Below are 144,179 nucleotides of genomic sequence, written 5' to 3' on the forward strand. Positions count from 1 at the left end.
AGCTCATTGTCTCACATTTTCATCGAGTTCTGTTCTGTTCCAGGATCAAAAATAAAAACACATTTCCCAAGGAATCTCTGTATGTACTGGTGAAGGCTCATTACCCGCTGTGCACAGTAGTGCAGTTAGGTAATTTTAGACTCAGCCTAGACTTAATGGTCTTATGAGGAGTCCCCTCGTTAGAAGTTAATATGTTTTGCTTCCACATGGGGTAAGCCAGCCTTGCCGCATATGGAGGGCCTTCTTCATTCTGCTGAATGGGGCACTGGATTTTTGCCCTGAAGTCCTGCCCTGAAATCACTGCTAGCTGTATATTGCATTCGCTAGCTCCAGAGTTGCCCATCCTGCATTGGCTGAAAGCTACAACAACTGAAGAATGTCAGTAGAATGTTTAATCATTCTATACCTCTGGGTATGCGGTGGTATATAAATTCAATAAATAATAAACATAATAATAGGCCCAAATTCTATTGTGCCACCGGGAGCCCTCACCTCCCTTGTGTATAGATGTTGTATGTGCTTCATTCAATAATGCCAGCCTGTCTAGTGTGGTCTGAAAAAGAGGCACAGGTACGCCTGGTGAGAGGAGTGGTCCATGAGGTGATCCGGTTGATGATACCTTCCTCCACTGCTTGTCCTGCCTTTCTTCTTTGCACTGCCATGTTCATGTCCTGCTATGCAGTCCTTTCGCCTAGGACTTTTTAACAGCTGAGCTTCCCTGATCACACGTGACAGTACGTTGCCTTCCCCAGGTGTGATGGCACCTTCCACTTGGCCAAAGAGAATCTCAAAGCAATAGCTCTTCCTAATGACTGACCAACTGACCACCAGAAATCGGAATGTGGTTCTGGGCATCCTCCTAGCCCAGGCACTGTGAGGGAGGAACTCTCTTCCTCCTGCTTTCATTTTCTTCATTGCCATTGAGGAGAGCATACCCTTCTGTCTTCGACAAAGAAAATGAGTTGCCTCGATTCTGTCACTAAAGAATACTTCAGCCATTTGTTGAGGGCAGCTCATGTGATGCAGGGAGATGCTTTTTGGGATGTTGGCTTGCACTTTTCTCCTGTTCATTGAGGCTAAATGTGATGGCCTGGGATTCGGACTCAGAGGCTGAAACTGAGGAATCCCAGCCTGCACAGGAGTCCCTGCCTCCAGAACCAGCTGAGCCGGGGCTGGGGCCTGAGCCTGAAGGGTCCTCACCTGTGCTGGATCCTCAGGTGCAGGCACCAGCTGAGTCTGCTCTGGCTCCTGAGGTGATGGAGGACCCATTGCCTGCAGGTGCTCCACTCTCGGCCCCGTCAGGGGAAGAGGAGGTTGCCTCTGGGTCTGGTAACCCTCCAGCCTCTCCTGAGCTGCAGAGGCTCAGGGCAGAGAGGCAGAGGGAACTAAGTCCCCGCAGGAGGAGTGCTCTCCTCCAGGCCAGGAGAGGCGAGTCACCTGTGGACCGGGACTGCCCTATGCCTCGGGGCAGATAAAAGCCAGTCAGCCCCAGTCCCAGGTTGCGGACGCAACATTGTTGGTAGCCTGTTCCTGCCTGCACCCTGTTCTGCTCTTCTGCCAGAGTTCCTGACCTCACCTGACTCCCTGCCTTGGACCCGGCTTCAGCTTTGACAGACAGACTTCATACTGCACCATCGACCTCGGACTGGACTCGGACCTCACCTCTCGGTTAGCCCCCGGGACCAGCACACTAAAGTAGTCTGATTTCCCATTCAAGGTGTTCAGCCCCAAACCCTGACCTTGGCAGACAACCAGCCATGGAAGTGGGCTCTGTTTGGTGCCAGAGCTGTATCTCACACAGGCACGATGCTGTAGTGTCTCCCCCACCTCCATTATATCAGCAGCTAGTGACAAAACTGAGCCTGATGGCTTCTTCTCCCTTCCCAGTTCCCAGATGTAGAGTCACTCCTCCTGGGTTTAATTATTCAGGAATGCAGCACAGCATCTCTGGCGTTTGCTCCAAAATAACATGGCAATCACACTTGCCACTCATGCCATGCCAATATCTTCCCTGGGTGTGAACTGCCTTCCTTTCATCCCTCCAATTCCTTTCCATCTGTAAAACTGAGTACTGCTGCTCCCACTGCTGCTCTGACCATTCCAAGCTCACGTGACAGTCAGAGATTTTATTTCCACTTCTGTTTTTGTGCTGATACACCAAGAAATCCCAAAATTATATACAGCATATATATGGCTGATTTTAAAAAAAATGCCAAGAGGAAGGAGCTGTTTTCCACCACAACCAGATAAAACTCAGGGAACAAGCTGTGCTTTTACAAAGACTAAGGCCTCAGATGCAAATTCTAGATAATACTTTAGAGACCAAGACCTAAACCACATTTCTAATGGCTGTCATATTAATATTGTTTATTGTCATATTTGATTGTTAATTCAAACTTAATTCTATTGTGGTTTATGTTTGCTTAGTATGGTATGTGAACCTGGTCTAGGACCGTAATAAATTTCATCCATACAGCCAGATAACTTTAACCATACCAAATTATTGTGGATTTGAAGGCACTGCAATCTTAAGTGCACTCAGTAGGGAGCAAGTCCAGTAGAACCCCTATGAACTTATGCCTCAGAAAACATACGTAGTATATTTCTAGTAGGTGAACCCCTACATCAGGAAGGTGCCACTCGCTTTGGCTTACATTGTGGGATTGTAATTGGGAATATTGCTGTACATTAGTTCACTTACAATATTGACACTCATCCTTTCACAGTACCCTGCAAATGTTCCAGGAAAAACCAGGACATTCCATTTTTTATCGTGAAAGAATGGCAGCCGTTTTAGTTGCCCTGATCTCACATGATTTTGTGGTGTGCTTTCCCCCATAAAAAGTGTTTTTCGGGTTGCGATCCTGCATGGCATACCCAAAATGTGTTTTTTGGCACTGTGCCTGGAAAAACACTTTTTTTTGGGGGGGGGGAGGAGAGAGACCACAGCACATAACTGCACAAGATCATGGCAACCAAGATGGCTGCCGTGCTCTCATGATAAAAATGGGAAGATGGTGCCCAGAAAGTTGGCATCCTGGATTTTGTCTTCAAGGTGTTGGAGGGTATGCAATCACACTTCCCAAGGCAGTTTACAGCAGATAAGTGGAACGTTAGTTAGCAAGACTCTCCCTTCCCCCTATTTGAAAGCACCATGTAGGCTGGCCATGAGAGGGCACCATAGACTTAACTATGTCCTTTGAAAGGGGAAATGAAATAGAAAATGAAAGGAGACAAATAAACCATCCATAATTAAAGCAGGGTGGGGAAAAAACAGGTTTTTAAGAATTGACAGTAGCGTTTGGGTAGATCGGAGGCAGGGAAGATTTGTTTGGGTGAGTGTTCCCTTGCATTTCCTTTTCTCATTGATGCTTCTCTGCGTGGGAAGAAAGCCACAAATAAAACATTATCGCCCTCACCCGCTTCTCAGGCTGTCAGTTTGCTTCTCCCACTGCTTGATCCCAGATTCCATGGTCTACGGTGACACAACCATTATGTTTCCAAGGTTCACAAAATAATAAATGCTGTGCACCTCTAATGTGCCACATGCAAACAGTATTTATGGGTGCATAATCAAGAGATAATATGACTTTTGTTATTCCTTAACACGCTTTAGCTAGCCGGTTGACTCATGCTTATACTTTGAAATTTAATTAGTTAAAAGCTTGTGTTTTCCCTCCCTTTCTCATGGCATCATAGCATTGTAGAGTTGGAAGGGATCGCGAGGGTCATCCAGTCCAGCCCCCTGAATTGCAGGTATCTCAACATGAGGTTTCCCATACAATTTGAAACCGTACCAGACCCTGCTTTGCTTTGCAAATGTGCTAGCAGTTTCATTGCTGCATTTACATATTCAGAGTGTGCTTTTTATGAGAGCCCATTTCTGTTTTACATTTTGCTTGCTTTTTTCCTGGCCACGTGTTGGAAGCCCTTTGTGGGGAAAATCTGGGCGCCCTTTTCGATGATGCTCTACATCTGTATTGCCACTTCAGCCTGGGCAATTAGTATACTTGAGAGAGATGTGAAGCTTTATACTGAAGTGTATGCAACAGCTTTTTGGCCGTGGTAGAAAAGCCTAGGAACCAGAATCCACTAGATTCTTGTGCTGTAGTGATCAGACACCCCACCCCATCTGAACCTAGCTGTGCATTAGGGTTTATTCACCACCCACCTGTTTCTACCTGCAAGGAACCCTTTCTACCTTGTCTGTTAAGGAACCCCTGTGAAATGCAGAGGATCATGGGACCTATTATTTTACCAGAACAGGTCTGTTTCTGGGTGTGAGTAGGTTCTCAGGTGGGCCTCCCACCTTGGTGCCCCTTTCCTTACCTGGTAATGGCAGGTAGGCAGCAATGGCTGTCATGTTCCAAGGGCTGCAATGATGGCACCCCTCCACGGCGAACCTTTCTGAAGGGGGTACTCAACTCAGTTTTATGCAAAGTGGACCCATTGAAATTAATGGCCATGGCTACATTAAGTCCATTAATTTCAAGGGGTTTACACTGAGTAAAACTGAGTTGAATGCCACTCTATATACACCAGCACTGCTGATACCACTTTGCCCACCTGGCTTTCTAAAGCCAATCTGTTTATCTGGTAGGTGGGTAATTCTTTGCTAGAGAGAGCACTGAGAAAAATTGCTCAGAGCATTTTATTGTTTCAAATAGTGATGCATTTAGAAGTACATACCTCCTCAAGGTTAGCGGTGGCTTGGAAGCTACATAAAGATGGTAGAAATCCAAAATATACACTGTGGAGTATTTTTCTTTGGACTACACTATTTATATAAATTGAGTGCATCTATTTAAATAGAGTTTTCTTGTTTAAATCAAAAGTTCTCAGGTACATTCCTCACCACCCATGTTATTTTATTTATTAAATCTATATACCACTGCTTCATCCAAGGGTGTTTTACAATTGCTGTTGCTGATACTGCAACTGATGGCACTGATAAATTGGGTAGAGGGCTGGTGGGCCACTCTAGAAATTCTTGAAGGCCATTTCCCTACCCCTGATGTAGGGTGCAGAATTTAAACCAAACTGAGACCAAACTGGCATAATTAGCACTAGTTAAGTCAGAACTACTCACCCACTTCTCTGTTCATTTTTGTTTCTCAGAATTCTGGTTAGAATAGTTGCTCACTGTCAGTAAATATTTGAATTGAATTACCCTATAGTCCAGGCATAGGCAAACTCAGCCCTCCAGATGTTTTGAGACTACATTTCCCATCATCCCTGACCACAGGTCCTGTTAGCTAGGGATGATGGGAATTGTAATCCCAAAACATCTGGAGGGCCGAGTTTGCTTATGCCTGCTTTAGTCAGTATTGTGATGACACCACCCTTTCTGTATGATATGTGATTGGTTCTACCATGTGATTTTTTTTTAAAAAAAATATTTACTCATCCTCAGTGATTTCCTGTTTGCAGGCTTCCCATTGGCATGTGATTCACCCCTGTCAGAACAGGATATGTCAGTGTGATAACATAATGACATCCATCTGGTATCTAGTACCTGAGTGACTTGTACACCCCATGATAAACATAGAACCTAATGAGAACTGTTGCCTAAAAATGACACCAAGAGGTATCAATTCAAACATTGACAATTTTAGAAGGTTTGACAAAGGTTTCAGCCCACCCACCCACCATCTGCAGAAAGAGCAAGCCTTAAGAAGGAAAACCTCTGAAAATCCTGAATTCTGAAAATTCAGTACCATAGCTAGGATAACTGCCTAATTCCCTAAAATGGCAAAATACTACACTATGTGGGTTACAATTTTAATACAGATTACTAATTGTAAATACAGTAGTGGTAGTAATTCCAGGCCAATTAATCCAGAATGAAATGTCATGATCATGTATATGTCATGTACTTGGTCTAGGATTAAGATTTTTATTTCTTCCAGCCTAACATCCTCTCTATTTAAGAAGGTCTCCCCTCCATCTTCCTTTCCACATATGCAGTACCTGACTGTTTTTATATAAATGTCACAGCCGAGGTGGGCTTTGGCTATGTCATAAACTCTGAATAAAATTCTTTTTGTGCTGCTTCAGCATTCTTGCGTTTTAGCCAGAGAGCTGTTTAGTTTAGAGAAAGGAAGTTATGTGAAAATATAAAATCAAGGTGAGCGAATAAGGTAGATTACCAGTGAAAGCAGTGTTTCTTAACCTTTTATTGGCTCACAGGAACCTTTGAAAATCTGATGAAAGCTATGGACCCCAGAAACGCCCCCCATACAATTTTCAAAGCAATGGGAAGGAAATAGAATACATCTGTCTGTCTGTCGGTCTATCTATATCTCAAGGTTAAAGGCAACTGAACATGAGATACTAACCTTTTGCTGGGTGAATGATCTGGAGATGTGAGGATAAAACTACATTGGCAACTCAAGTACCTTGCCAAGTAAGGAGTTGTGATAAAAGTCAGCACAATCAATTGGTTAGGGCATTGACCCAATGTCTAGAAGTGTCATCTTGTATAAGTTATTTCCCCTAAGCATCAGTTGTGCTCATCTGTAAAATGGGAATTGAGGTGTTCTTCTTCATGGGCTTGTTATGAAAAGCAAATAAAAAAATAATGCTATATTTTTATCCTACTTTTCAGACAATGACAGCCTCTCAAAATGACTCTCATCAATTGAAAGAGAGAAGGGTACTGCCAGAAGGGTTATATAAAGAGACACAAAGGAAGAGAAGAGGTAGAGGAGAGTGGTCAGTCCTTCAAGGGCAGAACAAAATGGTGAGTTACGTGGGAGTTAATGTCCAGTTGCATCCAGGCTCAATTTCCCTTGTGATGTTCTTGCTTGAAGAGCAGTTGGTGGCTTTAATAGCAGTTGGTGCTGTTCCAGAGGTGTTCAACTGGCAGTTGGAGTCAAGTGTTCTTGGAAGGTCAAGGAGGGGGGCTCTTGGAATCAAGACAGCTCCTCCCAATGAATGGGGCCAGGTTGATCTCTCATTTGCCATGATATTTGTAAGCCGGATGGCAGGAGGAGACTTCCAAGGATTCCTTGGCTCAAGGCAAAGGTCAGAGTATGCTATCTTCAAAGCTTCTTCTTCCTCTTCTTCTTCTTCTTCTTCTTCTTCTTCTTCTTCTTCTTCTTCTTCTTCTCTACAGAAGTCTGTGTCACCAACAAATAAACCACTTGAAAGTTCACAGTAGGGAGAATCTGCCTGCAATTCTACAATGGCTCCCAGGTGACCTTTAGAGAGGGGTCAGAAGCCACTTGCTCGGTGGGGTGAAGCCACATCAATAATCTCCAGGCAGCAACATCACTAGCACTTAGGAGAGGGGTGAGACAGCAGCAACAATGGAGCTGTGTGGGCCCCCCATTGGGAGCACTGGATTGGCCCTACCAGTCTGCCCATGCAACCCCAACTTGGCCACCATCTTCCCCTTTCCTCTCCCAGTAAGTGGCAGTGACACTGCTGCTGAGTGGCTAGTGCTTTGGCTGTGCCCCATTGGGCAAGCTGTCCCTGCTGAGGGTCACCAATACATTGGGTTGAATCCAGACTAATTTAGTTGCACTGAGATTCCATGGATTTCAAAGCACAAGTCATAACTAGGTTGTCCTGTTGCATCTAACTTAGTCTAGATCTGGCCCATTGACTTTTGGATGACCTGGAGAATATATTGGCTAGGTAGCTATTTTGTGTCTTGGAGATGCTAACCCCCCACCCCTATGCTTGAAGATCCTGTAACATAAATCTTCTCCAATGACATTTACAAGCTTTACTATCTAAGGCTGCCTAGTGGCTTCTTGCTTGATAAGAGCGAGCTGACACACATACCTTCAGTTGCTATGTTACACCAACTTTCACTTGAGACAGCTGCACTTGGCTATGCAACTATGCTGTGTCCAACTTGAAGGTTGTGTTGTTCACCTATATGCAAAAGATCTGCTTAATAATAATAATACTAGTAATTCATTACAAAAGCACAATGAGTTTAGAGGATTTATACAGGCTTCTCTAACATTTCACATAAATAGACATAAATAAATAGACATAAATAGGGCACCTGTACACTATTTCCTGAATTCAATAGGTAATTCTTGTATATTTACAGAGTCCCAAGAGCTTAGCCTTCTGTCTGTGAAAGTGGTATATAAACAGCTGGTCCGATGAAACTTCATGTGCTATGCAGTGATAGCAACCACGCGAAGAGTAATACATTCTGAACTTTTGCTCTAGAAAACAACAATTCTGCTCTTATTTGAAGAAAGGGGAATTATAAGGCAAAGGCCTAGACACCAAGTTTACCAAATGCTGAGTGACAACATTAAAACAGCAGGTAACAAGAGACCTTTAAGTCAAAGATTTGGCTGGCTATTTCAAATCAATATGTGAGCTTCATCTTTCATCCCTTCTACAGATCCCTAGGCTTGTGCAGGTCTCTTTTCTGCCCCCACTCTCTTTCAGCTTTCCTTCTTTCCTCTGAAATTATTTTCCAGTTGTGTGTGTGCTTAGTTAATTTCAGACTCTGCATTTAATAGTCTTGGAGGGACGCCCCCTCCTGCTGTGTGGTAGGTCAGTCCTGCCATGTTTGGTGGCCCCATCCTATTCATTCTACCCCAACCAATTGCCCTGACATCAGCTCTGTAGATCTTCCTTTTGATTTTCGAATCTAGACTGCTGCAATTTTGCAGACCACTCTCTTTCCCTAGATACCTCTGCTTCTTCTGCTGATTCTTCCTGCCTTGCTTTTCTGTAGGATCAAGCTGTCCAGGCAATGATAGCTGGATACACTTCTGCCTACTTTTCCAACCTGTGACATTAGGATAGCTCATCCAATCCCTATCAGAGGCTTCCCTACTGTAACCACCACAACTAACATAAAAGCATTCTGTTGAATTCATCTCAGACAAGCATGTACCATAAAAAAAAAATCAAAGGGAGAGGGGTGGGGCAAGAAGGGAAGATGTTTCTTTCTTTTACCTTCTCTCTTTACACCCCTCCAATTCCTGTCAATGGGAACAACCCATGGAGCTCCCCTGTTCAAGGAAGTCATCACCAGTCTCAAGCAGAGAGGTTGTTGTGAGTCTCCCCAAATTCCACTCCACTCAATGAAGTTGATGTGCAAGAGGAGCCAACAGGGACTTTGCTGCCCACAAGCAAACTGGAACAAGGTGTAAGGAAATAGGCATGCATGTATGTTTGCAAATAAAAAGAAGAAAATACTCCACCAGTGGGTGTCTTCATGTTGCCAGTGAGCATTAGAAGCATCTACAGAAGTCTAGTGTTCCAAACATGGGAAGTAATAGTATTGCTCTATTCTGCCTTGGTCAGACCACACCTGAAGTACTGTGTCCAGTTCTGGCTTCCATGATTTAAGAAGGACATTGAGAAGCTGGAACATGTGCAGAGGAGGGTGACCAAGATGCTGAAGGATCTGCAAACCAAACCCTATGAGGAACAGTTGAAGGAGCTGGGTATGTTTAGCCTGGAAAATAGGTGACTGAGGAGATATCTGAAGTATCTGAAGGGTGTCACATAGGAGATGGAGCAAGCTTGTTTTCTTCTCTAGATAGTAGGGACCAGACCCATGGCTTTGCATTACAAAATAGGATATTAAACACCAGGAAGAACTTTCTGACAGTAAAAGCTGTTGACAGTGGCATGGACTCCTTCAAGAAGTAGTGGAGTCTCCTTCCTTGGAGGTTTTTAAGCAGAAGTTGGATGGCCATCTGTCATGGATGATTTAGTTGAGATTCTTGCATTACAGGTCTCTTCCAGTTCTACAATTCTATGATTCTAGGAAATGTACCAAAATGCCTTAAAATGTGTATTCTAGGAAAAATCCATTTTAGAAATGTGTAATTTGAGAGAAATTTTGTTTAGAAATGTATATTTTGTCAGCAAATGTAAATATAAATTTTCATGAGTTTTTGGTTTTTTAAAAAAGAAAATAACAGATTAAAGCAGAAATGGAATAGGACAGAATTACAAATGAACACCCGTGAACCTGACAGAGAGTGAGCCACTCATTCCAATGCTGAACTGCTCTGACAATTAACACAAAGCGTTTTTGGTGGTGTAAACTGACTGTTGAGGGACGCGGGTGGCGCTGTGGGTAAAACCTCAGCGCCTAGGACTTGCCAATCGTCAGGTCGGCGGTTCAAATCCCCGCGGCGGGGTGCGCTCCCGTTGCTCGGTCCCAGCGCCTGCCAACTCAGCAGTTCGATAGTACCCCCGGGTGCAAGTAGATAAATAGGGACCGCTTACTAGCGGGAAGGTAAACGACGTTTCCGTGTGCTGTGCTGGTGCTGGCTCACCAGATGCAGCTTGTCACGCTGGCCACGTGACCCGGAAGTGTCTCCGGACAGGGCTGGCCCCCGGCCTCTTAAGTGAGATGGGCGCACAACCCCAGAGTCGACACGACTGGCCCGTACGGGCAGGGGTACCTTTACCTTTTTAAACTGACTGTTGAGTTTTGCCAAGGAAGCTTTTGCCAAAAAGAAACAAGAAAGACCTTGACCAGAATAATCATTTAGAGAATTTTGCCCTTTTCTGTTACCTTGAATCATGATCAGTAAATGTCCACCTCTTAAAACAAACAAGTTGTTTGATTTACATCATTCTCACTGACGTTGGGAAAAAGATATGCGAGAAGCTTGGAAACCTTCCATTATGGGGGATAGTTCTACCTGCTATGATAGTTAAATGGAACCTCCAAGTCCAGCAGCAATATATGCGTATGAATGCCGAGTTGGGGGAACAAAGAACAGAGGGGAAATTCTTTCCACAATGTCTTATGTTGCCTATGCAAAAAGTTACACACAAAAATATTTCACCAAGGGCAACTGTAATACAAAGGGTAGTGATGTGATAGCAAAATGCAATACAGTGGTACCTCTGGTTACGTACTTAATTCGTTCCGGAGGTCTGTTCTTAACCTGAAACTGTTCTTAACCTGAAGCACCACTTTAGCTAATGGGGCCTCCCGCTGCCGCCGCGCCACCGCCACATGATTTCTGTTCTCATCCTGAAGCAAAGTTCTTGACCCGAGCTACTATTTCTGGGTTAGCGGAGTCTGTAATCCGAAGCGTATGTAACCTGAAGCATATGTAACCCGAGGTACCACTGTATTTTTGTGTGAATTTGCATTTTGTTATTATATCACTGCTCTGTGTATTGTGTTGCCTATGGCAGATATTTTGGTCAGTTTATGGGTGGAAATAGCTGCACTTCGCAGTTTTCTTTAGCTGAAAATGGAGCAGAAGTTTTTAGGTCACATTCATGTCATACATGTAGAGCACGAAGCTTCACCCAAAAATCCTGGGAACTGTAATTGCTGGGAATTGCAGCTCTGTAAGCGTAAACTACTGCTCCCAGGATTCTTTGGGGGAATTCATGTGCTTTGGATGTATGATGTGGATTTGACTGTAGATGGAAGTTGGATTACAACCGAGACTTGCAACAAAATGTTGTATTCTTGCCTTCTAAGAGAAATGTTCTTATTCAGGGTACTAGCTAGCCAGCTAAGTCCTCCTCCGGGGTAGTATAAACTATAAGGGGCTCCAAAACATCCATTTGCTTCTCATCCCCAACTTTCTGTGGCTACTCAGCATGCTTGGTATTCATCAGGCTGTTTTTTAATGGTTCTTTTAGGTTTTATTTTGAAAAGCCTTTTTTTATACGACTCGGTTCTCTCGAGTATGATGATACCTTCCTTAGAGGCACTGGAATTGTTCCAGTCTAAATGCTATGATGCGGTTAAGGTGTCACTCCACCTAAGACAGGCATAGAGGAATCCGATACAAGTTGGCCAAGGATGTGACTCTCAGCCGATGAAGATCTGAAGTCAGAAAGCTAATGTTAAGGTCATGTAACCTTTTGAATTAATGGTTCTCTTGATGTTCCAGAGAGACTGCCTTCCCTTAGCATCCTGCTTGACCTTTTGCTCTAATCCAGCAGGACTCTTACATTCTGATGATCCAAAAAATAGTTATCTTTTCTAAAAAGCAAGGGGAAAAAAAGAGTAGATGTCTTACAAAACTATTTTGATAATATCTGAATAATTCAAAGAAGCCTGAGCATCTTGTTAGTCTATTAACATCTCCATGGCCTTTTGGTGGCCTGAGTTCAACTGGTTGGCAGTTTTGTTATGCATTTAGCTGTTTCAAATGGGATTTTAACAGAATTTTACCATCGTCTATTATGCTTTAAAATCTATTATTACACATCTTAGACCTTAGAGGCTGGACGGGGCTATGATTAGTTGCATATAAATTATTGTAATAGAAACCCCGAGGAGCTAACAATAGTATTTCACAGAGAGCAGGAAAATGCCAGTAAACAGCAAAAGGTCACCATTTGCTTAAAAAGCAATCTCGTCTCTATCTTCCCACCGCAGAATGGAAAACACACCGATGGCAGGAGGGTTAACGCAGTATGCTTGAACTGCCAAGGCCAGACTTTGGCTTAATTAATATTAATTAGCTGCCTTGCAAGTTTTCCTCCTGACAGCTTTGGGCTGCTCTTCCATTCCTTTCTGCAAGTTTGAGAGAGGGAAAAAACCCCTTAAAAAACTTTTTAATCCATTAGTGCTGAATCACCATGTCTGTTGGCAGTAAGTAAACATGACCCTAGACAGAGCCAGGTGGTGGCGTGTGCTCCAGCGACCAGGGAGAGTAAGCAGCGATACAGATAATGTGTAAACGTGTGTTGCCTTTTATCGGAAGGGATCAGTTCCCAAAAGGCGCTGGAATGACATAGATATCGCCGGTGTAGTTGTTACTTTTCACCATGACAGCATAGATTTAAAAATAAACCCCGAGGCACAAATCCCCAGGACTACATCAAGGGGAACACACCACCGTGGGAATGAGAAGCAAGAAACATGGGACACCGTGCCATAATCGGATCAGTTTTGTAAAATACTGAACTGTTTCCAGGTATTTAAGTGGCAGCTGTCAGGAGTTATCCTCTTTCCCCTTTTGGGGAGCCTTTTAATACCATCCAAGTGGCTCATCCTTGTTTGTACGCCTTCGCCCTGCCAATCTCCTGTTCCATCTCTCTCTGCCCCCCCATTGGACACCTGTTGATAGGTGACACAAGCTATTATTATTGTGGCGATTAACGGAAAGCGATCGGAGCATGAAAGAGAACCCAATCCCTCTCAGGAAGGGCCAGCACTTTCATTTCAAGTTGTTTTTGAGGAAGTGCTAAAGGCGTTCAGTCGGCTGGACTGGACAGGGTATTTTTCCTTCGGTTTTGAATTTTGTCTTTTCCACCTGGCCACTCCACACGCGTTGCTTTCTTGACCGGATTGCCATGCTGCAGCAAATTTTGCGGGATATGTACATCGATCCGGAGCTACTGGCCGAACTGAATGAAGAACAGAAGCATGTCCTCTTCTACAAGATGAGGGAAGAGCAGGTCAGGCGATGGAGGGAGAGAGAAGAAGATACGCAGGAGGGAGAGGCGGCTGTGCTGCAAAGGACAGCGAGACTCAAGCAGAGTAAGATTTGACAGATTTTCTGATCACCAGTCATTTCTGTGGGGAGTTGAATGTCTCAATGTCTGTGTATTCCTCATATTGTCTGCTCTGGCAGTTGCCCTGTGAAGGAAATCTCCAGAAGATGGAAACTGAGACCTCACCCAGGCAACTGCCAGGTGTATTGGTCTTGAACCTAAGCATTCCAAGTTCAGGCCTAGAACTCTGCCCAATGAGTCACAATGGCTCCAGTGCAGAATACGGTAGTTGCAGTTCAGTCGCATTGAAATGAAGGGGGATTAAGTCAGCTCTGAATTTTTTCTCCTCTATGGATTAAGCACGACTCTTTGTTTCTCTTTATGCGTGGGGATTTTTGCCTTTCGACTTGCACTCCTAATCCATAGACACATTGTTTCTGTATAATGCTTAACAGTGTGTAAAACTAGCAGACCAGAAATGTAGGGCCTATTGGCACCACCAGTCCCCCTACTGGGGTATGAATGGGCTAGAGTGGGGTGGTGAGCAATACCCTCCCTCTCTAAATTGTCCTCTGAATGCCTCATGAGGACATGATTATACATTAATTCAGGCATAGGCAAACTCGGCCCTTCAGATGTTTTGGGACTACCATCATCCCTAGCTAACAGGACCAGTGGTCAGAGGATGGGAATTGTAGTCTCAAAACATCTTGAGGGCCAAGTTTGCCTATGCCTGCACTATTTCACGATACACCCTCCAAGTGTCCCTATTTTCCAGGGACAGTCCTGGATTTACAGAAGCTGTCCCAGTTTCTGATTTGATGCTGAATGTCCCACTTTTCCTTAGGGCATCCCTATTTTCCTTGGAGAAATGTTGGGCAGTATGGACTTATTCGGCCCCTGAGTCAAGGAGATACAAGCTTTTGAAGACATCTGTGGGCAGCCCTGTATGAGGAAGTTTTTTAATATATATATATATATATAAAACATGTTTACTGCTTCTATATAAGTTGGAAGCCTCCCAGAGTAGCTGGGGCAACCCAGTCTGATGAGTGGCGTATAAATAAAAAAATTATTATTATGGAATAGGACGTCCCTGTTGTCATTGGAGAAATGTTGTAGGGTATGTCACAGTGGCTGGGGAAACCCACCCAGATGGGCGGGGCATTACTAATAATAATAATTGCAAATGGAACCCATCCCAGAAAAGCCAGTACCTCAGCAGAGAAATGGCACCCTGGGATGTCTTTCTTAGCTATTTACTTTACTGTTTATATTCTTTGAATGTGTTCCATTTTCATTTCGTATTTATTTTTGTACCTGTTTTGTTTTTGTTTGTATGTAGGTATGTGTGTGTTTTTCTTTTCTTTTCTTGTCTTTATTTTTGCCAGATGTATGTACGCTTTGACTTTGTTTTGTATTTGCATAATAAATCAATAACAACAACTATATAGTTTTTCCTGTAAACAAAGCAAAGACTATGAAATAATTGTGTGCTATAGTCATCTAGGGTCAGAAGCATAGACACACGTCAGTCAGAGGTGTTTTGCGGGCACAGCATATGAAGTGCCCAAAATGGGCCATTCACACTGGGACTGAAAGACTTTATAATCTCTGATTCGCTTGTCTAAGTCCCACTGTTTTTAAATATAGTGTGAAGGGTATCTCTTCGGGAGACCTTCAAGAGCATTCTTGCATTCTTGCAGTTCCCTCCCATGTGCAAATAAAAGCCTGTTCACTTTGATTGATCTGTCATTTGTTGGGAGTAGGGGGTTCAGAATGCAGCTCAGCTCTGTGCGCCAAAACAACATTAAGAGGATGAAGATTGTCTTGTGCAAAAGATGAACATAATGCACACTAACACCGAAAAATGTAACTGCAACATTTTTATATAGTAATTTGTCACAGTGTTGACAGCTGCATTTCCATATATAAATTATACATTAAACCTATTCTGCTTTTTAGTGCACAGAATTGTTTTCCGGGTAATTAATTTTCTGGTTTACAAAGAATGATGAAAAAGAGGAAAAAACGATCACAGGAAACTTTATACTGTCTTTCTATCTCTGCATGCATGCGTCTCACCTATGCTCAATGTTTTATGACACTTTGCTCCTTCCAAATGACTTGCCCATGTCTTTAGCTGCAGCTTTTTTTTGTGTGTGTGGTGGAATTGGGGCAGAGTGACTGGCAAAAGTTGTTTCCATCCTTCATAAAAGAGAAGGACAATGTTTTTCACCTTAAATGGGAACAAAGGCAGCCTGATCAATTCTGAACTGAGTTGGAGTACAATGGAGACCAAGGTTATGCCAGTAGGCTAAGCTGAAAAACTTACATGGGTGACTTTGAACTGGCACTGCAGCTTGCATGGTGAGAAGGAGTCTCACAGCCCTGTGTTCCACAGAAAGCCCTATGCCAGCCAGTGTGCTGTAGTGGTTAGAGTGTTGGGATTCAGAGTGGGGAGACGGAGACCCTGGCTCAAGCTGTGTAACTCTCACTTGGTGACTAACTTACCTTTGTTGTGAGGGTGAAAAGGGGTCTGGAGAGAACTTTGTACACCCCTCAAGGATGAGCTGTGGAAATAGAAAGATAATTTAAAATACCTCAAATTACCTAGAGTTTTAGGAATGTCACAGGGCTGGTGCACGTTTTTCAATGTTTTCTGGCCGCAGCTTGAGCTGTTGTAGCTTAATCACCCCAGACACAACTTTGGGCTCATGCACACTCCTGTTTGCCCCATGCCTAGAAAGCATGGGTTCAAATGGCTTTGCCGATTCCCTCCGGAAAACCCGCTCCTTGGCACTAAATCAGAACAAGCGTCAAGCTGCAGAGAACCTGATTGCCATTTGTTCCGATTCAGCGCTAAAGATCCGGTTTCCACGAGCGAAAGGAGCAGGGCAAACGGAGATGTCGCTAAGCCCTTTGATTCTCACTTGCCTCCTAGGGCTTCTCTATGTCTAGAGTCATACAATCCTAGAATTGTAGAGTTGGAAGGGACCACAAGGGTCATCTAGTCCACCCCTTGCAATGCACAAATCTTTTGGCCCAACCTGGGGCTCGAACCCACAACCCTGTGATTAAGTCTCAGGCTCTACCGATGGAGCTATCCAGCACCTGGCATCCAGATTTCAACCCATTTCAGATACACGTATTTGCCTTGCTCCCGGTCTTGGAACCCTGTGATTGTGCTAAGGATCTCTAATAAGGCTGAGAATGAGTTTTTGTCCCAGGTGGGTCTTGAACCAGGAGCTTCCATAGCTTGCTTTCTTAAAGCATCATTCGACGCTTCTTTAGCGAGAAGTAGGACCCACAATGCTTAGGTGGATATATATTTCCAACTGAGTGTGCTAGGGATTGCAACCCTAGCCTGTACATTATACCACGTGAATCTGAAATTTTTAATCACATATATTCTCTCGCCCTCTGAAAGGAGGATTCTTACTTCAAATGGAGAAGCATTACTTTACTGCAAAATTTCAATAGAAAGGTCTTTCCATAGGAGGCAGGTCTCTCTATGCCCTATGATATTGTGGTGTTTCTTCAGCACATACCTCTCATCTCAGATCATAAGTTTGGGAAATACATGTTTAGCCATTTTCCATTTTAAGCCTTCATTAATACGCATACATTTGCATTTCAGTGTGAATTAAATCAACTATACTTAGCCCCACACCTGAAATTACATGATGTCAAGTTGTGGGTCAGGTGAACATGGCTTGGCAAAAATGGCCTCACAGGGCAAATTAGGATAAATTTGTCTGGTGGCCAGAGGTTCATACAGTACCTAAAAAGGTAAAGGTACCCCTGCCCGTACGGGCCAGTCTTGACAGACTCTGGGGTTGTGCGCCCATCTCACTCAAGAGGCCAGGGGCCAGCGCTGTCCGGAGACACTTCCGGGTCACGTGGCCAGCGTGACATCGCTGCTCTGGCGAGCCAGAGCCGCAGACGGAAACGCCGTTTACCTTCCCACTGGTAAGCGGTCCCTATTTATCTACTTGCACCCGGAGGTGCTTTCGAACTGCTAGGTTGGCAGGCGCTGGGACCGAGCAGCGGGAGCGCACCCCGCCGCAGGGATTCGAACCGCCGACCTTTCGATCGGCAAGCCCTAGGCGCTGAGGCTTTAACCCACAGCGCCACCTGCGTCCCTTCATACAGTACCTACCCTAGGTTAATCCAGAGGCTTAATCTGGCCTGTCAATCACAGGGGCTGAAGCTCACACACGATTCCCTTCTGTGTCTGTAGAAGGGTCTGAGACCTGCATACCCTCAGCCTTGAACCCGGAGGTTCTCCATTCAAGCCCCAAAGTCTTTCATAACAGGTTACCTTAGTAGGGCTGGTAGTTAGGCACTTGTGTAGAAACAGGATTATTTTTTCTGCCTAATGCTGGGCTCCCTTGTTGCGCATAAATCTTGCTTCCTTTACTTAAGAGCTAAACGATTAAACAAGACTTGTAGTAACAGATGTGCCTTAGCTTGGGCTCCTGCCTCCATCAGCTCTTTGCATAGCTGTCAGGATAGTTTTAGATGTTATGAATGGGAGCTTGGTTTCGATCATAACAGCAAAACCAACTTCAACAGATTCTAAGTAAACTGGAAAACCATCCCTGCCCTTTGGATATACTTAAAAAGTGTGTGTTAATGTCCGCAGATTGGTTAAACCATACAGAAGTGGAGTAGGAAATCTCTTTCACAAGTGAGTACCTTGAGCTCAAGAGAGCTTAAAATTATTTTCTTTTTTTCTCTCTTTCTCCCAGCACACAGTTAAGTGTATCTTGGAGCACAATATGGGAGTTACTCTTCAACATGATCTTGCAAAACCGTGTCACTTTTCCATTTACTCAGAGTAGGAGGCTAGAATAAATCTCTGCTTCCAAAGACCTCCACTTTAGGGCACCCACAAAGGGGAATTCTCCATTACCCCTCCCTGGGGCCTCCCTGACAAAAATGAGAAGAACCAGTTCGGCAGGTGTCTATACCCTGTGATCAAAGGTTGCTGAGAGAAAAAGTAGGATCAATAGGGCCTTATCGTTTTCCCTTAGTGATTTTTAAGTGAAGATCATTGATCAAAGCCACAGGTGCAGCCTCTGTGCTGTTCCCAGCATGCAGGCTGAACTAGTAGCACCTGCTTCTCAGCCACATACCTACCATACATAGAATCATAGAGTTGGAAGGGACCCTGAGGATCATCTAGTCCAACCCCCTGCAGTGCAGGAAGATGCAGCTGTCCCGTACGGGAATCGAACCTGCAACCTTGGCGTTATCAGCACCACGCTCTAACCAACTGAGCTATCTGGGACACGAAACAACTACTCTAAAATCACTAAAATCTGCCTTCAGATGTCTTCCAAAAGTTGTGTACAGTGGACCCGCCCGATATGAATTTAATTCGTTCCGTGGGTCCTTACGTACCCCCAAAAGTCCACAATATGAGGCGCCACTTCTGCAAATGCACGTGGAGCGATAGAGTGCTTCTACATGTGGCACGCAGAGCGCTTCTGTGCATGTGTTACTTATCTCCTTGGCTCGGGGGGGGGGGTCACATAACTCCATACTCTCCAACGTTTTTCCAGTAAAAATAAGAAAATCATAACGAAAAGCAGGACCTTCTAAGATCAAATCAGAAACCAGGACAGCTTCTGTAAATCCAGGACTGTCCCTGGAAAATAGGGACACTTGGAGGGTCTGCAACTGTTGTTGTTTTAAATGCTTAGAGCAAGTTTTTGAGTCTTTGGCATTGAGTGGTGGTGGGAGAAAGCAATATTACATTATTAGGCTGGGTATTTTCTTAATGTTTCGGTGCTATCTATTAAAACAGAGGACCAAAAAGTTAATGCAGGCATATGGCTATCATTCTGTGCCTGCATTAATTTGGAGTTAATGACATTGATTAGACTCTGTAAATCAGTGAGGCCAACACACTGTAGTGCCATTTCATACATTATTTCGGAACCTATTGCCAAACATACTGATGGCATGCATGTCTATTATCTGCAATATTTGCTGGGAAATGCTTGTATGCAGGACCCAGGCCCTTAATGGGGCACTGCTTGCAGGGATTTTGCCAGAAAAGGCCATGATTTATACATGTGTGAGCTGAACCATTCATCAATAATGCTGTGTGTACTTTGTACTCAGAAATAGGTTCCCCAACAGGGAAAATAAAAATGAATTGGCCCTAAGATATGCCTTTTAAAATACAAGTCACCTAGCAACCCTAACTCCCAAAGTTCCAGAGGCTCTAATTGGATGATTTTGCAAGTATTCATAAATGATTCTTATTGAAAGAATTTTTTTTACAGGCTTTAATGAACTAGAGGCTAGGCAAGAGTTATCAGCCAGTTTTATAAGAATAGGAAAGGCATTTTGAATCATGAGTGAAAACTGACTGAATTTTCAGCAAGGATGAATGAGAAAACCATATATGATTTCTAGTATAACTGGGATGGGTACAACCTGAACAAGGTGCAAAATTGGCAATAAATATTACATTATAAACACTGAAGTAAAATAATGGTCAGTTGTGCAATGTTTACAGGATGGAAAGACAGGTATCAGTATGGTTGGTGAGGGTAGCAGACCAGATGGAATGGCACCATTGCAACTTCTGATTGACTCTATACCTGGACCTTAAAACCATAAAGTGTGTCCTGCTACTGAAATAAGAAACTATAGGTGGTGATGAGAACATCAGACATTCAGCACTGGAAGCATTAACTAACAGATTTTGTGCCTTCACAGAGGAAATACCTCATCTGTAACAGTGGATGGTATGGTGGAGCTAACCTGCTCACCTGATCTCTGTGTCTGGCTGAGTCGCTGCAGCATACTGGGATGGGGAGCAATGCAGTGGTGAGGTTGGCATGGTGCAAATGCACCAGCAGATCCAATCTGGTGCTCCTGCCAGTGTGTTTGCACCACACTGACCTGCCTGCTATGCTCCTTCCCCTCCCTTTCCCAGCATGATGCAGGAACTGAAGGATTATACCTCCATCGTTCAGCCCGGACACTGAGGTCTAGTGCCAAGGGCCTTCTGGAGGTTCCCTCACTGCGAGAAGTGAAGTTACAGGGAACCAGGCGCCTGCCCTGTGGAATGCCCTCCCATCACATGTCAAGGAAATAAACAACTTTTAGAAGACATCTGAAGGCAGCCCTGTTTAGGGAAGTTTTTAATGTTTGAAGTTTTATTCTGTTTTTAATGTTCTGTTGAAAGCCGCCCAGAGTGGCTAGAGAAGCCCAGCCAGATGGATGGAGTAGAAATAAATTATTATTATTATTATTATTATTATTATTATTATTATTATTTACTCAGCTGATCAAAGGTCACATGAGCAGCATAGCCTTACCATGCCAGTTGCAGCTGCTCAGCAGTGAGAATGTGTCATCTCAGCAGCAACACTCATGAACTTGGTTTATGGTAGAGGGCATATAAGTGGCTAGCAGGGGCACCGCTGCCTCTCATAGCAGCAGGGAGGATGAAGGCTTGTTTCACAGCACTCAGATAAGGAGGGACTATTTTTGCTTATGGTGTCTCGGCTTGAGCTTAATGGAGAGTGAGAGCTTTTAAAATTCAAAGCTGCCCATCAACTCTTTGCATTTGTGGCAACTGAAAATGGAGAACAGCATACACAGTTCTTAACAATACTGTATGCACAGAACCAGTGCATGGGGGAAGCATGGGGGAAGATAATAAATAAGCTACAGTGAGAAAACAGAGGCATGGAAACAAGGCAAAAATGGGACAATGCTAGTGTGGCTATCAATGGCCTAAGCAGGTATCATGAATATTACCTACATCTAAGCCCAGAAATGTGGATGAAGAGCTCAAATATGCTCTTATCATGTGCTCCAATGCAGCTTTTATAAGGGCATTATTAGCCCATTGATTATGAAATTGAATAGTATTTATCCTGCAGATCTGACAAATCCATATCAGAACGTGTGACAATTCATCAACAGTGAGCATTGATAAAAAATGTAAGTGGTAGTTAATTTCATTGCCCATCCCCTGTGCTAAACCATTCAGTACATTAGGATGCACTAGGCTTCAAAATACGTGGTGGGAGAGAAGGAGGGAGGGAGGGAGAGAAAACAAGCCTTCAAAAGCTTGTCTCAGAAACTACAAAGAAGAATGATTAGGTCTATGGTGGATCACTGAATGCTGATGGAGCATATTTGAAATGTGCAGAGCAGCTGCAGCAGAATATAGCAGAAAGGAAACAAATAAGTATGAAATCTTTTAAGCAGCAAGGATGAGAACACAACTTTCTAAATGTAAGGTCAGGTGATTTGTTTGTTTCAAATAACCTGTCCTGAGCCCTGGGGATGCATGACCTAAGGGTTCAATAAACAAGCAGTTCAAATAAACATACAATAGCCAAATAACGCTTTGACTTAAGGAAAGTGATGAAAATGTGTTATTTTTAACAGATGATGCGTGTCCCACATCTCCGCAATTGCGTGTCTCAAGCTTCCCTCCTGAATTCTTTTGGTAGCTAAGGAGGAGAAGGAAAGTACTAAGCTTTATTTGAGGAACTTACTATATTTCTCTTAGGAGGACCCCAACTGCTTCTTGTCTCAAGGGACTCTACACTGAGACAGGACTGCTTCCTCTTGCTTTAGCAGGGGGTAGCTCAGGGTCTTTGTGACATCAGCAGCTACTGCACAAATCTCCACCGCCAGGTCAAATCTAAATTCCAGAGGAGATTGGTTCAATGGCAGCTGATGTCACAAAGTCAGCTCTTTTCTTCCAGCATGGCTACAGAGGTGGACTACAGCTGAACAGTATGAGGAGGAGGCAAAGGCTGCAGGAAATCTGAGCTTCAGCTGCAGAGGAAGCAGTGGACAGAGTCCAAATGGACAGCGAGAGGCAAAGAAAGTTGGGTCAAAGCCAGCTGGAAAGGGATGTAGCCAGGTATAGCCAACCACTTGATGGTCCTTCCAACCACCCAATGGGCCTCCAGCTTGTTAAGAACCTTGGTTGCCATGGCAGCCAAAACAGAATCCTGTGCTTCTGAATGAGAGTCTAGGATTGAAATTGAAACTGAAATACTTTATTGTCACTTGTACAACTTGTATACAGTGAGATTACATGAGCACCCCCCACTCAGCTCTCTTAGTCTTAATTCCCTTCGTTTACTGACGCACACCCACCAAACCCAAAAGTCAGTTGCCCTGTTGTTATCTTTTCATTCAACGGCCTAACAGCCCATGGATAGAAGCTGTTCTTTACCCTGTTGGTGTGACTAATCGTGCTTCTATATCTTCTGGCTGAGGGCAGGAGATCAAGAAAGTGCTGGCCAGGGTGTGAATCATCCCTGAGAAATTTCCTCACTCTCCTGAGGCAACGTTCTTCTGCTATTTCATCCAGCGGATTTTCAGGACACCACCACCCTCTGCAGGCACTTTCTATCAGATGGTGTCAAACCAGCGTACCACACCGTGATGCAGTATGAAAGGACACTTTCTGTTGTTGACCGGTAGAAGGAGATAATCAAATGTTGATTGACATCCTTCTTCCACAATACTCTGAGGAGATGGAGTCTCTGTTGGGCTTTCTTAACCACCTGGGTTGTATTTATTTTCCAAGTAAGGTCTCCACTGAGATAAACTCCTAGTAATTTAAAGGAAGAGACTCTCTCCACACAGCCCTCCCTGATGTACAGCAGGGCTAGTTCTCCTCTCTTCTTCTGAAAGTCCAACACCATCTCCTTTGTCTTGCTGATATTAAGGTGCAAGTTGTTCCCTGTGGATATTTTTTGGACCTCCCCTCTATACGCTGATTCGTCCCCACCTGTTATTAAACCCATTATGGTGGTGTCATCTGCAAACTTAATAAAACTTAATAAACTTAATAATAATAATAATAAACTTAATAATATGGGGAGAGCCATAGCTGTGGATGAACACCACACAAGACAAAATGGTAGAAATTGGGACTGTGCCACAGCAGGTTTTTGTCTTATATTTTTAAATTCTTCCCCATATTAACCAACCGTCCACATGAAACAAACTACGACCTTAGGAAGACAAGTTTAGTGCAGTCCAGTTTCTATTATACTAGTTTACTAGGGAGCTTTAGTTGTGAGGAACATGTGATAGAAACAAAGGGATTAAACAGGAAATTGTAGTCAGCAGCAAGCAGGATTTGGAAGTACCTTAATGTTACTAAGGTTCCAAGGCAATGATCCACTAAAACGATAATTTAATTAGCAATTAATCTGCCACAAAATAGAGTGACTGAAGTACCTGAATATTTCGTTCGGCTGAGTGTACTGCAACCCTTGTCTAACTAATGGTATTTCTCTGAGATTTGATATCCAATTGGGTTTGCAATGGACTTTCCACACAAAAATGAATCAATTTCAAAAGGCTGTGGAGATGGCAAACAATGGGGAATTGTCAAGGATGCCATAATTGCTAAAAACAATGATAAATGAGCCTGCATGCAATGAGCTGATTCTAGCAATATCCCATCAACTGCAGCCCCAGTTATTTTAAATGGCTTTTAATTAGCAGCATGAATGCAAATGACTCTGTACCTGCCTGACTTCTGCTGGGGCTGCAGACAGATTTTCTTACATATGTTCTTAGGTTTGTTAAAAATGGGTGAATATAATATTGGTATGCGGCATCTTAATTATGGTAGCCATTATCAATGGATCCCCAAAACTGTATTACAGGTTATCACAGGGAACCTTGGAGCCAGGTTCTTAGGTGCCAAGGGACTCTGAAGGTTTATCCAGACTTGCCATTGCTCCATTGAGGAAACCCACTCTTTACCATTGAACTGGAGTAAAACATTGATTGGGTTTTCTCTGGATTGATGTTTGCTCCAATTTATAGTTAAAGAGTGGGTTTTTTGGGGGAAAGCAGGGTGGGACAAGGGGAAAACTGCCCTCACACCTGCTTTTTTTCAAGGACAAGGGCAATTATGGATGAGCCCTCAGATTGCTGATCAGACAAGCAGACCCGATGGGGGTTTGGGTGTCCTGGATTTGGGATGGAAAAAGTTGGCACGTACGCTGATCTTCCCTCACAAAAGGAAGGGGGAGAGCAACATGTCATTCCCCAGAAGGGAAACTCTCAGATCCCTTCCATTCCAAAGCTCTCTTTTTCTGTCACCGATGGATAGAAGTGAGTAGATGGTGATAATGAAAACTCGTAGAAAGTGTGAAAAGTACCTTCAATTAATCACAGGGGCCCATAAATAGGGATGCTAACTTAGTTTTTTTTGGGGGGGGTAGCACTCCCCATGAATGTTGCTGCAGGCAAGCATTATTGCCATGAAATTGTTTTTTATTTAGTTCATAGTTTTGCAGGTCAGAGGGTCTTCTTCATAAAATTCTTACTGCCTGGTGTATTGTGGAAGGTTCTTCCTCTGCTTCCCCTCCCCTCTTAATGTTCTGAAACTTCTTTTTTCTTTTAGTTTTGTTGGCCTTTTGCGAGCATGAGGCTGGGAACAGCCACTCCAGACCATGGCATATATTAGACTGGCAGTGCAGTTCATTGGAGACTAATGATTCTTATAGGCCAGAGTCCTAAGCTCCGTATTGCTCTCTAAGGCCTTGTTTCCTGAGTTCATTGCTGTGAAGTTCAGCCAGAAGTGGTTTCTATTTATCTGTCATAGAAGGCACTGGAAAAGGACAAGCAAATATTATGGTTCTAGTGCTAGCGCTGCTTGTGTTTACGAGCAATAGTGAGTATACATTTTCAATGTTATATTAGTCACAGCCTCCTGCCTCCTGGAAGGCTGCCATTGTAGTCACTGGCACTGCAAAAAGAGGATGCAGCCTAGAATGATATGCATTGGGGATGTAATCCGAACAATTCTTAGGGATGCTGGTTTGCTTAGCACAGGTGAAGCCAAAGGACCAGATATGAGTGAACTCTCCAAAATAGCCTCAGATGGACTTGTTACCTAGCTGTCCTGCCCCCCACTGCTCCACATATCAGGGGAAATAGGATATTTTCCAGTCAATCGGAGGGTACCAGGCTGCCTCCAGATGACCTATTTATTGAGATTTATCTTAACTTGTTTTTAGAGAGATTCCTAGCCTGAATTTCATTATTCAGGGAACAGTGACACTCTGGGTGGAAAAGAAATGTTCCTGCTTATAAAAGTGATGCCCGTTCTTGGATCTAAGGCAAAGGAAGAAAACTGTTCCAGCTCTTGAGTTTGTGTTTGCTGCAGTGCTACGTTCTCAGTTAGAAAGACCTCTATTTAAGTCCGGATGTGCATGCTCTGTACAGAAGAGTGCTCTGCAGAAGGCCAGCAGTCACATGCATACAAGTGGGCAAGGGCAGATCTGCTATGAAACTAAGGAAGCTCAGACCCTCCACATGTCCATATTTTCCAGGGACAGTCCTGGATTTACAGAAAGCTGTCCCAAAGTTTGAGAGTCAGTAGCACAAATGTTGTATAGGTGTGGTGATCTGTCTTCAACAGGCCCATTGAAGAAGATAACAGTGGTTACCCAGACTTTGTTGCTGGTTGCAAAGGGGCCACCACGACAGTTCAAGCTTCAAGGCCCCCCAAATGTAGGTCCGCCTTGCATGTGGCTGAGAAACATCCAACTCTGCCAGTCTAAACTTATTTCTCATGTAGGAAGCCATCGAAATTAAGGGTTTATGGCACGTCAGAGGTTTTCAACCTTTTTGGGTCCACGGCTCCCTTGCCCAAGTACATCCTTTCTGTGGCACCCCTGTGGGGTTCAGGAGCCCAGTTATGACATCCTTTGCCTGCTGACATGGCAGTCCCTTACCACTTTTCAAATACCCTCCCTTGTGGGGTGTTCCCTCAGCCTCCTCTCCCCTCTTCTTGGGAGTCCTCCAGGCAACCACTGCTGGCACCCCTCATCTCTGACCTGCTCCCCTGCCCCAAAGAGAGGTGCCTTCACACACTGCTCCACAGGGGCTTAGAAAGGACCCCCTGGCCAGCCCCAGACACACAATTCACCTGCTGAGCTTGTAGCCAGGGCTGCTGCAACAAACAGCTGTGCAAGCCTTTGGGAGGCAGAGATGCAAGAGGGTATCAGAGGATGGAGGGAAGGAAAGAGGGACAGAGGCCAGTGTTGCCTGCAGCACTCCAGACGATCATTCAAGGCACCCCAGGGTGCCACGGCACACTGGTTGAAAACCACTGGTTTGTTGATACAGTGATACTTCGGGTTACAGACGCTTCAGGTTACAGACTCCGCTAACCCAGAAATAGTACTTCGGGTTAAGAACTTTGCTTCAGGATGAGAACAGAAATTGCCCAGCGGTAGCGGGAGGCCCCATTAGCTAAAGTGGTACCTCAGGATAAGAACAGTTTCAGGTTAAGAACGGACCTCCGGAACAAATTAAGTTCTTATCCCAAGGTACCACTGTAGTTGCTGTACACTCATCTGCTATAGTAATGGGGAGAAGGAGAGACTAAAGACCTTGCTTAGCCATAAGCAATGTTTTACATAGTGTCCATTAACACAAGAGAATGAACTGCGAATTGAAGTGTTACCTCTCACCATCCATCATTCACATCACAGTAGTGAATAATGAGAATAAAACGTCCACAAACTCTTATTTGATAGGAGCCTTGCTGTTGATGTGTGTCGATGCAAAACAGCCATTTCCCAGAGGTACATCAGGATAATTTTACCTCAGCATTTGTTCATAAAACAAGTCAAGTGCAGCTCACGACAGTCTGTTTTATTTATTATTTTAAACAATTTATATACTGCTTACCTACCATCGCCTCAACTGTGTGGCTGAATTCAGGATCCTAGAGAACATAACCAAGCATTAAAGTTCACCTTACTTTAAATGTAAGTGTCCCATGTTTCAGATTCCTTTTGTCTTTTATTGGTGTGCATGATGCAGGGATATATGAAAGTACCTCAATCTCCTCCATCAATTTTTTTTATTCTGATTTTAAATTATTGGAATCTATACCAACTGGGACCAAAGGGTGGGTTATAAATGTTTCTATTTTTAAAAAGTACCACATAACTTCATTAGGCCCAATACAGTATATATCTAGCATAAATGTATGTTGTTGATTCATCATAATGCTGGACACTGTCTTCCAAATGTGCTAGATTTGCACAATCATATGCCTTGTACTTCTTCAAAATTTTGTTTCATGAAAAGCCAACATTTATGTGGGTGAAAATGTATTAGGTTGTAGGCAGTGCTATTTTTTCCTAGAAAAAGAGGCGCAAGAACGCACCATAGACACCCCCCTTGTTCTCTTTTAATGGCAATGGCGCCCACCTGAGATGTGCTAGAACCGAGTTCTGGCAAGTTCTGGCTGAAAAAAAGCCTTAGTTGTAGGGTATGTGCAATAATGCTTCCCTATTGCCTGTGTACAAGCATACGCTTCAAAAACCTTTTCCATTTTGAGGAGTGTTGTTATGCCTCCTCTCTTCATGGCTGATGGAATATTCCTGGGATTACTTTAATTATTCTAGGTCTAAATGCAACATTCTCACACAAATAAATACATCTGAATTCATTCCTTTGATTAACAAGGTTAAAACAGTTTTTGATTTTCTGCTCCTTGCATTCTTAAATCACTTGGTTCTAACATATCTAAAACCGCTCACAAGCTATTCTTCAGGATACAGGTTTGTTGTTATGACATACTGTTTCCTGTATATGAAAACATTATACGCCATGTCCATGTGGAGTTTTAAAATTGGTTTCCACAAAAAAGTGCACTGTTATCACTGTCTTTGCCCTATTGTTCCTGCCTTTAGGGAGACACATAAACAACTTTGTTTATACTTTGCTGACTTGTGAATTTCTCCCATTTTTTTTGATGTTATATTTATACTGCTTCTGCTTCTTGACACTTTACTGTATGAACCCCTCTACTTGGTTCCTGGTAGGGGTGTGCGTGAACTTCATTTACTTCCTGAATTATGAGGCAGATAGGAGTGATATGGACGAGGTTTCCACATGCCTGAGTTGGAGTGCGCTGTTTAACAAGATTTTTTGAGTCAGATAAGGGGCTCCCTAAAGCCCCAAGTTACTCTGTGAAGTTAGGTGCCCCCCACAGCATTTTCAAAGCTATCAATGCGTTAAAATAAAATGAAATACAGTGAAAGCAAATGAAGCTGATAGCAAAACATCCGGGTGGAAAGATGCAGGGAATCTTTTGTCTAGGCTTTAATCACAGTTAATTATCCCATGGCACTCGAACCACGGTAATTTGTGGGAGAGATGTTGAGCAAAATATTAAAAAGTGTTTGTTTTTCACACTGATCTATTCTGTTTTTTCCTACCGTCACCCTTTCATGTCTCTCTCCCTGGGAGAAGTGGCTATATCCCCCAAAATCCCAGGGGGAGAGCAGAAGCCCACTGTACTAACAAACTTTGTGGTAACAGGGTCTTTTCTGGGTGCCAGGTAGGTGGGTAATATTTCCCCCACTTCAGAATTTCTTTGGGATCTATACTAATTACTTCAGTATCCTGGTCACCCTATGTTTTCTATTGTAACCACCCCCCAAAAAAGTATGTTCTTGAAGAAGAATCACTGCACTTATAATTCTGAAATTTGACAGGCTTCATCCTCCATTTCTGGCAGAAAACAAGATACAGGTATCAAAAATAATAACAATTAAAGATCAAACTTCAAAGGTTTCTTGCACAAAACTCCTGGAATGTGTCTGCCTATGATTTGGCAGGCTTAATCCACTCTGGGGGGCTTGTATGCCTGTGATTTTCATTCACTTTTGTGAAAAAGTCTCTGTGTGGGGAGTTTTAGTCATTGTTTTGATTCCCCATTATAAGTGAATGTGGCTGGGGAGAGTTTTGTTTTAAACAGATCTAATTTGGTCCCAAACAGGAAGGCACCAAACAGCTCTCAAACTGTCTCAAGCACCCTGATCTACAAATACAAACACAAATCAATTTTTGTGGGCATTGCATGCCCCTAGTTATTGATACGGTTTCAAACAGTTATTAGACAATATTTCCCCATGATTCCCCTCCCTCTCACACACATTTCTTCCCCCACACCTAAACATTATTTTCAGTCAATCTGCTTTGGGACTTTTATCATTTTTCTCTGGCTTGATTTAAATTAACAACTTTTTTCTTTCTCTTCACTGCCTTTTTGTATATGTATGGAATCATCCCTTCATGTTTTATTTATACAATTATATTAACTTTTTGATTTGGTAGCTGTTCCGTTTCTTCAAAGTAGGAGCTGCTATCAACTACCCCTGGCCCGCCAGCCACCCTGCTTTTTATGAGATTTCTGTTTAATTTCCCCATACTTTTTCTTTTTTTCATTCAGTTCTGACCATTCAGTGGCTGCTGGTGACATTTTCACTTCATATGGCTGCAACTTTTAACCTTGCTGTTTCCATCAAAATAGAACTTGTGTCGCACTTATTTAGGAAAGTGTGCCATTAAACATGTGCAGTGCCATTGTCTCACACTCTCTAAATAAAATAAAATCAATTAATTTCTGCACATATCTCGACAAGGAAGCAGTTTCCATTTAAGAGACCTAAGTATGTTTTTCCGACAAGATTGACTCCATAATGTTAATGACCAGAGCTGTGGGAACTTCTGGGATCATTTGAGGTTTATATTGTATATTCATATCACATGATTCTTGCTCAGGAACTCAAAACATAACTTTAACTTCTAACACAATTCTGTTTGATAGGTTTGGTGTGTCTTGTTCTTCCTGGGTAGCCTGGGCATACATCTTGTTGTAACAGACTCGGGAAAAGGTTATGGGTAGCCTCCTTCACACAGTTCTGCATTTACAGAAAGATTTCACACTTCAAAAGATTGCATTTTTGACCTCCGGTGATGTATTGTGATGTCATCTTGAATGATCAACAGCCAGCATTATGAAGTCAGCGGTAAACTGCTTTGTTGCACAAAACCAAGTGCAATAGCAGGAAAAGGAAGTTTATATGGGAGCAGGGAAAGGCAAGGAAGTGAGTAAAACAAACTGGTGAAGCTGATTGGAGTCTGCCGCTTTCTTTCTTTTCTTTTTTTTTTTTTACCAAAAGAGAAGTGATGGCTCAGAAATTGAAGCCTGCAGCTTAGCTCCCAGGAGGTTAGTTGCTGGTCCTGATGTTCACTCAGAGTGTTGCCACAAATAAGCACAGGGTTGGTGTAACATATTAAGGTTGGCTTCACTTCTGTGAAACAGCTCATGTGCTTAGGTCCATGATTTGTATTTTGATCCTTGTGCCGACTGTGTGTTATTGACTCTTGAGAACATCATTCCCTTCTCACAAAGCCCTTTTGTTGTGTATTTTGATGGCTGTTGCAGGTAATGACAAACGAGTGCAGTGGCTCTGTGGGACTGATGGCGAGGTCTGGGTTTGGATTATGGGAGAAGCTCCTGGAGACAAGCCTTATGAGCAGCTTACAGAAGAACTTATTGCAGAAAGAGCCAGACAACAAGCCCAGAAGGAAGCAGAAGAATTATGGTGAGCATTTTGCAAAACCAAAGTTACTCATGTCGGTGATGTTGGATAAGGAGGCTCACATTTCTAGAACACTGTCTCCTCAAAGTATAGGACAATGCTTTCATTTCAAAACCGTTTTCAATTTTTAATCTAAAATATCAAATATATCCACCTTTGCTTTTGTTATAAATAACCCACTTTGGTTAGGTCAGCTATGACTGCTAAACAAAAACAAAAACCGAGCCAACAAACAAAGCCATAAAACCTAATCAATTTGCATTTAAGTTTTTTTTAAAAAACTTAAGAATATTATGTCTCTTGCTTTAATCAGGAATCTTTTCCAGGTTTTTCCATGATCTTTGATACCCACAAAGACCTCTATATGGATGAAGAGGTTGTAAACACATGGACTTCTGTGTTTCCATTGTTGTTGGGAATCAGCTGAATCCATGGAACTTTAGTCTTCAGTTCTGAGGTTTTGTCTCTCAGACAGTAAGGGTGGTTGCTTGAAAGAATGCCAAAAATTACCAGTCTCAGTGAGATCTTGCTGTGAATTACAGTCTGAGATCCTGCCCCCACTCTCATGACACTACACTAGATATAGATATAGATATAGATATAGATATAGATATAGATATAGATATAGATATAGATATAGATATAGATATAGATATAGATATAGATATATAGGAGGAAGGAATTAATAATAATAATAATAATAATAATAATAATAATAATTTATTATTTGTACCCTGCCCATCTGGGCGGCTTTCACAAAGACAAAAAAATACACTAAGATGACACACATTAAAAACTTCCCTGAACAGGACTGCCTTAAGATGTCTTCTGAATGTCAGGTAGTTGTTTATCTCTTTGACATCTGATGGGAGGGCGTTCCACAGGGCGGGCGCCACTACCGAGAAGGCCCTCTGCCTGGTTCCCTGTAGCTTTGCTTCTCGCAATGAGGGAACCGCCAGAAGGCCCTCGGCGCTGGACTTCAGTGTCCGGGCAGAACGATGGGGGTGGAGACACTCCTTCAGGTATACTGGGCCGAGGCCATTTAGGGCTTTAAAGGTCAACACCAACACTTTGAATTGTGCTCGGAAACGTACTGGGAGCCAATGTAGGTCTTTCAAGACCAGTGTTATGTGGTTTCGGTGGCCGCCCCCAGTCACCAGTCTAGCTGCCGCATTCTGGATTAGTTGTAGTTTCCGGGTCACCTTCAAAGGTAGCCCCACGTCTCTACCCTGCAGGCCAAATTTGGGCCACTAGGTCTTCCCATTGGGCCCATAGCAGATGTCATATGTGGGGCAGGCAGAGATGTGGCTGGATCCTGCAGCTGGAAAGCAGGACTAAATTCCCTGCACATCAGTTCATGAGTGTGTAATTCAATCTTGCTTGGTCTTTATCTCTGTCCATACTTGGAGGCCAACTTTGACTGGTGGGTGGGGAGGTAAAGATCTGGCCCACCAAGTCTATGTGTTTCCTAATCCCTGGCATACCTCAAAATAAACATGTGAGCTTTTAAGAAGTCACAATCCTCTTTGCTGTTTTTCCTTTTTTTTTTTACTTGCCTACCTGCTCCCTTTTTTTAAAGGAAGCAAAAAGAAGCGGAAATCACAAAGAAGTTTCGAGATGCTATGGCGAAGGAGAAGGCTCGAATAGTGGCAGAGAAGTGGAAGATAGAGACAGAAGATCGCAAAGCAGCCAAAATGATGGAGGAGAAAATCCAGGAGGAATTAAAGGTTTGTTGACTCCCTTAACTTATATGTTTGCATTCTGCCGTTGATCTTCCTGGGATGGCAAGACTCTCTGGGAATATCACTGCATTTTCACTCATGGTGAAGGCTCTCTTTGAGATGATATGTACAAATGGAGTAGGCCCTTAGAATCTGTGGTAGCTGAAAAGAGCAGCCCTGTGTAATATTCTCCACCTTGTTTCCCCCCAGATTTACCTGTGACACTTCCCAAAGCTTTTTCCCCCTGCCATTAGCAGCTACCCAGTGATGGTGACTAGAGGTGACCCAATACATTTTGCTGCTGTACTTGAAGGACAAACGTCTACCCTTCTCCATTCCACATATAGAAGCTGACTGGACTGGCAGCTGAGGCTTTAATCATTACTGGACTGGGCAGTGTAATCCAGTCACTCAAGGGTAGCTGACTAGCTTAGGTGGACACAGACAGATCATGTGGCATGTTCTTCAACCTCTCGCTACCATTCTTCATATGCTGCTTGAGGCAGCTGCCTCACTCTACCTAATAGGACGTATTGACTAAATGTTCCAGGAAATGGGAGACCTACAACAAACATCACATCTAGTTTCATGCACAGGATATATCCACAATTGAAAATTAACACACGTTAGGGACTGATGGCACATGGCAGAAGTGCAGATTTGATAGGAGAACTGGCACTGGGGAAGAGAGCACTTAAATATTTTCCTTTTGTTTAATTTCTGAGCAAGACCACCTACACTGAGTTGTTTTTCTACACGTGTGTGTGTGGGGGGGGGGAGAGAAATATTGGTGTCATTGGTAGCATGAACCCCAACCTACAAATTCCAGATTTGCAAGATCCTAAATAGTTCTTATTATAGGAACCAATTCCTAGGGACCAAGATCCCTTCACCTCCTTCAAAAAGATATTTGAGGGGGTGGGCCCCCCAAAGTCGACACTTTGTGCTTCATGTCTTGTGATCAATTATGTGGGGTGGGGCTTACCTCCCCCTCCCCAATATTCTATTCAATTCCTACTGAATCTGAAGTGTGTGAAAAAAATGTGATTGTGTGCATTTTCTAGTTGGCTCCATAGGAATGCATTTCAAATAATAATAATAATAATAATAATAATAATTTTATTACTTATACCCCACCCATCTGGCTGTGTTTTCCCAGCCACTCTGGGTGGCTGTATTTAGTGTGTTTTCTATAGCTTCTTTTGAAAGATTTGGATTTGAGCTCTTCTTTACTGCAGCAAAGCTGTGGACTTTGTAGGCAGAAGGCGGGGATGTTGGCGCAGGGATGGGAGGAAGTGGCTGCAAGGATAATGTGGGATATGGAAGAGTCACCAGGTTGGATTTGGGTCCTGGAGACTTCCCTTGGAACTTTTTAACCTGCCACTCAAACAGAAGATGAAGCAGGCATTTCTTCTGCTCCTTTCTCCTTTGATGTGATTCTCTCCCACCCCCTCTTCCTCCACCCTGCCTGTGGTTTGACATAACCAGAGCCCTGTTTGCTATAGCTTGCAGAGATGAGGTGGATGAAAAAAACCGGGGAGCAGGAACACATGCAGGAGAAGCTGCAAGTGCCTTATCTCCCAATTAAGTTAGGTCCAAGGTTGCAACCTAGCAACCCTAGTAGAAGATGGAAGCCATTTTTCTCCTGTTTCCTACAAATAAAAAACTGGAGTCTGGCTGGTGGAAGACACACGTAGAACAACAGTTTCTTTATCTGTTCCCTTGTGCACAACTCTTTTTATTTTGACAGATTCACAATTAGTCTTCCTGTGCTTCATGAAATGAGGTGCTCTGCAACTTTTTTCTTTCTTTTGTAAGGGAGCAAATAGCAGCGTTTCCTCCCCATATGAGTGGCTTTGTTAAGACTGTACTCCAGATTTAATGAGCAGTTATAATACACCTCTGCCCCCTAAAGTGCAAAAGCCTCTTGACCTTGGATGACCCACCTGCCCTCAAAAACAGCTGCTCAGCCTGTGTGCTAGAATCAAACGGCACTTTCCACAAGCGCAATGGGTGGAAACGTTTCATACATAGTGATCCATATGGATAAGCTGTAGGAGGTTCAGCAGAAAACCTCACGACAGCTTCCTTGGCTGCTAAAGTGGATGGGTCAAATGCCACCCCCACTAACATTAGTATAGCTTCTGATTCAAGGGAGTTACCCCTCCTCTCTGGGGGTCATTAGCCTTGCTGGTATTTTGCAACCCCCAGTTTCAAATGTCCATGTGAAGACATTGGGCATTTGGCTTCTTGTTTGTTTGGCTTCTTCTATACATGATTCAGACAAAGAAAACTATAGCAGAATTTGCAAAAAATTAAAAATAAAATTTGGTGGGATTTTAATTTTTTTTTTTTGTTCTCTAGGATTTCCACTCCCTGCCCCCCTCTCCCCCTTTAGTGGGAGTTGACCAGAGTACATATGATTGAGGTCAGGTCTGGTTACTTTACGAAACGGTGGATTTGCCCTTTGAGAAGCTGCTGGTACAAAGTGCCAATTTTTAAACATAATCTATTCACTGCCCTTTGTGCAAGCCACTGGGTGGTTTGCAACAAGCAAACAGGTTCTTAAAAATTTGTAAAACAATGCAACTCTTAAAACAAATCACAAACTCCCCCTCAAAAAAAAGGGGGGGAATTAATAGCAGCAGCAGTTAGGTCTCTCCTTCAAATGCCAAGAAGGATGCAGCTAGTCACCTAAAATTATGAAGAGATGAGATCAGATACACCTTAGTAGGGGGGAAGTTCCACATACAAGGAGCCATCATGCTAGGTGTTCTGGGTACTCCAGAACTACCACTGTTTATTTGTTCACTTTTTACAGGAATCTACTTGGTGTGATCATCAAACTGTTGTTCTCCTGTGTTTTCTCGGGCTTCCTCTGTCTATTTTGAGAGCTTACAAAAGGTGATGTTTTGGAAAGAGGGTCTGCAAGTGTACACATTTCCATCTTTTTAAGGAGTCATGGTTTTGATGCGTGCAGTGACATTTTGAGCATATGAGCATATTGCCACGTATGCACACATCTTCACTATTACCTTATTAGCACTAGTGTTTATTTTTTAAAAAAACTTTTAATTTGTGACAAAAAATGTTTTTTTGCCTTTTGAAAAAGTAAAATGAAATCCTGCAATAGCACTTAAATAAGGAAATGTTTAGCACACATATAAACTTTGATTTAAAAAAAGAATGTGTGCTCCAAAATAATAAGTTTGGGTGTGTTGTTGTTGTTAGAATTTATATACCACCCTATACCCAATTGTCTGTCTCCTGTCCACATGACTATGGTATGCCTACTAGAGTTGGATTGAACTTGGCTGGATGTACAAACCTCAAAAACTGCTATACCTCCTGACACATGAAGAATCACTTGCAATTCCACAGACACCAGTCTGGAAGCACCCCCAGATCTTTCTTCCCTCTACAGGAGGCAAGTCTGTTTTGGGGGCCTAATCTGGCCCGCCAGTCAGTTTAATCCAGCCCCTGTAGCAGTTTATTTCCTGGGGTAAAATCCTAAAAAACACCCCAACAACTTCAATCCTTAAAAAAGAAAGCTCAACAACCTTGGTTGGCCCTTTGGTCGGCCCTCACAGCCCTTCACTTCATCAAATCTGGCCCTCTTAAAAAAGTTTGGACACCCCTACTCTACAGGAACAAATGCTATTACAAGGATGCACATGGGTGCTTCAGTTAAAAATCTGTTCATGCTTGAAGAAATGAAGAAACGAAACTTTAATCAATGGTTCAGCAGGGGTGGAATAGCTGCAGACCAGTTAACACGCTCATTTTACCATGCTTAAAATATTTAATACACCATTAATATATATTTTTTCCTGGAAAAATGACCGGGGCAATATCTGAAACAATCTTCAGAAGAGAGAGAACAAAAACCATGAACTCCATTAAAGTTTCATCATCTGGAAGCATTTTGATTTGTGAAATGAAAGTGTGCTGTCCATTGTGAAAAGGTGTCTAACCATTAATCACACAGTATTATCAGACCCCTCTCTCAAAAAATCACTTTTATTCCTTCTGCTATATATCAGGATACAAAAGTTGGCCAGACGAGAAAAATTATATCTTCACTTACCAAAGTGAATAGGGAATCCTTCTTCCTCTTGGCAATATTGTAATAATGATGGCTGGAAGATGAGTCTATGAATGGACTCTACTGAAAAGCATGAGATGATGTAATAATTCACTTTTGGGGTGTCTCAGGATAGTTCTGGGTCATTTGCACACCCTGTTGTGGTAACCGAGTGATGGAAATTCATATGTGAACCAGCCCGTAGAATTTTGGGTGTGAATTCGGAGTGTGTTGTTTGTGGTAAAACATCAACAAACACCAATGGATTGCAGGTTCAATGTTTCTCTGCTATACGTACTAGCTTTCATAGACAGAAATGAAGGAACTGGCACAGACAATTTAATATGATATTTTGCTACCCTAAGCTGAGTTCCAATGTGTCTCAGGGTGGTGAAACGTTCCATAAGAAATTCATGCATGTTTTGTCAGAGAAAAAGCACTTATCTGTTTCCATGGGCCCCCGCTTTTTTTTGCTTGAAAAAAATACATGGGACATTTTTACTCCAGTGTATTATCTTTAAATGATACCCCCCCGAAAGCACCCCAATTGCAAAAATCAACAGAGTTCATTAACTATTTTTTGCCTCAGCCCTTTTTGTTTATAGAAGGAAAACTGTAAATCGTAGGTGGCTGAAGTGTGGGGATATTGTTTACTACTATGCAGGTGACACTATTCTAGAAGGACTATACTGTAGGTCTGCTTCTGTGCAAATTCTGTAATGAAAAGTGAACCTGGGGTTGATTTCAACCCTGGTTTTGGTAGGAAGGCTAGAGGAGGAACAGGAAATTACTTCTTATAGCATCAGAACTGAGCTGTGCATTATAAAGGACAACTTTTTTATTATTATGCACATATCTCCTTTGACTTTAATTAAAACTCTCTCCATGCTTGAAGAAGGCAAACAGTTTTCTTACTAGGAAATAATTCTCTTCCAGCCCTCTCAGGGCTCCACCGTAGTTTTAGCTGCTATGCCGTTACTTGATTAACATAACAAATATAAGAGGATCCTGTAGAGAGGCATCTATTATGTGACAGGTCCCATTACCATATGCGGTAGATGACATCTGTTTTATGACTGTAAAATGGGCATAACGTTCACACTCTATGAGTAACAATGTCTCAATGGAACCTCAGTAATGAAAAAGTTCCGCTAACACAAATGTATGGTTTCCAGCTCCGGTGCCATGGAAAAGTCCACACCATTGTTCCCTTTCAGACTTGTGTAGAATAGAAATGTCTGCCAGGGGCCATGCCACATTTTTAAAGGATTTTTTAAAGCAGTGATTTCTAAACTGTATTCAGGTAGTTAGGGGAACTGAACATTTTCAAAATGAAACTGCCATGTTGACTACAAGGGTGGACTTAGGTATTATGGCAGCCTGTGCAAGGCCAAAATTTGGTGCCACACTCAGCCCTCACGCTACCTTCCCAAAGGTGGGTAAAGGGGTAACCAGCTTTGGGAAGGATGCATAAGGGCTTTGGCAGGATCCTAGCGCCCTCCTACTTCCTTCTCAAAGCTGGGAAAGTGCGAATGAGGCTTTGGGAGGAGAGGACAATAGGACCCTGTCAGAGCCTCATGCCTCCTTCCCAAAGTCCAGCGCCTTGCTTACCTGGCTTTGAGACAGCAAGTTCTTGCCTCAGTGTCTAAATCTGCCCCTGTTGAGTACATCTGCCACTATATCTGTAGGAGCAGATAAACCACATGCAGCAACCACTGTCCAATGGGAAGGGAAAAGACATAACCTCTAGGAAGGATGTTCTGTAGGCTTCCTTATGCAACCTGTTCTATGGCTGTTGCCCAGAAAGTGCAGGTTGTCTCTGGACCATGATTGACTGGAAGGCTGAAGGCAGTGAACTGGGCTATCCCAGGATTGTGAGAAGGACGTCTACCTATTATTCTTAGAGATGATAAAGAAGCTAACTAAGTTTTGCATTGTGTCGAGTATGCCTCAAATATTTTTTCCCTGGGCATTAAAAGGTTGAGGAACAACTACCTTAAAGGGAGAGAGACCCTCTTAGGGTTTGGCCTGGAAAACTCTGCAGGGTGTTGTTAACTTTCATGGGTCTCATCATGCACCAACCTCCTCAGTAAAACAAGTTGATGAGTTCCCAGCTGATATAAACAGCAAGTATGAAATTTCATGATACCTACTTAACTGAAGCTGAATGAGATTTCACCCTTATAACGGTATTCAGACCACCTGGAATAACACCTTGATTACTTCCCAAAGGTAGAAAGTTGCACTCTTTCCAATTTTATATTCCTTGAATATCATAATTGCCTATAATTAGCAAATTGCTTACTTTATTCCAGTCATTTTTGAAATGTCATTGGGCAGAAACCATCTAGCGAAACCATCCTTGTGAAGCCTAAGACATCTGTCTTTGTTTATTTTCTTCCCCTCTCCTTACTAATAGAAAGTGCCAACTCTCCTTAACCGTATTCTTAAATAATAAAAAAAATGTTTGTCTCTGAGCAGTGAAGCAACCTGAGCACTTGCTGGTATTTTAAAGGTCAGGAAGGAACAGTGTAGGATCTTCTTTTGAAAGATCTTTGAATGTTGACAGTGCTAAAACTCCCACTATGCACCCAGCATCTCTCAAGGTGCAGCAGCGCTGAGAACCAAGCTGTTAAGAAACAAAAAGGCAACGCTCTTCATAGAAACAAAGCAATTTCTTAAGACTCCTGCACAGCCTCTTGTATTTCTCTGCTGTGAACAGCTCATCTGGTTTGTGTGTGGATACAGCAATTAGTGGAAACTTTTATGACAAACTGCGTAGAGTTAGGGCACACTCCTGACATTACATTTGCACAGATATAAATGTAGCTCATTTATTTGTCCTTGTTTGAAGCAAGGACCCCAGGAGCCCTTTGTCTGTCTTGTCTTTACTCAATGGCATGCCACCATCTTGTGCAATGGGACTTACCGTATATACTCATGTATAAGCCGACTTTTTCAGCACATTTTTTATGCTGAAAAAGCCCCCCCGGCTTGTACTCGAGTGAGGGTCCCACCACTGCCACCACCAGCCTCTGGTAGGCAGGGGGACAGGAGGGGCTGGGGGGGGGAGAGAAGCCCCCTCTGCCGTGTGCACATGCGCGCGCACACACGTGCACTCCGGCCCACCAGGAGGTTTGTGGTGTGGTGAACCGGCTTTTTTGTGGTAAAATTAGGTGCCTTGGCTTATATTCGGGTCGGCTTATACTCAAGTATATACGGTAATTTCCAAACAATAGGATTGCTTTCTCTCCAGAAAGTCTTGGACAATTAGAGAAGTGAGAGGCTGCATACTTCCTTTCCAGTATTTATTTCTTTGCTCTTCGTTCTCATTTCCCCCCCGCTTGGACTACTGCAATGCGCTCTACGTGGGGCTACCTTTGAAGGTGACCCGGAAACTGCAATTAATCCAGAATGTGGCAGCTAGACTGGTGACTGGGAGTGGCCACTGGGACCACATAACACCGGTCCTGAGAGATCTGCATTGGCTCCCAGTACATTTCCGAGCACAATTCAAAGTGTTGGTGCTGACCTTTAAAGTCCTAAACGGCCTTGGTCCTGTATACCTGAAGGAGCATCTCCACCCCCATTGTTCAGCCTGGACACTGAGATCCAATGCCAAGGGCCTTCTGGCGGTTCCCTCATTGCGAGAAGTGAGGTTACAGGGAACCAGACAGAGGGCCTTCTCGATAGTGGCGCCCGCATAGGAAGTTTCCTTATTTGCTGTTTGATTCTATCCATCCTTTTTTTTTTTTAGAAAAGAGAGGAAGAAGAGAGGCAAAGAGGTGAAGAGCAGATACGGCAACAGGAGGAACGCAGAGCTCAAGAGCTGTACCTGAGCCTCAAGCAAGCCCAGCAGTATAGCCCGCAGAATGAAAAGGAAGACCATGAATGGGAAGAACAACGTGAGTAAATTTTAACCGGCAGAGGGTTTTAAATGATGCCGAGATCTTGGTTTAGCCGGAGAAAACGGCAGTGTGATGCCGTATGATTTGTGAGCCGGGCCTTGAATGGAAAGCATTGTGATCCAGAAGAACTGGTAGGATTAGAAAGGACAAAAACACGGTGCCTTTCTAAATGGCTCAACAGGAAGAAAGAGCTTTAATAGCTTAGATCAGGGATGGGGAACCTGTGGCCCTACAAACGCTGATAACTGCATTTCCCACCACCTTGACCTTAACACCATTATTCATGCTCCAAGATGATGGGAATCTGGAGTCAGACAACAAGAGGAGTGGGGGGTTGGAGAAGCAACACCTCTCCTGTTGATCTTACAGGAATTTTAACACAAACACTTTGCTCCAGTTTTGAGCTTTCAGTGTTGTTTTTGCTGGACTGATGTGATTTTCTGCGTATTTTCCATTTTCCTTGGTGAGTTCTTGTTTATGAATCTTGTGCTAGCTTATTGCTACTTACTGGGTCTCAAAGAATACAAAACAAATTAGTTGGCCCAATAAAATGCATAATCACCTTATCTCATTTCATTTTCATTTTTGGGTTTATGAAGAATGCTAATAAAAAGCACCAGAAAAAAGCAACATGAAAGTGAATTTTATCTGCATCATCATTGTATTCCCCACTTTAGTCCTGGAAGAGAAATATATTGGTATGTTGAGAATCCTAGTCAAGGACAGTGAAACTAGTAGTAATAAGTGGAATTTACTGGTTTTAAACCTCAGACTCTACCCTAATTGTTTTTTAAAAAACCAAAAAATCAGAAGATGAGCAAACTTTTGCTGGGGCTGTACCACTTCAGACTACAGGTACGGTTCACATGGTTGAGAGACCATGCAAAAAGATATTAATCCTGCACTTTATTCTTAGTATTTCTGAGTTGTCTGTATCTAAGGTCCCATCTGCACTATACATTTAAAACAGTATCATCCCACTTTGTACAGTGGCTTCTCTTGAGGCAGGCTTCCTCAAACTCGGCCTTCCAGATGTTTTTGGCCTACAACTCCTATGCTCCTTAGCTAGCAGGACCAGTGGTCAGGGATGATGGGAATTGTAGTCCCAAAACATCTGGAGGGCCGAGTCTGAGGAAGCCTGTTGAGGAAACCTAGGAACCCCTATTCCACTCACTGAGCTATAAATCCCAGAGTGGTTTAATAATTCCGCCTATCTCCACAGTAGTGTGGTGTTGAGGAATAGGGCCAGCCTGCTGTCAAAGCAGTCCCTGTGCTGTGTCTTCCCACCAGAGGAAGATGTAACAGGCCTTTCCCTGTGGCTGGAAAGATTCCAGGTGAGCCTGCCTGCCAGACTGGCCAATGGATTGGTTGCCTGATTGACCCCAGGAATAAAGGTGGGCCCACTGCATACCTTTCTTGGGTCTCCCACCGTCCCTCCCGATTGTTGTGCTTCGAACACCCACTTCAGTGGGTAGGTTGGATCTGATCTTGCTATAGATGAAGTCGGTTGCCATATTCAGGGCACCAGGGAGGAATTTCACTACCTCTGGCGAGGGAAGAGTAAGGATGCATGCTTGATTATTTTTATGTGCTTAATAAGTTCAAACTGGCATTCCCAATATATAATGTTGCATCCCGAGGCCCCCAAGCCCTTTCCCATTAAATAACTTCAAATGGACACATAATTTTAGTTTAAGTATTTGGGCAAAATTTAGGCCACAGCTTTATTGATTACAAAACAAATTGAGCGGTATTGGCCTAGGCATTGGTCAGGAACTGACTCCTGCCTCTCTGACTGGCAGTCCGAAAGAGTAAACACCAAATGAGGGAGCAACAACGGTCAATTGAAAAAGATCAATTGAAGCTCACCCCGGGGTTCCTGTGGTCCTGGCATGGCCCTAGCCCCTCAAGCAGACTTTAGACGAGATCCAGGACACCCAGATTCCTTTAACCTATTTCTGGAGGGGCAGGTGATGGCCACACCTCCCCTCCTGCACATTTCTATAAACCAATGCCTAACCGCCAAACCTTACAAAGTTCTGACGATTGCTAAGGGGGTAGGCGAAAACCAAGTGGCTAAAGCCAATCTGCCAAATGGAAAAATTCCTACCCAGCCCCTGCTCCAAAGCAGGCGACCCAATCCAAAGCAAGGCCAAAACAGCAGCGCCTAAAATAGGGAGGGAGGGCGGGTGTTCAGCAGCGTGAAGCAAGTGCCCCACCCCCATCGTGCTGCTGCATTTATAGGTCCCCAGGATCATGCCACTCACCCCATTGACCCAAACAGCCAAGCGCGATCCCGGGGCCCAACAGATAAGGCTTGGGCCACGCCTAGCAACAACACACCCCGTGGGGGTGGCTGAAGGGTCCCAAGGTGCAACCACGACCCTCGATTTAGGAGGATCCCATTTCTCTTCCTTCTGATTCCCTTTGTGTCGTATTTGTTTAGATTGCAAACTTTTGGGCACGGGCTTGTGATTTGTTTTAATTTTCTGCTGTGATCTGGTTAAATGTTAAGCACTTTACAAAGTAACAACCAAAGTAACACTGCCTTGTGTTGAGTGCCATTGTGGGTCTCAGTTGTGTTATAGCAGGGGCCACATTATCTATGAATGCAACCTTATTCATAGAATTTGGAATAATTTATTGAATGTCAATTACCTAAGGACCGTGACCTGCCATTCATATGAGATCAGGTCACTTTGAACCAAATTAATTTTGCATGTGACAAATGATATTCCCATTAACTATGATTGTACCTGGCTTCTAATCAATGGGGGTGGGGGGGTGGGATACTGATTATTTCAGGAATAATTCTAAGCCCTGTTGCTGAAAAGGAGATACTGTCTCTTGAAGCAGACTTGGAAGGAACCTTAGTATTGGGGTTGCCTGATTTCTGTCATTGGGGTTACACAGAATAATAGGGTTGGAAGGGACCACAAGGGTCAATTAGGCCAACCCACTGCAATTCAAAAATATTTTGCCCAACGTGGGGCTCAAACCTGTGACCCTGAGATAAGGAGTCTCATGCTCTGCCAACTGAGCTATATCTGGGTGTCACATGACTTCTGCCCTTTTATAAGTGATCCTGTGTGGATATATGGAGGAGTGGGGAGACAGGACCTTGGTAACTGTAAAATAAAAATATATCTTCAATAATAGTAAAAAAGCCTTATCTCATTACTTGAGAGAAGTGGTAACTTTATCACCACTGAAAGGGGAGGTCTAGACCTAAATGAGAGACCACTGACCCATTTCTCCCTCCTAAGAAAGAAGGATGGCCTTCTTGGAGGCTGCTCCCAGATCGTGGAACTCCCTTCCATGGGAAGCTAAGCTGGTATCGCTCTGGTTTGCTTTCAATAGCAGGCAAAGACTGTTTTGTTCTGACAGGCATTGGCAACTAACTGGCAGAGTCTTCTGAGGGTGGGTGTTGTATTTTTGTTTGTGTGTATGTTTTTGTGTTTTGTAGTACAGTGGTACCTTGGTTCTCAAACGCCTTGGTACTAAGACAACTTGGAACCCAAACACTGAAAATCCGGAAGTAAGTGTTCTGGGTTGCGAACTTTTTGTGGAAGCCGAATGTGCTCTGTTTTGAGTGTTATGCTTCCAGTTTGAGTGTGATGCTTCCATTTTGAGTGTTATGCTGAGGTTTGCCTGATTTTACTATTTATTTTGTGATTTTGTGGCTCTTTTTGCAGTTTTGTGGCTCTTTTGTTTTGTTTTTGTGACTGTGTGGAACCCAGTTCAGCTACTGATTGATTGATTGTGTGACTCCAGTACATTGTTTATTGCTTTCATTTTATGGATCAATGGTCTTGTTAGATAGTAAAATTCATGTTTAATTGCTGTTTTAGGGGTTGTTTTTAAAAGTCTGGAACAGATTAATCCATTTTGCATTACTTTCTGTGGTAAAGCATGCCTTGGTTTTGGAATGCTTTGGTTTTGGAATGGACTTCTGGAACGGAGTAAGTTTGAGAACCAAGGTGCCACTGTAGAATTTTATTAGAGGTTTTTAACATATTAGGAAATCAAATCCAAACTCTCTTATACAAAGATAATAAAAGGATCAAAAGAAAAGAGTAATATAGAAAAAAGAAAATACGAAATACAATATTCATGATCCTCATAGAACACAGTTATATCTATCTATAGTTCTCTATCACCATTTTATATCAATCTTCCATCCATGTTTTCAATGCTGGTTTTACTTGGGTCACACTTGTTTTCTTTTTAATATATCTGTTTATTGTGTTTTAACTTATGCTGTGAGGAGTCTTGCCCCATTACTGAAATAACACCTCTGGTCCTTGCTTGTATCTCAGGCTTGTGCCTTCATATGATCCAAGACTGTATGGACTAATCATGCCCTGTTGTTACCCCTCAACTGTATGGCAATGCCAACCTGGCTTCTGTCCACCAGCATCAGAAGCCAGGAAGATGCAGCGATGTCAGTGTTTGCGTCGTTTTGCTATTATGTGCTGACTGCGGGAGCCAAATTATCCATTAGGAGCAGCGCCAGGTCCCATCATGTCTTGCCACCACCAAGTCAGCGGCTGTGCTCAGCCGTGCCAGGGGTCGGGGGGGGTCGAAGAGGCGCATTGCTAGCGCAGCTGCTGTGGAGGGTGAACGTTGCAATGATATTGATGACACTACTAATTTATTTAGTAGATGGAATTTCCAACAGAATGGGGATTCATCTCATCATCCCACCGCTATTTATTGCCAAGTCAATAGGCGAAGCGTTACTAATTTTAGTGTTCGGTTTAATTCACTGCTGTGGTTCCTTTCGTCAAGCCAAACAAAGAACAACACCATTCTTCTATAGGTAATTGAAATATATAGCCTGTTAGTGCTAAAAAAAACAAACTATGTTACATGGGCATTTGTCAAATGTGGACACCAGCGCTTCATTTCATTGCTGCGTCCAAGCAAGGTCTGGCATGATAACATTCGCCCAGCCAGATTCCTCTGGTTCTCACAAGTAAGACATGGTGGTGATGGCTTCCCTCTTGACCCCAGTAGGGAGCTTATAGATGAGATCCAAGCCCACAGTCCTGAGGGTGAGATGGCCCCCTGGCCACAAATGGCTGCCTTATGCTTCTTTGGAGAAAAAGCAAAACATTGCACTTGTGAGCACGCTGGTGCGATCAGGGCAACACCTGACTTTGGCTCTCACTTGTGCTCCTGGAGAGATGTGTCTGTTCGTAGATCGCACAGAAATGCACTGTGGTGTGCCATTTCTTCCCTCTGCACACATGGGACCTGTCATAATGATGGGCATTTTGCCAGTGCATGGATAATAGGCATACACTACTTGAATTTTCATTGATGCGATCTCAGCTTGCGTGTTTCCCTGTTTTCCAAGAATTATCCCCCCCTTCAACTGAAGAACAGAAACATACCATGCAATGTTTGCAGTCAAATACCATTTCTATCTTGAATATTTATTGCGAGTTGTTCCCAAATTAGCTACAGACCAAGGACTATTAACAAGCTAGCAGCTGGAGCAAATCATTAAAAAAATGTGATGCATATTCATGCGACATTCTTATAATATAGATCCAAGCCTAGCCCTGTGACTCACTGCTCTTCAGAAAAGCAAAGGAGGCCATAAAATATGGAGATCTCCTAATCTGTCCCAAATGATGCGACTTGCTCAAGTTCATTCCCAACACAGTAGGAATTCGTTCACATCTTTATCAAAGAACTTGCGGTTAGAAATCCTATCAGAGCAGCCAATATGTTTTGCTGTTAGGATTATTCTGCACTTGTTTTTCCTGTGCCAGTAATGCATTCTCCATTTTAGACCCTAGCCCCAATTTCTGTCTACATTTTTTTTCAATTTACTCATTTATTGCATTCATACAGTGCTTTTCTGCCAAGGCACCCAAGGTGGTTTATAATTATAAAATACCAAAGCCAATATTTGGGATAAAATATACAGCAACAGAATCCTCTCAGGCTGACTGATGGTCCCTTCAGGAGCTGGTAGCAAAATTCAAAGAAGTGCCCGTTTCACAGCAGAGCTGCAATTTGGTTTGTGTGTTAGTTCGAGACATGTGAATTAGGCAGGTTCATATTGAATTGAAAACAGATCCCTCATTCCCCCCAATAGAAAAGATGCATCCTGGTTGCTAGGGGAAAAGGAAGGACAAACTATGGTGATCCCAAGCACTATAAAATAAGACAGAAGCAGGAAAAATGTACTAAAGGGGAGGCAAAGATGCAGCACTTTAGCACCTCAGGCAGTGATGTAGCGTGTGTTGCTGGTGCCCAGGGCAGGCAAGCTGCTGACATCCGCAAAGCACCCCCCCCACCAGAGCCAAGTGGGGGTCTGTCTGTCCTGAGAGGACCCCAGCCAGCTGCTGCGGCCCTTGGTGGGTGAATCCCTCCAACGCCCACAGAGAGGAGCTCTGGGCTGGGCTTGCCTGCCTTCCTCTGTCCATGCCCACTCACTGTGAACCTGGGCTGCTCAGCTGCCTTCATCACAGTGGGATGGGGATCCCTGCAGAAACCGGCACTTGCATGGGGGCACCTGGTTGTGTCACCTCAGAATTTTGTGTCTGGGGCCATGGCCCCCTTGGCCCCACATGCTATGCTACTGACCTCAGGGATTCCTACTGCCTGGCATTAAAACAACTCACTTGTGAATCACAGTTTCTGACTTTACTCATTGGCTGAAAACACAGGCTAGTTCATTTCACAGAAATCATTTAGAAAAGGGCATGCACATTTTGGTTCCATAACTTTATTTTTAGGAGGGCTAGAGGCTTACATTTTTGAAAAAGGAAGCACAGATTCTGGAGCACCTGCCCATGGGTGCCAATGAAAGTCTTTATAGTGCCCTCGTGCACTGTGTTGGCAACTCCTGCTCTAAACCCACAGTTATATTAAAAAGTCTCTGTACAGAAAAAAGCAAGCAAGCTGGTAAGGCAAGGTGAGCATGTCATTGTGGCTTAGCCAAAGAATATAAAGTTTGACCCTTGGTGCCTTATTTGTGGAATATTATGTGTTATTTTTCTATTAGGTATAGAAGGTCTTCCAGCCTCACCTTGATGTGTTGGGATTCGATGGCTTTCCATGTTGCTGACATGTTACCTTTCAACTTAGAACTGCATGTTCTGGCTTGCTGAAAAAGCAAAGACACTCTGACGAGTCTCTCCTTCCTCATCCCTACAGTGCGTCGCTCAAAAGCTGCGGATGAGGAAAGGAGCCATAAAGCACGCCGGGCCCGGGATGAGTACCGGCGGCAATCCTTGCGGGCAATCCAGAAAGGAAAAGTGGCGGGTCTCAGTAACCTCTTCCAGGCAGCTGGTCTGAATATCGAGCCAGAAGCAAAGCTGAATGACGCCTGTCCCATTCCAGCATTCACCATGACGGTATCAACCAGGTTTGTTTGTATTAATAAGACGACCCAGGCCTAACTGACATGTTATGACTCCTATATGGAGGCTGTTGACTCTTATATGGAGGCCTTTTCTGGTTTCCCCATGGGAAGAGGCAGCGGAGGAAGCAAGATTCTTGACAACATTGCTCTGGAATGCATTCAGAATTAAATGGCAAACCAACAATTTTAAATATCAGTGCATTTTAAGGTAGCGGTTACTTTTTGCAGAGAGTTGATCATGTCCATATGTTACAGCATAAACAATCAATCTTGGGACACCTTAAAAACTAACTAATGTATTATGGCATAAGGTTATGTGGATTCTTTTTAGATGCCTCTTAATTATACCAATGTCATCAACAAACTGGCACCTTGTTTATTTTTATTTATTTTTAAGCAGAGGGATCTGCTTAACATTAAGAAGTAACAAGCTCTTCATGTTGGCACATTGTGTTACCTCCAGCTATGACAAGGTCAACAATAGTCACTGCTTCAATTTTTTTAAGCAGGGGAATTTACTTAACAGCAAGGAGCTATAAATCTCATACATTCTTCAGACTGCTGCACAGCCTGACCTCCAACTAAGGCCTTATCATTTCTGCTTCTCACATTCCAGGCAGAGAGACTTTTGTATGCTTAAAGAAAGACATCAATGCCTGCTTAAACCACAATCGAGAGTTCCTTGAGTTTGCTTCCACTCCATAGCTGCCGTGTCTGCCATACATACAGTAGTTCACATACCACATCACCAAGCAAGCTGAGTATTAGGAGTGGACCACAGGCAAACGTAGCTTTGCCCATACAGGCTGTAAAGCACCTGGGTTTTATGGACAGAGTCCCTATCTGAGGGCCCTTGTACAGTTCAGTACTTTTGCACCATTTTCCTCTAAAACTAAAAAAATCAGAAATCTTCGTAATCAAGAATGCAGCAAATGAAGCAAGTCAGGTTGTGGTTGAGAATTTCTTTACAAAATCCATTTCAACTTAGTTGTGAGTTTTCTTTTGGCCAAATTAATGCCCCCTCTGATTGTATTTTTATTGATCCCTTGCCTGTCTGGTAAGTTCTGTGGGTTTCCAGCAGTGAAAAACAATCCGACATAGCAGATGGAGTTAGGCAAAGTTTTATCAGTGGCTCCTCTTGGGTTTACATGGCACCATATGATATTATTAATTAGTCTTGGTGTTATGAACAAGCGAGTGGAAACCCGAACATGCTGCTAGTTGTTTTTTTTTATAATGTGCAACGGCATACACCAAAAGTTCCACTAAGTAAGTGCAAGTCTCTTTGCGTCGATTTGTATTTTCATTTTTAATACCGAGACTCTCAATTGTCAGTCTTTGCTCCTGTGAAGTCTGGCAGCTCAGCAGGGCAAAAGGAACCCTAGTCCCTTCCTGCTCGGCATTTTGCGTTCCGCTTTGACAAGCAATCCCTTTGTCTTGCTGTGTTTTGATATAGAATTGTGCCTCTAATGGTTGCTGGCATTCCCAGCTTGATTAGGGAATAAAAAAATGTAGCCTCCGAAAGGCAGTGAATTCTCTATGTTTTGCTGGTGAGTTGCTTCTTGTAGCAATACTGTGGTTATTTTTGTTATTCCAAGCCACTTAAGATGAAGGAGGCTCTTCCAAAATAAAGTCATAAGAACATTAAGAAAAGCAATAATTGTGAAGGGCTATTAAATATTATTCATCTTTGAGTTCTAAGCCTTTTAAGTTCTAAAGTGCAACTGTTTAGTGTGGAATTCAGCAATAATTTAGATGTGAATGCTTTCTTAATACTCAAGTGAGACCAAGAAGATCCTTACAAGGCTATGCCAATTATTCCGTACTTACCCAAAGCTGTTTATCCATCTCTTAAGTGATATTATTGTATGATCAAAGAGTCAGGTTGCCTTGCTATCTTCATCCTTGTGGAGAGCTAGAAAGTTGATGCTCACAGGAAAATACACTTAGATCTTTAGATCATCTTAGTGGAATTTGAGGATTGCAGGGCAATATCTCCTGTATCATTGCAGTAGCCTTATTTGTGGATTCAGAAGAATGTGAGAAGGTTTGGGGAGGGGGAGCAGGCACATGCATGCTGTCCCTGCCCTTATGCCCCCACGTGCTTTGGGTGTGCCCACTCCACCCACCTCAACTTCCCCATATTGCATGGGAAGGTATAGAAGGGGCTTGACAGCATGTTCAACTGAACATGCTTACAAGCCCCTTTACTACCAGAAGCCCTGGTAATTCAGGATTTCCCATCACAGGAAGGCTTGTGAGCATGTTCAGTCAAATGGATGAATATGTTTACATGGGAATGGTTCCACACTATAATTTCTGTGAAGGCATCTCAATGTGTGGATCAGCTTTCCCCACATGCCTTACCATTCTAGCTTGGGCTCCTTGAATCGCCTTGTATTTGACAACTTGCTTGGTCACCACAGGTGACAAGGGATTCTATGCAGGTGGCTGAGCAATGTTCCAACCCTCCACGTAAATGCAGTGGGCTGGTTAAGGAGGGTTGGAATAACAACAACAATTTATTACTTGTACCCCACCCATCCGACTAGGTTGCCCTGGGCACTCTGGGCAGCTTTAGCCAATGATCCAATGTTGACTTTGGAAGAATGAGAGAACACACCCTAGAGCAGCAGTAGGGAACCAAATCCTTGGGCTGGGCTGGACAAATGTGGTCAACCAGGCATCTTTATCTGGCCCCAAGGACTCCCATCAATCACACTCATAACTGACTGCTCCATTGTTTTCCCTTGGCTGGAATGTTTCATTGAATTGTCAGGATGCCTGTAGCTTATACATGTACAGACCAGTTTTTTTCATGGTTGGACTTGCATCCATTGCCCCACCCACACTAGCATCCAGGCCCAAGAAGGTAATGCAGCTCTCAGACTGAAAATGTTCCTTGTCGCTGCTGTAGAGGCATGAATGCAGACAAATGGTGCAAACAGTGCCCTCCTACATCAGGAGCTCTGGATGGAGAAGATGGGCAAAAGATAAGGTTCTGTTCCACCTCCAGGATGAAAGCCAATAAAACAAACTAAGCCTGGTTTTTCCATAGACTTAGGTTTCTTATCACTTTTCAGGAACTGGGAGAAAAGCCTCAAAACCATTTTAGTGTGCTGCTTCATTGAACCCTGAAAATTACTCTTTGCTTTGTCTCTTCACCTTCTTGAACCCTGGTTGGGTGGCTACTATGGACTTTTGGGTGGCAGCCCCCTGGTTCTGAAATAGCTTTGGCAAAAAGACTTGCCTGGTACCTTCTTTATGCACCCCCCCATGTTTAAGTAATCAAACCTCATGTTTAATTAGCCTGAAGAGTACTATAGAAAGTGGGAAATAGCATTTCCCAAACCATAATTGCCTCATTGACTGGTTAGAAAAGAAATCCCTTTTATTCCATAATGTGCAATTTCATTTCGGCACAGCAATCTCCGTGTGACTTTAACCTCCTTCTTTTCTTTTCATTTAATACAGTAAAGCCTGGGAACGGCCTCTGAGGCCTTTCTCCAGAGAAGTTATTATTCAGTGGTTCAAAGAAGAGCAGCTTCCGCGCCGTGCTGGATTCGAGAGGAACGCTAATACTGTGGCGCCTTGGTTTCATGGTAAAACTGTTATTTGTTGGCGTTCTTAAGGCTGAAGTGCTTTTCTGGGAAGCTTATAGTGGCTGGGGTGGGATGCTCGAGAGGTTTGTTTATTTCCTGGAGGAAGCTATAGCACATGAGATGTGCACAGCCTGAGCCCCAAAACACAGATGCCTTTTTTGTTAACCTTGTTGATGTTTATTAGCTGGTGCAGTGCAGTGGTCAAAATAGGCATGGGATAAGTGCATCAGTGGAGCCGGTCCAGTGCTTCCACTGTTGTGTCCACACTGTTCCACCACTTTTCCCTGCTGGTAAGCCCAGCAATATGGCTGGCAGGAGGCTAGGTGTTCTGTGGTGTCTTCTCCATAGGCATTCCGTGTACCACTTCAGAATGTGCAAACACGTATGAATTAATGCTGTCCTGTACAGGCAACTCCCCATGTACGTGTGTTTGAGGAACATGTGCACATGCATGCGCACACTGCTGCTAACCTGGAAGTGGCATGAAAGGGTGCAAAAATGGCACAAAAATAGCATCTAGAAATCCCATGAGCCTTTGCAAGTATAAACACCGACTTTGAGGCCTGTGCAAAGTTGGAGTTTGAACAAGGAGGGTTGAAGGGAGGGATTGTCATGGAGTTTAGTTTTTTTAAAGGATTTTTCAAGGGTTTCCAGGGGTATAGAGGGTGTTTGCAGGCTTTTCCAATGGCGTTTCTAAAATATGTGATTTCACTTAAACGTGCAGTGCTTTGGAATATGACGCTTGCATAAATGGGGAGTTGCAGGTACTGTACTACACGTAGAAAACTAGCACGTTAGGGAGAAAGCTAGGCTAAATCCTTTCTCCATGACATCTAAAGTTCCGTGTGCAGGGACTATTTATATAAAGGAAATTTCAGGCATGTGGACTTTTACCTGCAGTCTTAGGTAGTACAGCCCAGTGAGCAATGGGTTGACCTCTGAGCTTGGAAGCTGACAGCTTTCTGGTTCTTAATCTCACTTTAGCTATAAGCTCTCTAGGTGATCTCGGGCTTGCCATTTTCTGGCATTGTCTTAGTCCTCTGGTCTGCTCATAATAATGATAATGATACCACTGGCCTGCCTTACAAGGCTGTTGTATTGCTAAAGGTTAAATATTCAATAGTCACAAAGTGCTAAGAATGACTGTCATTATATGATTGTTCCGTTGCTTTTCTTTCTCCCTAATATTGTAGCTCGCAGTGGCGCGACTCTTGCATTTTTGTTGCTGTCTTGATTAATTACTGCATTGGTTCCAGTGACAAAGGTCCATGCAAACCAGCCTTTTGGTGGAAGGAAACATAACCTGCCTCAAACTGAACTGAAGAAATCTGAGGAAAAAAATATATTTTAATGAATCAAAAATGCTTTCAGAATGCTATTAATTCTGGTCCTAAAAATCTAGCCTAAAACGTTTAGTCTTATTTAGAACTGTGCCAAATATTCATAAGCTTCACTTTTCAAGCAGTATCAAACAATTTTGATATGGTAGAAATTTTCTATTAAAAAAATACTTTGGTTGTGCAAATAATTACCCTTTTCAGTGATATCTTTGCAGCTTGGTGGTTGTTGCTTTTTAAAAAAATATATTTATTTGCTTTTACAAAAAAGAAAAAACATAGCAACCACAAAAGTAAGAAGAACAAAAACAATCACATAAAACAGATAAAAAAGATAAAATACAGAAATCCATCAAAAAAAGAAAAGGAAAGTTTAAAAATAAAAATTCCAGCTTTTTAAATTCTTTCTTGACTTCCTCACGCCTCCCTTTTTTGTGTTCCTCTTTACCCAGTCAGATACAGCAAATCCTTACCCTCTTTCAAGACTCATTTCTAATTATTAAAATCATTCTATTATGTCTCCAATCCTTCCTCCTTATGTTTAAACGCCTTCAACATATTATTTACTTTTGACACCCTTCTTCAATTTACATTTTTTACATAGCTTTCTAACCTGTATCACTAATGCCATATTATTTTTAAATCCAACATCATTTTAGCATTCATAAATTTTGCAATATTTCTGCAGGTAGTCTTTAAACTTCTTCCAGTCCTCTTCCACCGCCTCTTCTCCCAGGTCTCGGTGGTTGTTGCTTTGATTGCCTTCTTTGCATGCTAGGCAGGGCCATCCCTACCATTAGGCATGAGGCAACTGCCTCAGGTGGCAGATCCAGTGTGGGAAGGAGCAGCAGCATTCACTTTTACCTCTGCCCCGCTTGTCCTAAGTCCCCTATTCTGGTCTGCTGCCTCAGATGTGGTAGAGGATGCTACACCTGTCAGCAGTCTCAAAGTGAAGATTTAGCTGCCAGTCTGGTGGGCTTCTGTGTGTGCAATGGGGAAAGGGGTATCATCTTGTCTTGGGCTGGTCAGAGGCAGCTTCTTCCTCCCTTTCTGTATGAATTATTTTGGTAATCCCACCCATCCAAGGATCACAATGTAAACAGAGAAGTGTCTATTCTGTGTGGCCAGTCAGATTTGCCTATCTGATGTCGTCATTGATAGCAAGTGATTGTGCAAGGAAAAGTAAGAACACCAATAAGCAAGTAACAGCAACAAAAGATGAGTAGTTTTAGCTTTCCTGTGGTTTTATTGGATTCAAGGACAGATCTGTGCAGGCAGTGTAGGGTCAGGCCTACTGGCAGGCAGAAAGCATTGACAACAAGGCCTAGGTGAAATCCCTTTGCTCATGAAACTGCTGAGTGGTCTGAGAAGATCTGTAGAGCACTTGACTTAAAATATCAGCTGCTTCTGATGACCACTTGAGCTCAGCCGCCATCGACTGCACACCACTTTTTTGCCTCTGTCTCAGCAAAGCGCGAGAAATTCCTTAATACAAGGACTGAATCTGGCCGCTGCTGCGTTCTGGCTGAAATGAAGCCCTTTGGAACCAAGCCTACGTTGGTGAGGAAAGTGTAGTTGAATAGTACTCTTTGAGTATCTTTGCCTCTTCCCACCCCCCGCCCTGCAGAAAAGCAAGATTTAAGTATATATAATGGATGAACTATTCAATCAATAGGTTGTTGTATTAGAAATAATGGTAAACCTGCTCACACTCACATGCAAAGTGCTTGGTGAGGTAATGCTGCATTCGTTGAATTTTATTTTATTTTATTTATTCGTTGCATTTATAGGCAGCTCAGTTGGTTAGAGTGTGAAACTGACAATGCCAAGGTAGTGGGTCCGATCCCCATTTGGGACACCTGCATGTTCCTGTGTTGCAGGGAGATGGACTAGATGACCCTCGGGGCCCCTCCCAACTCTACAATTCTATGATTCTGACTTTTTCTCCAAAGGAGCTCAAGATGGTGCAAATGGCAAAGCTCTGTTCACTGTGGGATGGAAATTGTGGTTTGGGCATGCCTGTAAACCTTGATTACAAGGGGGAAGATATTATTGCAGGGCCAATGGGAATCAGTAGGATTGTTCCAGTTGACCTGGAGGGGCTTTGAATGGAGACTGACTGAACTGGTGAACAGCAGGAAATACTTGAATCAAAAGCCCCTTTGTGCGGTGTCACAAATCGCTGACATACCTTTGATAAAATAAAATAGATGAAAATTCACCTCCATGTATCTGGGTTTGTGAAAAAGAAAAGAAAAATAGAAGAGGTCTGAGTGTTTACAAGATGCCAAAGAAAGTCAATTTCTATGTGATTTAAATTCAAGCTAACTTAGTCATTACACAGAATGAATAGTACAGATAAAAGGGCTGTATTGTTATGAGAAAATGAATGGAGGCAGAACAAGCTTCCTAAACTTGAAATAATATTTAGCGGGGTCGCTTAAACACACAATTTTGGGAGGGGATTGTCAGACATAAGGATTCCCCCCCCTTTCTTTCCATAAGTCCTATCAAGGTATAGAGGTCCTACTCACTGAAATAGATTTGCACAGGAGAAGTTCTTAGTGAGTTATACCTTAAATGCCCAGTGTCATGAGTGAGATGCTGCAGTTGTCCAAGGGCACATTTAGAGTACTGGTGGAGTGGACCCAACGGCAGTCTTTTAACTTAAACTCTCTCTCAGGTTTGTTGTGAGGATACCGTGGGATAACTTCCTATGGGTCCTCCTCTGCTGCTTGGAGAACAAAGAGGGAAATGATTTTCTAGATGCATCTCAGTCGGGGTTTAGACCTAGTTTTGGCACAGAAAGTGCTTTGGTCACCTTGTATGATGACCTCTCTTGGGGGAGAGATGGGTGAAATGTGTCACTGTTAATCCTCCTTGACCTCTCAGCAACTTTTGATACCATCAACCATGGTATCCTTCTGGAGCCACTGTCCAGGTGGGTGGCACCGCTTTGTGGTGGTTCTGCTCTTACTTGGATGGCCATTACCAGAGGGTGATGCTTGGGGGGAGTGAGAGCTTTTTGGCCCCAGATAAGACTGAGGAACTCTTAGTGGGAGGTTCCCTAGACTCGATGGATGGGAGGTTGCTGTTCTTGATGGAGTTACACTCCCTCTGAAGGAGCGGCTACACAGCTTGGGGGTACTTCTGAATCTGTTGCTATCACTTAGGTGCCATGGGCTGCCTTCTATCACTTTTCACTAGTGGACCAACTACATCCCTGTCTGGAAGGCCTAACTTCTGCCTTCAGTGCTCTGGTAGCCTCTACGCTAGATTACTGCAATGTGTTATATGTGAAGCTGCCTCTGAAGTTAGTTCAGAAACTTCAGCTGGTGTAGAATTCAGTGGACAAGCTGCTTACCGGGGCAAGGTGCTTTGAGTATATACTGGCCCAACTGCACTGGCTACCAATTAGGTTCCTGGCCCAGTTCAAAGTGTTGGTTTTGACCTGTAAAGCCTCAGATGGTTCAGGACTGCAGTACTTCAAGGACCGCCTCTCTCCATATGAACCCAGACCCTGCAAGCATCATCAGGGCCTTCTTTGTGTGCCTCCTCCATGAGAGGTCTAGAGGGTGGCAACATGAGAACAGGCCTTTGCTGCAGTGGCTCCCTATTTGTGGAACGCTCTCCCTAAGGAGGCCCACCTGGCGCCTTCATTACATATCTATAGGCGCTAGAAGAAAATGTTTCTCTTCTCCCAAGCCTTTGGCTAATAAAACAAGCTGGCCTTTTAATCTCTCTCTCTCTCTGGGGATATTGTTATTGTTTGTTACTAAGTTATGTATTTTTGTGTCTTTATATTGTAATTTGTCCTGTGATCCTTGAATGAAGGTCAGCTCAGAAATTTAATTAATAAACAATGGGCAGGGGATCACCTAAGAATGATAAGTAAGTCATTCCGTTCAGAGGAAGAGTGAAATATAAGAGGAATCAACTAAAGCTCAGTCTAGCCTTCTTCAGGCATTACTCAAGTGCACAACCTAGCCATGAGCAGGGGGAACAGATACGAGTGAACTAAGTTCCTATCTCCATCTGTGTGAGTTGTAAGACAAACATTTGTAGGACAAAGCCTCCTGTACCCATGGAGATTTAGAATCCTGGAAGAATATTACACATGCTAGACATTCTAGAACAGTTGGGGGTATTATTTCCTTAAGGACCATTGTGTTGCATCATCATGAAGCTGAAGCAGAACAAGGGCATTGCTTCCTTGCTCTCACTGGTTTTGCCTCCAGTCGTGTGAGAGCAGAATGCTAGACTTGATGGGCCATTGCTTTGATCTAGCAGGACTCTTCTTACATTCTGGAGCTGCTGAGTTAAAAATATATATATATAGAGAAATGGGACCCAGCAGAAACAGGGAATGTATTTGCTGCCACAGTAAATGGGATGAGAACGTTTCTGGTGCCAATAAGGGGGTTGGGAGTGGGAGAAGAAAAATGAGGCAATCTGCAGAGGGCATGAGAAAATCAAGCAGTGCTTGGGGGCTCCGGGCTTACTGGAAAAACTGCAGTGGCTGTTTCTTTTCTTGCTTTTCTCTGGCTGTTTTAAGGTGGCCACATGGGCCACCGTGTTCACCACAGATGTCTCTGAAATTATGTTTTGTCACAACTTAGTGCCTTTCTGAATGAGGGATCTGGGGGATCTGGCTGTGTTATGTAATTTTGTTTCTCAGCATCCCAGATGCGGCATTGCAAAATCATGGACAAATCACATCAGCTGTGTCAGACAATTGGATTAAACATCAGTGTGGGGAAATGAGGCTGACGACTCGATGGCAAGGGCATGGAGGAAACAAACCTGACATGAACAGCCGCATAACTGAAACTGCGCAAATGTATTTTCAGTGTGTGCCATAAAGAAAAAGCGAGGCACTTTTGGACACTTAGGAAAATGTAAGTGAATTGAAGTAAACAGGTTCAGCTACACCGTAGCTGCAGTACTCTTGAGGTGAATGATTAGACAAAAATAAGGAAGCATTTGGTCGAGGGTTCCAGTGTTCATTTGTAATCAGTGTTTCGGTGGTTGTAGAATACTTTCATTAATGTTTGGTACAAGACTGTTTCCAGGTGATTATGGCTGTTTTTCAAGGTCAGTCAGCCTTCAGCAATACCAAGGGGGAAAAAGTTGATTGCCTTGTTGACTCCAATTCACCTCCCCTGGGAAGCCACCATGGTGGTTATTTCCCTCCTTTGTTCTCACAAATAATTTGATCCTTCGTACAACATGTCACCTCACTTTAGTTTTTAATAATTGTTGAGAAGGCTGCCCGTCCTTTTGAAGGCCTTGTGATTGTCATTCTAGGGCCATTGTAGTTGAGAAGTGTCTGCACCAAGACGTTATTAGCAAACACGATAAATGTTTTAGAGCCGTGGCCTCCTGGAGGAAGAAAGAAGAGTATCTAAGGGAGGTAACGTGATCTGGGGCATATGGCAAGGAGAAAGGAAGCGAAAAAGGCCAGCACTGCTGTTGCTCTGAAACCCGAGAGCCAGAGGGTTGAATAATTCATGCCGACGGTCTAATTGTCAGTGTGGAAATAGGCCTTGCTAACCCTCCACAATGCACCGAACATCTTTCCTTTGTGTTTAACTGGGAGTCAAGTGCTTATGCACCAAGGCTGTAGATGATGGATGGAAAAAAGATTGCTTTATTGGAGAGCTGCTACTGATTCAAAAGAGGGGGGAAATGTGATTACATCAGGTGCTAGCACAGATGTGGAAACAGACTTGCTTGCTGAAGCATGATGAAGGCTTAAGAAATAGAAGCAGCTCCCTGTACCTTGGATACAAGTTGCCCTGGGCATGACAATGCTCAGTATTAATGTAAAATTTTAATCTAATCTCGAGGCTTAAGCAATGAAAGACCATCCATGTCACTAATTAAGGATGTGCACCAATGCCAGGGCATGTGGATTTGCAGGTGTTTTTGCTTTTTATTCCTGTTTTGTTCTCGTCTGACTGTTGCTGAATCCTAGCAACTGCTAATTAACATGTCCAAGAAGTTCTCTTTGTGTACAGAAATGGAAGGCAGCAATAGCCAGTAATGGACTACTCTATTGTAGGCTAGTTAAGTGTGTGTGTGTGTTTTTTTTGGGGGGGAGGGTGTTTCCATACATTTCTGAGTCTGATGAGTGGAGCATGATAGCAAAAGTCAGGCCAGGCCAGAATCCCACACGTATACTTTTGCAGGACCACTTATCTCCCCCCAAAAGGGTGTGTGTAGAATATTGGTGGCTTTCAAGGGGTGGGATGTGGGTATATCTTTCAAGAAGAGGTGGCTGAGTTTTTAACAACAAAAAGCTCCACTCACCAGTCCAGTGGTGACACAGATAACTACACTCACTGGCACTATCCTCAACGCTGCCACTGACATGCATCCATACGAAATGGTACTGGCATGATTAAAGATGATGTAAGGAAGTTCAGGGGCACAAATCCGGAGCTCTGCTTACCACCACTGCTGCCTGGCTATGAGGGCTGTTCAGAAAAGCTTCTTTCCTTTCATTTTAAGCTCCAACGCTTGATTATGACCTCTCCTGCACATGAAGCAGTTTTCAGTGGAGTGAGTGGCCAAACCAATAGTGGCTCCAAAGGTCAAGAAGGTGCTTTCTGCACCTGCTGTAGAGGGAGGTGTGGGGCAGATGGGGTTCATCAACCTGGGAAGGTAGCCCATCTAGGAGAAGGAAAACTCTGGTCCTAAACGTCTGCTGCCTTGTAGGGTATCCTTAGGAGAAGAAAAGACTAAAGAGTAAACCCTACAAAAATCAGGAGTGGACTCGCTAAGATGGTTGGATGGTGCCTTTCGGCAACACCTGCAGCCACACTAGTGCCAATGTATTGCTCTGCTTTCCTTTGGACCCAAAGGCCAAGAAGGGGGTCTTGTCGTCTGGGCCGCTCAGGACCTCCATACACACTGCCCAGGCTTGTGCCCCAGGGAAGTCACTTCAGTGCTGCTAACACAGTGTTTTGGCTTCACCCCTGGAGGCACACATCCTTGTCTCTTGAGACAGATGGATGCCAACAACAGCTTGATTATCCAATGCTTTCATGTCATCAAGATTGCTGTATGATGCTTACTATTATTTATAGTTATGCTGGGACAGCTTTCAATACCTTTTCCCAACATACCCTAGCAGGGCATACCTATATCTCTGGGAACATATGTCTCTGAACTGCAGCTCTCAGCATCCCTTACCATTAGTCATGCTGGCTGGGGCTGATGACAGTTGGACTCCAACATCAGGAGGGCTGCAGGTCCCTCATCCCTGCTATTCATGTGTACTCAGAAAATCCCACTGAGTGCTACAGTTTCAGCCCAAAGAACACTTCCTTCTTTAGATGAATTTCATGTTCAATACTATTTATTTATTTTATGAATCACTTCCTGTGAAATATTCTGAAGTGAATTAACAATAAAGCATTTATAAATTCATTTTCTGGCCAATGTAGATAAAGGCAAATTCCATTTAAGAGCTTTTTCAAAATAACTTTAAATGGGTTAGTAGATGACTATCTGATAATTAATCCAATGTTTTGACTCTCACTCATATTAAATATTTCTTACATAGATTTTGGCTCAAGCTCAATGTTTGCATAAAACTACTAATGGAATTGGACACAATGCTCGCTGAAAATAGATTCCACAGCACACATTTTAAGTCTAACATGTGACCAGAACTTGGAAAAATGACTTGGCTTTCTGCATCTCACTCTCCTGTCTTGGGGAATGTCCCTTATAGAGGTATACAAAAGAAATGATCCCAAATCAGGAACCAGGTGGATCCACTTTGGATAGATTTGGGTCTTGTCTGAGCTGAAGTGGGATCTCTCCAAAGCACCACAAATTGAAATAGGGATTTTTAAAGTCCTTTGGGGTGCTTTGGAAGTTTGCATATAACTCTTTCATATGTGTCATTATATTGCGAATTGTTTTCTGATGCTTCATGGGAAGCCATTCATAAAAGAAATAAAGAAATTGAAAAGAAATACTGCATATATAATGGTTAAAGTACTGACTCTACAGGTAACTTTTTTGCGGACGACCTTCCTACTGACCTACCTCCATAAGACTACATCCTTATCGATTTCAGCCTCTAGATGGAAGTCGCTGAAGCTGTCAATCTGAAGTTTCTTTTGGAACCACAATATTTTTGAGGCTTGACAAGGCAAAATTATGCTCACGAATGGGCTCTCAATGGGGTTGCTTGCACTCTGCAATCATGCCAAGGGAAAGCACGTGATTACAGAGAAATATGTAGAGAGATCAGACTGCAAAATGTTGTCACTCAGGAAGCAGTGGGAGACAATACTTAACCTACTGACATTACAATGGAGAAATAGCAGAAGGATTATTAGAAAATAAAAAGCAGGCTTTGGGGGGTAGGTTTCCATTAGCTGTTTTGTACACATATAAAAAATGTGAGTTTATTTATGTGGACCAAAGGGGTCAGGTAAGAAAACGTAAGCCTGTGGTGAATATAAATTAAGGCACTTTCTTTGTAGCCTCTCTCAGACGCTCGAGAAAGACTTTAGCCCCATTTCCATCCTTAGCAGTTATATGGCTTGCATGTTTACCTACAGTAAAAGCTTATATGACACAAGCTATCTATTATTATTATTATTATTATTATTATTATTATTATTATTATTATTTTAAACCCACATACATTCCCAGGTGCATACAGTTCTGAAGGATGTAGATTATGCAGATGCAGGGAATTTCAGGCTCCACCCCCACCCATCCCCACCAGGCAGAGGAACAACAAAAATGGGATGTGCAGAGACAAATTCCAGAGCACTGGTATGCCTCCCTCCTCCCCTATCCTGTAAAAGTAGTCCAGAAGAATCCCATGGTATCAGAAGTTGCTGAGAGGTACAGGAGAAACAACAGGGTCACAGATCCCTTGTCTTCGAGCATAGGTTGTCTTCCAGAGTGATTGAGAGAGTTTCAGTGCCGAAAGTCTAGCCAAACTTTTCAGCTGGCACTTTGGTGGGCTGGCACTCCTTCCTGCCCACTGTTGATCTGTTGATGTAGGTGTTGGAAAAATGCCCTGGGGGTGCCTGCAAGCCCCCCAAACTCTGAGTGTCCTCCAGTACGCACAGCTCTGGAAAAGGCATTTCCCCTCGTCTGCAGTGCGCTCAGCGACATATACCAGCTGGTATATGCACACTAATCTTCTGGCATAATGCAGCAAGAAGAATGAGACATCGTAGATCTGCTCTACTATTTATTTACACACTATGTGCAGACAAAAGCATGATGGCGTCCGTTCTCTCCAGCTCCGAGAGAACAAACAGAACAAGTAAAAGTGAAAGTACATTATGGCGGAAGAAATAAGAGTATCTTCCGTTTCCCACACTCTTCCTAGACAGGCATGTGATTTACAACAATATCATCTGCAGCATCAGAGGAGTGGAATTGCTAAGAGGAGATCCCCTTTGGATGGTGGGGTTCAGCTTGCTGCCTGTGGAAGGGGATTCTACCCGCTCACAAAATTGGCCAATTGTGAGCAGGCAATTGACTATTGACTAATAGACTATTGTATTTTAATATTCTGTTGAAAGTCGCCCAGAGTGGCTGGGGAAACCCAGCCAGATGGGCGGGGTATAAATAATAAAAAATTATTATTATTATTAGCCAATTGCAAGCAGGCAAGGGGGCAGGCTGCTCCCGGGGGGCAGACCAAACTGGGCCTGCGGCTTCGCTTGGGTCCACGGCCTGGGAATATAAGGGACCTGTGGCCTACCTTCCTGGGGGGAAACAAGGTGAATCATGGGAAGAGGGTCCTGGGACTTGAAAGAGTATATTCCTTTGCTATCAGCTTTCCTTCTCCCAGCATTACCGTGCCTAGTTACCACTTCCTTAGTGTTACAAAGACAAACCTTTATTCTAGTACCCATTAAATAAAATCAATATATAAATGCATCAGAAGCAACTAGACAAATATTAAGTTCACTTTGTTAATTAGAAAGTTCTCACGAGCTTAAGCAATTTAGAAGAGTGGGGAGGGAACTGTTCAAATTCCCTGGAGCTATTTAATCTTTAATTGAAATGTGGGTTTCTAAAGAAAAAAATTATTTCCAACTTGTGTGCTTTTAATGTGCATGTTTGGGCAGGGGGGGGGGACCCCTCTGTGAAGGGTATAACATTCACTTTGTGATGGATTTTGGACTTGTTTCATTGACACAAAGCAACTGATCCCAAAAGAGATACCATGTATTTGTATGTGGCAAATATGAATTCATATATTGCAAAGAATTAGTAGAAGTGCACTGGTATTTGGTTAGGTTTGGCGGCAGTTCCCTGTTGATTGCACTTTCTACACTGTGACTACTGTAGCACTGAGACTTAAGGCTTTGCTTCTTAGGATGGCTTTAAAGAGAATTGTGATTTTAATTTGTTCTGGTTTCAAAGTCCTCTTATTCCTTGGCTTTGTAGTTAAGTATAGACTGTAATTTACAATACGTCATAAATATATATTTTAGTAATGCTGCTCAATAAGCTGCAAAGAAGGATATCCGCCTGCCCCCCCCCCCAGCTGGGCAGCATACAAAATTAATACCCTATTTTAAACAACAGTTTTCTTTTGCAGCAGTGTCACTGAAATTAAATAATTCAGATTAAGTGGTTCACGGGCTCTAGACGAGGTGCTTTGAATCTGAGCTACGATCAGAAATCTGTTGGAAGACATTAGGAAACCCGTTCCGATTCAGATGCATTGTTGGAAAAGGCTGGTTCCTTGGCCATCAGGGATGATGGCAAACTGAGATGCAGGTGGGCAGGCAAACAGGGAAGTGGAGACAGGCAGCCTGGGAGCAACTCTGAGAAACGAGTTGGTTACTAATCTCTTTTGTTTGTTACTGCAGCAGCCTCGGAGGGTTTCCAGACCGTTGCAATTTGGGACTGGGGGTGAGAGTCAATCACATTCTGGCAAATTCAGGTTGCATAATTAAAGCTGATTTAGTGCTCTTGTGTAAAAATCTGCTCCTCCCCTGCTTTATGCAATAAGGAAAATGGTGGGGAAATGTACCAGATAGTGTGGGATAGTAATTGCTTGACACAAGGCTATCTAACCTTCATCTGAGGTCCTTTCTCCAGCTCTCTCCTCTGAGAGGTGTCTTGGAGACTGATGGCAAGGGGAGGTGGCCTTCTCAGTTGTGGCTTCCCATCTGGCTCTCCCCAGCGAGGATCACCTGGTGTTTCCAGTGACATCTTTTCAATGCTGGTAAAGTCTTACCTGTTCCCCCAGGCCTTTGATGGACTGAGATGGGTCTGTTTTATCGTGCTGCCGAAGCTTCTTATGGCATTTTACATGTTGTATGAAAAAGGAGGATTTTAGCTTAGGCCTCTTCACATGTATTCTGCAGTGGTACCATTCCAAAGGAGCTGCCCTATACGTTTTTCCTGAATATCTGAGATGGCTCTTTATGTCCTGTTTTTATTTTAAAGGATTCCCAGGCGCTGCTGTGTATGTCCTGCCTTCAGTATTTGGGCTCATTTGCCATCTCTCTGACACACAGGCCGAGCCTAGCTTTAATCGGCTTCTACAGCAAACAGTTATTTTCACATTAGCAACAAATTGCAATTAGGGCAGGCAAGACACAGTTCAATATGAGTTGCCACCAAAAGGAAAGCAGTGAAGAGTGAAAGTGAGTGAGAGAGAGAGATATCAGCATCTCTAGTAAATTAGTAACTTCTCAATGACAGTAATACAATGTTTGGTCTTCTTTCAGGCTGCCCAGTTAACCTTTTTGACTATTCAATACACAAAAGCCGGACCAATCATTTTATTCATCCATCATTAAATAATTGAAATCATGTCAAAGATGGTGTATCAATGAAGAACTGAAGTTGCTGACAAAACATTTACGCTCTGTTGATGGTGAACTTGAGACGGAGATGTAATGAAGCCAATCAAATCAATAATAGCCCTTCGATACTTGTTGATTATTGATTGTGGTCATTGTTGGTTTAAGACCAATGAAAGGACAGACTGCTTCACGTAAAGTGTTTCTAACATATGGAATTATTACATTCAAGAACTGTTGATGACCTCTTGCTTCAAAGGCTTTTGAAAAGCGATTAAATTTATGCAATGCTTTTTTCGGGGGGGGGGGGACGCAGGGGTATACATACCCCTAAACATTTTGTGAATCTAAGTTTGGCCTCATTGAGGGGCAGTATTTCAATATGAGTAGGAAAATGAGAGTATCCCTAATTTATTTAATTTTTTAAGAAAAAAACCCACTGAATTTATTTATGGCAGATCTAGGTCCAAGAGATGGGATCTTTCCCCCCTTTTTAGGACTTCTCATTTATCCTAACTTTCAAAACATTTCAACATGAGAATCAGTTCAACCAAAAGGCATTTGGTACAGATTAAAACAGAATGCTGAGCAGACATCTAAACAGATTCTTATTAATTCAGAATTGCACAACCTACTAGACACCACCGGGAAAGGGTCAAAACTCAGAGAGCAAAATTGGTGAGACCCCTTGGGGATTCTCTCAAATTCCATTGAAGGCCTTGTAGACGAAAAGATCAGTGAGTCAATATGCAATGACTCAGCCTATGTCACAAAATTCATAGTTCTTTGAGTTAATTCATCATGGTGCAGCACTGCTGAGCAATAATGCAGCCCTGCAGTGTTAGGAGACAGCTGCTGTGACATACATTCGTAATACTTTAATATGTCCCAGAGGATCCCCCCCCCAAAAAAGTGTACTGCGCTCAGCAGGGTTTCCTTGATGAAACTTCTCAGAGTTTTTGAGAGTTAAGGCTGTGGTTTGTATACGTTTGGTTCACAGCTGAGGAGACTGCCGTTCATCACAGTGCACGGTAATATTTTGAGGCGCTTGGTGATAACGAGAGGACCAATTGCATTTGTATATAGTTTAACCTGATGGGTCATGTTTATAATCCAGGCCTGCAGCATTCATATGAAGAGAACTATTGAAAGCAAGCCCCAAGGGGTGTGGGGTGGCGATACATGGACAATTTATTTCAGATTTCCAATTGTCTTACAATGTCTCTTTAGGTTTTATCTATTAGTAGTTACTTGTTTAATTATTTTCTTTGCTATGAATTGTACCCCAAAGTGGGCTTGTGAAAACAGACTTTCTTTTCCTTTACTCCTGCAGCCTCCTGTACTCACACTCACACCCCAAAACCCTCTCCAGATAGTAATCCCTATCCAAGAGAGGGAGGTGTATCATATAAAGCTGCATTGTAAGAGGGGAATTGCCCAAAACTGGGTGGAGAGATCTTCTTTCTGGTTCAAAATCTTTTTGCTCAATTGGGGGGGGGGGAGGATTTCTCCTTCCTACTGCTGTCCTGTACCACACAACTCCCACTGTTCAGGTATGGATTCTGTGCATGTGTCTCTCTATAGGGGGGTAGTCGAAGAAGCAACATTTATGATTTAATTATGTCTGTCCTGAATTTCCCACCATCATGCAACCCTGATAGTAGCTTTGCAGATCTTGAACTGCAGCGCTCTAGTGTTTATATTCCCACTTGTGACAGAGCAATCCTCAACATGAACATCAGAAGGGAGTCCCCGTGCATTCAGTTGCACACTTTCCTGGGAGTAGGTCTGATTGTCTGCTAAGATCAGCTTTCCAATATACCTCTTTGTGATGCTGTCTTAGGTTCCACACCCAGAACACACAATTCATAGAATCGTAGAGATGGAAGTGTTTGCTAATACCAGGGGCTGATGTTGCATTCCTCTTTTGTACCTGCAAAATATATCTTCCAACATTCCACCAATGAAACTAGGGACGCTCCCTCGCATGAGAACATGGGGTGGGGTGGGGGCTAGCAAATGCCAAATCAGGGGAAATACAATCCAGATCCAAGAAGATCTACTAGATCAGGATTCCTCAACCTTGGCCCTCCAGATGTTTTGAGACTACAATTCCCATCATCTCTGACCACTGGTCCTGCTAGTTAGGGATCATGGGAGTTGTAGGCCAAAAACATCTGGAGGGCTGAGGTTGAGGAAGCTTGGACTAGATCTACCCCATGCCTTGGAGGAAACAACTGCAGCATGTCCACACACTTAGGGTTATAGAGCAGGGATACTAAAGCAGCTGGCAATGCTCAGTTTAGAAACAATAAATGCTACCTAAGAAATCAAACATTTCCTCACATTAATCTGGTGCCTCTTTTGGATTCTGATTGAAGCACCCATCAGTTAGGCTGAAACTATCAGAACTGAGCCAGCATCAATCCATCCACAACCCTGCTCTGACCTACTCCCATCTCTTGGCTCCTCCACCCCAGGGAGATTCCATCTGCATCCAGACATAGTCAGTTTCAACACCACCCACGACTGCGTCTTTCACACAAATCCAGCCATCCTTCCCTTGCAGATTTTCACCCCACCTTCTGCTGCTCCCCACCAGTTTACCTCTTCTTATGCATCCCTAGAGTCCACAGGTACATTAGGGAGACATGAAGAACATTTGTCCACCCAGAAAGGAGACAAGTTTGCAGTATGTATCGAGACAATTTTGCAGTATGGCAGCTGATCTATCAATAAAGGCAGCCAAAGTCCAGCTCAGTACAGGAACCTCTGTAAATGTAGTTGGACAAACAGACCAGTGATGTCATAATGACCGTATCGGCCAATTGGGAGGCGTTTTCATTTTCTTCTAGCTATTGACTATGTAACTGATGTAGTTATAACAGACTGCCAATGAAGTTCTAGCTTTAGAAAGACTTCTGTTCAGACCAAGCTCATTAATTTTGCCTGCACAAGAAGTAAGAAAGTGTGTTGAGACACCCAATTATATCTACAACAGGTAGAGTGAGCCCTCAGAAACAGCAAACCATTAATATAATTATAATCAAGTAGAGTTGTGTAAAGGCTGGATTGCGGTAGCAGATGCAATGCACAGAGCATTAGAAACAAGGAGAAACAGAGTTCTGCTTTTCCTAGAGCTGAGATGGGGAACTTGTGGCCTTCCAGATGTGTTGGACTCCAGGTTCCATCAGCATGGCATGGGGTTATGGGAACTGTAGTCCAACAGCATAAGAAGGTCCATAGGTTCTCCCTCCCTGAGCTAGAGTTTAGGTATGTTTACAATACCACTTATTCTGCATCCAGTGCACACCCACTGCTAGTTTTTAAAGCCTCATTTAGCCACAGCCCATATCGATCCTGTAGTTTCTTGACAAATACCATTTTTTGATGCATTTCCCCTCAAACCAGCTCAATTCAAAATGGATGCGGAGTAAGTGGTAATGTGAACATTCGAGAAAGCTGCCACACATGTGCATATGACAGCTTCTCTCTCTTTCTGTGTGTGTGTGTGTGTGTGTGTTGCAGTGGGTGAGAAACCAAACAGTTTTTTAAAAAATAATATTTATTACTTTTTTCAACAATTTAAACACTACAAAAAATAAAAACAATACAATACAATACAATACAATACAAAAAAACAAAAACAAAAACAAAAACAAAAACACTACATTACACTAACAAAACACTAACATTAAACTAACAAAACAAAACAAACACAGTTTAGAACACATCAAATAATTTCAATATCTTATCTTTCATTCACTTATTTCCGTGACCTCCTCGCACCTCCCTTTTTGTATTCCACTTCTATTAATTTTTCCAGCAATTCCTTTCCATCTTCCTCTATTTTTAATCCTATAATTATCTTAACACATTCTAACCTTATTTTCCCTTTAATACTCTATTAATCTATTTATCCTTAATTCCTTATAACATTTCTACTAAAGCCATATAACTTCATTCCAACATAGAGAAACCAAACAGTTCATGTGTCAAGTGAAGACATCCCTGACCCCTCTCTGATGTGAACAACAGTGTGTAAATGTGACTTGAAATGCTGCTGGTGTGAATATACCCTATATGACAATCAAGGTATTGCAGCAGCTGCTTTTAGGTTATGTGCAGATTAGCACAGCAAAGTCTACTGCATTTGCTCCAAATGTATGAGCATCTGCAGGAAAGCTGAGGAAGCAAAAAGACTGCCTTTCCTCTTCACAAACTAATTAGCTGGAACAAAGACTTTCACAGCTTCCCACAAAACATAATAAAGGCAGCACCACAAATTACCTATCTTTCTTTGCAAGCATGCACAACACAATATGCACAATGGGCCACATGTTTTAGGTTAATAACTGGTTTCACACTTAGGAAAGAGTTGTGAAGTGAACACCATCTTGCTTGCTTGCTTCTGCATATTGTATTACATGGGCCAAATGATGTTCGCTTAGAACTGAGATCTCTTTAACTTGCTTGGCTGTCAAAGGCTTTGAATCTCTCTCTCTCTCTCTCTCTCTCTCTCTCTCTCTCTCTCTCTGGTCTGTTCTATATGAGTGAAGGGATGCGGGTGGCGCTGTGGGTTAAACCACAGAGCCTAAGACTTGCCGATCAGAAAGTCGGCGGTTCGAATCCCCGTGATGGGGTGAGCTCCCGTTGCTTGGTCCCTGCTCCTGCCAACCTAGCAGTTTGAAAGCACATCAAAATGCAAGTAGATAAATAGGTACCGCTCCAACGGGAAGGTAAACAGCGTTTCCGTGCGCTGCTCTCGTTCGCCAGAAGCAGCTTGGCCATGCTGGCCACATGACCCAGAAGCTGTCTGCGGACAAACGCCGGCTCCCTCGGCCAATAAAGCGAGATGAGTGCTGCAACCCCAGAGTCGGTCACGACTGGACCTAATGGTCAGGGGTCCCTTTACCTTTTTATATGAGTGAAACTGAGGGCTTGCCATGGCACTTTCCTTCCTGTTTACTGCTGAGTTGGAGCAAATGTCAACCTGGAGAAAACCTGAATGGCATTTGCTCTGATTTAGCGCTAAAATGTGGGTTTTCCAGGGGAAAGCAGCGTGGCAAAGGCAAAAGAGCTCAGATCTGTGCTTTCTAGGCACAGAGCAAGTGGAGGTGTGGACAAGCCCTGAGACAATATTGAACAAATCCTGATTAAAATTTGGTAGGGCCATGATGGGCCATCTAACATTGCCTCATGGCTAGATTATGTTCACAGGCTACCAGACAGAGATCATTCCCCCACCTTTTTTTCTTTTTTACATAGATGACATTTATATTCACAAACCTCTTGTGCTGATAGACACCCCCAGAGGCTATCATGGACTGGTTGTATGCAGAAGAATGGTGGGGGGAACTAGTTGGGGAGCCATCAAGAGAAGAAAGCTCAGACCCCAGGGATTGGTGGTGGGATGATGATGAGTGGTCAGAGGGAGAAGACTGGGAGGAGGAGGTGTTGGAAGCCGAAGGGGTACCATGGCTTAGTGATCTGAGAGAGTCTGTGGCAGAGAGAAGTCAAGAACCGGAAGGTGAAGCTGGCAAGTGGGAGGAGGGAGGCCAAGAGGCAGAGGTGACTCAGGCTGTTGAAGAGTTAGGGTCCTCCCTTCTTTCTGTGATGAACTCCCCTCCTCTGTCTCCCAGAACCAGGAGAGATATGAAAAGGGTGGAGTATATTTAAAGTATACTGTAGTTCCTGTTTTCACAAATCCCCAATGGATTATGCCCAGTGTTTTAGGAGACATATACCTCCAGCATGGAAAATGCATTTGTATTCCAGCTCATAAGATTACACTATACTTGCGCTCCATTATTCCAGTGAAATTTAATTTTGACACAAATTATGAGCAATTTTTTTGCAATGAGGGAACATCCAAAATTATCATGACAACCATTTGTTAAAGTTTTAAAATGATTGTATAAGATGTAGGCAAATGTCATCTTCTTGCTTCTTTCTTTTTGAATCTTGCAACGACTTCCATTTTCCTTTTCCAGACCATTTTCTCCCGGTAACAGTGCAGATCCAAATAGATAGGCAGCTTCCTATGAATGCTGATGAAATGCATAGGTGCTTAAGAAAGAGCTGAATAAATGAGATTAGGTTTTTGGTGTGTTAGTAATTAGATTTTTTTTCCTGGAATGATGAAAGGGTAGCAGCGCTTTATGATACTACTGGAACAAGGCCACCATTTCATCATATTTATATTGCGGTAACGTCTAGTGGCTGCACTTTTGATCAGAGTCCCATTTCATTTGGAACTCTGCATGCAAATGAGCTCATGTCTTTAGTTTACAATTTGGAGGTGGTCTTGAAATATATAGGACATCTCAAATGCAACGATACCCTAATATGAGGTGGCTGCTTCAGTAGCAGGACTTTTTTTCAGCCAGAACTCACCGGAACTCATTTCTGGCACCTCTCAGCTGGGTGCCATTGCCATTATAAGAGAACAAGGGAGGCATTCATGGTGAGTTCTGGCACCTCTTTTTCTAGAAAAATATCACTGGTAGGGAGAATTAAGAGATCAGGGCAAAAGGTGGGCAGTGGAACTGAGCAGGGACAGAAATGTTTTGAGAGGGCAGAATGGGGAGACCCATTGGCAAGGCAAGACAGCGGTCATTATCAGAAGCAATAAGAGAACAGAAACAGAGGGAGTGTAGTGTGGTGGTTTAATATTTTGTTGGGAGCTGTCTTGAGTGGCTGGGGCAACCCAGTCAGATGGGTAGCAGTTGTTGTTGTTGTTAGATTGTTAGACTCAGAGCTGGGAGACAAAGGTTCAAATCCCCACTAGTAGTACAAACAACAATAACTGCAAAAAGGGGCAGGTAAATATATTCATGGTAGATAAATTCAGAAGTATAAAAGAGAGAGAGCTGTGTTTCCTGTTTTTCTTATCTGGATTGTGAAATAAATTACGGCTTTGAGATCATGAAATCTTTTTGTGCAAACTGAAATGAAAGACAGAGGAGGGGAGAAATGAAAGGAAGCAACAGCACAGTTCAAAGAAGCATTCATTTGTGGCTCTGTGTTACAAGCAGTGTGCTGTGAGGAGTAATACTGTGGCCCACCTTTCTTGTGTGGCACGGAGCTTGTTAGTGAACATGGGGGAAATATTTTGACAGCAATCTGAAAAAGGTTTACAGTACTTGAGAGCTTGAATTCAGGAAGAGGCAGGGGGAGACAATGAGAGTTTTAACCACGACTCACAGCAGTGGGTGTAGCACATCTAATTTGCGAGGAAAGCTGCTAGGGAATTCATTCCTGAGCTGCGGAATTCATTTCAGAGAGATTCTGGTGTTCAATTCGTCCTGATACTTCAACATTATTTGGGCAGATAATTCTGTAGAGGTTTCTGTTTCAGAAATCTTGAGCAACAAAGCATGGGCAGAGCTACAGCGCTCTTTCAACAGGTAGGTAAAAGCACACTCCTGGATGGTTGTCTAGTCAAAGGCGACTATGGGGTTGCAGTGCTCATCTTGCTTTTGAGGCTGAAGGAGCTCGCGTTTGTCCACGTACTGCTTTCTGGATCATGTGGCCAGCATGACTAAACCGCTTATCGTGCAATGGAACACCGTGATGGAAAACAGAGTGCACAGAAACCTCGTTTATCTTCCTGCTACAGTGGTACCTATTTATCTACCTGCACTGGCATGCTTTTGAACTGCTAGGTTGGCAGGAGCTGGGACAGAGTAACAGGAGCTCACTCTGTCTTGGGGATTCGAACCACCAACTTTCCGATCAGCAAGCCCAAGAGGCTCAGTGGTTTAGACCACAGCGCCACCCGTGTCCCTTTCAACAAATACCAGTCAACTGAGGGCAGAGCTAGGGTGTGATGCTTGATGCAAGACTGCTTCCAAAAATGGCGGCTCATTTTGTTTATTCAACAAAATTTATATACCATTTACAAGAGCAAGCAGTTTACACCAGTCTGAAACAGTAATTAAAAACAAGTTCCATATGAAGAAGAAATCAAGTAAAAAACCCAGTAAATATAAAACACTTTTACTTCAAAAGCCCACACATCTAGGTTACATGCTGAAATTACATGCCTGGGTAGACTTTCTGGAACAACCCAGTTTGAAGGAAATGCCCAAAATAATAGTTACAGTGGTACCTCGGGTTAAGAACTTAATTCGTTCCGGAGGTCTGTTCTTAACCTGAAACTGTTCTTAACCTGAGGTACCACTTTAGCTAATGGGGCCTCCTGCTACCGCTGCACCGCCGCACCACGATTTCTGTTCTCACCCTGAAGCAAAGTTCTTAACTCGAGGTACTATTTCTGGGTTAGCGGAGTCTGTAACCTGAGGTACCACTGTAGTATAAGGAGCTCCTCTCCCCCCGCAAGCCAATAACATTTAATCTGATTTTCAGTGTTATTTCTGTTGCTTTTCACTGTCTTTTCACTGTCCCCCATGAAGCACAATGGAAACAACATGAGGTTGGGTTGCAGCCCCATTGAATTGTCATATATTGTGAGCCCACTGGAGAATGTGTGCAGCCAATGAAGAAGCTTATATTTTGAAATCAGATCCTAAGACAGAAAATGGGAAACCTGTGTCCCAAACCACAACTCCCACAACCCTTGACCATTGCCATGCTGGCTGGGGGTGATGGGTGTCCAATACCAGGAGGGCCACAGGTTGCCTTTCCCTTTCTTACGATGTGGGATTTTGGGTGCTCCTTTTTGGTCTTCTTTCCAAGCTCTTTGTTACAACAGGATTTCCCAGGAAATAGACTTGAGGGGGAGAATTGTGGTTCGGCACAAAGCACAGGAAGTAGGCAGCAAAGGCGTTACCATATCCAGACCTACTTTGGAAAGAGTATTTCCCGTACAGCTTCCACCCCCTGCAGCCATACAATTTCCATTCTGAATTTTCAGTAAGCCAGCTTTCCTTACCTTTGATGTACTATGACACTCCCCATCTTGTTCAACCTCTTTCCAGGTCCCTTTCCTAAGATATCCCTCTGTGGTGGCCCCACAACCACCCCAGTTGCATTAAATGGATGGAAAGCAGCTTTGAAGTGAGGGACAGGGCTCCAATCAAGACCCATATAACTAGATGATGCACTAAATATGTAAAGTAGGGACGCAGGTGGTGCTGTGGTCTAAACCACTGAGCCTCTTGGGCTTGCTGATTGGAAGGTTAGTGGTTCGAATCTGCGCGATGGTGGTGAGCTCCCTTTGCTCTGACCCAGCTCCTGCCAACCTAGCAGTTTGAAAGCATGCCAGTGCAAGTAGATAAATAGGTACTGCTGTGGCAGGAAGGTAAATGGTGTTTCTGTGCACTCTGGTTTCCGTCACAGTGTTACGCTGCGCCAAAAGCAGTTTTGTCATGCTGGCCACATGACCTGGAAAGCTGTCTGTGGACAAACGCCAACTCCCTCGGCCTGAAAGCGAGATGAGCGCCACAACCCCACAGTCACCTTTGATTGGACTTAACCATCCAAGGGTCCTTTACTTTTTTAACCTTTTGTATCTAAAGTATCTAATTTTATTCCTGTTAATAATTGCTCTGGATGCATGGGTGGTCATAAGTGGGGCTGTGGGGAGGTTGAGTTAACCCTTTCTCCCTGCTGTAGTCCTGACAAAGATCTCACCCCTGAAGCTGCTCTTCTCTTTGATGGAAAGCTCTATTGGCAGCAATGACGACTTCTCTTCTGGGGCAAATAGGATCTTCAGAAGGGGTGATTTTTGGTGGGACAACAGCAGGTGGGGGGGGCGAAGAGGGAGGAATTAACCCTGTGTGGTGTGGTCTCAGATCTATTCCTCACCCCCTACCTCAAAGCTGTTAATCTAAAAGGGAATCAAGAAACATTCAATGCAGCCATGGCATTTAATATATTGTCTCGTATGTCCTGTACTTGAGCCTTTCAACTTGTATTGTGCAGGAGGAATTAAATTACTGCTAAATCTCCAAGGAACTGCCCACACCTAGGGTGATTCACATTTTGAGCACCATTGAAGTTATCCTTGAAATATAGCAGCTTTTTCCCTGGGAATCACTCTCTAATTTATATATTCTCACACCTGGGAAGATTTGTTTTCTTTTACCTTTTATTCATGTCAGTTAAATCCTTATTGCTTGTTCCCAGCTGCAAAATTGTGCTTTTGCTACCAGCAGTACAAGCACGTCTGGTGCGATTTCTTGTGAGCGAGTCTGTGAATTCAGCCTGCGATACCAGCAGATGGTGAATCCCTCCAGCAGTTTAGTTTCTAGGTCCAGCTGTCTTTTGATTCACTTTGCACTGCATTTCAATATATATTAAATAATGCTCCGAGTTAAACAATGGAAGAACTGTAATATTTGCAATCATAGCCATTCATAGTGTGCTACACCTGGATCAGGGAGACCTGGGCTCAAGTTGTCTCATCCATGGTGCTCAGAGCTGCACAATTGCGGGGAGGGCAGTTTTTGCTGGGTTGTACCATTCCAGCGGACAAGTGGAGGGAGGCATGTTTGAAATCTTCAGCACATTAAAAACTGTGATGCTACACATCTGCATGTACAAAACAAATCCTTGCAGGGACAAAGATGAATGGAAACTCTCTTTGCTGGTATGTTAGTTCTGTATGCTTAGGAAGGTTTTCATTACACATTCGACCATATAATTCCCCCCTTAACAATCTGAAATTGCCAAGTTTGTTCTGACAAGCTCAGGGATATCTCCCAAAGTGCTGGTGCTTCTCTTAACCATATCCTGTGGGCCAGTAACTCAAAGACTACAGAGTTCTCCAGAGCCTTAAAAACCAGCCTATTGAACATAGTATTTTTAGTGTTCAGGATTTCAGCAAAGAATAAAAAAAATTTCAAAGGTGGGAAGCAGCATTTGAAAGCACACCAAGATGGAGATATATTTTGGCCACGAGAGTGCAAATAAAACTACAAATGCTTTCTGCTCAGCTTTTGCTATGAGCGCAGTCTGGCTGTTTTTTTCCAACCAGTTGCATACCTGGTCTTCTGTGTACCTTTTTCAAAACCAAAGAAAAGAGGAAAATGGTGGGAACAATGGAAGGGGAGAGGTCAGTGCTATGGATTTCTGCAGATAGCATAATATCTCAAATCACACTAATAAAGGCATCAGTGATTCAAAACAGGGCACCTCAGGAGGACAAGATGGGATGCCAGACCACTTGACTTGAATTCAGACTGTTTCAACTGGTTTTCTACAGATGTTGTTTATTTTCCAATACCTGTCCCGAAGTGAGTGGCTTCTGTAAGCCCCCACCCTTCTCTGTTTTCTTGTTGTCATGAGAACAGTACAGTATATTTTTTTAAAGCAGAAAGGATGAGGGCTTCCATTTCTCTAATTAACACACACTTGGCAAATGACTGGTTAGATGCAAACTAAAATAAAGAGGTGTGGGAGAGATGAAAAGAGAAGGTACAGCTCTTGACGATATCAGAAAACCAAACACGGAAATAACAAGAAAGCTTCCTGAGAATTCTTTCCAGCTTTTGAGGGGGGGTGGGAGAGAACTAAAACAAATATGAGTGTTGCCCTAAGCTAGCTAAAATGTTATAGCCATGAAATAACACCCGTGCCTCAGAACAAAGGTATGCTCTGGCAGAAGAAAAGGTGATGTGGAAGCCTGCTATGTTTTCCTTCCAGTGGTGGGTTTGGGGAGGAGGTGAACAGCTTGTTGAAAATGACCGCATTTGGTGGTGTGTGTCTGATAATGATGGCCAGTGAAATGCTGGATGGCTGTCAGCTCAGTATTTCTGTTGTATATGCAGTGTCCAATCTGCTGTCCAGCTGGAATGGATTGCTCAGATCACGTCAATCTCAGTGGGCAGCCTCAGAAGAGTGATGCTGCGAAGATTATAAAATCAGAGAGCTGGTGTGGTGTGTGTATGGTCTTGGATTTGAGCAGGAATAGGGCCAGCTTCAAACTCCATTCAGCCATAAATCTCACAAAATGATTTTGGTCTGGTCACTGTCCATCCACCTAACCCCGCTCTTAGAATTGTTGTGGCAATAAATTGGGAAACACCTGGGTTCCTTGGAGAAAGGGCAAGATGGAGGTATAACAAATAAAATGCACCTTAAGTTAGAATACACTGTCATAGTTGCATTGTCCTTGCCACCCTTTCATCTCCTTAGCTATGTGGGGTTTTTTTTTTGGGGGGGGGAGTTGTCAATGACATCACGATGGTACATCTCATATGACAACACCCTGGACATTCATAAACAAAATCATGTGGATCAACGCAGCCTTTGGGATGATACAGGAGGTTGAGCAAATGAAGCCAAAGGCAACGGGAAAAGGGGAAAAGATGCAATAGCCAGATGAACTAGGGGACACCAAACAGCGTCGAAACAGCACATGTGTTTGGTGACATGAGATTTTTTCTGTAATTTGCCTGTAACGCGCATGCTACTTTTGAATTGAATATTGAAACCGGAGAATATTCGGCACAGCTCTGACATTAAAGATGTGGAATACATGTGCATAGATTTGCACATTGCATCCTCTCCAGCTTTAGATGGAATATACGTATTTAAAAGGGAGGTGCCCAGCAGGGAAGTCTACTTCAAAACCTGAGGATCAGCTTTAATATTTCTCTTTACAATATAGTCTTCTTCTGCTTGCCACTCTGTATGTATTCATACACTGAGCTGGCTGCTTCCCTATAGGTCCAGCTGTGCTTTCCGGATTGCAGTTATCTTTGAGTGAGCATTGCTTAGCTCTATCTACCCTAGGCACAGGGAATCCTTTTCAATTCATGGACCACATTCCCTTCTGGACAACTTTCTGGGGGTCATAGCAGTGGTGATGGGTGGGATGCAGAAGCAGAACTGGGTGGCACAACGGATGTAAGTTTTACTTTGTACAACAAGCTGATTTATACATACTCTCACATACATACACTCCCAGTTTGGAGGCAGGATTCTAGCTAACTGCAGGCTAGAATGCAGTAGCTATATTTTGGTACAGCCAGCCAGCTGTTAAATTACGTGATACGGGCAACGGTAGAAAGGAGCCAAACGAGATAGCCACTGGGGCCAGTTCAGCCCTCTCTAATATCTATGATTCCAAGAGCTGTTTGACATTTGCCCTGTATGGGCAGTGGTACATGCTGCTTTAACACAATTTGCCTGGTGGACGAATAAAAGCTCCCTGATGAGAGCATCACCATTAGAGAATCACAAAGTTGTCAACTAGAAAGCCAACCACTTCGAAAACCCCAGCAGCTCTCTGTGAACTGATGGCATTACTCTTGCCAGTGCAACCCTCTTTACTGAGGACAAACATTCCTGATCTATCTGTGTGGTGTTTAAACTGAGGTGGTAACCATCAGTAAAAGGAGATACTATGTAAGCACTGCCAGCCCTTCCATTTGCATATTCAGAGAAGGCCAGAAAGGCAGAGACGTGAAACCTTACCTATGCAAACAGAGCTCTTATTCCCAGTATGATTCTCTTTGGCACATGGTACATTGTACTAGAATCTAATGATGCCACTTCAGACAATCTGTGTCACATGGGGGTTCTATCTATCAGCCTGTGTCCCCCTGCCTTCCTTGCAAATGTATAACCAGAATTACACAGATCTAGGTACTTTTTGTGCAATTCTGGAATGTTTAACAATTGACTGCTTTGGTTGGTGGCTCTTCATCTATTTATTGCTATTTATTCATTTTTAAAACTTCTATACCACTTTATATTTTTAATAACAACCTCAAAGCAGTTTACAGCATATTAAATCAATAAAACAATAGCCGGGCAATGTTCCTCCAGCCCCATGAGGAGTCTCTTGAGTAGGACTGATGAGTCTGGGCCCTGCCCCCTAGGCCAGGTGGAAAGGGCCTTGCAGGGAGAGGCCTTCACAACTCACAGCCGGGCAATGTAATTGTCTATTTACATGCCATGATGAAGACTGGCTGTTGTCTTTCCTTCCTGAAGAAAAAAAAGCCCAATTTGAAGTGCTTCATACTACAGTGCTGTAATTTACATATGTATTTTCCCAGAGGCTCCAAAATGTTTACCTGATACTGTAGATTCATCATTTGGACATTTAAAAATTCCTCAATCTCACAATGCTCTTCCACAATTTATATTACACCTCCAGATGTTGTTGAATGCCAACAATAGCCCCACCACAGCATGGTCTGTGGGAAGGGATGGTGAAAGCTGTAGTTCAACAACATCTGGAGGCCACAGGTTCCCCATCTCTCTCTTAAAAACTAAGCCATTTGATGCATTATAAGATTTTATGTGAAACAGCCTGCTTCACCTGACGTCTGAGTGCCTTTATTTAATGGACTATGCATATGTTTCCAGACCTCTAGGGCAGGCTTCCCCAAACTCGGCCCTCCAGATGTTTTGAGACTACAATTCCCACCATCCCTGACCACTGGTTCTGCTTGCTAGGGATCATGAGAGTTGTAGGCCAAAAACATCTGGAAGACCGAGGTTGCTCTAGGGAATACTAGTTGCTTGATACAGTTTTTTTTGCTCTGTTTTGGGCAGGAATTATTAGTCGCCAGGAGGCGGAAGAGCTGCTGATGAACAAGTCTGAGGGAGCATTCCTAGTACGGGTCAGTGAGAAAATCTGGGGATATGCCCTGTCCTATCGCCATCAGAGTGGATTCAAACATTTCCTGGTGGATGCTTCCGGAGACTTCTACAGCTTCTTAGGGGTGGATCCCAACCGACATGCCACACTCACAGACCTTATCGATTTCCACAAGGTATTACTTGCTATGTGCACAGAATATGAAAAAATGAACTTGATTGATGAATATTTCAAAAGGAAGAAACAGTGTGAGCCTGGGTCTTATACAAAATTAGTCTTTACAGACAGGGCTGGCTCCAGGTTTGGGGAGTGAAGGCCAGCCCTAGGCAGGGTGACTGTGGTGATTATCCGAAGCACCAGATGGCTGAGTCTAGCTACCATTTTCATTTCCCATAATGCCTCAATGGTGCTGTGGCAATGGCATTGTCGGAAATCAGTATAGCAGTTGGATTCAACTGTCCAGAGCTGGTCCAAGTGCTGAACCTACCCCCCTGAAAACACACACACACACACACACACACACGACTGCAGGTTTTACATATTAGGGAGAAATGCATATAAATGCCTATCAAAGGGAAAATAAAATGCAAAAACAACCATTCTATTAGGGGAAATTGTAAAAATGTGTATATTTCGAGTAAATGTGCACTAAACTGTTGACAAATGCAGTGCAGCCCAACCCATGCAGCTCCTATCACTTGGGAGCATGTGAAATAGGGAAACAAGCTTAATTCTCTCACAGTCTCCATATACATACTAAATCAGACTATTGGCTCATTCTCAGCTGCTCCCCAATTCCTCTCATCAAGGTTTTGCACAGCCCTGCTACCTGCGTGCCTTTTTAACTGGAGCTGTCGGGGCCTGAGTCAGAGGCCTTGTGAATGCAAAGCACATAGTCAGGCAGTGTAGCTAGAGCTATTTTTCATTCTGATGTAATGCTTCTGGGAGAAAGAAGATGGGGAACTGGTAGTATACATGATATAGCAAGGGACCTGTGTATTCTGTGCAAAAATGGGGAGGGGAAGAGCCCATCCTTATTAAAGTTCTGTGCCAAGGCAATCCGAGTCCCATATCAGGAAAAGCTCAGTTCATCAAAATAGATGATGCAAGTTTATTGATTTTGTGTGATTTCTTTATTTCCCCATAATTTATTATATGGCATTCTTTCCCTCTTCATCAGCAAGCAGGGGCAAGGATTATGAGTGCCCTTACCCTGCACCCAAAGGTTGGGAGTCTCAGTTAGACACCCTCCTTTGATTTCTGAGAACCCAAGTAGATAGGCGTTTGTTTGTTTTTAAAAAGACTAACCAACCAATCAAGAGTTGGGGGTGTGTCCCCCCATTCAGAACCAGTCTATTTGAAATGGGAGGAAAGCTGACACAGGCGCCATTGGAAACTTTCCTTCCATTGCAAATAGCAGGCTTCTGGTTTGTGATTCCAGTTTGTACTACGGCAGATGTAAATGGTTAAAGCTCTCTTTCCCCTATACCTGTTTTTTGCGGTGGAAGGGGTGGGTCACCTGCACAAGCAATTGGTTTTGTTATTTGTTTGCTTTTGTTGTTTTTTTAAAAAAACTTGCAATGCATATGTAATGATATCACTGTCAGCTTGGCCCTAAAATTTCAGCTGGTGTTGTCCACATATTTTCAAGCTTATGTTTGCAGCCACAAAAGCTAGAACAAAGATGGGAAGGCTGGGATCCTTCTGCTATTGTCAGCTCCATTCAGCCTGGGCATTGCTCAGGGATGATGGGAGTTGTAGTCCAACTACATCTGAAGGGTCATGGGTCTAGAATCTTGCACTAAAAATACCATAAAATAAAATAAAATAAAATAAAATAAAAGACAGCTGAGATAGTCGGGAAGCTGAATTCTGGACTCAGTCTCACTTTCTGCAAGCTTCCAGAGAGGGATGCACAAATCTACCCATTTTGGTTTATCTTAGTTTCTCATTTTTCCAATCTGAATTTTAAGTTCTCCACATTTCTGCTGGTTTGCGATTTTTTTTAAGTTCTCATGAAAATTGACCAGTGTGAATTTCTCCAAATGTACACATTTTTGTATGCAATCTTGCCTAATTCATATTTTTGCAAAGCAGTTACCTTAAATTAATGCCATTTTCATTAATATATGCATTTCTATGCACAATTTACCGTAGTATACTTTTTTTTTTTACTCCATCTTGGCTGGTGAACTGAATTGCAAAATTCAGAGAAGTGTGAATTTCAAAAGAGAACAGTCGTTCAGTTTGAGTATTGCTTCGAAAAGTGCATATTAGGTGGGCTAACCTTAAAATGGGAACTGAATTGCTTTTCTCTCCCACTGCTCCTTGCAGAATCACAGCATGCACACAACCCTGGGCATAGTCCTACAAAAAGTCCTACAAACTTCAGATACAGGGACTGCGGCAACTTCAGTATCCCCCTTCTTTCCCTAGAGTCAAGCTTGCATGAAAACTTTTGTATTTCTCTTCCTCCCAGCTTGCTCATCATAGGCAATAAGAGCACAAGAAAAGCCCATCCATCCAGGGAGGAAGCACAGGGACACCTGTCAAAAGCAAAACGTCCATTAGCCTCTGACATTCAAAATAAAATAGATTGGGATGTCCCCCGATGAGAAAAATCAATGGCTGCAGCTATGACAAGCTTGTTAGAGGACTTGCTTGGCCCCTGAAGTGAGCAGGCAAGTCTCGCTTAATTGTCTGTGGTCAAATGGGAAAGAGATTTAACAGCGCCGTCTTGGGATGTTGCCCCTTCCTTATCTCCCCAGCCACTAACTCCGGTGCTTTTTTCATCTGAGTGCACTCTTAACAATAAATACAGGAAAAAAAGTCAGAGCCAGCTGTGGTAATGGCAGAAAAATGCAATGGTATACAGGCACCAGCCAGTCTACCTGCTATTATTAAATCTCATCTATATATATATATATATAGAGAGAGAGAGAGAGAGTGTTTATAAAGACCCAAAAGTCAAGTTCATGTACATTTAAACACAATGCAGAAAATGCTACAGGTAGCCCTCCTGAACCAATGATGTGTAGATTTGTAGATACAGTGGTACCTCAGGTTACAGACATTTCAGGTTACAGACTCCGCTAACCCAGAAATAGTACCTCGGGTTAAGAACTTTGCTTCAGGATGAGAACAGGAATTGTGCTCTGGTGGTGCGGCAGCAGCAGGAGGCCCCATTAGCTAAAGTGGTACCTCAGGTTAAGAACAGTTTCAGATAAAGAACAGACCTCCAGAACAAATTAAGTTCTTAACCCGAGGTACCACTGTACATTGGTTTTGTATGTGGATATCCTTCAGATGTGTGCTAAAAGCACTTTGCAGAAGCAGGGTTATGGTTAGGGTCATCATTGGCTGCGTACACACACTTAAAGCACATTCGCCCACCACCTAAAATCCAGGGAACTATGGTTTGTTAGGAGTGCTGGGAACTGTAGCACTATGAGAGGTATACTACATTTCCTGGGATTCTTTGGAGGAAAGATGTTCTTGAAATGTATCGTGTGTATGCAGCCATTTCCAGAACCAAGAGACTCTAGTCCTTTGCCTGCCTCAGATCTGCAATCCAGAGTTCCATGGGGAGAGGGAATGGCTCTTAAACCAGTTTGTCAGTGGTGCAAATGCATGCCCTCAGTCCCTTATGTCAGTTTTAGATATGTAAAGAGCAAAAGATTGTGTTTCCGGCAACCCACCACCATGACAACACTGGGGTAGGGGAAGGAATTCTGCCCTTTAGTCTCCCTCAGCCACTGGAAGAGCACTGTATTTCCTGATGTCATTGTGTAGTGCCACAGCATTAAGATCAGGAGATTACTCTGTGAGGACTAGCAAGCCACTTTCTGTGGCTTGTCTAGCCAGAGGTGGCCTGTGGACTAGCTAGGCCTGTCACAGAGACATATCGTCACCATGGAGCCAAGCAAGGGATCCATATTACACCAGGCAGCTGTGATCATCGTGCCAGGGTCAAGAGTGGCTCTTCCGGGCCATACAATTGCATTTCATGTAACTTTACTCCAGTTATCCAGAAACTGCACTAGAGAAGAAGGAACTCTTTTACAAGACCCTTGGCATCCTGACATAGGATTGCCTCTTTCTCCATGAAAGTCAGTTTTGCTACTGATTTCAATAGGCTGCACCCTTTTGTCTTTGGTTTTTCCAGGGCCAGATTTAGGTTTGATGAGGCCCTAAGCTATTGAAGGTAATGGGGCCCTTTTTATGTCCAGCTGTCCTTTGTCAACAACAAATTGTCAATTTTTTGTTGTTGAACATATGCTATAAGGTAATTTGTGGACCTAATAGGTATCTAAGGGACGCAGGTGGCGCTGTGGGTTAAAGCCTCAGCGCCTAGGGCTTGCCGATCGGAAGGTCGGCAGTTCGAATCCCTGCGGCGGGGTGCGCTCCCGTTGCTCGGTCCCAGCGCCTGCCAACCTAGCAGTTCGAAAGCACCTCCGGGTGCAAGTAGATAAATAGGGACCGCTTACTGGCGGGAAGGTAAACAGCGTTTCCGTGTGCTGCGCTGGCTCGCCAGATGCAGCTTTGTCACGCTGGCCACGTGACCCGGAAGTGTCTCCGGACAGCGCTGGCCCCTGGCCTCTTGAGTGAGATGGGCGCACAACCCCAGAGTCTGTCAAGACTGGCCCGTACGGGCAGGGGTACCTTTACCTTTACCTAATAGGTATCTAAAGCCATTTGCACATTACAAAATATGTATTTTATCAAAGTACATCCAGTTTTTTCCCTTTAGATTTTTTGGGGGCCTCCAAGAGAGTGGGGCCCTAAGCTATAGCTTGTTTAGCTTATATGTAAATCTGGCCCTGGGCTTTTCTGATCTCTGGCATTGGTTGTGTGTGCATGCACAATATGTATTTGAACAAAACAAACTATACCCCCCTCCTGTGCACACACACACAGACACACAGAGACAAAACCTTTTCAGTTCTCTTGAAGCATCTTAATGTACCAGACATGGCAAAAAGTGAATCTTCAATGAGTAATGGCCTGTAAGCTAGGGCTGTCGAAAATAAATTCATTTTAGAAATGTTTCAGATGATTGCTGTTTATGTATAAGCATCAGATGATCTAGATACAAGTGATTCAATTGCAAACAGGCAGCAGACAAGAGAACATGCATTTAAAAGGAGGTGGGGCTGGCAGAGGGTGGGGAGGAAGAAACTCATATCCAAGGCAAAGATGAATAGGAATGGGTGAATAATGCATCCTTCGACTTCTGCATGATTAGACAGTGCCACATCCTAGATGGAGAAAGATAATAGCTGCTATTTCCAGACTGAAAACAAACAATGGTAAGTATGTACATGAGCACCAGCAAGTCTCTTCTCATTGAGCTGAGCTGAGCTGGAATGATTAATCATCCTAGCTATGGTCCCACCTGCATCCCATGTTTATTTGTTTAGCATGGAGGTAATGAGGTTTTCACGTGAACCTTAGGAGCTGTGCTACATGATTAGCAAGCCGTTAATGACACAGCCCTTGCTTAACTGCAGCACCTCAAACTGCAGGTGAGGGATTAAATGCTCGAATGGTCCCTCATCTCAAAAATGACAACAACATAAAACTTGCCAGTTAAGCTTTCTCCCCAACATGCTAGCTCTGCGTGTGTAGAGAGAGCTTTTTTTATCATCTATTTTAATATCGGAATGCATTTGAACACCCAGTTGCTATGTCAGAAATAGTTCGCTGCAGTTATAGATACATTATATCAATCTGTTGATCATGTGGCTGTGAGTCTCTGCATTCCCCCTTTCCTCTTTAGAAAAAAATCCCTTGCTGAGCTGTTAGAAGGCAGAACAGGATGATTAATCATGAAGATCTCCCTCTTCCCCCCACCCCAGATATTAAACACCATGTTAATATGTCTCCTGTCAACTGGTTTAATATGAACCATCAAAAGAATTAAAACACCTTACAGCATGAACCTAGATTTGCTTATGGGGCTTCATAAGTGCAGTATATAGTAAGCCATATAGTCATTTCAACATGATTATTTTTCACACTGATGATGCAATTTATTTTCTCTCTCTAGGAAGAAATAATCACATCCTCTGGCGGAGAGTTGCTGCTGGAGCCTTGCAGACAAACAAAGAACCCACCTGATTATAGCCCTTTATTTGAATGACTGTGGAGACTATAGTAAATATTTCTGGAGAACAGAAATAATTAGTGAAATGACTCCACCTTGAGATATAAGTTAGCAGCTTATCACCAGCTAATGAATGGCAAATGTTAACCAAGAAAAAGTCTTATGTAGGCAATCCAATTTTTAATTCGCAGCCATTATTTATCTTAATAGCCATTTAAAACTGGAAGCACGAGAAAACAATTCCTCTACAATTGTCCTTCAGAATCGGGTTAAACCACCAGTGATGATCAAAAAATCACCCCTCCACACAAAAAATTTCCCTGATAGCTGTAGCAAAAGAGATGGTTGGTAATGGAACTTATTTAGCATATAGTGAGTTGTGAATTTCTCAAAATGGTAGCATTCAGGAGCTAAATGTATGTGACTGAAAAAGATGCAGATTAATGGTATGGCTATGTAGAGATAGGTCTTTTCTAGTCTTCAAACTATGCATGATGTTAGCAGCCCCATTTGCTTAAACCTCGTCTTCCCCAGGTATACATAAAGTGGGGATCTGATTTTTATTTTTACCTCAGTAAGGAGAGCAAAACCATCCTTGCACCCACCACTTTTCTTTCCATAACCTTTCTTCTAGCCAAGCTCAATTCTGGCATCACAGCTTGGTTGAAGAGAAAAGTTTTGGGGGTGGAGTGAAAGGTAAGCTATGGGGACGGGGTTAAGTACCCCCAATAATTGGGGCAGCTCCTGGCTGAAACCAACGTGGCAGCAGCTGTTACATGTGCCTTGAGCCTATACAGAGTGGAAAGGGAGACCAACATTTATACATTTCACAGTCCTTTAGCAGGGGTGTTACAGCCATTAGAACCTCCTCCCCCTTTCCTAGAACAGCTTCCTCACACTGCTTGCCTACCATCCCATTATAAAGAGGGATTTCCCTTTCAACAGGCCTTGACTTGTATGCAGGATTGAATTGTCAAGTGTAAAAGTGTACATATTGCCACCTGGCAAATATTGGAGGATAAAACATACCGACTTCTAAGTTGCACTCCTTACCAACTTTTTATAAGGAGCAATAAACACTTGTGAAACATCGGCATCTTATGGATATTTTTGCTTTTGTTTTTATTTAGCTAGGAAAATCTCTTCCTTCTGTCCCTCTGTTTTCAATTACAAGCCTATATAGGCAACTATACTCATGCATTTTTATACTTTGTACCAAGCCTCAGTTATGATGACAAATAACATTATGACTGTGTGATACTTTGGTGAGCTTTTCATTGGAATATGAAAGGATCTGATTTATTTCCATCTTCTCCTCGCCTCAGATTTACCCTATAAAAATTGTTAGAACAATCTGACTATTAAAAACTGAGAAAATAATAAAACTAAAACACTGGCAGCACAAACACAGAGAAAGGACTGACACTGCAGCCTAAAAGATAGCAGAAAAAAGGGCTTTAGCTTGTTTTCTAAAAAGTCATCAGCAGGAACTAACATTTTGGACTTCCAAGGGAAGGCGTTTGACAAGGGAGGGGTCACTACAAAGAAGACCCTTCTTCTGCCACACAGCCTAAATCTGGACAAGAAATGCACCGTCAGCAAAAACCCATTTGAGAATCTCAAAATCTGTAAACTCATGGTGGAAAAAGCAGTCTCTATATTTTTCCAGTTTAGGCCATTTAGGGCAGGAATAGGAAATATGTGACCCTTCAGATGCTGCTGGATTGCAAATTCCACCATCCCTGACCATGGGCATGTCTAGCATCAAGAGAGCTACTGGTTCACTACAACTGATTAGATCTTAAATGTCAACATAAATACTTTTTATTTAGCCTACATCAGGGCCAAGGAACTCGTGGTCCTCCATATGTTGGACCATAATTCCCATCATCCTTGGCCTTTTTCTGTTTGAATTGGGAGATATTATTTATATCCCACTTTAGGGTTTAAATAAAGGCCATCTAGGTGACCTGCATTAAACATTAAAGATAAAAATAACATTAGGAACAACAAGCAAGCACCTCTTATATCAAAGCATTCAAAAAGAAGAAATAACAGTAAGATGTTGACAAAAACGGTAAAAGCATAATGAAAAGTGGACAAATCAAACTTCTGCTACTCCCAAGATCCCCCCCCCAAAATAAAAAGACTTTGACTACCTTAAGCCACAGCTGAAGAAACCTCCTTGAGCACGAGTCTCCTTTCTGAAGGCGGAGATGTTCAGAGCACTCCCTCATAAGATGGCGTGAGTACATGGGAAGGGAAGTATTGAAGGGGGAAAGGCAGGAACATGAATGGGAATCAAGTTGTTGCATATGAATTCCTCTCAGCCCCAGCCAGCATGGCCAATGATGAGAGATAATGGGAGTTGTAGTCCAGCAACATCGGGAGAATCAAAGGTTGCCCACCTGATTTAGAAATTTGACGGTCAACACCAGAGCAATTGGCATTGGGCTAAGAAACCAACTGGATGGCAGAGGATCTCCTTCAGACTTGATGCTCCAGGCTTCCTGCAGGCAATCCTGGTTAATAATTAGGCATCTTCTGCATTCTGGATGCTCTTCAGAGATGGCTTCATGTAGAACACTTCCAGCAGGAAGAAACCAAAGGATGCATGACAGTGACCGGATTGTTCTCCTTCAGGAGAGGGCACTGATGATCACTAAACTGAAGGCAGTGAAAGGCATCTCTACCAACAGAAGATCAGAGCAGAGGTCAAGAGTAACCTCCAAACAGAGAACAGTTTGCAGAAAGTTTGGTCTCCATCCCATCTTCCTTGCTATTTCCTAATGAACATATATGGGACAGCAGTGTGATTTTTCATTTGGTAATCCATTTTCATTTCCCCCCAGTCTGCATTTCATGCATGCCTCATATTTTAGGTTTTACCTGGCTTTAAAATAAATTCCTTGTAAGTTCTCTGGCAAATGAAATTACCGGCTGGAAAACTGCAATTTCATCTTGAGAGTTTTATTATGCTAATAAATGTCAGGATTCTCAAATAAAGGAATTGCTTTTTTTTCCAGAGTCCCAAAGAATTAATGAAAAACAGTCAGCCAACTCATAGAGTACCAGAAAGGAAAACCTCAACAATATATAACCAGAAACAGCAGCCATATAATAAAGTGGAACTTAACCGAAGATAAATTTCAAAGGAAACAAAGAGAGATCATAGCGGGGAAGAATTTAAAACAGCAGAAGCCTTACTTGGAAAAGATGTAGAGCCACCGCTAATACTCTGGGGGTGGGTTGGGGAGCAAATTAGAAGGGGGTGCATTTTACTAAGATTATATGTGTGTATTGTTGAATCTGAGAAAACAAACAAGCCCTTAAAAGCTAAACAGTGTGTAGGAGGTAAACAGGGAGGAAAATGATTTTGCAAAGTTTTACCTGAGTTTACCAGAGACTTTGTGATATGTCTCTCTGTGATATATATATACACACAGAAATGCACACAGTGTTTTTTGTGATGGTACTCACCTGTGCGGAATCTTTCTTTCTTTCTTTCTTTCTTTCTTTCTTTCTTTCTTTCTTTCTTTCTTTCTTTCTTTCTTTCTTTCTTTTACTTCCACTGGCAGCCATTTTGTACTGGCGCCCACAGCACTTTTATCAATAATTAGTCTGCTTGGGAACCTTACAGTTTATGGCTTCTGGAGGAGGACATAGCTGAAAGCAGTCCTGAACAGGAGGGCAAAGATACAAAGCAACATTTTGTCGCCGGTCCCAGTTCTATACTCTACTAGCAACCTTTATCCCCAACCAGGAAGAAAGCCACTTCCCCACCCCTCTTTATCATATTGGTGAGTATAACTGCTAGTTCTACTTTCTGTCTGGGGTGGAAGGCTTTTGAAGATTACATGGGAAAGTTACCCAGTTGCCCTAGTGTGGTTGCAATCCATGGATTTGCTTTGTGCTGTTCGCCACAAATTTCAATAGAACCTCAACGGGTCATAGATGTCAGAAGTTTAGTTTTTCAAACACAGAAGTTAGAGTTGATCACCAGGGCCCTGAAAGAATCAGCTGCAGTTCAGGAGGGATCCTTGCATAAATCCCACACCCTTGCATTGAATTATGTGCCTACCTATTAATTGATGTTTCATTTCCTTCATTGTCTGGGTGGCTGATCAATAGCTATACAGCTTCATCAACTAACCAGCCTATATAAAAGTCAGTTCTGGCATCTTATTTCCCCTACCTCCCACAGGCCAAATTTGACAGATGGGTGGGGCTGCTCATCCTTAACATTACATGTAAGCTGGCATGACACTTTAAAGTCCTGCCAACCAGCTGATCACCAGAACTTCAGAAGCATCGTACACGGGGCTCTTGAAGATTGGCAGCACTCCAAAAGCTCCTCTTGGCCCGGCCCAGCTGCTTTTTTATCTGCCCACATATTGGCAGGTAGGCATGGCTTGGAGAAAATGGCATAGTGGTCCAATTGGGGAGGCCTGGCAATGAGGTCTACAGGCCAGAGGTTCCTTACTCTGATCTAGTACAACCCAGAATCAGAACTGAGTGCAGAGCTATTTAGAAAGCCAGATCCTCCAAGTGTCCTTATCTTCCAAGGACAGTCCTGGATTTACAAAAGTCATCCCAGTTTCTGATTTGATTCTGGAATGTCCTGTTTTTCCTTAGGACATTCTTATTTTCATCAGAGAAATTTTTGGAGGGTATGGAAAGGAGCCAGCTCAATTCTCAGTGTCTTTCACTGAGTTCCACAGACTGGCTTCTACTGACAGAGACTCATGTGGGGGGTCATTGGAAGTTTTAGATAATCAGCCTTAGATCCACCCAATTTTAAATGAATTAATGAAAGATTGATTGATTGATTGATATATTGAATGAATAAGAAAACAACACACTAGAGCAGGGGTAGCCAATGTGGTGCTCTCCAAATATTATGGACTACAACTCTCATAATCGCTCACTTTCGGCTATGCTGAATGGGGCAGATGGGAGTTGAAGTCCAACATCTGAAGCACTCCACAGCAGCGACCTCTGCATTAGGGCTTGGGTGATGGCAGCCTGGTTGACAGGAAAATAACAGCCTCCGTGTGGACAAACACCACATGGACAAAGTCCACGTCCCAGATTAGAACTGGGAAACGGAGACAATAGAGCCACAACAGCAAAGCCATGGAGCCTAAGAAAAAAGATAAAAGGATGCATTCACAGTTTATGTAAATTCGCTTACACTTCCTTAACTTATAGCTGAAATTACCTCAGCTTGAATCAAGTGAGTGTCTATAGATAATGGTTTCTGTTATACAAACACAGGCCTTTATAGAGTAATACATTCTAATGGAATCCCTATATATCATTGTGGCTTTAAGTCTCACCTAATAAATCCTTCTCTCCTAAGATTTTATATTCTGTTGCATCACAGCTTTGTGTTAAGGTGAAAAGTGCCTCTCTTTAATTTTCAAAGAATGATCTCTTTCTTCCTCTCTCTCTTTTTTTTAATAGGAATGTATTCATTGATATCATTTATGGGCTGGTACCTGTTGTTCCCAGGACTGCAAAAGCTCAGCATTCTTTTGTCCCATGTACACACTATACCTTTGAACCACATCCCTCCCTCCAAAGATTTCTGGGCACTGTAGTTTATCCTTCACAGATTTAGCACTCCCAGCAAGCCTTAACAAACTACAGTGCCCAGAATTCTTTGAGGGGGGAAAGTACTAGAAAAATTTATATCCCATATGATCTCAGAATGGGTTACACACTCAGTTAAAATAATAAAATGACAAAATACAAACAACATATCCAATTCAAATTAAATAAACCAGTGTTGTTAGGCGAAGGCCTGGATAAAAATAATGGTTATCACCCACTGCTGGAACCCACCTGGTGTCTGTGATTATCAAATCTCAGGGAACAACACATTCCAGAGCTGTGGTGTTGCTATCAAGAAGACCCTACATAGGACTTTTTCTGCGTGAGACTTAAGCATCCTTGAGCTTCCTGTATCCTATTTAAATGGGTGCAGGTAAAAAAGGTAAACGTAAAGGACCCTTGGACAGTTAAGTCCAATCAAAGGTGACTATGGGGTGCAGCGCTCATCTCACTTCAGGCTGAGGGAGCTGGTGTTTGTCCACAGAAAACTTTCCAGGGCATGCAGCCAGCATGACTAAACCACTTCTGGCACAACACGACACTGTCATGAGTGTCAGAGCGCATAGAGATGCTGTTTACCTCCCTGCTGCAGCGGTACCTATTTATCTACTTGCACTGGTATGCTTTCAAACTGCTAGACTGGCAGAAGCTGGGACAGAGCAATGGGAGCTCACCCAGTTGCGTGAATTCGAACTGCCGACCTTCTGATTGGCAAGCCCAAGATGCTCGGTGGTTTAGACCAGTGTTTCCCAACCTTGTGCCTCCAGCTGTTTTTGGACTACAATTCCCATCATCCCTTGCCACTGGTCTTGCTAGTCAGGGATGATGGGAATTGTAGTCCAAAAACAGCTGGAGGCACAAGGTTGGGAAACACTGGTTTAGACCACAGTGACTAACTAAATGGGTGTAGGCTGCAGTGATGCCAACAAGAGTGTCAGAATTTCAGCCCAGAGTGGGGAATCAAGTCATCGATTTAACAGATGTCCAGTGAGGTTTCAGCATGGGTGCCATTACCAAGCCCTTTAGAAAACTGCAAAGGGACCATCTGCTATAGTTCAAGAGACCTCCTTGCATCATTAAGCCAGAGTAGGCCATGTGATATTCCCTGACCCCTGTGAAAACTTCCAAGACATGCTTCCTCAATGGTTTGAGATCTGGTAATAAGAACTGTACATGTGTAGGTTCTGTACATGTAACCCCACTTTTTGGGGTTCCTTATGGTGTAGTCTAGTTGTACCATTTGCACAAACACACGCAGAGGAATAGGAACAAGACAGGAGCACAAGTCTGTTTCCATCACATTGTAATATATGGCAGATCCATATAAAAGGCCACAATTCCTGGAGCAAGTTCTTTTCTTGTTGGTCACTGTACTCACTGAGAAACTTTAATTGGTGGTGTGTGTGATCACTCACACACATTTGAGGTATGCAAAATTAAATTCTGCCTGGGGTTCCCTGTAATAATATCAGCTGACAGAGTATGACTAGACAAACTACATTATTGGTTTGCAGATGAAACATAATAAAGACTCTCCTCCCTGAAAGAGAGGGGAGTGGTTGTGGGTGGGAGCCCGAGCACCGCTCAGCAGGGGGGCATTTGCCCCCTGCCTCCAGCTCACCTGGCTGGTGCTCACGCCCCCCTCCTGTGGCCATCCAACCAGGTGCCACGGAGGGGGCGTGTTCAGCAGCCTTTTGCTGCAGCACTAGCCTCTCCCTGGCCTCATTCCTCATCGTCGTCCCGTGGCGAGTCACCCACCCTCCACTCCCTTTTAGTTAGGGCCTAGGTCATTGGCCTTGCTATGGACCTTAGGTTGGTCGCCCTCGGTGACAGCAGGAGGTGAGCCTATAGTTGGATCAGCATCAACAGGCTCCACCTACTGGTGAATAAACCCACTTGTTTCGATCCAATGCCTAAGCCAATACCTTTTCATTGCTGTAATCAATAAAGTTGTGGCCTTTTCTAGCCCATTAACCTTATATCACATGTCCTTGTGTCTTCATTTCACTTCGCGGGGTCGGGTCCTCGAACCACAATAAATTAGTATCTGTGTACTCGTACACATTAGACTATATTTGGAGGTCATGACTGCTTTGAAATGCCTGGTGTGTGTGTGTGTGTGTGTGTGTGTGTGTGTGTGTGTGTAATTGCCAAACATCAGCCACACATTGTATAGTCTGTACATATTTTTTTCCATTCTTTTTCTTGCAGATCCAGGAAGGCAGAAGAACAGGAAGTTAATTACTCTCCTGGTGCTCTCCATACATAGGTGGTGAGCTGCACATTTGGCTTGGTGGGTCACAAGTTTACTGGATTAATATATCTTGTAGAGTTGGACAGGGGTTTCCAAAAATTTGAGGCCAGTGGGCACATCTGGATTTTTGAAAAGGTGCCTTGGGCAACAGTCACAAAATGGCTTCCGTGGAGGTGTGGTGTAACACAAAATGGATGCTCTGGGGTGCATATGAGAAGCTAAGCAAGTGTTCACATGAAATGAGCAGGAAGGAATAAACAGTCTCTCATGCATTCTGGATATTTAGCCTATTTACTTTCATGGGTGCTATACGAGGTACTGGTGGGGGGCACACTGGTGCCTGCAAGCACTGCATTGGTGATTCCTGCTATAGGGTGTGGTCATATAGCTCCATATTTCAGCTGGGATTGAAAGAGCTACTTAAGAACACAGGAAACTACTTTATACCATGTCACACTATTGGTCCATCTGGCTCAGTATTGTTGACACTAATAGGTGGCAGCTCTCAAAGGTTCCTGGACATGCAAAGTGTGTGCCCTATCACTAGGCTGTGGCCCTTCATCTTTATAGAAGATGTTGAGGTGATTTGTTTTGGATGGCACAACAAAGGTGAAGGAAAAGATGAAGGCTGGCATGTATGTCTGAATTGCATCAAAATATGTTTTAATAAGGAGAGGCCTTGTTACAGGCACCAAGATGTCTTGGACGCCCACCATTAATTATCCTCTGCTACAGCACTCTTTGGGACCCGGGTGGCACTGTGGGTTAAACCACAAAGCCTAGGACTTGCCGATCGAAGGTCGGCGGTTCGAATCCCCGCGACAGGGTAAGCTCCCATTGCTCGGTCCCTGCTCCTGCCAACCTAGCAGTTCAAAAGCACACCAAAAAAGTGCAAGTAGATAAATAGGTACCGCTCTGGCGGGAAGGTAAACAGCGTTTCCATGTGTTGCTCTGGTTCGCCAGAAGTGGCTTAGTCATGCTGGCCACATGACCCGGAAGCTGTATGCCAGCTCCCTCAGCCAATAAAGCGAGATGAGCGCCGCAACCCCAGAGTCGGTCACAACTGGACCTAATGGTCAGGGGTCCCTTTACCTTTACCTTTACAGCACTCTTTGGCACAGGCCCTAATCTGGATATCACCACCAGCAAAAAATAGAGCCTTTCCTGCTGTTTTTAGGAAAGGCAGAAAAACACATTTGTCAAGAAAGGTTTTTGGCCTGCAGACCGGGATTTCATATTGTAGTGATGGTTGTAATGCAGTTTAATGATGTGATTCAATTTTTAAAAAATATTTAAAAAAGATATGTATTTAACTATGATTTGATTTTTTGGGGGAACTTTTTCAAGCTGATGGAGATGTGGAATATATATTTGGTCCAGTACTTGAGGGCATAAGCCTGCAGTTTGCAGAACTTGTTGAGAGTCTAATAGCCTAAAAATATTCTAGCCATCAAGGAGACAGTCAAGGTGGATTGGAAAGGCTTGGCTGCATGATCTGTAGGTTACGATTTACAGATGAATTAAGAGACATACTTTCTATCCCTCTCTCCCAATCTATTAATAATGAAAGAGGTTCACAACAATAAAGGAGAAACTTGCCTGCTGGCTAATATACAGTTTGTAAATGTAATACTGTCTTTGCCTGCCTGCCTGAGGAACTTTTCACTTCATTCTTTTCTCTCTCTCTTTTGTAATTGATGATCACTTGCATTGTCTTTTATATTTTTTTTAAGAAATCAATTTCCTGCATGTTTCATTTTATATCAACAGTGAATCGATGGAACTTTAATGCAAGTGAAGCTTCAGTCTGGATTAATGCCCTTTTCTCTGTATCAGTGTGAAGCCCACACTTCCAAGCCTGGGAGCAGAAGAACCTTCACATACTTGTCTTCAGATGGTAGCAGTGCGGTTGGACTTCCTGTTAAGGTTCTAGGCCAGGGATGGGGAACCTCAGGCCTGGAGACCAAATATCCCTGGAGACCCTGCTGGCTGAAAGACTGGCGGCTTCTTGAGAACACAGACATTTTGGATCTAGAAGGATTTAATAACGCTTTTGGGTGGCATGCATATTTGTGGTATGACAAGGTTAAAGTACATAAAGCATTTAAGAACCATATTGTCAGGAAAGCATTGTTTAATGTTTGGATAAGATACAAAGACTTATTGGAAAATAAAACCCCAAGGTGGTTGTCACCAATGGAAGCAAAAGCTTTTAAAAGACTCAATATGGAGTCCAAATGACCAAAATATTGGGAAATTTTGGAACAGGAGGGAGACAAATTGAAATTGCAGAGTTTTGAGAAACTAAAAAACAAAGTGCGAGACTGGCTTCATTATTATCAGATAATGGAGGCTTATAAATTGGACAAGAAAATTGGATTCCAGGTGGAAAAATCGAAATTAGAAACAGAATTGTTAGAACCCAAAACTAAGATTTTGTCAAAGATGTATAACTTGCTGCTGAAATGGAACACCCAGGATGAAACGGGGAAGTCTGCTATGATTAAATGGGCACAGGATGTTGGACATAATATTATGTTTGCTGACTGGGAACAGCTATGGATCACCGGTCTGAAATTTATGGCATGTAATGCCTTAAGAGAAAATATTATGAAAATGGTTTACAGGTGGTACATGACCCCAGTCAAGCTTGCAAAAATTTATCATTTGCCCGATAATAAATGTTGGAAATGTAAAGAGATTGAAGGTACATTCTTTCACCTTTGGTGGACGTGCCCAAGGATTAAGGCTTTCTGGGAAATGATCTATAATGAAATGAAAAAGGTATTTAAATATACCTTCTTGAAGAAACCAGAGGCCTTTCTCCTGGGCATGGTTGGCCAATTGGTGCCAAAGAAGGACAGAACTTTTTTTATGTATGCGACAACAGCAGCAATATCACTTATCGCAAAATATTGGAAGACACAAGATCTACCCACTCTGGAAGAATGGCAGATGAAGATGATCGACTATATGGGACTGGCAGAAATGACCAGCAGAATCCGAGACCAGGGAAAAGAGTCGGCGGAAGAAGATTGGAAGAAGTTTAAAGACTACTTGCAGAAATATTGTAAAATTAATGAATGTTAGTATGATGTTGGTCAGAAATTAAGTGGTTTCCAGCTGTAATGCTTAAGAGATATGGAAAATAAGGTTTTGAAATAAGAAAAAAAAAATCTAGTGGTGAGGATTTGTTGAACAAACGATCTGAATTGGAATATAAGAAAGGGAGGTATGAGGAAGTCTGGTAAATAAGTTAAAAGAAAATAAGTAAATGGAAACTTTATGTTTTTTTAGTTGTTTTTATTTTTGTATTTTTGTATTTTTGTTGGTTTTTTTCTTTTTGTTTTACAATGTATTATTTTTGAAAACTTCAATAAATATCTTATTTTTTAAAAAAATATCCCTGGAGACCACTCTCTGATCCTCACGACTCTCCACAGGCCACACCATTCACCTGTCCTGCTTTGCATCTTCCTTGAGTTCTTTTGACTGGCTGGAATGTGTCCCTGAACTCAGATGATATTATGGACTAGCTGGATGCAGAGGAGTGGTGGCAGGCACCAGCTGGGGAAGCCCCAAGGGAACTTCCAGGGGAGGAAGGCTCAGAGCCATGGGATTGGTGGTGGGATGACAATGAGTGATCAGAAGGAGAAGAGGGAGCAGACTGGGAGGAGGTGTCAGGTGCTGAAGAGGCAACAGGGTTGAGTGAGCAGGAAGAGGCTGTGGTAGAGAGCAGTCCAGATGCAGAAGCAGAAGTGGAGGCTGGATAGGAGGGGGGCAAGAGGCAGAGAGGAGGCTGGCTGCTGAAGAAGCCACAGAGTCTCCTGGTCCTGCTTTCACCAGCTCCCCTCTACCCTGGTCTCACAAAACACAGAGAGGAATGAAGAGGGTGAAGCAAGGAGGGACAAGATGACAAAGCCTTAGGCTGATGGGGAAGGAATCAGTGGAGGAGCTTTAGGGAGTGGAGGGAAGCCAGGGACTTCAGTCCTTGAAACTGCCTCATGGGGCAAGACTGTGGTGTTTGCCCTCCTAGGTGTGTGACATCATACTGGGTCAAAAGGAAAGGGTTAACTAAGTGTAAAATGATTAACCAATAGGAACCCAAGGGGAGGAGTTAGAGTTGTTAAGAAGTCAGTCTGGAGTTAGAGAAGGGAGAGGGAGAAGTCAGTGGGTTGGGCTAGTTTGACGTGAGAGAGTCGTCAAACGTCTGGGGATCCTGTGTGACTGCCAGGGGGGCAAGAGGCAGAGAGGAGGCTAGCTGCTGAAGAAGCCACAGAGTCCCCTGGTCCTGCTTTCACCAGCTCCCCTCTACCCTGGTCTCACAAAACACAGAGAGGAATGAAGAGGGCAAAGCAAGGAGAGACAAGATGACAAAGCCTTAGGCTGATGGAGAAGGAATCAGAGGAGGAGCCTTAGAGAGTGGTGGGAAGGCAGGGGACTTCAGTCCTTGCAACTGCCTCATTGGGGCAAGACCTACTGGGAAAGTTGCTGTGAGTACTAGGCCTGTGTTGTTTTTGGCTTCTTTGAATAAAGAGTTAACTTCACTGACACCAAATGGTTTATTGCTGACCTGGTTCCTGACAGCTGATGCTTCTTGCCTGAATGGAGGAGGGGGGAAAATGTCTGAGTGTCAAGAAACTAGCCTACTGCACAAAGGCAAAATTCACATTCATTGCTCCATCCACTTTTACCTCTGGCCTCAGCCATCAATGCTATGTGGCCCTCAGAAGGTTGGCCAGGAGGGAATGTCGCCCTCAGACTGACAAAGGTTCCCCACTCCTGTTCTGGGCAGAGAAGTGCTAGCAATGTGTTTAGATTCCCAATGCTGTTGTGGAGACATACTGCTTTGTGCAAAGTGCCCTTTCTCCTTGTTACCTGTCGTTAAAGTTCTCCCTTGTGGGCTCTTTAAGGTAAAGGTAAAGGGACCCCTGACCATTAGGTCCAGTCGTGGCTGACTCTGGGGTTGCGGTGCTCATCTCGCTTTATCGGCCGAGGGAGCCAGCGTACAGCTTCCGGGTCATGTGGCCAGCATGACTAAGCCGCTTCTGGCGAACCAGAGCAGCGCACGGAAATGCCGTTTACCTTCCCACTGGAGCAGTACCTATTTATCTACTTGCACTTTGACGTGCTTTCGAACTGCTAGGTGGGCAGGAGCAGGGACCGAGCAACAGGAGCTCACCCCGTCACGGGGATTCAAACCGCCGACCTTCTGATCAGCAAGTCCTAGGCTCTGTGGTTTAACCCACAGCACCACCCACGTCCGGTTGGAGAGATATAGTTCCATGTTCTCATCTGAATTGTACTGCCCACCCCATATACTTATGGTGGTGGTATGTGATTGTGCATTGAACACTATAAGGCCATCACAGCGATGCAAACAGGTCAATGGCCAATACAATAATTTTCAAATCACCTTTGTGTCCAGTCTAGTTCTGGTGTAAAAACTGCATTGCCAATACACAGGGAATCTTGTTGGACTGGATAAAACTTTGGTTTGATCCAGCACTGATGCTCTTATGAATTAAATCCAACTCCTTAGATGCTCTGGTTCTCTTCAAACATCTAAATTCAACACATTCTCGATGTCTTCCAAGGCCATTTAAATGTTGCATTGAATAGGTTTTTTGTAAGCTTTTAATATTGCTAATGGGCTAATAGACAGGTAGAAGTGTGTTAGCAATAAAAATGAGATCGGGCCAAGAATATTATATTCATGTATCCTTCAAATCAAACTCTCTCTTTAAGTTTTAATTCCCACACGATTCTCTCCCTCCATTCCATTTTAACATTTCATGAGCAAAAGAAAACCATGAGAGGAAGCATGGAAAATTTAAATTAGGCTGCACTGATTCAATACAAGCAGGGCTTGGATAAAGTTGCTCATGAAAATTATTGCCATTATCAAGAAATGCTTTAATTTTTCACCCCCCCTTTTTTTAGCTAATTGGACTTGCCTATGTGACTGATAAAAACAACAATATTGTCTCTCAGTTGCCACCCTGTTGCTCTCAATGACATCATAATGTAGCCCAAATCTGACTGGATACATTTCACCATGAGGTCATCACATTCACTATGTGAATCCTGATTGGAATATGGGTTCATGTGACAGAGTCAGGAAGGACAAAGCATCAACAGCAGCCAGGGAGAAATGGTGTCATAGCACTAGCCATAGGAAACAGTGACAATGACCTGGATGAAAAGCAGGTGCGTTTTTACGTAATTTAGTCATTTTCTACCCCAGTGAAATCTCTATTTTCAATTTGAAAGCTCTGCAGCTGCGGGATGCCATCCATTGAATTTGCTCAAGTTCAATCAAACACTTTTGGTTGTGTTGTTCAAGATGCATTTATGACTGAACAAGAAACGGCAAAAGCAGAAAATGTCAGCTGAATACCTGCTTCTTCTGTAGGTCTTTATAGCAATTTTGCTAGATTCAAGAGGCTTGTAGTTTTTGGAGAAGTTTCCAAGAAGCATCTGTATGGTTTTTTGAATAAATGAACTCATGAACTTTTGGAGATTAACCAGACTCTAATAAAAGATGTCCTTCTATAGTTTTTAATCTACTCTGGCAGAAGTGTGGAATAAAGATGTTAAGTTCTTAATATCTCTTGAGAAAGCATCCAAATGTCAGGTTGTACAATACAGTGCCTTTCTTTGTAAAACCCTGGAAGCCTAGTTTACAAAAAGGAATGTAATACAGGGGGAGATCATTGTGGATTACAAAGCAGCTTCTGAAAATGTCAGTGGTAAATAGCCAGCAAATCCCTTATTATCAATATCATGGCATTGATATACAGCACAAAGGCATATATGATACTTGCAAATCCATATCGCATCAAACATTTTAGTCAGTAGCAATCCCTCAGACCCAAGCGAAACACAGGTCTAATACAGGTGGGATCTTGGGTTTTATTAATGATTAAGTTACAGGGACTCCTCTTGCACAAATGAACTAGATTTTAATTGAGTTCTATGAAAATGTGCCTGGGGTGTTCCTTGCTTTCCTTATGTCTAAACATCACAAAAGAGATTAAAACCCTTTTTTGGGAAATGAGTCCTCATTAGGAAGGAATAAACTGCTTCCACCTTAGGTTTCCCATGAAGTGAAAAGTGTCTCGCAGTGAAACACAGGCAGTTATTGACCTCAACCTCTGTGGACTAAATCAGATGTAACCTTGCCATTTGAGCTCATGCACAATCTGGTCTAATGCTACTCTGATCACCTATTGTAACATAAATGCTATCTTGTGGCGTCAAGTGAAAAGACAGCTGTCTTCTGTTCAAGTCAATTGCTTACTAATGAGCATGGATGGTCATCTGATGCTTTCCAGACTTAGCTGAAGGTGCTTGGTCTTTTATGGCTGTTTCCTCAGTGACCACCGCTAAGGAGCTAGGTGTGGCCTGAGAAGAGGGGGAGAGCCTGAGGAAGAAATTTGGCCTGCAGAGAGTCCCAAAAGCCACAGAGAGAGAGGCCTGGACGGCCACATCTGACTGTGGGTCTGACATTCCCAAGCCTGGTCTGATATTCCTGTCAACCATGAAGGGATTAATCAGCATTTACGGTTTTGCTTAATTAATTCAGACTCACAAGCCTGAAGGATAAAGAACATTGAACCATTTCCCACTAAAAATCATGATTTATTGCAATTAGACAATGACATTAAAAATGGTAATTTTGGTGCAAAATCCTTTTTTTTTTTAATTGACAGGGCTCATCAGTTCCAAGCAGAGATTGATTCATGTTGCTTGGAGGTCTTGTTAACCAATCCCATTATTGGTATATTTTTTAACTTCTCTGGGCTGTTTGTAAGAAAGCATATTCACCCCAAACGGTAATTTGCCATCAAAAATAGATAAAATATTGCAGTGATAACTAACCAGAAAGAATAAAATGACGATGGAATTGAGAAAGTTGTACTTGCACAGAAAGCTTTCAAGATCAGCATCCTCAGGCTTGATTAACATGAATGAAAAAAAAGAAACCTCACATAAATAAATAGAATGCTAGCAACTGCTATCTCCTATTTTACTTGTGGACTCTGCGGTGTAGGGAGCAGAGGGTGGGGTGCTCTAGGAATCTGAGGCAAGCAAGGGCCCACAGCCCAGTTCCCTAACTGGCCAGGTGGGGCTCGCTAGCTCTGGAAGGAGGTGTGTGATAACTCAGGTGGAGTAGGCTTAGAACAGGTGATGGTCACATGTCTCATCAGGCCCAGATGCTGCAACAGGCATGCAAAGTGCAGAAGGGCAGCAGAGCGAAGGTTCTGTTTCAGTTGAACTGCCCAGCTTGTGAGACTCTGTTTCTGTATGGACTTTGGACATATGGATTGATCCTGGACTGGGGACTTAACGTACTGATTTGCTGCCAGGTAGGCCAGGGGTTCAGGACACAGGAGATGGTGAAAATTCAACTCTTGATTGCTTAATCACCGCTAACAGGAGAGGTTGTAGCTCAGTGGTAGAGACTGCATTATGTGGTTTGATTCCTGGCATTGTCAGGTAGGGATGAGAAAGTCTTCTAGCTGAAACTCTGGGAAGTTTCAGTTGGTGTAGAACATTGATTGCCAAACTTGGCCCTCCAGCTGTTTTGGGACTACAATTCCCATCATCCCTGACCACTGGTCCTGTTAGCTAAGGATGATGGGAATTGTAGTCCCAAAACAGCTGGAGGGCCAAGTTTGGCCATCACTGGTGTAGAAGATCACACTAAATCGACAAGTACTCTGACTTGGTTCCTATGTTCCTAAACCAGAAAATGGTTCATGGGATTATGCCATCCCTCCTGGAATATGAAATCTCATAAATTTGAATATGGTTTCAAACCCTGATTAAGTAGTAACCCAGTTTAGTTCGAACTAAGTGCTGATATAATGATCAACTGCAGAGAATTTATGCTCTGCGAGAGGTATTGGAAAGATCATTGTTGAACCATGTTAAGCTATTGGCAGTGTTACATCTCCAGAAAGATATTTCTTTTGAAACAGGTATAAGATCTCATGTGTTAGAAGCATAACATGAAACCCGTTATAGCATCTAGTGTGAATCACACCACCTCTTTGCATGCTTACCAGTGGTGAATCACTCCAGAACTTGCCACCTTGGAGATATGCCTAGCATGAGGCTGTAAATCAGATGCAATTCTCTGCTTTAGTGCTGCTTATATGAGTATTGGCAAAAAAGTGGTCTAGTCTGTTGATAAAAGCTTCAGTCAATTTAAAAAAAAAAAAAAGCAGAATGAATTATTAGAGATACAGTTAATTTGGCTTGTCTGTGAGTGCATAGATAAATTCCTTGAATCTCATTAATTGTTTTCCTGTAGTGAACAGGAAAATGTATTCCCAGAGAACTGAGCTGAAAATGGTATCTCATATTCTTAAAATTAACTGGGGGGTGGTGGTGGTGGTTAGAAATGTATAACCTAGCGGATAATGTTAGTGTTTAATACAGATGGGAAATGGTGTGTGTATAAAATCCCTGGTGTTGAATTAATATAAAAAGTGGCAGTTCTCTGCTTTAGCATGCTGCAGCCCCTTAGATTTCATTTCTTACACCTGGCTAAGCACCCATTCAATATGAGTAATCATTCAGAATGATACCTATAGACTAATAATGCTCAACAGACCTCTGGTTAATTTTGTGGTTAGTGAGTTGGGAAATTGTGGAGGTACACCATGAAAACATTGCTAAGCAGTAAATTATCCTAGACTTGGTTGCTGGTAAAACCTTGTAATACACAGAGGAACGGCTTTCAATCTGTCTTCCATAGGCTTCCTAAATGAGAAGATCAGAATGGTAGGCAAGGATAGGTGGGCCACCGCTGTCGATCTTCCCTTGCCGTTGTTCACTGTAGCATGGGTTTGGGCAATGCTCGCTGTATGAACCATGCTGCTAGAACGTTCCCCAGAGTCCTCTGCAACAAGCAGGGGGTTCCTGGCAGGTATTCCACGGCAGATAAGTTGAGATAGAAAAGATTTCCCAAAGCCAGACAGTTTGCAAATGACTAGTATAGACCTTACCATGGAGCAATGGGTATTTGGACTCTGCACTGAAATATATTAGTGTAGTATTGGTGGGTGGGGAAGAGGTCTCTGCCCTGAGGAGTTTTCATGAAAAGGGAGGACAAGGGGGGGATACAAATGAATGCAGTTGCACAATGGGAGCAAGCCAACCGAAGTCACTTGGATTTACTTATGAGTAAACATGCAGAGGATTGCACCATGGGGGTGAGGACTAATCGTTAAGTCAGACTTTTCATAGAAAAGGTGGGTTTTGTTTAGGGATTTTCCTCTTTTTATTTACTCCTGTCATATAATTAAAAAAGTTATCTGGGCAGCTTATAACACCATAATAAGGCAAATTAAGAATGATTAGCAATAAAATAAAAGGTAGCAATAAAAAATAATGCAGCTTGAAAACACATGGAGAAGACAAGGCTGAGAACAGGTCAAGTTTGAAAGGCTTGGGGAAAAGAAAATGGTCTTTGATGTCAGGAAGGTGGGCTTTCTCTGGGAAGGCCGGCACCGAAAAGAGCAGAATGGGCGCAATACATGGTACTGCCACCACCCCATTGCTGCTCCTGCTTACTTTTAAAGAGTTTTGCCTCCACTGATAATGAGGGTCTTCCCTCAGAGCAAAACATTCTAGGCAAGGTGGCCCAGAAGAACACTGGCACTGCCACAAATTTTCTATGGCAGCTAGAAATGACCTCTAAATGTTGAAGCAAGAGTTGTGTCCCCTGGATGTTTTTGGATTCCAACTCTCATCAGCCCCAGCCATCATGACCAATGGGCAGAGATGATGGTTTGTTGTCAATATTTATTCTTGCCATCTCATTTTTGACCACATCCAACTTACCAAGGTTCATGGTTCTTACATGGTTCTTAGGTTCCTATGCAATATTTTTCTTTACAGCATTGGACTTTCCTTTCGCTTCCAGCTATATTCACAACTGAGCAGCCTTTCAGCTTTGGCCCAGCTGCTTCATCAGCTCTGAATCTACATGTCCTCAGCTCTTCCTCAGTAGCATGTTGGACGCCTTCTGACCTGAGGGGCTCATCTTCCAGCGTCATAATTTTTATATGCCTGTTGTCTTTGTCCATTGAGTTTTCTTGGCAGGGATACTGGAGTGGTTTGCCGGTTCCTGCTCCAGGTGGATCACGTTTGGTCAAAACTCTCCACTATGACCTGTCCAACTTGGGTGGCCCTGCAAGGCATAGCTCATAGCTTCTCTGAGTTATTCAAGCCCCTTCACAACGGCAAGGCAGTGATCCATGAAGGAGACGGTAGTTGTAGCTTAACTCCAGCATTACAACACACCACTTGGAACACGAAAGAGACAATGTGCGTGAACAGCCTAGACATGAAATGTTTAAAGCAGGACCCTATGAGTGCTTACTCCCCCCCCCCACCAAGAACACAGGCTCTGCAATGTATTTTGGGATAAAAGTGTTGCACAAAACAGGAGGGGGAAGAAAAGGCTAGCAACTTATGTTTTGTGAGTGACTTGTCTTCCTACTTAGAATGCTGAACATGTAAGCTTCAGCATCCATAATGCCACACAACAGATTTCAGGCCAAGAATTTAAAAACATAATGTTTTCCCCTTGAAGCTAAAGGAGGAATGATAGGTAAGCAGAATTTAATAATCGCTCAAGTTGGGATTTGTACAGAAAGAATCGCTTTTGCAATTCCATTGGTATTTCAGTGTTTCTGCTGCCAGAAGATTAGCAACCTTTTTTATATTTATTTAATACTAAGGATTGTTTATTTGGGTGGGAGAAAAAGGGGATGTGAGGGGCAGGATATGATCAGATCAGGGAAGAATGCTTTTTGGCTCATTTGAGAGTGTTCTGAACCACTCGAAAAAGAAAAAGAAATACTCCGCTGCAATTTCCCCCCCAGATACTAGAATCCAGGAGATCAGCATAAGCTCCTAAAATCTGTGACTTGCACAGCATTTCCTGAGACTTCCTGTCCCCATTAGGTCACTCAGTGTTTATGATCAGAGCAACAGCGCGGCAGGAGTTTGCCAAAGTTCTGTAGAAATGGCTTGCTGTATTAATTGAAGAAAGAGCATCCTTCTCCTTAGAGATTACTCTAGTTTCTTGCTCCCCACACTCCCCAGGGAATCAGGGAGGGATTATATTCAAACCCATAAGAATACATCCAATGTATAAATTGGGACAGCAGCAATCATTTGAGATTTGTAATTAATTTGCACACCACTCTGTGGCTGCTTGTAGGCATTGATGGTCAGTTAGGTCCTATATCTGGCTTTCCCTTACCCTCAGATCATTTAGGTTGCAAACCTGTACACACCTACCCATCAGACACAATGGGGTTACATGCATAGCATTTCAGTGCTAGCTGGCTGGACAAACCAACACCAATGTGCATTGTGCAGGCTACTCAGATTCTATGAATTCCATTGTACACATGTGACTCTCTCTGCATTGTGGAAAACATTGTTCCCCTGTTCTGGCAAGTAGTCTGAGCTTCCAAGCAGCAGGTATATCGTTTTTGCCACACTCCCTCCCCCAGATTGTTCTGCAGTGCTCACGAGATTGATGGGCAAGACACAATCGAACACGAAATAATTAAAAAATAAATACAGACTTTTCAGAGGCTTGCATCCCATGACATACACTGGTGATCTTACTGGCTTACTGCAGGGTGATGATTATGCCTGGGCCATTTCATTTCATACTTTCCGTAGATTCTGTTAATTACAGATTAGCTTCAACATGCCCCTACATGGGATTGAGGAGGGCACATGAAATCTGCCACCAAACATGGCTTCTCTGATCGCCATCTTTGCGAATTAAGATCAGGATCGATGATTGTGTTGATTTGGTGCTTATCCTAATATCCTAAGTAATTCATTCTCTTGAAAGATGGGTCTTGGTATCCACGACTGAGCAGCCTTATTTAGGATCCACGCTGCTCACCCCCAAAAGGTGGAGGTGCTAGAAAAGCTGCCCTAAACATAGTCTGCCTCCCCCCCCCCCGACTGGGTTATCATGCCTAGTGGGGTCTTCACCCAGCGGTCATAAAAGACAATCCCACCCCCAGAAGGTGAAATCCTTTAAAAATAACAATTGACAAATCATTTTGGAAAACTCTCACTATTATTTAGAGCCTGATTTGAAAGGCAGCTTCATTATATCACTGTAGGTGGTATGTTGACCTGTTGATGTTCGCCTGGCCAGTGTTATGCTCCCTTCCTGTACTGTAACTTGTTTTTCATAATAGTGAGTATGGATGCAATCCTGAAGGGCATGGTGGAGGAAACCAAAGCCATTGAGCCACCTCATCCAACGCTCTGCCAGGCTTTTGTAGAAGTAGGAGCACAGGAGCACTTGTGTGTCCCTTTCTCTTTTTCCATATTCTATATATATATTTTTATAATTCCCATTGTTCTCAATGGGAAGGAAATAAACCATGCCAGCTCAAACTGGCATAGTTTGGGCCCTAGTTTAGGATCCAATATTTTTCCCTAGCCAGCCCCGAACATGTCCCCTTTTCTGCCTTACTGACACCAGAGCTCTGACATTAGCAGGGCAGGGTCCACAGATATTTTTTGCAGTGGCCGAGATGCAGCATCCAACATTAGGTCTGCCTCTCAAAGCTCAGAGAGGAAGATCCAGTGCTTCCCATGGTCCCTCCCAAGCAAAAGATATATAAAAAGAAAAGTACAAAAAATTAGCTGGGGCTTGTGCATGCAGCTCTTGAGAAGATGAGTGGGCTTGTATCTGATGTATCTGAGATGGGTGGAATCCTTTATTCTTTTCTTCCCTATAATGGGGGTGGGGGTTGAAGTGGTGACTCACTCCCCTGCGGCGGCGATTCCAGGGTCCCCCTCTTAAGGGGGTTACATAAATAGGTGTCACTGACCATAGACTGAAAGGTTGTCAGTGAACTACCCTGTGTGTGGGGATATGGGCTGGGCTGGCCTGCCTACAATTACGTCTCACAGAGCACCCCCATATACCATTTACCCTATGAGCCCCAGTTCCCCCCAGCTGGGGGGCTGGGAGGGATACAAGCCCAAGACCTAAGCCAAGGTCTTCCTACATTCAGAAGTTTAATAAAGTTGTGGCCTAATTTTAATTCCATAATGTTGTCAGAGTCTTTATTTCCTTTCCTATGTTCCCTGGGAGTTGGGGCTGTAGCGCCTGGCCACGCAATACGAGTGGCAACCATTTTAGGTGTGTCCGAATGACATCTAGCTGCCAATATATGGCTCCTTTTGGACTTGGAAGAGGGAGAAATGGGGCAGGATGGGCTTATGCAGACTTGGCCAATGCATGCTTTGACACAAACTCCATGAAAAAGGGCAATTGCCTTTATAACACATTTTGTACACATTACTTCATGGGAGAACTGCATTGCCAAATGCGGAGAAGCATGAATTTTGAAGGGCAGCTGTGTTTGGGTCCACATATTAGATCAATTTGCACTTAAATGCAAACTGAATCCCCTATCCCTAACCCAGAGAGCAACACATGGATGATAAAAAGGAGCCCTTTAACCATTCCCCTTACTGTAGGATTTAATTTTGAAGCTCTTCCCTGCTTTGTGACCTTGAAATCTTGCCTTTCATTGGGTTTTTTTTTTCCGGGGGGGGGTGGGGGGGGTGAGAGGGTTATATTACAGATGCATGCTACATATACTTGTGTTAAAATGGTCCAGAAGCAAGACATATTGGGAGGGGCAAGCTCTTTTGACATGAAAGCATCCCACCTGTGTAGAGTGAGCAGGATTTTTTCATTAGGCATGCCTTGTGGTCCTTTCAGTTTTCCAAGTTTGACAGTGTAAACTTCCGTGTCTGCTTCCCTTCCTCTCTTCTGCTCTCTCCATGCCACAGCTCACTCGCTCTGTCTCTCAAATGGCTCGATTCTGTGGGTTGCGGTGACGGAACAGACAACATATTCCTGGAGCCGTTGGTGTTTACTAATTGGAGATGACAGAAGCCAGAAAGGGAAGCCTTCTTGCCAATAAATAAAAAATGATCTGCAGTTAGATCACTTAAGCCCTTCATTGTAATGTGAGGAAGAAAAGGGGGGAGGGTATATACCCTCCCATAAAAGCAGAAATGCTCTCCTTTTTCATTCCTCAATCCAAATACATCCAGGAGGCAGTCTCTCACGCTGTGTCTTAACCTGCCTTTTGCAGCTATAGAAGAATACAGATGACGGTGGCTTGAGACATTTTCCTTTGTGTCTTATGCAAAGTGGGGATAAGGAGAGAGGAACGGCGGCAGCAAACTGCACAGGCAGTGTAAAGAGAGACATTCTAACACAGAATGAATGTCTTCCTGATTGCGTTGAGGTTTATAACGCTGTGTGCTTTTGTCCCAGTGGGTGGTGCAATTGAGCTAACCTTCCCAGCAGACCAGTTTTATTACAAGAGATACCTTATTAATTTAAGGGGGGGGGGACATAGAAAGAAAAAAATAATAATAAACACCCATATTACAAATTGCAGGTCATTATTTGATACAGCTGCATGGCTTTAAGAAAGGATGGCAGCTGGAACATTAAAAGGGAATGCCACTGCTAAACTTGCTCTGGCCAATTTGCTTCTCATTAGCTCTCGGGTTTTGTCCCCTCCTTTTACAAACATGAATTATGCCTGGATTTTCCATTATTAACTTTTTTTTTATAGAGATCACAGTTTTTGTACTCGGCTGCAGTACGTGTAATGTTTTCTTTACTATCAAAAACAAGCCCTCACCCCAGCACTTCTTTCTGATTCCCAAAGCAGGTATGGATTTTGAGCTTGGGGTTCATCGATGTGTTTGGATGGGTCCATTGAAATTCTGGAACTTTATCTGCATAAAAGCTGGTTTCATAATCATTCTCTCCCCCAGTGAACTCTGGGAATTGTAGTTCAGGGGTGGGTTAAGGATATCCAACAGAGGATTCTCAGCATGCTTAAATTTCCATTTGCTTCTTTCTTTGTGGGACTCTAGGACCACATATGCACCTTGCAGAGTTCCCCATGAAGTGGGACTGGTTATTAAACCACTCTGGAAACTGTGGCTCAGTGAGGGGCACAGGGGTCTCCTACCAACACTTGGCACTCAACAAATTACAGGGTTCTGTTTGGTTTATTCACTTTCACTTTTAGTTTGTTCAATTGAAATATTCTCATTTTTTTTTAAAAAAAAAAACCACAAGCTACAATTCCCAGGATTCCTTTAAGGAAGCAGCGACTGTTAAAGTGGTATATGAGAGCAGTGGCAGACCTTGGGGTCTCAAATTTCAGCAGCACCCTGTGCAACACCAAAATTTGGTCTCTCTCCCCCCTCCCGCATTTGCTTCTGCATCACAGTTGTGGTGCCCCCAACTCTCTGTGCCCAGTGTGACTGAACCAGTTGTGCTCCCCTAATCCACCTCTGATGAGAGCTTTATATGTGTGGTGCTATTGTGGCTTATGACAGCTGAAATGCTGCAGAATTGGTATTAGCTACTGATGTAAACAGACTTATGAACTGTATTACATAGTAATAGTGCCCATCAAGTTATGTGGGGTTGTTGTTAAGCTTTGAGAAGGAAAGGCACTCTACCACAGTCCAGGTCTGATCAGCGTAAGGCTTCCACTGTCTCTAGTTCCTTGCAGAGATAACTTACCAGGGAGTTTCACAGGAGCTGTCCAAGGTACTGAATGCTTGATAGGGAAAGTGCCTGCGTCCACTGTGAGCCCCATGTCTCTACAGACCTGAACAAGTCAAAAGAAGAAAACCCCCCCCCCATTAAATTGTGGGGTGATGCTGAGGGGCTATGCACACACATTTCTTGCAGCAGGGGTAGCCCGGTTGTAGGGTTGAAACTCAATGGTAGAGCATCTGTTTTGCATGCAGAGACTTCTAGGTTCAATCTCCAGGAATGGCTTGGAGAGACCCTCTCTGAGTTGTTGCTGGTTAGTGCAGAGACACTAGCCTAGATGGACCAGTCACCTGATAGCTTCCTATGACAGCTTCCACCCACAATTCCCTGGCCAGGGGTGGCCTGCTTTCTAAATAAACATCTCCAACCATCAATTGCTGTTGAGAAAGCATATTCAGTCAGCTCTAGAAACACTATCAGTATTCCCTAGGGAGAAAGCAAGTGATCCAAAAGGCAGCCATCTCTTCACTTGATGCAACACTAGAGGATTTCTGTGTTAATAGATAGAAAGTGGGGAGAGTACTCTTTTTACCTACTCTGCATGTATGTTAAATGGGTAGTTAATGTGAATGGATGGAAAGAGTACATGCCTCCAGAAATCTTAACATTAGAGGATGGTAGAGTGATGCTCCTATCTGATTAAGCAACAGGATTCCATTGATGGTGTGGCACAAACTGATAGCAAACCTCAGAGACCAACATGAATTGTGCAGGAGGTATCTGTGGGACAACAAATATGTTCTGTGAGATTGAAATCTATGCTCCACACAAAATAGCATCTGTAGAGTTACACTGGATGACTCTGTTATCTCCTGCCCTCTTGGGTACTCCTTGCTCCGGAGAATCTCCTACACGATAGTGGCATTATCTTGTTCCCGTAAAAGTAGTCGGCCTCACCATTGCCTGGGTGTCTGTATGTGAAAGAGAGAGGAAGAAATAGAAAAACAGAGTGCCCACAATATATCTTGATCAGATTATGTAAAATGATGGCAGTTCCATCTGCTTCTTTTCAGATCTTATGATGTAATGTCCTGTTACAACATACAGAGGTGTGTGTAATAAATGCCTAGATCAGTCCCCCCCCTTTTTCCTTTAGGAGTGAGGAAAGGGCTATGGAACAGAGGCTCAGTAAATTAGGTTGACTTAGAAAAAATGGGTGCAGGTAACTTTTATCATGAAAAAGTTAGTACATGGTTTCTACTGTCCCTCCAGATCAGCCTTGCCCTACAGTTGTTTCCCTGTCCTAGGGGCTGGGGCTCCCCCCATGTCTTTTGGGTAAGGAGATCTGCTGGGCATGAGATCCAAAAGAGGGGAGCTGACAGGCTGGAGGCAAATCTCCCTGCTTGGTTTCCTTTCCTGGCCAGCAATCTATCTCTACTGTCACAGATTTTTCTCTTCAAGTGGGGATATATTCCCTTCTATCCATCAAAAGGAGAGAGCTAATCATGCCACATGGGCATTGGGCTAGCCCTCTGCTTTTGAGGATGAGCTGCAGAACTTGGGCCGTACTGTCTTATTGCTGTCCTCACCCACCAGGTTTGTAGATGTCCCTACAGATAGTCAGCAGAAGCACTGAGCATTCTTATTGCTAGGTACAGAGATGCTGTAAATGACCAGTGGTGGCGGCTGGATATTGTTGTTGTTGTTGTTGCAACCATTCATCTGTCTTGAGAAACAATGGGGTGCAACCCCGGGAGTGAAGTCAAAACTGCTGTGTTTGCAGCACTGAAATGATCTCTCTGGGGCACAAGCCCATGCAGTATTTATGGACGTCCTGAGCTGCCTAGATGACAAGACCCTGTTCTCAATCTCGCTCGTGTAGTTTAGCACCAGCTTGGCCACAGGAGTTGCTGGAAGGAGGTGTACAAGGCATCATCCAACTGTCTTAGGCACTCTACTCCAGATTTGTGTAGGGTTTACTCCTTAGCTTTTTCTTCTCCAGAAGATATCCCACAAGACAGCGGAGGTTTAGGAGCAGAGTATTCCTTCTCCAAGGTGGGCTACCTTCCCAGGTTGACAAGCCCCATCTGCTTCCCACTACCCTCTGTATCATGTGCAGAAACTGCCTTCTTGACCATTGGACCCACTATAGGCCTTGTCCACTCAATCCATCAGAGCCTGTCTTCACATGCAGGGGAAGTCCCTGACTCACCAAGGGTTTGAGACCATTGGCTACCCACACCTGGTTTAGCCAGCCAATCAAAGCCATTCCTGGACTGTGACCGCTGTCATACGCTGACAGCTTCTGGAAGCCACAGGTGAGAGCTAAATGCAGGGTAGAGACCAAAGGTGGACAAACTTCCTCAGAAGGAGGACATGTTCCCTATCCTCTCCCCTAACACTCCATACACACCTGATGTACACTATCAGGATCATGCCTCCCAGTAATGCTTGATCTCCCAAAGGATTGATGTGTGCTTTGAATAAAGAACAATAACGCTGATTGTCATGGTATACTACTTTGAGTCAAATGTATAGGATTGTAGCCTTAGAGGCTTTTTCTTCTTAGTTTAGGGTGTGGAGGGAGCATCTTACTTAAGGAAAAGTCAATTGACAGATATCTCTGTTTTTCCCTTTGAGAGGAAAAGGTATTTGTCTGGTTTTTCTCCTCCATACTAATATGGTCTGAGTATAAGAAATAGCCCAGCCCAGCACCAAATACAATCCACGGGTCTTCCACTCATTTGTGTTAGCTCTTAGGCGGGAAGCGTCTGTGCTTGTGAAAGGGGAGCATGATGATGAGCCATTAAGCCAGCTGCAGATAATGATGCTTATACAAACTGCAACAATCGTTTTGATCACTGCGCTGTGAAAACCACATAGGTGGAAATATCCATAGCTATGCTTTTACCTCTCTGTCTACACATACACACCAGCAAGCTCTGTTTCCCATGAAAGGTCATTTTGCCTAAAGCATTTCTTGATTTCTCGAGCGGGTGAAAAATAATCATGCACTTAGCAGGGATGTGATCCTTGCAAGATGAGATTTCCAAAGATGGCTGTGACAATCACAGCCTGTGTCTTCCAGGCATTTTGCACACATTAAAAGCCTCTGGCACAGCTAAGCAAACCAGTTTGCGCAAAGAAAGAAAAGAATCGCCCGGACTATGTTGCCACTCACTCTTCACTATCAGGCTGCAGCTGAAATGGGTACAGAAGGCCAAACTCTCAGTTTGATTCAGAATTGTGCTCAGCTAAAGCTCTTTTTACATGTTAAATACGCAATACAAGTGATTATTGGGCATCTAGGCTGCACCACTGCCCCTGCCTCCAAGGGCACACAATGTCATGCAGCTCCTTTGGACACACATTGAACAGTGGTGAAGCCTATGCTCATAGACTTTCCACATGAGGTGGGGCCCTCTAGTGTAATCTTCACTCCTGCAGACATTCACAACACAGAGACATTGGAGGCAGGGCCAGGAAAGTTGTATGATTTGAGTGGCAGGAGCAGTGGTGTGGCTTTGTTTCCCCTTCATCATGTGGTCCTCCCCTCATGTGTGAAGGGTGTTTAAAGCTCTGATCTGGAGTGCACTTACTAGGCAGCAAACTGCATTGAGCTCAATGGGACAGTTATCCAAGCGAAAAAGTATAGGGATTGTTTAGCAATGCAAGTTTTTTTTCTTCCAGAAAAATGTTTCTGGTTTCCTCCCAAAGCACAGTTCCAAAATCCAGAAACTCTATTGCATTCTCAACGAAATTATTGGTAGCATGAGGGGACTTTTATGTGTCTCTCTTTTGTTTTCATTCTTAATTATAAATGCTGTAAAATCACTACGTACACATTCAATAAAGCAGAGAATACAACACACTGCTATACATAGTATAATGATAGCAGTTCCAAAGCAGCTCAAAAAACCATCCACAGTGTGTTGACTAAAACACAAGAAAATAGAATAGTTTTTTAACCACCTGCCTATATTATATGAAGCTGGTGCTAGGCAAATGTCATTTTACATGGTCTTAAAACACTGGCAGTCCTTTATGCGTCTCTCAACCCCATTGAGCCTCTGTCCTCACAGTGCCACCTTCCCTTCACCCAGAACATACCTAGCAGTGAAGGCAACCAGGAGGCCTCCCTGTGAGGCTTCTCTTTCCCTTTGGTATCTGGTTAAATAAAATGGCAGGGTGCTATGTGCTGGAAATCCCAGGTCATGTAGTTTTCCAGGACATCTGAGTACTGGTAAGAATCTGAGATACTCTGGAAACCATGCATCCAAAGACTCTGTTTGTATGGAACACTGCTGAGCACGCTCATAAGTGTCTTGGATGCAAGGTTTCCAGGAACATGCACTTCCAGGATGCCCAATATCCCTATTTAAAAACTTAGGTACCCAGGAAAACATCTTCCAGAGCTCTTTGCACATGTTTAGAATTTGGTTTCCATTCTAAGCCAGGGAAGGATTTCTCAGGAAAATTGCACTCTATTTAATGAGAGGGCCTGGTTTGTCTAGGACAAGGGTGCAGAATCTGTGGCTCTACAGACACTGCTGGACTAAAACCCCAATCATCCCAGGCCATTGGGTATACTAGCTGGGGCTAATGCAAGTTGGAGTCCAATCACATCTAAAGGGCCCCAGGTTTCTCATACCTTGTCTAGGAGCTTCGTAATTCCCTTGTAACAGAGCAAGTGAGATAACGTGGGCCATGGCATGGGCCACAGATGCCATGACTTCAAAGCTGTCCCTTTGATATTTTAGTGGCACCTTAATAGAACAACCAAGGTTTATGGCAGTGCTTGTGTAGCCCCCATGATAGTTTCCTTTTTGGGAAAAAATGCTAATGCAAAGGAGAACTCAACTTTGCAAAAGTTAGCATGACCTCTGAAAAGGTGCTCCCTTTTGCGCCTTCCTTCTGGGAGGGAGCGTGAAACAGTGTGCAAAATTGTTCGTGGTGGAAGGGAAGGAAATGCATTGGCTCACTGCCAAATAAAACAAGGCTGGTACTCCTTGTAACCACTGCAGAAATACAGGCACTTCAGCCAGGTGGTTTCAGCAATAGATGACTATGTTCCCTCTTATCCCCTCTTATTCAAAGAGAGGGCTTTGTTCACAATGTGCTCCCTTATTGGCTGAGATCACACAAAGAAGACAAACTGTGCATAGAGGCAAAGCAGTGCTTCTGAACAGCTAGCAAATATGTACATTTGATGTTGTCAAGCATTGTGTGACCTCTGGAAGCCCCACTGTCAAGACATTTTATCAAAAGAACATATCATCCTTAATCTCCCCCGTTTCCCCCCTCCCCTCCCCATAAAGTAACCTCCACTCCACTCGCCCCCCCAGACTTCCCTCAGCTCCTCACTGGTTTATCAACAAATGTTATTCTCTGCATGTTACAAAATTGTATAGATCCTTAATTTATCTAATTAGCTATTGTCAAAAAAAAGTTAGTGAGTGTTTATTCAAAACCTGCCAAGGAGTCCAGTTCATTTTGTTGTTTCTTTAAGTACTTTGTAAAAGGTTCCCATTCATCTTTAAAGTTACAGTTATCCTTGTCCTGTAGCCTATGTGTCAATTTTGCCAATTCTGCATAGTCCATCAGTTTCTCTTGCCATAGTTCTTTTGTCGGGATTTCCTCGTTCTTCCATCTTTGTGCTATTAAGACTCTTGCCGCCGTTGTCGCATACATGAAGATATTTTTCAATTTCCTTGGCAGGTTTTTCCCTACAATCCCTAAGTTAAATGCTTCAGGTTTTTAAACAAATGTTAGATGGAACATTTTCTTCAATTCATTGTATATCATTTCCCAAAACTTTTAAATTTCATTACAATCCTACCACATAAGGTAAAAGGTCCCTTCCTTTTCTTTACACTTCCAACACACATTTGAACTGGTTTTATACATTCTTCCTAGCTGCACTGGTGTTATATACCATCTATACATCACCTTCATATAATTTTCTTTCAACAAGGAACAATCTGTAAATTTTAAGTCAGTTTTCCATAACCTTTCCCAGTCTTCCAACATAATATTATGCCCTATATCTTGTGCCCATTTAATCATAACTGATTTCACCTCTTCGTCTTTTGTCTCACATTCTAGCAGGATGCTATATGTACCCTTCAATAATTTAACTTTCCCTTCTACCACTTCCCTTTGAAACTTGGATATTGTATAACTGAATCCTTTCTTGCTGTCTTCTTTGTATGTTTCATGTAATTGTCGATAGAGCAACCAACTCTGAAAATGATCTTTTATCTCATCATAATCTCTTAATTTCCATTTTCCATCTTGGTCCTTTAACAAGTCAGCATATGTAAGCCATTTTCCTTTCTTTCCAAGTGGTTTGAGCAGTAACGCTTCATGTGGTGAAAGCCACCAAGGAGTCTTTTGTTCTAGCAAGTCTTTGTATCTCTCCAATACTCTCATTAATGATTTCCTAATTATATGGTTGTAAAAACTTCTGTGTACTTTTTCTTTCCCATAGCTTGTGGCTCATTTATGACTGGGCTACTGAAGAGAGGCTACCCCACTCATGAGCTTAAGTGAAGGCTCAGGTTGTAAAAATGCTCAGCTCAATGCAGAACCTAGGTCAAAAACTACAAAGCAACGGGCCAGCCTGGCAGCTTCCTGTAGCGGAAATAGCAGGGCAAGGAATTCTCCGAGAGTTCCTGACCTCCTTTGTGGCAGAGAAAGGGTAGCTGGGGCTTACTGCTATTTCCAATCATCAAAAATAACACAGAAGAAAAATGTCTAAAAAATATGGGGCGGGGGGGAGAGAGAGAGACCCTGATGGGTGGTATTACATTTGCTAGTAAAACGTCCATCATTTTGAAGTGTGGAATGGTAGCGGGGAGAAATAACAGAGTTTTGAAGAGGCAGGAGACCTTTTAGCAACTGGTGGTAGTAGAGATCAAGGAGTGAAGGTCAGAGGAGGGGTGTATTGAGAATAAGACTGGGGAGATGAGGGACAAGGGTATGGAAGTCTTTGAAAGCAAGGACAAGGAGTTTGTACTATAGCAGCATTTCTCAAACTTGGGTCTCCAGCTGTTTTTGAACTACAGTTCCCATAATCCCTGGCAATTGGTCCTGCTAGCTAGGAATGATGGGAGTTGGAATCCAAAAACAGCAGGAGACCCATGTTTAGTAAACACTGTACCACAGGGATAGCCAGCATGGTCTATGGAGTCATAGTCCAACAATATCTAGAGGCCCTCATTGGTGATTTCTGTTGTACTTGGATCCAGAAGCACTCAGGAAACCAGTGCAGGGATTTATTCAGGGCCAGAGGGATGATTTTAGCATGAGAGGCCTGGATAATCAAAAGGGAAGCAAGGCAAGAGAATGGAAGTCAAGGGAGGAGAAACATGCAGGAGACTAATGAGAGCGGAGCTCTTGCTGATGGGGCAGAGATGCAAGGCCATATTCTTTTCAATGCTTTGGAGGAAGATGCAACATTGCTTGTTGAAAGGTTGATTGCGTGGACAGGCAGAGTCCCCAGATCCCACGTGGTCCCCCCCGTCATGTGGAATAATGACTCAGGACAACGTGCTATGGGATTAAATTGGCCACAACTTTATTAAATTTCAAATGTGGGTAGACCTTGGCTCAGGCATTGGGCGTTCTCCCTCCCCAGTCCCCAGCCGGGGACCTAGGGAGCATCAGGGTTATCCAGTGTGTGTGTGGGGGGGGGATAGGCCAGCTCTGGAGAACATATGTTCAAGCAGAGATAGCCGCCCCCGTTACGCCGCCGCCGCAGGGGAGAGCAATGACGACCTTTCGGCGTACGGTCAAAGCCTCCCTTCAGAAACCCCTTTAACGGGGAACCCTGGTATTGCCGCCGCAAAGAGGAAGATGGACTAAAGGATTCCGCCCAAGGCCTGATACCGCCAAAGTTGTGACGTTTTGCTACGGGAAAGGCGAAACCTGCCAATGCAGGGAAATTCCTTTCCGGCCCTTTAACAGCGACCTTAACATAGCAGCGCCCGCATACCTGTGAAGAAAAGTTAACCTGCAAAATAAGACATTAACTGAGGGTGGGTAGGGTGGGAGAAGCTCTGGAGCCAAGTGAGGATTCCCAGGTAAGATCCTCCCTCTATTGTGTGGGCAGGTAATCCCTCCCCTACCTGGCCTGGTCTCCTTGGCAATGCTTCCCCCCAGGTGGGATTGGACAACTGACTGAGGTAGGCGGAGACCTCCAGGTATCCCACCTGAGGGAAGGCAAAGCCAAGCCTATGCTGTTGGAGCCGCTCCAGATCTAGGGGCTGCACACGTCCACGCAAAGGGCGCCCCCTGTTTTAGGTGGGGAGCGGTCATTGTGAGGAACACAGGAGACAGAGGCTGAAAATAAAGCCCAAGCTACATCTCTGTTGAACAGGGTGGGTGGTAACATGGCTGGTGAATAAAGGGAACAGGTTCATCTCTGTGGTGGTCCCTGCTTATGAAATTCTCACCTGACACCTACATTACTATCTATTCAGTGACAGCTGAATACCATTTATTCTCCCATGCTTTTTAAATGTTTAAACTCATTGCTGCTAGCTTTTAATCTCCTCTTTTTTATTGTTTTTAGAGTGCTAATGTTTTCTGTTATGAAATTTGTTCTATTCTTTTATTGCATAAGCTGCCTTGATGCTTATTTTGCAAAGTAGCATAGAATAATATTAAAACAACACAAACAATTATCCTTTCCTTCTCTTTGGCTTCTCCTACCACTTTCTTACACCCCTTAATGCTGACAGCTTAAAAATAAATGTGTTATGTAAAATATAAAATAAAAGCAACTTTCCAGTCAAGATTCTGCCTTCCTATTCCATCTTGTCCCATTGAAATGAAAAGGCCACACTCCCCTCTCCTCATGCACTCTGAATAACCTATCAAATAAGCCCTCAAATCTCCCCAAGCTCTTTCCCTTCCAGAGGGGAAGCCCTGTTGTGCTAATGGGAGTCCTTGCACTGGTTTCTGCTAAGGCACCAGCTGGTTGAACCTGGCCCTAAGTATTAAGCAACCAGAGCAGCACAGTGACAAGAATGTTGGACTTGAATTGGTGAGAACAAGGTTAAAATGGTAGGTTAGCCATAAATCTCACTGGCTGACTTTGAGCAAATCACCATCTCTCTCGAGTTGTGTGTGAGATAAACAGGAGTCTGGGGATAGACATCAAGTATGCTGCAGGATAAAACTAACAAGGTAACACATAAATTGAAAAAATCACATTTTTTTTTTAAAAAACCCACACATTCTTGGAAATGTAAATATTTTTACAGTTAGGAGGTAGGAATAATTGTTTCTCTATTTCTGCCTTTCCTTCCATTATCAGGAAGTACCAAAAGCATATTTTGTCATCAAGGGACGAAGCTGAAAATAATGTGAATAGTTGGGCCTCTGGTGATAATTCGCTTCCAATTCTTCTTGTGAATTTTAGCCCTTCATACCAGGCAAGAGCTTAACTATAGTGCTTTGCTTCAGAGATGTTCAGGAGCAATGGAGCGTGCCAGACTATATTGGAAATTGGAACTCGGCTGTTGGCCTCTTTCCTTTTTTTCTTTTTTTCCCCTTTTCCCCTCCTGACGCTCGTCCTATTCAAACAGTAAATTTACTATCTAATCACAAGTTGCCATGTCATTCTAAACAGACTAATGCAGGGGCTTCAAGCGATGTATAAAATCATCTAGCAAGACTGGCAGCCACTAAAATTACCCTGTGTTTGCTTTGTCATTACCGAAGCAGCCTTTGATTCTGAAGAATTAGAAGCCTTATTTGCAGTTCAGCACCTCTTGGCGTGAACAGCTACAGAAGGTGCACAGCAATTGAGGTGTGGGTGAGGAATAGATCTCTCCGGTGGAGAGGGTTAAATCTGGATTCTGGAAAGTGAGCCTTGCTGCTGTGCTGATTGCTTGACCAGGTTTTTGAAATGCAAGGGAATGCTTATTCTCAACAACCTTGCACAAGATCATATGTGTCCATGGTACGCGGCTGAAAGTGAATATATGGCACCTGAGCAGGAATCCTTATTCACTCACGAAGGTGAATAATTTTTCATGCTCATTATTTTACTCTGCCCAGCAGTATGTAGCGCTGCAAGACGAAACAGGAAAGATTCACACCCATCTGGCTACTATTAAAGATGAACTAACGGAGAATTTTCCACCAGGAAGTGACCTTGTGGCTAGACTTCCACATAAAAGTAGGTTCATAAGAGTGGACGTACATGAGTTATGAAAACCTGAGGCTTACTAAATACAAGTTAGCACATTTTAATCATAATATCATTCCACAAGGAACTCTATGAAGACCCCATTGCCTTTCCCTCCACACACTGACATGGGACCCCTTCCTCATGGCCGAGCTTTTTGGAATTGTGCATGAATTAATCCTATAGGTAAGGCAAATCACCTGGGTCATTCTTGCCTAATCAGCACCCTCCCAAGGGATGGGTGATGCTGATTGAATGGGGAAGTCACATGTAATTCACCTTGCACACATGGTTATTTATTGATTAATACACACTCCCCTAGAGGACTGAGATGGAGACTAAAGAGGTTTCCTCTTTTTTTGGTGGAGAAAATTGCCAGACCATTTCACCTTTCCTGTTTTTTCAATTTCACAATATAAATAAGTATTTTGTTTTGGTAATGAGAAAGAAATGAAAATTTGAATCAACGACTGAGACTGGTTACAAAAGAAAAACAAAGAATAATGAATGGGGTGTGTCTCTGTTATCCTATTCATGCCCATTCAGCATTCGTTGATGGAGGTTATTTTCTTAGAAGTCTCTCAAGAGCTTTATCCAGTTTGACCTGGAGTCTTACATATTAAGGGGTGCAGAACAGGACTTGGCTTTGGAAAAATGCATTGCGGGAGAAAGATATCTAATAAAAGTGATTGTGAAATCTTGTATACAATTTCATGAGAAGAAATTCTAATTAGTTCAATGGCTTGGGCTGACTTCTGAGTAGAGTAGACGCATAAAGGATTGCATTGGGAATGTGTTCCTTTAAGAATATTGCATAAGCCTGAGCATTGCCTTAAAAACACATTTAATTTTTAACAGAATGACACGTTACTCTCTATTACATGAAATAAATCAAGCCTGTATAAAAGATGCATAGGCTGACATTTCCCTACAAGATTAGTATTTGCATGACAAAAGCCAGCAGCAGTGGCAAAAAATAAACATTACAAAACTGATGTTGAGAGGAATACACACACACACACACACACACACAATTGACACTAAGCAGCAATTTTAGACAAAATGAGGTTTTCCCCTATCACTCAACCATCAATTACCAGTTTCCAATTAAGTCTTCCCATCAAGAAAACAGTTTTTATCATTAATTTTTTTCTGATATGCCAAAGCAAACATTTGTTTGTTGACCAAACTTCAGCATCTTAGATAGAGAAACACTTTACAATGAATCCAAATGCATAATCAAACATTCACTTCAAACAAAAATTGTTCACAACAGAGATGAGCTATTCCATCCTCTGCAAATAAAATTCCATCACCTTATTAAAATAGAATTTCTATGGATGGCTCACCTCAGCAGGGGAGCTTAACCAAACATTTACAGGGGCTTTATCATCACCACCACCCTCACTCATTGCATCATAGTATAAACTATTGTTTCAACTGGCCATCTACACCAATAGAAGATGCCTAGTTCTAAAAGTGGCAGAAGGTGGAAAGACACTATGAAGAAGCTCCTTATAGCCCTATAATATCATACCATTAGCTGATGGATTTTGGGGTTGTTAGCATAATTCCCCTAAAATGTAATTTTAAAAACCACAATTGCATGTGATTTCTTTGCCTTCCTCATTGAGTGGCTTTAAATACTTCAATAGGAATACTGGATTTATTTGACAGCGACAAATGGATTTGTCATTCAGAAACATACCGGAAAGTAACAAAGGTAGCTAAAAATCTATTATTGCACTGACTGACATACAAGCAGATTATTATTGAGTGTTGCAGCTGTAAGTCAACATTATGTACCTAATAGGAAAGGTCTAGTTTAGAACCACAAAAGCCAAGAAAAATAACCCTGAACTTTGGAAGTAATTGTGGCTTTTGGATTTCTCCCCCCTGAACCAACACAGATTTTGATCTGTGTGTAATTTTTAGTTTCCATTTATGTCAGAGTTGGCCAGCTGGAGGCCTCAGGTAGTGTTTGTTGTTTCTTCTTCTTCTTCTCTCCCCCCCCCCCAATTTATTTTATGACACACATACACACATTAAACATAATAATAATAATAATAACAACACACAATCAACACTAAAACTTACAAAAAACAAAAACAAAAAAACAGAGAAATACAGCTAAAACATTGTTACTTACAAAAATTTATGCAAACAAATGAACATCAATATATATATACCATACTTCATTTTTTCTTTTTTTCCAATTGACTTTCTTCACCCTCAACACGGTTCTCTTTTCATTTTTGATAAACTGTTTCCTTCTTAATTCCTTACTACCTCTTTTTCTTTCTGTTTTAGACTTACATACCTTCATTTTTTTTAGCGGAAGTTAATCGAAACAAGTCCAAGTATTAATTTGAGGGCACTGCTTTTAAAGATATTCTCTATATTTCCCCCAGTCTTTTTGAAATTTTTGTTTGGCTTCTGATAGCTTCTGTCAATCTGGCCAATTCAATATAATCCAACAATTTATCTTGCCATTCTTTTTTTGTTGGTGTTATTTCTTTTTTCCAGTTTTTGGCAATTAATGTTCTCGTGGCCCCTGTAAGCATAAAATATATATTTTTCCCTCTGGCTAGTGTTTGGGCACTGGTTGGGGTGAATGACCACTCCCCACATCAAATGGGGGGTGTCTTTTGCATGGTTGTTCACAGCCCCCCAGACCCTATGCTGCTCCTGGCAGTACAGTCTGGCTTTGCCCTCCCCAGGCTGGATACCTGGAGGTCTCCGCCTACCTCAGCCAATTGCCCAATCCCACCTGGGAAGGCTTTGCCAGGGGATTGGACGAGGTAGGCCCTGCCCACACAATAGAGGGTGGATCTTCTTCTACTGGTCCACAATAGAAAGTGTCCTTTCATACTGCATCACGGTGTGGTATGCTGGTTTGACATCAACTGATAGGAAGTGCTTACAGAGGGTGGTGAATACAGCACAAGATATTATGGGCTGTCCCATGAATCCGCTGGATGAAATAGCGGAAAAACGTTGCCTCAGGAGAGTGAGGAAAATTCTCAGGGATGATTCACACCCTGGCTGGCACTTTCTTGATCTCCTGCCCTCAGGCAGAAGATATAGAAGCATGATTAGTCGCACCAACAGGGTAAAGAACAGCTTCTATCTGTGGGCTGTTAGGTTGCTGAATGAAAAGATAACAACAGGGCAACTGACTTTCGGATTTGGTGGGTGTGCGTCAGTAAACGAGGGGAATTAAGACTAAGAGAGCTGAGTGGGGGGTGCTCATGTAATCTCACTGCATACAAGTTGTACAAGTGACAATAAAGTATTTCAATTTCAATTCAATCTTACTTGGGAATCATCAGTTGGCTCCAGAGTGAATGTTGGGGTGAATGTGTATCTGCCGGATCCAAAGCTCTTGCATTCCCCCCACATGCTCAAAGAATCAACCTGACAATATACCATCCCTGGGGCTGAAGTAGGTATTTTGCTCCCTCTCTCCCACCCACCTACCATGGCTATTGCAAAATGGCAGGGCCCGGCGCAGCAGTCACTCTGCTTGCTGACTTTCCTCTCATCTTAATGCCTTAATGGTGAATTAAGATTACTCTGTTCAATCCCCCCCCCCAATCTGTTTGAATTAAAACAACAACAGCCAACTGTGGGAGTGCAATTATGCACATGAGAATTAAATATATAAGTAATTAAAATCTAGTGTGTTGGCAATCAAAGGAAAAATACAGACATCAAGGAAAGAGAAAGTCACCTATTTGGAGAAAAATAATAACAACATTTTAGATTAAAGACTTGGATATCAGCAATTAAAGAAGGAAAATGATGTTTCTTTTATTAAAAGGATGAACGTGCTGCAGCTCTTGGTGAGGAAATGGCTGCTTCTAGAAAGCATTTTAATTCAAACAAATGCTGCCATTTTAAATCACTCCTCCCACAATATTCTGCTTGAAGTTCCGATCCCTTGGATTTGGATATTTTATTTTATTCTCCTGCAGGATCACAAATGAGCTTCTGTAGTAAGATCCAAGGAAAGCCATAAATTTGTTTGAAGAAACATGCTGGGGGGTTGTTGCATGTAATTCCTTACCTTCATTTAAAAACCGGCAGCTCCTGCCAGAAAATATACAAGGGATATCCCCCAAGGGATGTCAGAATGGCAGAAGAACAATAGAGCATAGCTGGAAAAATACATTCACCTGGGATTGTTGTTTTGTTTTATCGATGGTGATTTGTCTACACGCAAAGGCGAAATATTAAGAAAGCTATCAGAAATAACTACTGGAAGAAAACCCGCTTTATACAAAAATAATTTTGTACCAAACCTATAAATAACAGGCTGTGTGATCACTGCAGTTAGAGTTCTTTTTGTTAAACATTAGAGGGACTATTGAACTCCCACACTTGAAGAATGGGAGACAAGATTGCAGCAATGTGCCATTATGATTAAATGAACACCCTTCATCATGTCTAAGGAAGGGAGACAAAAGTGTAATCTCTTTAATGAAAATTGGCATTTTTTGGAATTGATTACTGGCGTAGCGATGCACATGCATCAACTAATGTTCATCAGGTATTTAATTTGTTATAAATCATCAGCATTATGGGAAATAATAGTTTATTCTTGTATATATGTTTACTTATGCCTAAACTGTAGCCTGTGTTGTAATTCTACAAGAACCTGCAGGTTGTGAGAGAGGAGCAAGTCCGACACACACAATGCAATGTTTCTCTTTGGGTGATATTCAACACTAATCATATTCAGAGTTGATCTACTGAAATAAATGGACTTGGGATATTTAAATCCATTGGTTTGAATGGGCCTGCTATATGGCTTGGCTGGATATCACCATTTAGCTTTTCTACGGAAAGACACAACATGAGCTACTTCATAATTCCAAAGTCCTGAATGGCATCACCAACTTTACTATAGAGCATGTTCTCAAGATGGCTGTCCATATGTTGTTCAACAGCCTTCAGGCCTAGGCAGAAGTACCAGTGGTCATTGGTGAGTCAATCGCCTGGATGGCCACAGGTTCAGCATCCTTCTTTTAATAATAATAATAAATTATATCCCACCCTTCCCCTCAAAGAAGCCCAGGGCAGCATGCAACAAGTGATAAAGAAATAAAAAGTTCTTAGAAACAGTTCCAGTACCAATGCAAACTGGGAAGAATCTCAACTTGTTGGAAGAGGGAGGTTTTCAGTAGGCAGTACAGTGGTACCTTGGGTTACAGACGCTTCAGGTTACAGACACTTCAGGTTACAGACTCCACCAACCCAGGAATAGTACCTTGGGTTAAGAACTTTGCTTCAGGATGAGAAGAGAAATCGTGCAGTGGCGGTGTGGCGGCAGTGGGAAGCCCCATTAGCTAAAGTGGTACCTCAGGTTAAGAACAGTTTCAGGTTAAGAATGGACCTCCGGAACAAATTAAGTTCTTAACCAGAGGTACCACTGTAAAAAGACAACAGAGATGATGCCTGTCTAATATTTTAAGAGAGGCAATTATATGGAGAGGTGCCACAGTGCTAAAGGGCTGATTGCTACATTGTGCAGAATGGACTTTCTCATCAGATGGTTTCTGTAGTAGAGGCTCACCTGCAGAGCAAGGGATTGATGAGTATATAGAGGGTGAGATGATCTTTCAGGTTATTTAGCATTTGACCACTCATGCTACGGGACATGACCAACAATGAGGTCAGATTCAGTGGCAAAACACATTTTTGGCTCAGGGACCACTGGCTAGAGGAGGATGCTCCCCCAAGAATGTGGAAGCTGGCCATCCTGCCTCAGATTAAATCCCATTAAATGAAGCTGATCGCTTCAGGGTGTGAATTATTTCAGACCAGTGACAATAATGCCACCTACTTGGGAAACCAGAATTAGTTACTTTCTGGAGCCTATAAAGAAAGACCCTGCTTGTCAAAGATCCCCTGTTCGATTTATGGTCACACTTCCCATTGTAATAGAAAAATCAATACAGCACAAGTAAATGGTGATTTCCACCTCATCCCCTTAGCCTGAAAAGGATATGATTATTAGACTTGCAGTCCTTTCTTTTTGGACAGTGGCTCTGTGTTTTTAACACATACATTGCAGTTGGTGGTAGGGATTCAGTAGGTGCAATGCTCACAGTGAGCATCTTCTTACCCGATGAAAGCAGCACCTGTTTAATTTCATCCCACCATGCAGCTGTTCTAACCAGAGAGCTTTTGCCATTAAAAGCAGCAGCAATTGGTTCCAAACTCTTGGAATTGTTAAAGGCTTCTTTCTGCCTTGCTTTCAGCTATTTTGGTTGTATGCTGTTGTCAGTTAGTATCATACAGATTGGAACAGCCAGAGTCTTTCTACACCTTTCTCTGATTGCTTCAGGGCCAAAACAACCCTTTGAAAGAATTCAAGTGTCTCCAACCCATTAAATGTAGCTAAACTGCTTGTCTGGTGCTATTTGGGATTGATCTAATTGGTCCAAACTCTTGGGTGTGATGCAATGCCTTCCTATTATCCCTTCAAATATTGCTCTAGACAACGAATGCATAACCAGGGCTGTTGTACTTTGAAGTCATTGTCAAGACTAGGTATGAGTGAATCTGTAAATTTTGGTTCCTCTCAGTTTCTCAGTTTTTACCAATCTTAAATTCAGTTCTTTACATTTGCAAATCAGCTTGAGATTGAAAAATATCACTGGGAGTTTTCTTCTGGATATTGTCAGAAAGACACAGATATAATGTATAGAAATTCTTACTACCTATGACCAACAACAATCCCACCCCATGCTCCTATTTCCACAAAATTCTTTTACCCCTACTTTAATGAAAGAAATTTCTGTTGATCAATGAATTACCATATTTTTCAGTGTATAAGATGCCCCCTACTTTTGGAGACTCCAGTTTAAGAAAATTGGGGGGAGATGGCCCAGAGTTGTTGAGATTTTTTGGGGGAGGATTACCAAAGTTATGAAGCTTTTTTTTTGGGGGGGGGAGGGTTGCCCAGATTTGTTGAGCTTTTTTTTTTTTTTGATAATAATAAGTATTATTTTATTATTATTTAGCATTTTATTTTCTCTTAGTGAGTGATGAGATTTTATTGTTACCAGTCATACTACACATACCGTAGAACCTTTGGCCTTCCAGATGTTGTTGAATTGCAAGTCCCATCAGCTCCAGCAAGAATGGCCAGTGGCCGGGGATGATGGCAGTTGTAGTTCATCCACAACTAGAGGACTACAAGTTCCCAACACCTGCTAGAGAGCTTAGCGTTAGGTTTCTTGTTGTGCGTATTTACCCCTGCCTTCCTCTGGCAAGTTTGTTTTGATCAGCAATTTGCATTTGAATGTTAAGGATCTGCTCATTAAAACAAATTATCCTGTGGGTTTGCAGACTGTTTTGCTTGACAGCACGTTGTGGAATTGCTGCTTGCATGATTTGATTGCAATGAAATGTTGGGTATGGTATATCAGGGTTAGTATGGTTAGAAATAAAACTGATGTTTGAATCGAGAATGGCATAGTTTTGCCACAGGGACCACAAGATAGTTGGCATGGCTCTTTATGACTCTTTTCAAGCCACTCCATTTATTGCTTTCCCATTCTCTTATCTTGGATAAGAGGAGACTGAGAGAAGATATGATACCCATCTTCAGATATCTAATGGGCTGTCACATGGAAGATGTAGCAAGCTTGTTTCCTCCCACTCTGGAGGCCAGGACTTGAACCAGTGGATTCAAATTACAAGAAAGGAGATACTGAGGGTGTTGCGGTACTGTCTTTGTTTTCTAAAATTGCAAATCATGTTCAGAAAGCTGCTCTGTTTTGCTATTACAGTTTGCTCCACTGGCCTTTTAGACAATATCTTTGGCTGCATAGACACTGTACCTTTAAAGCTCACTCAAAGAACAAACATTTCCCCCTCAAAGAATCCTGGGCACTGTAGTTTAAGGGTTGCCGGGGATTGTAAATCTGGAAGGGATAAATTACACTGCCCAGAATTCTTTGAAGGAAATAATGTGCTTTCAAAGTATAGTGTGTATGCAGCCATAGGCTTACTTGAAAGGGATGTTTACAAAGGATTTATAAGTAGGTAGGTAAGACGCAGGTGGCGCTGTGGGTTAAAGCCTCAGCACCTAGGACTTGCCGATCGAAAGGTCGGCGGTTCGAATCCCTGCGGCGGGGTGCGCTCCCGCTGCTCGGTCCCAGCGCCTGCCAACCTAGCAGTTCGAAAGCACCTCCGGGTGCAAGTAGATAAATAGGGACCGCTTACCAGCGGGAAGGTAAACGGCGTTTCCGTGTGCGGCTCTGGCTCTGGCTCTGGCTCTGGCCAGAGCAGCGATGTCACGCTGGCCACGTGACCCGGAAGTGTCTCCGGACAGCGCTGGCCCCTGGCCTCTTAAGTGAGATGGGCACACAACCCCAGAGTCTGTCAAGACTGGCCTGTACGGGCAGGGGTACCTTTACCTTTACCTTTTAATTGCACACTGTGAAGTTTCCAGAGAAAACTTCGCATGCCAGTTCTTGATGGGCTTGTAACCAGGCATTACTGCTACTGACTGAATAAGGATATGTTTCTGACACACAGTGTTGCTCTGTATGTCAGTGAAGCTTGGAAAATTTGAGAAACATTTGTATCCAGCCATTGAATTAACCCCTGTAAGACACATTATATCTCTTCACTGGGCAGACTCAAACATCAACTTTATTTTGGCGACTTTTCAGTGATTGTTCTGAAAGTGTTTGTATTGTCCTCACTCTTAATTGACTTCATTTGCCTTTAATAATATAATCACATAGCTAAATATAATCACATAGCCAAATATGTGAAATATATATGACATTTTGTCATATCCTATGACCTGCGGGTATAGGGCAGTATACAAATTCATTCATTCATTCATTCAATCAATCAATCAATCAATCAATAAATCAATAAATCAATAAATCAATAAATCAATAAATCAATAAATCAATAAATCAATAAATCAATAATATTCACTATGTGATAGTCACATGTGTGATTTCAGCAATTTAGATAATTCAGAACGTGGCAAAATCAGGAATTAAAAGTGTGTGGGGGGGCATCCTTGCAGCTGAAGACAGATGAAATAACGGTAGCGAGCAGGATTGTAAAAAGATGAAACCTCCTCACCGTTAATTGGCTTTTAAAAATTAACAGGGTTTTGGGAAGTATTTCTGTCTGAAAGCACTACTTTGAAAGATCAAAACAGGAGGATATTCAAGCCTTATTCAGGCATTTCATAGAACTGTGAGGGCTAACTGGGGAGGAGAGGGTGGTTATTTGTAGCCTGTGCCCAATGCTCCAGTTCTGATGTTCACATGTTATTTGAAGGGCTGAAGTGGGATTCTAAGAATGTTCAGCTGACAATGCTTAGAATCTTCCCTGCAAGAGGGAGCCTGACTAAGACAGATCTCTGTGCATGGAGGTCTGAAGTTTCTTCCTGTGAGGTGGTGGAAGTAGGGCTAACTTGTGTACTCCCGAAAGGGCATGCCATGAACAAAGCAAAAGAACACATGGAGATGACATGCTCTTTCCAAAAGCTGCATTTGACCATGTCAGATTGGATGTTTTGTTTGGCTTTTTAAGTAAAGAGAAATCAGTCGTCCTCCATCAGATTCAATAACCTTGTTTTAATAACGTTTTAAGAGCATTTTGCTGATTAACAAATGCAATATAACTCTTGTCAAAATCATCTTTGATCAAAGCAAATGCCATCAGTGTTGTAGTACATCATGCAAAGAACTCAATTTTGACTCTCTTTTTTGGTGTGTGTGTGTGTGTGTGTTTAGTGTGCACAAGCAGATTGAAGGCAGGGTTTATATATTAGCCAGTCATAAGAATCTGCTTTGAAGTATCGAGTATGGTACCCAGGAACAATTTAAAATATACTTGGCTGACATCAGGTGAGGTGTTTTTTTTTTTTTTGGGGGGGGGAATCAAATGTGGCATCCAGGGTCTTTAAAATAGTATTAGCCTCAAATATTGCACAGTTTGGAAGCAGTGGGCGAGTTTAGTTTCCTATAATCTCTAGGCTCCTATACCAATGGAATTTTGAAAGAGGAGTGTACATCTTTTAAGGTGACAGCACAGCATTACATTACATGTAATGTCTCACCAGTGAAATGTCATCTTCCTGGATGTTTTTGAAGTTTCTTTGATTCACAACTTTGCTATTAAGGCATAATTAAAAATTTTAAACGTGAGTTTTCCTGGCGCACCCCCAATAAAAGTATCATTTTATTTCCCCGGCAAATAGAGCTAAATTTGATTGGTCTACGATTCTCCTGCCTTTAGGAAAATTGCAACATGAAAAATCATATGAGAGAAAGTGGGGCATGTTGGCAAGCCCTGCTCCCAGCCAAATGTGCCATCTTCCCCTTTGTGCTGGGCCCAGGGGTAACCCGTGAAATGCAGTCCAGGACAGGTCCAGAATCCGAAGCTTCTGCTAAGAGTCAGTCCAACGGGGCCAAGGCAGGAAACCAGGAAAGGACAGGTACAGAATCTCAGGCAGGTTCTAGCATACAGCAATGTTGCTCCCACAACCTGGGGTGGGGTCCAACAGCCTTTTATCTTTGTCGGTGTAGCGGCCGGTCCTGATCCCCCGGCAAATCACCTCCCTGTTTTGCCCGAAGTCGAGCACTCCTCCTGCGAGTACTCGGGTCTCTCCTTCTCTCATACCTTAGTCTCTGTAGCTCGGGAGACGTTGGTGGGTTACTGGACCCAGGGGCTGCCTCAGCCTCCCCTGACCAAATTGGTAGTGGAGCAGATGTAAGTGATGGCCCAGCTGAAGGCAACAAGGTAATCCCCGCATCTGGAGCCAGGGCAGGCTCAGGCCCCTGACTCGGCTCAGCTGGTGTTTGTTGCAGGAGAACCTGTGCAGACTGGGACTCTTCAGGATCAGGCCACAGACTTGGTTCAGATGATGCCTGAGGCAAAGGATCCGGTGCAGACTGAGTCTCCTCTGGTTCCAAGTCTCAGCCAGAGTCCCAGGCAATCACACCCTTGTTGGGAGTGCTCTGTGAGTTGAAAGGCAAATTAGAGTGGCTCCAGTGCGATTTAGAGCCATGATTCTTCAATTAATAAAAAAACCCCTATTATTCAATAGCTCATATTCTAATCTGAATTCAGGGTTCCTAATGCTAGCTTGTTTGAGCAAGCATTAGGAGTCCCAGGACCACCACCATTTTCACCTGAGTCCTAGAGATATTGCCAGCATTTCTGGAAAGGACTCTTTCAAAATGTTGTCACAATAGACCACACTTCCTTTTTTTTTATAATAATATTTATTAAATTTTGTATAACCAATAAAAGGCATTCATAATTGTTGGTTTCTGCTCTCTTCACTGAGCAGCGAAAGGCTTGTCACAAGACAATGTTTACATTCCACAGACAGCATTGCTGTTGTGTTTCCCACGGGAAAGGGAGACTGGATGTGACATACACTGGTTTCCTGTTTTTCACTGTTCTCTCTCAGTGTGATTCTCTCTGTGCTTCAGAGGAGAGAGGATGCATTTCTGCTCCGGCAGAGGCAAAAATGTTTTTCTGTAATCTACCAGCTTTGAAATGTAAATAAAGCAATATAGAGTATGAGCACGTATTCCTCATCATTCCGCTGTGCACTGGACACTGCTAATCTACATTTTGGTTATGGGCCCAGAACGACGCAGTCATCTGATGCCGGCAAAAGGATCGGAATGCAAAGGGACGGATCGGACGGGCTCTGCGCGTCAAGATGATTGATGAGGTATGTGCTACTGCTCCGGGCAGCCTGCCAGCTTCTATTTAATGGCTTTATGGCTGGACTTTGAACTTTTATGTCCGTTTGCCGGGAACAGGCAGCGGCTATGCTGGGGAAATCGAAAGTAACTTTTAAAAGTGCTTTTGGGCTGAAGCAGCTGCAGAGAATAGTGACACAGCACTATTTAAGGCAGCAGAGGGAAAGCACTTTTGAACTTGCCTTTGGCATGATGCTTGAGGCAGCTGCAGTTAAGCAGAGTGGCACAGGCTCACAGAGAGAAAGCACTTTTGAACTTGCCTTTGGAATGAGGCTTGAAGCAGCAGAGACGCAGCTTGTATAAAGCAGCTTGTTTAAAGCAGCAGAGATGACGCAGAAGGCTAATGCCAGAGTCATGATGGCCCTTCAGGATGCTTGTGGAATTCCTAAGCTCAATAAGACAAACTATGCGGACTGGGTTATCTATGCAGAGGCTATTCTGTGGAAAGAGGGTCTGTTTGAAGTTATTACAGACACCCCCCCAGCTCCAATTACAGATGCATGGGAAGCTAAGGATTCCAAAGCAAGGGGAACTCTTACATTGATAGTATCCCCAGAAGAGCTCTGTCTATTGCGTGATAAGACCTCAGCCAGAGAAATTTGGGACGCTTTGAGAGAGGCTCACTTGAGGACAGAAGCTGGATCTACCATGTTTTATTTTAACAAGCTGCATAATATGGCTAGCTGCAGAAGGCTGGCTGATGCACGTGGGGAATCTGATGCCAATCAGCCACATGCTCAGCTCAGAGTAGCTTGTGATACTGCCATGATTCAGAAAAAAGCAAACCGCCAGGGTGATAGCTGCATGGGAAAGGGGGAGACTTCACAGTCGTCATCCCAGAGTGCAGTGGAACCACCAGATGGCGCCAAAGCTTTGAAGGCAGTGAAATGCTACTCGTGTGGACGTCTAGGCCATATGAAGAGGGAATGCAAATATCCCAGGGCCAAGACAGAGCAGCGCAGCGAAAGCTCATCGCGTGGAAAAGGCCAGAGCAAAGGCAAAGGTCCAGTGTCCAGGACAACGCAGCCCAAAGCAATGGTCTCACGCTTCACTCCAAAAGTTGCAGAGGTCCAGAAGACGTCTAGATCTTTCTTCGTTGTTGATTCAGCGGCGACCCATCACATGTGCAACGATAAGCGACTGTTCGTGTCTTTTACACCGCAGGAAGGTGCGATTCACCAGGCGGATGACCACACAATCCCCAGTAAAGGCTACGGAACTGTTGTTCTTCACAGTTTGGACTTATCGATACAGAATGTACTTTATGTGCCAGATGCCAAACATAATTTGCTCAGCGTTGGACAGCTGAATGAGCGGAACATTGACGTTTCCTTTAAGAACAAAAGGTGCATCATCACAAAGAAAAATGATTATGTATTGTATGCTGAATATGTTGATCATTTGTATGTTTTATATTATGATGATGTTGTGCAGGATGACACTTGTTGCATTGCAGGTTCTAACAAAAGTTTGCATGCAGATTGTATTCACGATTTTCATCGAAAATTTTGTCATTTGAATTTTGAGGCAGTATCTAAAATGCCTGCCTTGGTTGAAGGCATGACTATTAAACCCTGCAGGTACCACATGAAGTGCAAGGCATGCGCAGCAAACAAGGTGAAAATGGCTGCGAAAGGTAAGGTGTCTAGTAGGCAAGCTACAGAACCATACCAAATTATTCATGCTGATTTGGTTGGACCACTAGCGCCCTCTTTGGGAGGAAATAGGTACTTCATGGTTCTCATTGATGCATTTTCCAGGTATATTTATGTGTACAATCTCAAGCAGAAATCAGAGGCTTTTCCTAGGTTCAAGGAATTCTGTGCTTGGTTGGAAAATGTGCATGGTAAGAAGGTAAAGACTCTTTTCAGTGATCGCGGGGGAGAATTCACTTCTCAGCAGTTTGAAGCTTTTCTGACTGAGAAAGGAATTCAACACGATTTGTCTAGTCCTCGCTCGCCATGGCAGAATGGACTTGCAGAACAAGCAAATCAGACATTGCTTCAAGGGTTAAAAACCTTGCTACATGATGCAAATCTTCCAGAGAGTTATTGGGCCGAAGCTCTCTCATGTTTCACTTACAGTTATAATCGCAGGTTATCTTCAGCGATTAGTTGTACCCCCTATGAGAAGATGTTTGGCAAGAAGCCATACATCAAACACATGAGAATTTTTGGTTCTGACATGTGGGTTCACTCACCACAAAACTCCAAGTTAGACAAGCGTGGTTTGCATGGTATCTTTCTAGGTTATGAGAAAGGTTCTTACAGAATAAGGATGACTGACTCTAAGACTATTAAGCTCACAAGAAGTGTTGAGTACAATGCCAAGTGGGGGGAGAATGTGGGAATTTTCCAATGTTACCCTGATGACAGTGATGAGACTGAGGATAGTCAAAAGCAACCACAGCAACCCACACCCACTGATGAAGGTTCTGATTCTGAGTCTGAAACTGAATCAGGTGATTCAGAGGATTTCAAGAGTGTGAAAGCCTCTATGCGACCCTCTGAAAGCTCTGATCAAGAATTGGAGGAACCATTGTTCACAATAGGTCACTTTTCTCCTAAGAAAGAAGAGGAGAGTGTTGAAGACCTAAGGCTAATTCGCAGGTCACAGAGAGCCACAAAAGGCAGACCTCCAAAGAGATTTGCTGATGAGTTTGCTAAGATAGCAGTAACAGCTGTTAAAAGCTCCAAGAAGGTATTTGAACCTTCAAGTTTCCAAGAAATCCAGGATTTGGATTCAAAGGAAGCTGAGCCATGGTTAAATGCCATGAAGGCTGAGCTTGATTCCTTGGAAAGGAACAAAACATGGGAACTTGTTCCAGTAGTTCCAGGAATGAAACTGCTTGGAAGCAAATGGGTCTTCAAAGCGAAGACTGATCAAAATGGCAAGATAGTCAGACACAAAGCCAGGTTGGTAGCCAGAGGTTTTGCACAGGTACCAGGTGAAGACTATCACGAGACCTACTCACCCACAGTGAGGTATGAGAGCATTAGGCTTATGCTCAAACTAGCTGCAGAGGAGAATCTACACATTAGTCACCATGATGTGAATACAGCTTTTCTGTACGGATCTCTAAATGAATCACTTTATATGCTTCCACCTGATGGCGTACAGGTAAAACAGGGATTTGTTTGTGCTCTGAAAAAGTCCCTTTATGGTCTCAAACAAAGTGCACGGTGTTGGCACACAAAACTCACTGAAGTATTGTTTTCTCTAGGTTTTAAGCAAGGGAAAGCTGATCCATGTGTATTTGTCAAGGAGGAGGGGCAAAAGAAACTGTATTGTTTGTTTTATGTTGATGATCTTTTAGTCTTTTGGGATGATGTCACAATGTACAATAACGCCCTAACTCAACTGAAAGAGCACTTTGACATGAAAGATCTTGGTGAGGTAAACAACTACCTATCTCTGGAAATAGAGAGAGATCAAGATGGTAACATTCTAGTACACCAGTCACGGAAAATTGCTGATGTGTTAAGCAAACTAAACCTGATGGATGCTAACCCTGTAGACACACTGATGACAACAGGTTATCAGGTAGATGACACTGAAGAAGCATTTTCTGACACTACACTGTACAGAAGTGTGCTAGGCAAGCTAAACTTCATTGCCAGATGTTCAAGACCAGATATTGCTGTTAGCTGTAATTTGCTAAGCAGACAAGTCAACAATCCTACTGTTAAGGATTGGAAAACTCTGAAATGCATAGCGCGGTATTTGAAAGGCACTATGCATTACAGACTGAGATTTAACAATCAGAAGTCTGGTGGTCTTGAGATATTTGCAGATGCAAGTTTTGGAGGTGACACTACAGACAGGAAAAGCACGTCTGGAGTTTGCTATATGTACAATCAGGGTCTATTTGATTGGTCATGCAAGAAGCAAACAACAGTTAGCTTAAGTACTTGTGAAGCTGAACTGAATGCACTGTCTTATTCACTCAAAGATTGTGAATGGTTGTTACAATTGTGCAAAGACATGAAAATTCCTGTCAAATGTCCAATCCAGGTTTACCAGGACAACAAAGCATGTTTGGCTTTGCTGAATTCTGAAGGTTGTAAGCAAAGCATGAAGCACTTGCAATTGAAGTTGCAACATGCTAGAGAACGTATTCAAAAGGGACTCGTAACAGTGTCCTATATGCCAGGTAATGAAATTCCTGCTGATGTATTGTCCAAGATTGTATCAAGGGATCAACACTGTACCTATGTGCAGAAGTTGGGTTTGTACTGATATTGTACGAATACGCTGCCCAGTGATGTTCACAGAAAGGGGGAGGATGTTGGTTTCTGCTCTCTTCACTGTGCAGCGAAAGGCTTGTCACAAGACAATGTTTACATTCCACAGACAGCATTGCTGTTGTGTTTCCCACGGGAAAGGGAGACTGGATGTGACGTACACTGGTTTCCTGTTTTTCACTGTTCTCTCTCAGTGTGATTCTCTCTGTGCTTCAGAGGAGAGAGGATGCATTTCTGCTCCGGCAGAGGCAAAAATGTTTTTCTGTAATCTACCAGCTTTGAAATGTAAATAAAGCAATATAGAGTATGAGCACGTATTCCTCATCATTCCGTTGTGCACTGGACACTGCTAATCTACAATAATAACATAATATTTTCCATTATCCACATTTCATTCTCAACTTTGGACTTCCTCACATCTCTTGTTCCTGCTTTCTAAACATAAATTTTACCAGCAAATTATTAACTTGATTTAATTCATATAATATAATTTTCCAATATTTAATGTCTTAAATTTTGGAATTTAACATACTCTTATTGAAGCTTAATCATAAAATATTAATTATCCCAAATTTATCTTTTCATCTTCCGATTGAATTTAAATTTATATTCTTTATAACTAGTTTGTTGAAGCCATGTTTTTGCTAATCTTACATCTTTCTTAACAATCATACAATTTACAATATTTTTGTAGATAGTCCTTGAATTTCTTCCAGTCTTCCTCCACCAGTTCTTCTCCCAGGTCTCGGATTCTGCCCGTCATCTCCGCCAGTTCCATATAGTCTATCAGTTGCATCTGCCATTCTTCCAGTGTGGGTAATTCTTGAGTTTTCCAGCTTTTAGCGATGAGTATCCTTGCTGCTGTTGTTGCGTACATAGAAAAGGTTCGATCCTTCTTTTGCACACTCTGACCAACAATGCCCAAGAGAAAGGCCTCTGGTTTCTTAGGGAAGGTATACTTAAATACCTTTTTCAGTTCATTATACATCATTTCCCAGAAAACCTTCACTCTAGGGCAAGTCCACCAGAGGTGAAAGAATGTTCCTTCAGCTTCTTTACACTTCCAACATTTATTATCAGACACAATAGACCACACTTCCTTGACCAACAGGAAGTGTGGTTTGAAGCTATGTACATATACTATTGGCACATTTATCCCCCCCCCTTTCTTCTTTACATAACTGGGACAGAGAACTTCCAAACAATAAAACATAAATTTTAATCTAATTAAAAAAGGAAAAGCACACAGCTTGGTGCACCGTTCTGTCAGCTCCTATAGAAAGCCATTGTATAAAAGTCAAGATAGAAGTCTCTGATAAGTGGGGAATTCACTCTCACAAGGTATTAGAAGTGGAAGGAGCACTAACAGTAACTCACCCGGTACCTTAAATGAATTCTATTAGACTGTGAAATAAGACACCTTTCCTAGGTCATCCCAGGGAAGAGATCGCTAGGCATTTCATAAATTACTTTTAGAGGTACAATGTTTTGGAAAGGGGAATAAAGCAAAATTGGGTTGTGAGCCTAAGAATGCTTTCTTGAGATTAAGCTCCCATTGAAATTGATGGGGCTCGCTTCTAGTAAATCTATTTCAGCTAACATGCCCTTCAAATGTCAAACATGAAAATATTATTTATTATTTCTGTTTACATATCACAGAATGGTTCACAAATACAAGTATAAAATGCATGTCTTATGCTATTTGTTTTGTGCAATCAATGCATAAAGTAACATAACATCATCAGCAGCAAGAAACAACAGCAGCCAAAATAGGACGCTCTTGTGGACTGCTAATACACTTGGCCACCATGCCAACGATCACTACTCAAGCCACATATTCCATGATTAGACATTACATTCACAGATAATAAAATAATTGAATTGTAGAGTTGAAAGGGACCCTGAGGATCATCTAGTCCAGGCTTCCTCAAACTTGGCCGTCCAGATGTTTTTGGCCTACAACTCCCATGATCCCTAGCTAGCAGGACCAGTGGTCAGGGATGATGGGAATTGTAGTCCCAAAACATCTGGAGGGCCGAGGTTGAGGAAGCCTGATCTAGTCCAACTCCCAGCCATGCAGAAATCTTTTGCTCAACATGGGGCTTGAACCCATGACTCTGAGACTAAGAGTCTCATGCTCTACCAACTGAGCTATCCACAGGATGTAATCTATATGCATTTATTCTCCAGTGGCTTGTCTTCCATAGGCTTCTGAAGCAACTTGAGCTCCATTTTGAAAACTACAGCAATCGGTTTGCAATTAAGCACAACAACCGTCTTGCAATCTTTAGTTCAGATTTTTGTATTGCAGGGGGTTGGAAGAGATGACCATTGGGGTCCCTTCCAGCTCTGCAATTCTTTGATTCTATGATTCTAAGCACTCACCTAGTCATCTTTGGAGAGGTTACTTCCGGGTTTTGGTGGTCGCGCATATGCAGAAGCTCCGAATCGCAACCCATGTGTGCGCAGACGCGACGCTGTGGGTTGAGAACGCTGCGGGTTGTGAATGTGCCTCCTGCACGGATCACGTACGCAACCCGAGTGTCCATTGTAATAATAATAATAATAATAACAATAATAATAATAAATAATTTTATTTGTACCCCGCCCTGTCTGGCCAGAGCTGGACAGCTAACATCATAAAACTAACACAGTATACACTGTTATGCATGAGCAGAACTTTTTTGTGAGCCAGTATGTTCTGCAGATTTTTTTTTTTTTTTGCAACCCAATTCACTCCAAAACAAGAGTGGCAACAACCCGAAGAATGTTTAATCTCACAATGGATGCGGCTGTATGGAACAGATTCAGCTCAAAACATTTAGCAGCATTTACTATCTGGAAAGGCAGTTATTCTTGGATGGAAGTGAAGCAGTGCTCTGGGATTTGTGTTCATGAGCACGCATTTACATACATATACACACTAGAATCAAAATGGATCCAATGTAGAGATTGAGGTTCTGGAGATTTCTCAGGGAAATTAGAATCCCAAAGACTAGCAACTCCACCAGTTTAGACTAGTGTCATATTTTATTTTATTTTTAAATCCCCAATCCATCCAAAATACAAATAGAGCCAATAAATTAGCAGGTACAAGAAAACAGAGACTGTGCCTGATACAGGCAGTTGAGTATAGGGGACAAGAAGGAAATTTCAACATACCCAGCAAGACACAAGTTTGCATACTCTTTTTCTGAAACAGAGTCATATTGCTGTTTCATATTCAGATTTTAACCTGGAAACCCTGGAACCTGTTCTTTAGATTCTTTCCCACATATATTCTAATTTATATTTGTTAGATATAATTTGACTACCGTTCAGTGCTCCAGATTAACACTGGCATTTCATCTCCAGAATCCATGCATTTCTTTCAAAATCTGTATCATCCGCACATTTTGATGGACACATCAACGATCCACATCATTTATGAGGATGTTGAGCATCACTGGAGTGGAGCACCACTCTTTATCTCTTCCCTGTCTGACATTGATCCATGAACTAGCACTTGCTTCTGGCAAAGTGAGCTCTGGGGTGATGTGGTACTTTGCGCCTTTCTAACCAAAGGGATAAATAGTATTAAAAGGCAATTAAAATGGTATTACCTCCCTTTTATTGGTTTCCCAGGTGAGCAATTGCAGTGGATAATTCAAGAAATGTTAAGAGCTTATGAAAGTAAGAATCGATGTTCTATCTGCTCAACAACTAAAACAAAACAACACACAAATGCTATCTGAAAGCTAGAATTATTCATCTCTCCCTGTCCCCAAAGGGAAAAAAAATAGAACTAAACTTGGGGGAGGGGAGTTTTGTGGACATTTTTGTTTCCCATTTTTTTCTGTGAAAAGAGAAGGGGGTTGTTTGTGGTGCTGGGAACTTGTTGTAGTATTGGCTCTCGCTCACAATGATCTCAGGGGTGGGAGGGGATCCTTACATTTGCCATTACAAATGCCAAAATCCCAAACTTTAGCATCACTACAAATCTATGATGACAATTTGATAGTTACACATTGCAGTAGGACATTGTTAAAATGGGTGGAAAATTATGATGGGCTGTATCTGCTCTCCAAACATATGTCTCCCTTTTAAATGGAGACTAGAATGCTACTGAAATTTCATTTTTAAAAAAATGAAGTTTGGCATTTTTTCATCACGGGAAACCAAATGATTTACAATGGCTGTGTTGAAGTGTTGTGATTGACTATGGTTTAGCATTACATTAATGAACCTAGGGTCCATGCACTCTCTTTCCCCATCAGACGCTGCCACACTGCTTTCAATTAGCCATGTTATTCTTACCAATGGAACTGTGGTTAATTTTACCCGTGGTTTATTGAGAAAAACCAGTTTTGAATCTTGGTTTAGTGGCCAGCAGGGCAGAGTGAGGTGGGGAAGTGTTGCTCACCTGACTTTCCAACATGAAGGTTTCTGCCAATAACTGAAAGGGGGAAGGACAGTGGAGGGGTCAGTGTAGTGTGGGCACAACATCTTACTCTCCCACTGCTCTGCCCATTTTGTGCCAACCGCCCTGCAGCCTTGCCCCTCCTCCTCTCGATCAGTGACAGCAACCATGTTAGGAAGCCAGGCAAGCCATGTCTCCTCACCATGCCGAGCCCTGCCAGCTGCTACTGCTTCTGAAGACTTTGGAGGGCAGCTTTAAGTCTTGGGCTGGTGACATGTCAGAGCGAACTCTCAGACATCTCTAAAATTGTCCCAGCGGCACATCCAAAGTCAGATAGTTCCAGCTGTTCTGCTATTCAGGGTTCCTTCCCAAATCTTTCAGTGGAGGCCTGCTGTTGATGTGAGACATCGCTTTATGTTTCTGAGGCTGGAGTCACATATTTCCCAGGGAAGCAGCGTCTTTCTGACAGCTGTGCCAATATTTTCAACATTTTTTGGGGGTAGGGGTGGGTGACGGGCAGAAAGAAACCACCTGATGAAAGAAGAGGTTGATGTGAGAACTATGGAGCAATTTTTGAGTGGGAATGGGGGGTTTGTCTCTTGCTCTTGCCTTCCAATATTGAAGTGCAGTCATAGGGTGCGTAGTCGTGCATGCACTGTTTAAAAAGATACATACAGGTGCTTCACATTGACCAGCTTAATAACATCTCTGTGCTTTTTTGTTAAATGAAACTTTTACATTTTAAGGCATGGAATTTGCCTTATTTCGCAGCCACTGCACACTGAGTTGAAACAAAAAGAAAATCCATTATCCATTCAACACAAACTATTATATTTATACAGTATCAAAAATGTCAATATCTGCAGAAGCATTTTCAAATACATAGACTTGTCTGTAGTTTCCCCCAAATACTATAACTCTGCAGCATGAATTATAAGAGAAATTCAACTGCAGATAACTTGATATAAAAAAGTGACATGCCCCCATCGGTGTGACAGGTACAAGAAACCAGTTTTTAACCTCTGGAATACTTTAGCAACAAGAAGCTTAAGAAACACTAGTAAGATCCCGGTCCAAATTCCCCATGACATCCTGAACAAATCTCAACAGCAGAACCTCTGAAGCAGGCAATAAACAATGTCTTCCAGATGTTGAGATAACTCCCATCTTTCATGACTATTGGCCTTGCTGACTGAGGTTGATGGGAATTATAATTCCGCAACATCTGCAGGGCCACAGGATACCCAGCCCAGAATGACATTATGGAGCTTCTAGAATGCGGTATGCGTCTTCTGCTTTAGAATTATACTAGCAGTCTGGGACACTTTAATAGTAACACTTTCTTCTGCAAAAGTCATTGTAGTCATGTATCATTGAATAAGGATGAGATAGATGAGCACAAGAGGTTAATCTGTCTATCAGAGATTCTAGTAATCCCAAATGTGTGTGTGAGAGGGGGGGGGAGGGAAAGCATTGTTCTGTGTAGGAGTGGAATCAAGCTATAAAAATAAAGGGGGAAATAACCTTATTCCCTCTAATGCTAAGAGTAATCAGTTTATTAAGGAAATGCATGGATAGGACTAATGTTGTGTTAAGTAAAATGGCTTGGCAAGCAATAATAGGGGAAATCATTCTCTCTATGTGTCTAATTTAATATGCAATGAAGAGAGTTTATCTAGGGCATCATTTGATAGCACCATTCAGATGAGCTGCACAATGGTTCCAAGAACTGGTAATGCAATCTTACAGATATTCATCTTGTCGTCTCCAGCTAGCAGCTAGCCTGGGTGGTAGTAACTGAACGATCCCGTCTATTGTGTGATCTGAAAGAAGCTGATTGTAAAATAAATCTTGGGACCTTTTTGTTTTAAAAGTAAAGCGTGGTGGAGAAGGTCACACCACAGACGGTCAGGAGTGCTTAGAGTGGTAGTTTATTGGTATCCTCACAGGGACAGTAACTTCTGCAATGTTTCAGATATGTGGGCTTTTCTGTATCAAAATACTCTTATCAGTGAGGGGTGCTGAAGGGGAGTGATTTTTTTTTAAAAAAATGAAACCTAAAGCCCATATAACTACATATTGTAAGTAATAAAGCTAATTTACTGAGATTAGTTCTCAAAGATCTAAATAGCAATGTGATTGGTGGATTCTTTCAGGCAGATTTCTCTTGTTGACATTACAAAGGAAGGGAGGGGTACTTCAAGGGAGTGTTAAGTCACAGCCCCCAAACCATCCAAATAAGAATAGGAATGCAAAAACTTGCACCTTTCAACCTAACAACTTTATTGAGGCCTGTATTCTTGTAGGTGAAAGTCTACTTGATCAGATGTGTGGAGTGTGCAGGGCAAATACTAGATACACGTATTCACTCTGTTTCAGGCCTGGGGAGGAAACTGTTCTGAAATAGTAAACTATTTTAAAATCAGATATGCCATACATGGAGGAGTGTAGGAAGGGGGGCGCGGCACGCCCTGGGTGTCATCCTGAAGGGGGGTGACATTTGGCATGCCCCCCGTGACTCCCAAGGCTACAGTGAGCAGCGTCCCTGGTGGTCCGTTGCGGCCACCGGCAAAGCCGATGCTGCACCACCTCTCCCAGCTCACTGTAGCTGTAGGCTTGGGAGTCATGGGCAGGGGTGTGTGTGGTTGCCCCGCCGCCCATGCTCCTGGCTAGAGGAGACAGGCAGGTGAAAGGACAGGTGAATGGGATGACATTTGGCACACCCCCGTGGGCAGATCAGCAAGGTGCCGATGGCAGCCCCGGGAAGATCAGCGTACCCCAGTGGGCTGACTGACCCGCCCCTGGGCAGATTGGCCTGCCCCCAGGTGCACATAATGCTTACCACTCTGGGTGCCCATCAGCTTCCTAGGCCACAACAGTGTTACCTTGGGTTACATACGCTTCAGGTTACAGACTCTGCTAACCCAGAAATAGTGCTTCAGGTTAAGAACTTTGCTTCAGGATGAGAACAGAAATCGTGCTCCAGCGGCACGGTAGCAGCAGTAGGCCCCATTAGCTAAAGTGGTACTTCAGGTTAAGAACAATTTCAGGTTAAGAATAGACCTCCGGAATGAATTAAATACTTAACCTGAGGTACCACTATACATACATGCATAAACAATATTAAGTCACATGGTGTAGTGGCTTACAGATAGATGCATCCAGCCACTGCAGCAAGCTCAAAACTCATATTAAATGTTGACAGATGTCAGACAACCAAAAATGGTTCAGCTCCCACCCACCCCCATCCAAGCAGGTGAGGGAGAACACAATGTCCAGCAGTTGATGTACCCTCAGACATCACAAATGTGGCTCTTCCTATCACCCTCCATCAAGTGCTAGGCTAAAGAAAATCCCTAGAGGAAAATGCAATCCTTCATTCTCAAGGAGCACGTTTACAACAATATGTAAATCACAGCAGCGTCTGCAGACATATTGACTTGAACTTTTAAGAGCAAAAGGAATTCAGTCTATAAAATATTGCTAGCTACATGAATAAGTCATAAATTGTATTCTGCAGTAACCATATTTACTGCTGAGACTGAGAAATTAATGTGATTCCCCCCCACCCAGTATTTACTCACAGAGACATATATTATTTAATTCTGGAAGTTGATTCCTTCTCAAATATTGAATTAATGTGACATCAGTTTGAGGGATTTAATTGATTTGTTAGGTTTCAGTTATTCATTCAGCGGCTGTCTTGGAAATGCCCTGATCTATAGAACAGCATAGTATGCTTTAGCTGTAAGAAAACTCAGGGTGAAAGA

At 43.0% G+C, this 144,179-nt stretch overlaps 1 protein-coding gene and 6 long non-coding RNA genes across 16 annotated transcripts in view; 3 read left to right on the forward strand and 4 right to left on the reverse strand.

Moving 5' to 3' along the window:
• The first annotated feature begins 6,800 nt into the window (after positions 1-6,800).
• SH2D4B (SH2 domain containing 4B) lies at positions 6,801-86,413 on the forward strand. 6 transcript variants are annotated; one of them, XM_079975716.1, is made up of 9 exons: positions 6,801-7,026; positions 8,069-8,293; positions 30,695-30,854; positions 32,431-32,578; positions 40,414-40,561; positions 47,741-47,951; positions 51,423-51,550; positions 79,170-79,390; positions 85,265-86,413. In XM_079975716.1, exons 2-9 carry the CDS (start codon positions 8,266-8,268, stop codon positions 85,355-85,357), a joined length of 1,137 nt encoding a protein of 378 aa, XP_079831842.1. In that variant the 5' UTR covers positions 6,801-7,026; positions 8,069-8,265; the 3' UTR covers positions 85,358-86,413. The 6 variants fall into 6 exon arrangements, with proteins under 6 accessions (XP_079831842.1, XP_079831845.1, XP_079831841.1 ...); XM_079975719.1 differs by lacking the exon at positions 8,069-8,293 and having other exon boundaries at positions 7,006-7,026; XM_079975715.1 differs by lacking the exons at positions 6,801-7,026; positions 8,069-8,293 and adding an exon at positions 11,956-13,462.
• On the reverse strand, positions 11,579-12,988 carry LOC307216000. Its single transcript, XR_013838867.1, has 2 exons — positions 12,888-12,988; positions 11,579-11,956 (listed from the first exon to the last, which is right to left on the reverse strand). It is a non-coding gene; the product is annotated as an uncharacterized lncRNA (long non-coding RNA).
• Positions 52,740-67,394, reverse strand: LOC307215975. 3 transcript variants are annotated; one of them, XR_013838829.1, is made up of 4 exons: positions 67,305-67,394; positions 60,949-61,100; positions 55,463-55,618; positions 52,740-52,878 (listed from the first exon to the last, which is right to left on the reverse strand). It is a non-coding gene; the product is annotated as an uncharacterized lncRNA (long non-coding RNA). The 3 variants fall into 3 exon arrangements; XR_013838830.1 differs by having other exon boundaries at positions 55,463-55,621; XR_013838831.1 differs by lacking the exon at positions 52,740-52,878 and adding an exon at positions 54,111-54,439 and having other exon boundaries at positions 55,463-55,621.
• LOC307215997 lies at positions 67,405-74,984 on the forward strand. The gene is made up of 3 exons (XR_013838864.1): positions 67,405-67,698; positions 72,058-72,106; positions 74,790-74,984. It is a non-coding gene; the product is annotated as an uncharacterized lncRNA (long non-coding RNA).
• Positions 86,414-98,567: 12,154 nt separating the features above from the next.
• Positions 98,568-108,210, forward strand: LOC307215999. The gene is made up of 2 exons (XR_013838866.1): positions 98,568-99,401; positions 108,060-108,210. It is a non-coding gene; the product is annotated as an uncharacterized lncRNA (long non-coding RNA).
• On the reverse strand, positions 107,826-129,311 carry LOC307215993. 3 transcript variants are annotated; one of them, XR_013838858.1, is made up of 4 exons: positions 129,122-129,311; positions 110,396-110,583; positions 109,828-109,915; positions 107,826-108,145 (listed from the first exon to the last, which is right to left on the reverse strand). It is a non-coding gene; the product is annotated as an uncharacterized lncRNA (long non-coding RNA). The 3 variants fall into 3 exon arrangements; XR_013838859.1 differs by lacking the exon at positions 129,122-129,311 and having other exon boundaries at positions 110,396-111,337; XR_013838860.1 differs by lacking the exon at positions 129,122-129,311 and having other exon boundaries at positions 107,826-108,179; positions 110,396-111,337.
• Positions 129,312-140,911: 11,600 nt separating this feature from the next.
• The window catches only part of LOC307215989, a 15,893-nt gene continuing 12,625 nt past the window's right edge, over positions 140,912-144,179 (reverse strand). Inside the window, exon 4 of the long non-coding RNA XR_013838849.1 lies at positions 140,912-140,940. This is a non-coding gene — a long non-coding RNA (uncharacterized lncRNA). The remainder of the gene's footprint in view (positions 140,941-144,179) is intronic.

This window comes from Podarcis cretensis, assembly GCF_951804945.1.
Source record: "Podarcis cretensis genome assembly, chromosome: 5".
Lineage (NCBI taxonomy): Eukaryota > Metazoa > Chordata > Lepidosauria > Squamata > Lacertidae > Podarcis > Podarcis cretensis.

What these genes read in the sequence shown, in the direction of transcription:
- SH2D4B (XM_079975715.1), top strand. Translation starts at nt 13,276, where the DNA reads ATGCTGCAGCAAATTTTGCGGGATATGTACATCGATCCGGAGCTACTG. An exon ending in ACCATGACGGTATCAACCAG is followed by an intron (nt 47,952 to 51,422) that starts GTTTGTTTGTAT and finishes CATTTAATACAG; the next exon opens with TAAAGCCTGGGAACGGCCTC. An exon ending in TGTGGCGCCTTGGTTTCATG is followed by an intron (nt 51,551 to 79,169) that starts GTAAAACTGTTA and finishes TGTTTTGGGCAG; the next exon opens with GAATTATTAGTCGCCAGGAG.